The following is a 144,179-nucleotide window of genomic DNA, read 5'->3' as shown; positions in this document are numbered from 1 at the left end:
CATAGAGTCCAACATCTTATAGTCCAATCTAGTTCCTCTGCTTCCTGGGGAGACCCTGTCCGGTCCGAGGGCAGAACCATCAGATTATCAACTCGATCAATTAAAGGCTCCAACGTACCCTCAGCAACAATTAACTTCGTTGTGTAACTAATAGTTATAGTATTGAGTAACCAGTATGTTAAAAACAATTGCAATTTCTTAACCATCTTCTGTGAAGGTACTTGACTCTTTACCTCACATGCAGGAGACTTAGATTAGGTTTTAGGTCCCGGGTTTTGACCTGACCTTGACTATTGCAGATATTTAAGGCAGGAACCAGTAGACAGGAGAACTCTGTATGTCTCTATTTCTCCGTCTTTCAAATAAAATTAAAATAATAAATAAATAAACAAGCAAATAATTTTAAAGAGATTTAAAAAGTGCTCATAAAATATTCATTCATTTGAGAGGCCAACTAATGACACAAAATAACAAAAGAATTTTTGCATTTATTTTAAAATTGTTTTGCTCCCCAAAACATGGCTTTTCATTCCATTTGCATTTGCATCCATTGTGGAATGGCTTAGACTAACTGACATAAAACCTCACACACTTCTCACTATGTTTGTGGTGAGGTTATTTGAAGCCTACTTTCAGTAGTTTTCAAGAAATTAATACATTGTTTTAAATGTAATCTCATGTTATATAATGGATCTCTTGAATTGATTCCCTTTATTTGGTAAAAGTGTTTTCCCTCAGCATCATCCCAAATCCTAACTTGAAACTTTTAGTAGCCACCTCTCTGTCTCCTCTTATATGGGTTCATCTTCGGTTGATCCCACATACAAGTGTTATTGTGCAGGATTCACCTCCTGTGCCTGGATTCGTCCCTTCACGAAATGTCCTACAGGCTCAACAATATTGACACGAATGATAGGACTTCCTTCACCATAAAAGTGGAATAGATATAGATATACATATGTATATATCACATTGTCTTTTTCCATTCACGCATTAATGGGCAATTGGGTTTATTCAATATCTTGACTGTTATGAGCAATGCTTTAGTCAACTTGGGAGTTCAGGTATCACTTTGACATATAAGAACCCAATAGTTTGATCACTGGATTATGTGATAGTACAACCGTACTGTTCTCTCTTGCTTGCTTTTTTTGGTTGTTACTGCCATACATATTTCAAAAAGTTAATGCTCACAAATTTATATTTTCAATATATTTTTGAATAATGGTAAATGTGATTCATGGGTCATTAAATCCAGTACTTTCCTTCATTAAATGTGAAATGAGAAATGGGTGAAAGAAAATTATTATTTACAGAAAATTAATGTAATTATGAATCTAACATATATAAAAATATCAGATAAGGAAGCAGAGAGAATGAGAAAGGAAGTCATGAGAATTTAGGTTAGTGTTGCATCCTGGAGAATTTTCTAGAGAAAATTTCTGTGATTTTTTTTTCCTAAACAAATTTGATTACACAATGGTGCATTTCTGAATCACTGATAAACACCAATTGTTTCTGATTTGTGTCATAGCTTTGAGAAAATTATCTTTTCATTCCTTATTAAAATAAAAGCTTTACCTGTGGGCCTTGTGTGAGCTAGACAAGAGAAGGACTAGGGTGGGCTGAGTGTTCCGACTGGTGCAAGCAAAAATTAGAGTGGGTGAGGAATTGTTGGGCTCAGCTGCACCATCACCTGGCAGAGGCTGGCACTGGGAGCTAATTCTGTCAAGTCAAATGCCAGAACCACCTGAAGAGTGCATAATCTGGGAGTGGGAGTGGCCTACTAGGGAGATAGTGGGCACCTTCCTAGGGGGTTACCACTCCCACTGGACAGCACGAAAACCAGGGCAGGGGCAGGGGTGGTTAGACAGAAAGGCACCTGCCAGTATGTGTGTGGTTGGATAGTAGGTTGGTTGGATTGAACTAGGCTTCAATGCCCATTGACATGTGCGAGAGCTAAATGGGATGTGGGACAGACTGAACAAGCCTGCAGTACATACTGGCATGCATGGGAACCAGGATAGAGGGCAAAACTGGTGGGGGTTATTGGGAGCCGCCCGAAGTAGGCTGCAGCTCCCACTGGTTTGCATGAGGACCGAGTATGAAATGGGTAGGATCGAGCTGGACTACAACACCCATTGGTTCATGAGGAAGACAGGGCTGGAAACGTAACTGACCCAGCAATAGCAATGACCAGCATGTGTAAATGCTGATTGGCATGATGGACAGTGTTGGACTGTGTACTAGCAAACTCACGCAAGAATCAGGTCTGGGATAATCTCAGATGAAGTTTCTTTGGAGATCCCTCCAACAGAACTGCTGATCTCAGAACCTCAACCATGAAGAGACTATGTCAGCCAGTGGACTCTGAAAAGGTTTCATCATGATTGGAATGGCGAGATTGGCAGCAATTCAGAACTGCTGAACTATCAAACTGCTTGAGCAGGACCCTTGGAGCATGCCTGCCTTTGGGGATCTGGGATAGGTGGGAGGCTGGGTGGGGCTTTTCCCTTTGTTTCTCCCTTGACCCCAGATACAGGCAAAAATTGGTAATATTAGTGTGGAAACAATGATCTTACCCACTTTCACCCTGTAGCCCTTGACCCTTTGTACCCTAATCAACTAAGTAAGATTATTTAAAAAATAACAATAAATAATAATAAATAAAAGTTTCATGTTTCATACCCTTTTTAAAATAAGCTATCAACTTTTCTTAAACTTTAAATAGTTTTATACACTGCATCTATAAATAAGATTTATTTCAAGTTATTTTTTTGTCGGTTTAGCCCTGATATCAAAAGTAATTTGCACATACACATCATTGTGCATGGTAAGCTTCTGTTTTAATATTGCCAGAGGGAATAAAAATGGCAAGAATATTTTGAAGACAATTTGTCACTCCTTTACCTTGTTAAATGTATATTAACTGGCCTTAAAAGTTCCACCTTAGATACTGACTCAAAAAAATGAAAACATCTATGACTATTCAAAGTTTTACACGTATTTGTATGGATTTTACTTATAACAGCTACATACTTGAACATCATCAAGGAAATCCATAATCAAACTCCAATGTCCATGCAATCTACTAAGAGCACTCAATGAAAAATCCTTTTTCCATTTGATCTCTAAATCATCCAATTCCCTTGTTCTTTGTCATCCTTGGCAATATTGCAGTTGGAACATGACATTGACTTTTGTGTGATAAAGTTAACCTATGTGATGTGGGCAGTTGCCCTATGCCCCCACTCTGCTATCTGATGGGCATGGCTTAATATTTACTTCCCAATGGCCTGAGGGACAGTTTCCAGGCCTAAACAAGGAGTTCCAACATGGCTAGAAGGTCAAGAGGAGTACATGTGGAACCTGACCTCTACCATGATCAAAATCAAGAAAATAGACATTCAGCCAATTACAGTTTTGTTTTAGAGGGTGGGGGCTTGCCAGAAGATGCCCTCATACCCTCCCCTTTCTTAGTCTATATAAGCTGTACTTGTGCATAATACAGCAGACATTCTTCACCAGTCTGTCTCCAGTGGTTTATCCAGCAAAGAACAACTTCACCTCACCCTCAGTGACCTTGGGGCCTGCTGGCAAGGTTTAAACACAGAGAACTGGCACCATAAACAGGGACTTGATTACCATGGCATGCCACCACACTGGTCAGAGAGCAGCAGGCCAGAGGCCTGATGCTGGAGTCCTGGACAGGCAAAATCTGTGATTCACCAAAACACCAATTTATGAGCAAGGAAGCTGCAAGCTTCAGGGGTCATATATAGATCACACTCAGCTGTGCTGAAGCGCCATGTCTTTATTGGGCACTGGGTCCTAGGCAAGCACCAGCATCATAACACTCAGTTTGGTTAGGGGCTTGAAGCTGGATTGCTCTTTGATGTAGGGTGGGGAAAACTGATATCCTTGGGAAGACCAGGTACCTGATGCAACCTGGTTAGGTCCTATCAGCTGTATGACGGTAATCACAAGCACGTTATGCCAGGGGCCTTAGGCTGGGGTTTGGGTGTAGGGGTGAAATTGCACTGTGGCCTTTAGTATTCTCAAGAAACAAGGCATTCATGTTCTTCAGGTCCCAAAACAATAGGATCTCCAATCTCAGAGACCAGAAACTGTGGTGTGTTTTCTGGAATCAGCATATGCAGTACGTGTTGTACCACCTCCTACGTTGACTCCTGTGCATGGTGGAGACTTTTATCCAGGTGCACATGAAGGATGAATTGACCTGCTCCTGTCATCTGGTTGATGACTTTGATTTATTTTAAAATAAAGAAAAAAGGCTAGTGACTTCTGAGAATGGGATTGATGATGCAGGGGACACAGCCTTCAGCACCAACTATGTTTTTTGGCTCATGAGATTGATAGTTCAGATCAGACACTATGAGATGCTTGAATCCAGAATATGTAAGCCTTACAGCACTAGTCACCAGGAAGTAGCTACAGAAGGTGATACCAAACTACAGCTTTCAGCAACGCTCAACAGTAAGGTTTGAAAATCTCAGAATGAAATAAAATGGAACAGGCAAATGGTAATCTTACATTCACAGGTTGGGAGCCATATCTCTCCTGCTCTATGTAAATTACTCTGCCTGCTTATCAATTAAATGATTCCTTCACCTGGTTGCAATTTTCCTCACCTGGTACTAGAGTGTGGCCTCATGTAACTACTCTACCCCCAGGCTCACAAGTGGCCAGGCAATGGGCAAGTGCCCTTTCTTTCCCTGTGCACACAGATGAATGCAGAAACATCTCTCTCCCACTTTACCTCTCTGTACACTCTCTGAATGTGTTTCTGTGATTTTCTCATTTTAAAACAAACTTCACAGAAAGCTCTAAAATAGCTAAAATATATAGATTTATTTCCCATAGAAAAGCAATTTGGTTTCAGGCTTTATTTACAGTAAGTTGTCAAATATTTTGAACTTATTGCATCATTTCAATCACGTTGATCTTACCACATACTCAAAAATGTACTTCAAGATTATCTATTGTTATATCTAACCAACAGAAAAAGTAAATAATACAGAAAGACATATGATTTCCTTTCAGGGCACATTTCAGAGCTCAGACTGCATAATTAAACACATAATACACTGTCCAGTATCCAGTAACATCTAACAGAAGAAGACAGAAAAACTATCTTAGAAAAAATTTTTTTGAATTTTTCATGACACAGTTCCATAGGCTGAGGGATGGTTCCTCTATCCCTATCCATTTACTCTCTATCCAGTGATTTCCCTATATTATTATAATAATATACTTCTTTAAAAACAGTCATATTTCCATCAGTGTGGCAGTTAATTATGTCATGACACTGTAGGTACAGGCAACCGTAGAAAGTTCGGCATCCTGTTGTCAGACACATTTAATAGTTTCATTGGGAGTCCATCTATTATTCAGAAGTAAAGATGCATATGCAATACATCTTCATTTCATGGTATACTCGCCTCCATTATACAGTTTGCCTGGATGAACTTACTTATATACATGTGCACCTATATATGTACTGATTATTTTTCATGAAGGTTGCCTTTTATCAGACAGAATATGATAGTTGACCTTTTTAAGGATACCTTATTTTTAACAAAGCTGTTATAGAGAAAGAAACCTATTTTAAGTAACATGAAAATTGGATATGCAGTAAAATCTGAAACATATTTCCCATGGATTCAACATGACAATAAGCAGATAGAAAAAATGCATCATTTACATAGCATTGAATTAATTGGACTCAATGTAATCATTTTGTGAAAACAGACAGACATCTAAATTTCAGGATCACTCTGTTTCATTCAGTGGACAATGGTCAAGGAACCTGAGTCAGAGTCCCAAAGCCTGAAAAAAGGTCTTAAGACACCTTGGAATGTATTCTGGGAAAAGGAGAAAATATGAGATCCATCTGTCATGTTGTAGAATGACACATCTCCATCATTAAGAAGTTTTAAGTTTCAGGAAAAATGAGAAATACTAATTTGGGTGGTTAGCATTTACTAGATTTACTTCAGTTTTCTATATTTAAAATTGTATTGTTAGAATTCTCTGATATTCTTAAAAAAGCAATGAAGAAGAGTTAATATTGGAGTGTCCCAAGTGTCTGGGGAAGACAGTAGACATTCAGGAGAAGCGTGAATCATGAGAGGCACATGGGCAAAGGGGGAGGAAATGTTTACACACACGCCAAGAGAGCACTCATTCTATGGTGGCATAGGAGTAAAGACTCTCAGGGAATATTTACGAAGATGCTGTTGACATTTTTCTAAAAAATCAGATGGTAAAATCAAAATTAAGGCACTTGCTTTTTGAAACAAAGTTGAAGAACACTTGAACTTATTCAAAATGCAAAAAGTGATAGAAGAGAAAGTGTTGCCTGGGAACACTTACCTTTTGTTTTCAGACAGTTTCCTAAAAAGTAAAATAGAAAATCTGTGTAAATACCATAGAAAAAGAATTAGAAAATAATGCCATTTACCAAAAATGTAAAGTTATAACTCTCAAAATATATACAAATAAACAATGATAAACATTTTATGTTTTCAATCATAGTTTTTCTTATACTAATTTATGGAGATGGAATGTATTAATAGAAATTTTAGAATTGTAAGTTGGGTGATTATATTTTAAATTTCTTACTGGTTTCTCTTTGATGGTATTTGGACTTTATTAATTGGTGTATGATTTAACATGTTTTTTGGACTCCAGTAGATTAGAATGGTGGTTGTAATAGCTCTGTCGTTTTCTTTTTTTAAGATTTTTTTTTTTTTTTTTTTGGTTTCTGCAGGAAAACCAGATATATAGAATGGAGAGACAGAAAGGAACATCTTCTGTCCTTTGAGTCATTGCCAATGAGGCTGCATCAGAGGAATATCAAACCAAAGCCAGGAGTCTGGAGCCTTTTCAGGGCTGCCCACATGAGTACAGGGTTCCAAGGCTTTGGGCTGTCCTTCACTGCTTTCCCAGGCTACAAGCAAGGAACTGGATGAGACTTGTGATTGCAAGGTTTAGAACAGGTGCCTCTATTGGCTCCAGGTGTGTGTAAGGCCAGGACTTTTGCCACTAGACTATCACTCCAGGTCCTAGTAATGCTTTTTTGAGTGAACATAAAAATGTTTTAGGTATTCTTAAACCATTGCTCTTGATTTTTTAAATTTATATTTAAATTAAGTTATATATTTCTTAAATTTTATTGTTGATGATGTTTACATAGTTGATCAGTGTGGGAAGTTTCATTAATCAGGGGATAGTTGGTGAGACCATTGTTTACACATTTTGATTTTCTTCTTCCTATTTCTGGGGGAAAAGGGAGTACAAATGCAGAAACCACACCCAGCCTGCCAACTGCTTTAGTACCTGAGGATGGAGATTGATCATCCAATGTCATTCCAGGGCCCCCGCTGCAGAGCATGTTCTGAGGGTTTTGCTCAAGTGGTTTCAATAGTTCTGAGATGCTGTTCCTATTGTCTAAGCAATGATCAGGACTTCTTTCAAAGAAAACTGTGGCTCTGTCATCAAAAAGGATTTTTTTAAGCATGTAGTCACACTCAAACAAATACATAATATGCAACTTTTCTTCTTAGTTTTTATTAACTAATTTATATATAGAAAACAAATTCCACACATTTGATATCTACACTTTTAAGAACATAGATAGCTTCCTCCCATTTTTCCTCTTCCTCCCTTATATTTCTTTTAATTTTTGCTATGACATTCTTTTAATTTCTTTTATATTCACAAGTTTGTATCTCTGTGTTGAGATCAGCAAGAAAAGTTTTGTGTTTCTAATGAATAAAAATGTAGAATCTTGAAGAAGAAATAGCAATGGATAACAAAGATAGGGAACCTAAAGTGAGAGAGTCTAACACTCATATAAGAGTACTAAAAAGCCTATGACAGAGAATTTCTACAAGTTTTGCAGAAAATAAGTTGAGTAGAAACAACTTTGTTCTTCTGATATATCACAAGAATCTATATGGAGTCTCAAAAAAACCTCAAGTAATCCAGTTAACAAGTGGGGTCAAAGAAATGAACAACCTTTTTTAAAGGATCAGATGTACATGGCTGGAAGATACTTGAAACTCACACTCAGGATGACTAGCCATCAGATATATAAAAATAAACTCTATTATGAGGTTTTAAAAAGGACAAAAAATCTGAAAATCTTACCATATAAAATCTCAGATTCTTCTGAAATATGTAATGCAAAATTCATTTAAACTTCAAGAAACAAAAGAAGTAGTCAGTGTCATATTCTAACTGTAATAGTAAGTTATGCTTAGAATGAGAAAGATTGTATCTTTTCATGTGGGAAATAGTGAAAATCCTCTAGGGGTGTTGGTTGGAGTCCTGGCTGTTCAACTTCAGATCTAATTCCCTGGTAATGCACTTCACAGAGTAGTATTAAGTAAATCAATTCTCAAGGTTTCCTGCTATACTTGTTTGAAACTTAGATGGAGTCTATACACAACATACAACATTCAAAACATAACATGTTATACATAACATCATATCATCTTAAATTAAGGCAAACATGTGGTGTTTAACCTTTTGGGATTGGCTCATTTCCCTTAGCATTATGGTTTCCAGTTTGGCCCATTTGGCCACAAAGAACTGCATTTTGTTTTTTTTAATAGCTTAGTAGTATTCCATGGAGTAGATGAACCATAGCTTTCTTATCCAATCCTCTGTTGATGGGCATTTTGGTTGCTTCCATGTTTTTGCAATTACTGATTGTGCTGCTATGAGCATAGGAGTGCATGTTGGTTTCTCATAAAACAAGTGTTCTGGATATATTCCTAGGAGTGCTGTTGCTGGATCATACGGTATGTTGAATTTGAGTTGTTTGAATATTCTCCATACTGATTGCCATAGAGGCTGTACCAGCCTGCAGCCCCACCAGCAGTGGAGTAGGGATCCCTTTTCCCCGCAACCTCGCCAACAAGTGTTGTTGGTGCTTTTATTCATGTGGGCCAGTCTTACTGGCGTTAGGTGGTACCTCATTGATGTTTTAATTTGGATTTCCCTTATTGCCAGGGAACTTGAGCATTTTTTCATATGTTTATTTGCCATTTGGGTTTGTTCCTTTGTGAAGTGTTTGCCCATTTCCCGGTGGTCACAGAAGGTGGCTGGGAACTCACATTTACTTTCAACATGTTGGTTACTCATTACTATGTCAATTAATTCCATAATGATGTAAATTTTTGCTGATGGTATGATGGAGCTTTCAATTGACTGGGATAATACTCTGCTAGCTCTGTCTTCAGACCAGAGAGGGTATACCTAAGAAGACGTTGAACTTGACTGGACAATAAGATGCTGGACTCTATGTTTGGTGTATGCTTGCAATGGGGGAATCTCAACTGAACTTGAGCTGTGGTTATGCAACAAGGTGGAGGAATCCACCATGGTGGGAGGGTTTGGGGAGGGGTGGGAGAACCCAAGTATCTATGTAACTGTGTCACATAATACAATGTAATTAATGAAGTTAAATAATAAATAATTAAAAGGAAACTTAGATGAAGTCTTAGGCTGCTGGCTTTAACCTTGCCCAGCCCTGATCATTGCAGGCATTATGGAGTAAACCGGCGATTTGAATTTTTTTCTCCTCCATCTCCCTATTTCGCTTTCTGTCTATTTTCTGGTCTGACTTCAAAACAAACATTACAAAATAGTCTTAAAATAAGTTCAATATTATAAAACAAAGTCAAGAGGTTATTATCAGAAGCTGAAGGGGAGGATGATGGATAGGGAAAGGAATCAGGTTGATCAGAATGTACAGTTCTTGGTAAACCAGAGGAACAAAGGTATCACAGTCAGTAACAATCCAAATATCAAAGTTTTTTTCAAAGGCATATTTCTTTTTGCTGAAACATAGCTGTAATCTTCTCAATCACCACAGGCTTAATCCAAGATGATCCATAATACTCAAGAAGTCTGATGTTTGATGATCACAATACCATAAGAGTGTAAATAAGAACTAAAAATAACAATCCTATCATAATGTGTCGGTTTCATTCCTGTGCATTGTTTTGTGTACTGCATTAATGATCACATATTGGAGAAAACATGGTATCTTTTTTTTAGAATGACTTATTCAGTAAAATTTAATCATACCAGGTTAAACCCGTATTTTTACAAAAACAAGTTTTTATTCTTTGCTATCAGTTACTATAATTAATGGGGTACACATAACTATATCTCTTTCTTTCTTTCTTTCTTTCTTTCTTTCTTTCTTTCTTTCTTTCTTTCTTTCTTTCTTTCTTTCTTTCTGTAGGAGGACATTGTGACCCTAAAAGGTCAGTGAGCACAGGATTACAGTTGGTTGGATAATATTTGGAGGAGAATAACCAAATGGCTACCTTTTGTATACCTTATTGGATATCATCTGCATATGTATATGAGAACACCTGGTGGAACATACAAGACAAAAGGAGTTCCAAACAAGCATTAATGGTTTTGTTGATAAGCTCAGCACTTCCTCCCTTATCCTATATGGCCCTCAGAGTATAAAGTCTGATGCTACTAATAAACTACGGCTTTTGACCATCAGTCAGGGTCCACACGTGTTATTATCGGCTCCGTGCACCAAGTCCGTCGCTGCGAGACAGCGACAACTGGCGCCCGAACGGGGACTTGAAAGAAGAAAAGAAAGTGCAGCGGAGACCCCCACAGAAAGTGGTGAGTGGGACAATGGGCCAGAACCAGTGTAGGGCACAGTCTTTTATCTCTCTTATGCAGAATTTTTTAGTGAAAAGTGGAACGAAGATAACTAGGCAGCAATTGCGTTCTTATTTAGAGCTTGTTAGTGAATATAATTCTTGGTCTCCAAATGAATGGACACTAGAAACTGGACTTAAGAATTTTACTCAGAAAAATGGTGAAAAGGCCGGAAGGATAGAAGATATTCAAGTTAGTTTTTCGATTATATCGGCTTTAATTAGAGCTATTATTATAATTTTAGAAGGGGAATCTACAAGAAATTCCTCTAAGGGGAGACACCCCCAAAATTTAGCTAAAAAAAGAAGTGTTTCATAGTACGGACAAGGAAGAAAGAGAAAGGGAATCCTTAAGAGGCCCACCTAACAGGAAAGGACGCTGTAATATGGCTAAAAAAGAAACGCCTCATAGTACAGATGAGGAGGATGGCCAAGAGGAGCCCGTGAGAGATTTCCCTAACGGGAGACGCCACCGTAATGTGGCTAGGAAAGAAATGGCTTATACTACAGATGAAGATGAGAAAGAAGGTGTGAGAGACCCTCCCACGAGGAGATGCCACTGTAACGCAGCAAAAAGAGAAAGGCCTTATACTACAGATGTGGAAATTAGGAAAAGAAAGCTTGGAAGATGTTACCATAATGTGATTGAACATGAAATTAGAACTAAGAAAAAGAACATTTTCAGTGTTAAACCACAGGATTTCTCTAGTGAGGTAAATGAGGCTGGGATAAAACAACAGTTAAATATCAGCCCATGCCATCTTGCTCTTAAATCTGATCAAAGACATTTCCAAATGCCTGATGTTTTCCGGAGACCTCATGAATTCTGATTGCTTTTTCCAATCATTCTTAGTCAAGAAAATAATCACCCTACCTATGAAAGCCTAGATGTTAATGCTGTCATTGCTTTTAAAAAGGCTTGCGTGTCCTATGGACCTACTTCTTCTTATGTGTGGGAATATTTAAATGGCTGGAGCCAGGGAGCAAACTGGATTCCTTATGATTTTGAAGTAATAGCAAAAATAGGGTTTTCTCCTTCTCAATATTTGCAATGGAAAATGTGGAGAAGCGATATGGCTAAAGAAAAACTGCGATCCTTAGGAGCATCAGGTCGGCAACTCCCTGGTGGAGGACAATTGACTTATGATATGTTGGTTGGAGATGGACAGTGGGTTACTACAGAGCAACAGATACAGCTACCTCAAGCTGCACTCATGCATATACGAGACGTAGCTTTGTGGGCATGGGAGAAAATTGAAACTGGGTCTGAATTTGCAGGCAGTTATACAAAAGTCATTCAAGGAGCCAGAGAATCTTATGCTGATTTTGTAAGACATTTGACAGACTCCATTGAAAAACAAGTTAGGGGAGAAGGCACTAGGAAATTATTGTTAAAACAACTGGCCTTTGATAATGCGAATGAGGACTGCCAGGCTGTTATTCATCCTATCAAAGAAAAAGAGGATCTTCTGGGTTACCTGAGAGCCTGTCGCAACATAGGGACATTTAAACACCATGCCCGCCTAGCAGCACTTGAAACTTTTGCTATTCAAAGACAAATGAAGGCTAAATGTTTTCATTGTGGCAAGCCAGGACACCTTAGAAAAGATTGCCGAATGCTTCCTTCAACTCAAAAATACCATGCGGATACTTTTAACAGTCACTCCCCTGGAATATGTCCTAAGTGCCAAAGAGGCCAACACTGGAAAAAAGAATGTAAATCCAAATTTGACCGTGATGGCAGATGCCTGTGGCCAGAAGACTCTGGGAGGGGTCAGCCCCAGGTCCCAAACATTCACAGGTTTACAAAACAGGAATCTGCAGAGAAGCTACAAACTTAAAACTGCCACTGTCTCATTGCCCCACCTGTGCGCCTCACCCTGCAAGTATAAATCCTGGAGGCTGAAATTCCAATCAGTTGTGGTGTATGCATGTTATTCATATAGCACTTTTTCCTATACAGCATTGCTTAATCATGTATACTAATTTTTAAGTACAAGTCTTTATATTAAGTTAATTTTTATGTTCACTGTCTCATTACGTTCTCATTGTTTAAAATTAACAAAAGCGATGTTCTTGCTTTAAGGAGTGTTTGGGTGATGTCATTATATCATTATAAAGTGAATGTTTGCTGTTTTGTTAATATGCCCAAGTTGTAACCGCATGTCTTTTGGAATATATTATAATGCTGAGGAAGCTGGCCTTCAGTTTAATGGCTAACTTTCACAATAATCACCAATTTCAAGGTCTTTTGTTGTGGTAGATGTTTAGCAAACTGACTTCATCTGTATATCCATTGCCCTCTATCCTAGTCTCGGAGACCCCTAGAGGCCTCCCATGTGCTTTCGCTGCAGAAGCAGTGGATATCTGCCTCATCAAGGACATCGAGAACCGTTTCTCAACTGCCTAGGAGATCACAAGGAAGATGAGTGCCCTTGGAGGCCGAGAACTCTGAGGTCAGTCCTTTCCTATTGGATTTCTCACAAGGGATTGAAGCAGCCCAGTACCCTGCTCATAGGGTCTGGTGACCTGGGAACTTAAGCCAAGAGCCCCGGGAGGCACTCAGGGACAAAAGGATTGTAGGAGGAGCTTCCTCTAGTTCTTAACTAGTTCCAACCTTGGCACCCAGCCCTCTCTTACACCAACCATCAGGGCTACTTGTGAGCCCCATGTAGAGTTAAATTCTTCCTCACTCACTAAGTTGTTGGGGATTTCCCTACTCACCTACCTAAAATTTTTCTATTCTTCAATTGTTAAATGCAAAACTGTGCTTAACCTCTATAAACTGCAAAATTTAAATTGGGTTAAGAATCTCCCTGAAAAGCTTTTATCAATTTAAAACTGTTAATGCTAAACAAGATGTAACTGTAAAGAACTTTGATGTTATGTTTGAACTCAGCTGCTATGTATGTCAATGTTGATCTTTATACTGTTCCTGTGCCACTCTGATTTTGGTTAAATAATACTGTTTCTCCCCATTTTTCTGCTCACCCAAGAGCATGTTTCCCCTACATACATCATTCAGGCCTAATTTTACAAAACACAGAAGGGGGATTTGTAGGAGGACATTGTGACCCTAAAAGGTCAGTGAGCACAGGATTACAGTTGGTTGGATAATATTTGGAGGAGAATAACCAAATGGCTACCTTTTGTATACCTTATTGGATATCATCTGCATATGTATATGAGAACACCTGGTGGAAAATACAAGACAAAAGGAGTTCCAAACAAGCATTAATGGTTTTGTTGATAAGCTCAGCGCTTCCTCCCTTATCCTATATGGCCCTCAGAGTATAAAGTCTGATGCTACTAATAAACTACGGCTTTTGACCATCAGTCAGGGTCCACGCGTGTTATTATCGGCTCCGTGCACCAAGTCCGTCGCTGCGAGACAGCGACACTTTCTTTCTTTCTTTTTTTCTTTCTTTCTTTCTTTTACAGAGGAGAAATAGAGAGGAAAATCTTCTGCTTGATGATTCACTCCCCAAGTGACCACAATGGACAGAGCTAACCCAATGTGAAGACAGGAGACAGGAGCCTCTTCTGGGTTTCCCATGTGGATGTAAGGTCCCAAGGCTTTGGGCCATCCTCAACTGCTTTCCCAGGTCATAAGCAGGAAGCTGGATGGGAAGCAGAGCCCCTAGGATTAGAACTGGTGTCCATATGAGATTTGGGTGCATTCAAGGCAAGGACTTTAGCCGCTAGGCTACTGCAGTGGACCCCAGATAATTATTTCACATTCATTAGGCTTATCTCATTCATTTAGGCAAATTTCCAGAAGTGGTATGGTTGGATGATATGGTATGTCTATTTTCATGTATCTGATGAAACTGTGTCTTGGCTTCTCTAAAATCCTCACTTTGAACATACCGAGATCCCAAATAGGCTCCTGTTCTAATCCTGTTAGCCCCATTTCCCATCTAGCTCCCTGCTTGTGCCCTGGAAAGCATTCAATGATGGCCCAAAGCCTTGGGATCCTGCACCCATTGGGAGACCCGGAAGAAGCTCTGGCTCCTGGCTTCGGATTGGCTTAGCTCCGGCCATTGTGACCACTTGGAAAGTGAATGGGGGATAGAAGACCTTTCTTCCTCTCTGTGTCTCTCCTCTCTGTATATCCGACTTTGCAATAAAAATAAATAAAAATAGTTTTTTAAAAGTAAGGCTAAATAGTTTTAGACTAAATGGCTAACCACAACTATAAGGCAATGATTCAATTTGCCAGATATTTGATTCTCTCAAACAAATAAAAATTACAAATTGCTGCGATGACAAGTATCTTAATGAATCAGCAAGGAAGAATAAAATTGGTGAAATTTTCCAATGCAAAGAATAATTTGGTGAAATAGGAAAAAAAAATAACAAATTCAGAGGGAAATACAATTCTAGAGTAGAAAATTGAAAAAAGGATATGCAGAAAAGGGAAAACTTGATAAGAATATAGATGCTATGAAAGAGAAGCTAGGATTTCGTACTATATACTTTATTACATACATGAAAATATTAATTCACCAAGTCCATCACACACACACACACACACACACACACATGAATGGAGGGGCTTGAAGTAATTAGTGGAAAATATTTTAAGATGATGTCTCTACATTTGTCTCTCCAGGTCTCTCTCAGTCAAATACGCAAAAAAAAAAAAAAAAAATACAAAAAACCTGACAATCTGCGCTGGACATTCAGGGCAGTGATAAAGTTCTCTGCCTTTCAAATTAAATAACTGAATAAACAACACTTTTAAAATACGTGAGAATCGGGCCCGGCGGCGTGGCCTAGCGGCTAAAGTCCTCGCCTTGAACGCCCTGGGATCCCATATGGGCGCTGATTCTGATCCTGGCAACTCCACTTCCCATCCAGCTCCCTGCTTGTGGCCTGGGAAAGCAGTCGAGGATGGCCCAAAGCTATGGGACCCTGCACCCGCATGGGAGACCCGGAAGAGGTTCCAGGTTCCTGGCTTCGGATCGGCACAGCACCGGCTGTTGCAGTCACTTGGGGAGTGAATCATCGGACGGAAGATCTTCCTCTCTGTCTCTCCTCCTCTCTGTATATCTGACTTCGTAATAAAAATAAATAAATCCAAAAAAATTGTTTAAAATATGTGAGAATTTTCCAATGGACCCTTTGAAGCTGCTTGTATGTGTTCACATTTTGCTGTTATCTATAGATTCTTTGTATTTTATAACACATGCTGTCTCAGTCTTGGTGTGTTGACATGGGCATTTTAATTTTTCCACTTTCTCTGAGGATGGCAGATAAAACAAAATGACTAAGTAAAACATAATATTTATAAATATCATTCAACATATTAGTGTATTAGATTTTCAAGTATTGGTAAACTTAATGACAATATGAATATTTGCAGGCTACTGAATGATGTCTTGGAACATGTGCACATTTTGTAATATCCAATCAGGGTAAATATACCTATATTCTCAAGCATTTGCATATCTTTATGATAAACACATCCTAACTCCTATCTTCCCAGTGTTTCATATTAGAAAAATGAAGAGTATGTTAATATTATCACTTCTCACCCTAATACAAAATTACATCCCAAAATTTCTTACCCCTGTTAAGGGATAACTTTGTACACATTAATCAACCTTTGCTAATGTCTCAAAAATCTTTTTTCTCTCAGCCTATGATAACCAGCAAAGGCTTGTTAAATGATATCATAGCAATCAAGGAGGCAGATTAATAAAATATATAGGCAGAAGAGTTTTGTAAATTTCTTTTATTATTAATCTCTTTAATTATTCAGATTCTTAATCTGTTAATTACTTAGATCTTTAATTATTCACATTCAATGGACTTTCATTAGTATTTAATTGATTTAGTAATTGAAAATTTTGAAATGTCTTTGATAAGCATGCTCTGATTTTTTTTTTAAGATTTACTTATGCTTTAAAAAAAATACTAGAAATTCAGACTTGTAGGTAGAAGTACTGATAGAAAGACCTTCTGTCTTATGTTTGACCCCCCCAGGGGGCTGCAACAGTCAGAGCTGAGCAGGTCTAAAGCCAGGTGCCAGGAGCTTCTTCCAGGTCTCCTACATGAGTTCAATGTCCGAAGGTTTTGGGTCATTCTATACTTCTTTTCTAGGCCACAAGCAGGGAGCTGGATGGGAAGTAGAGCAGAGGATTACTAGTGGGCTTCTGTATGGTATCTGGTTGAATGGATGCAAGGCACAAATTTAGCCAGTGGCCCTTGGGACTTCAATGCTGTATTTTTTATATTTACCTCAGAAGATCTTCTTTTCTTTAAGATTTATTTTATTATTTTTATCGAAAAGGTAGATATACAGAGAGGGGGAGGGACAGAGAAGAAGATGTTCTGTCTGATGGTTCACTCCCCAAGTGACCACAACAGCTGGAGATGAGCCAATCCAAAGCCAGGAGCCCAGAGATCTTCTGGGTCTCTCACACTGGTGCAGGGTCCCAAAGCTTTGGGCCGTCCTCGACTGCTTTCCCAGGCCACAAGCAGGGAGCTGGATGGGAAGAAGGGCTGCCAGGATTAGAATCAGTGCCCATATGGGATTCCAGGCTTCAAGGCAAGGACTTTCACCCCTACGCTATCATGCTGGGCCCTACCTCAGAAGATCTTTAAACAATCTGCTGTCATTGTTTTAATTAAAGTCTTTCCATTGTTATTATCTTCCACAGACGGCCAAAACAACCTATATCTTTGATTTAAAATACAAAATAGTTAAAAATTAAAACTCTATTATTAAACAGAACAAAATATATTAAACCCAACATACAATGCACATTACAAAACAACAGTATATGTTTCTCTTAGTGATAAAATACTTGAGCATTAAAGAAATAACATTCATGGTCCTGCACGGTGGCCTAGAGACTAAAGTCCTTGCCTTGAATGCGCCGGGATCATGTATGGGCACTGATTCTAATTCCAGCAGCCCCGCTTCCCATCCAGCTCCCTGCTTGTGGCCTAGAAAAGCAGATGAGGACAGCCCAAAGCCTTGGGACTCAGTACTTGTATGAGAGACTGAGAGGAAGTTCCTGGTTCTTGGCTTCAGATCAGCGCAAAGCCGGCCATTGCAGTCAGTTGTGGAGTGAATCATTGGATGGAAGCTCTTCCTCTCTGTCTCTCCTCCTCTCTGTATATTTGACTTTGCAGTAAAAATAAATAAATCTTAAAGAAAAATGAATATTCAGTATTATTCAAGTGGTTCTAACCAATGACAAAGTATAAAAACTAAATTTTGTGTGCATCTGTGTGTATACACATCCATATAAGCACATTTTATAAAGCCTATAATCAGAGCTGGTTTGGGGCATAATCAATAAAGCTGCAACTTCCAGTGCCAGCATGTCCTATGGGTGCTGGTTTGCATCTTGGCTGCTCCACTTTTGACCCAGCTGTATGTTAATTGCTTGGGAAAAACAGTAAAATTTTGGCCTTAAGTGGGAGCCCTGGCTGAAATTTTGGTGTATTGCTGTTGCCTTGGCTCAGCTCTGGTGTTACAGCCATTTGGAGGGGTAAGGTGCAGATGCAAAATCTCTTTCAGTCTTTCTATCTCTCTCTGTAACTTTCACTTTTGAATAAATAGATAAACCTTTTTCTTTTTTGAAAGGAATTATTTTTAAAGTTTAAGGTTCAGTGTTGTAGAGTTTTTGTTTTGTGTGTTTGAATGTTTTTGTGTGTTATATGTTCCAGGAACATGTGATCCTAAATTTGTTATTCTGACTTGTGAGGCTCAGGGGCAAAGAGGTCACAAAGTCAATAAGATGGCGACTAACAGTCAAGGTCACTCGCAATAAGATGACGGCCAAGGACAGAGCCCTGGGCGTGAACCAGGGCAGGGTCACATTGTTTCAAAGAAAGACTGATTGGCCAGGGCCATTTCACTCACCTACCCCTGGCCTATGGGAAGTGGCTTCCACAGTCATACTCCTAGTAATTGGCTCCTAGTTTCTCCCCTCCTGGAATTCCTGAAATTTCTGGCCTGAGGCTATTCCTTACCCTATATAAGGAACTGGATTTCCCTAAAAAATGGGAACTACTTAGACAGAAACCATGTCACCTCCTCCAGCAACTGGGTACTAGAGGAATCTGTGGGGGAGACCCCACACTGGTTATAGTTCCATATTTCATCACAACCTCAGAGTGATCAAATACATGTTAAGCAATTGAGTTTCCTATATCCATTCTATATCCCAGATGTATGAGGATTTATAATTTCAGTGATGTAGCAAGTAGACATTTGTTTGATCCAGCAAATCATCCTGAGCTTTGAAAAAATTAATCAGTTTTATTAAAATGATGTATTGTTAAAAAAAAAAAGAAACAAACATGATTAAAGGGAATACTCCTAGTTGCCTAATGTGGGGTTTTTTTTTTTTTTTCTATTTCACTTAAGAGTGTGAGGTATTGTGCAGGTTACAAAATGAACCTACAGGTTCCTGACAGTAAGCAATGTTGAAATATTTTTTCACACACTTGCTTTAAAACCCTTTACTTAGATTTGTAGCTGTTTCTATTACTCTCTTTGTGTACAGTGGTGATAAATTTGGAATTATGAATTAATGTTGGCATTAATTTGCCTTTTGACGGAGTACTATATACATTAAATATAAAACTTAAGCTAAATATTTGCTTCTGCATAAATGTTTGAAAACATTTTAAAATAGGATTTTATTAAATCCTATTAATATAAAGGATTTCATACTTTTATATAGATAATTGTAAGACGATGGCAATAATTGCCTCATTCCCTCTTTCCTTCATTCTGTTACTCCCTTTCCTTTCTTATTTTTCCTTATTTTATTTAAAAACATAACTTCAACCCAGTTTATAATCGCAGGCTTAATGAAATAAATTCAAGTTTACTTTAATTAAAAAGAATTATAGTCTTTTAAAACAAAAGCATTATTAAAATATATTATGGTGTAAATTTTGTGTAAGTGAATGATAGCAACATTGCAAAAGTCAGAAGGAAGTAACAGAAGGATAAAATTGCAGTTTTTCATGACTTGTGCTGAAAGGAAGTAGATGTCTTGGGTATATGAGTGAATATTAATATTTAAGCAAGCAAAAAACCACTTTTTCCACAAATATATTTGATTTTCCAATTTTTACAAGTTTATTTTAATATTCTCTTCATAATAATTTATTTTAAAAGCTTAAAGAAGATCAAATACATAGAAGACATAAATAAAGTAAGAAATAAAGCAAGTCTAAATAAATTGGAGTACATCAAGTTAAGAAATTTCTGCACTGTAAAGGAAAATGTCAACAAAGTGATGAGATAACCAGCATAATGGAAGAAAATAGTTACAAAGTCTACAAAAAATAGAGTAGTAATATCCAGGACATATAGAGATCTCCTGAAGCTTAACAACAAAACAAAGAATCCAGTTAAGACATGGACCAAACATAAACAGGTATTTTCAAAGAAGAAAATTCAAATGGCCAATAGACACAGGAAAAAATATTCAGGATCTCTAGCCATCATGGAAATGCAGCTAAAAACCACAAGATTTCACCAAATCTCAAAATAGTTATTCATCTGAAAATCAGAAATTGATAAATTCTGGCAAGGATGTAAGGGAAACGTGCTCTAATTCACTTTTGTTGGGAATATAAACTAGTACAACCCTTATGGAGGATAGTTTGGCAATTTTTCAGAGATTTGAAAATTGACTACTGTATGACCTAGCCATCCCACTCGTGTGAATTTATACAAATGAAATGAGGTAAGCATGTAAGAAATATCTGTGCACTCATCCATAATTTTGAATTACACTACAAAGTTATAGTAAAAATTGATGAACTGATGATTTATCAAACTAGCAAATTACTCCACAGCAGAGGAAACAGTCAAAATAGTGAAACAATGACTAAAGAATAGAAGAAAGTAGTCCAAGCTACTTATATAACATAGTATCTAATATGGGGGAAAATGAGGATGGAGAAAAGGAAGGAGAGGGGGAACCTCTTTACCTACAAAACTGTATCACAGTATAGTGTTAATAAAAAAGGTATTAAAAGTACAGAACATATGAGGCAGTAAAAACCTCAGTCATAATAGAAATAAAACAACCAATCTAAATAAGAAATAAGAAACAGTATGAATAGGCATTTTCCAAAAGAAGAAAGAAAAATTCCCAACAAATATATAAAAAAAAAAGCTCATTTTTTTGTCATCAGGGAAATGCAAATCTAAACTACAATAAGATAGCATATTACCCCACTTACACTAGCAATTACCAAAAATATTAACAAAAAAAGTAGCAATGCTGATGAGAATAAGGAGAAGAAGGGGAGAACTCTCCTAACTGGTAGTGGGAATGTAAAATAAGATGATAACCATGGACAACAGCATGGAGATTCCTTTAACTACTACAAATAAAATTGCACATGATCCAGAAATCACGCTGCTCAGTACATATTCAAAAGACATGAGATAGGGCCCGGCGGCGTGGCCTAGCGGCTAAAGTCCTCGCCTTGAATGCCCCGGGATCCCATATGGGTGCCGGCTCTAATCCTGGCAGCTCCACTTCCCATCCAGCTTCCTGCTTGTGGCCTGGAAAAGCAGTCGAGGACGGCCCAATGTATTGGGACCCTGCACCCGAGTGGGAGACCCGGAAGAGGTTCCTGGTTCCTGGCTTCGGATCGGCACAGCACTGCCCATTGCGGCTCACTTGGGGAGTGAATCATCGGATGGAAGATCTTCTTCTCTGTCTCTCCTCCTCTCTGTATATCTGAGTTTGTAATAAAATAAATCTTTAAAAAAAAAAAGACACGCTCCAATTAAATACCATGTTTGTCACACTTATCTTAGGACTAATAACTATAGTAACTAATAACTAGAGTAACTAAGATATATAGTCAGCAAGGTTAATCAGTGAATAAAGAAAAATATTTATATAACATGTTATATATTTACATTTATTGGAATATTATCTAGAAGTACAATGAATGGAATCTTACTTTTTTACTGAATGGAAGTGACATTAAGTGTCTTTTATTTATTTGTGCTCTGATCTTTGTCATTTCTTCTCCTTTATCAAGATTGTGTTCGTATGGTTCTTTTGTCATCTAGATACTTAGGATGCATCCTTTGAGTGATAATTTTAATATTAGAAAGAAAAATCACTAAGCATCATGGTCTCTATAACACATGTTTGAAGTCTAAGGACTGAGAAATAATAGCAGAATTATCCAAAATATAAAAAAAAGATAAAAATAATACTTCTAAAAAATAAGTTCATTAATACTAGAAACCACTGGATTTAAGATAAATATATTCTATATCTATAAGAAGATTTATTCAAAAGCAAATACTTTTTTATAATTTGTAAAAAACCGAAATAACTAAATTATCAAAAGATCAGCAAAAATAAATTGTGGTATGTCTATACAATAGAAAATTCCTTATAAAAAATAAGAGTAAATGACTTTTTATAAGCTATATTTGGAATAAGCCTCAAATAATTGGATGTAGTGAAAAAAAGCCAAAAAGGGCATAGTGCATGATTCCATTTACATTAAACTCTATACCAAGGGGAATATTTTATTAAAAGCCTAAGAAGGTTAAAAATTGTTCTAATTTCTTGAATATTTAAATAATGTTACACTTACAGATTGATAATTTATCTTTCAATGTCTTGTGATACAAAAAATTTTCTAATCTAATTATATAAAGCATTATCAAGATAAATCCCTTATAAGCATAACAAATTAAAGCAAATCTGTGTATGTCTGAAACAGATATGAAAAGCATTACCCTAAGCAGAATAATGGTTCTCTAAAAATGTTTAATCCCTAGTCCCTGTACTCTGTAAGTTATCTTTTATGATAAATGGGAGTTTACAAATATGAATATGTTAAGGGTCTTGAAATAGAAGCTATCATTAATTATGTGGGTTTGTCTGATATAATCAGAAGGCTCATGTGATGCCAAAAAAGGCAATGCATGGAAATACATGTAAATTCAAGAACTTTGCAAGCTTTAAATTGAGAGACTAATTTTCATCAGAATTTACATAACTAGCAATATCTGAGGAACATGAAGAAATAGAGGACTAAGACACAAGATAGAAGCTAAAAGTTGTAGTAAGATAGTTACCTTCCATATTCATTTAAAGCACTGAAGAAACAAAAGATAAAAGAAAAAGACACCAAACCAATTTACATGCCAAAGTAGTTAAGAACATTGCTCTCTGTGTTCCAGAGCAGTTTGTTGGCTAATTTTTAATTTGAAACTCTTAAATATCAATTTTAAGTTGGATTTCTGCATTTTTCACCAGGATATTTATATCATTATCCTGAAAAACTAAAGGTGCATATATAATATGTACATATTTAGTTGGGTTGTATAAAAGCTGAATGGAATGTGGGACACACCAGATCAGTCCACTGCATATGTGAACAGGCACAGAATCCAGGGCTGGGGACCAGCCTAGTGAAATATTGTGAGGGTCACTCTAACTGGGCTGCAGCTCCTGATGGAGTATATGAGGGCTGAATGTGTAGTCAGATGGGTTGGACTAGGTCACTACGTCCATTGGTTTGCTTTAGAGGCGGGGCTGGAGATAGATCTGACCTAGCCATTGCAACCAGCAGTATATGTGTGTAGGCTGATGTGGGTGACAGAATTGGCGGGTACACACAAGAGTCAGGTCTGAAATCACCTCAGACAAGATTTCTTTGAAGGTCCCCTCTGACTAATGGCTGAACTCAGAAAGCCAACCACGAGAAGAGTGGCAGAAACTATGGTCTGATAGTGAAGTGCATGTGTCAGAACTGGACATACTCAGTGGCTTGGACAGAGCGGTAGATGGCAAACCCAGATGCACAATGAGGATTTGTCAGTCCATTGGCACCTGCAGAGGACATCTGATACCAGAGCAGTGGGAGGAAGGCAGAACAAATCGGTCAACTACCCCAGTGAAGCTAGACAGCAAATTTCTGGGCAAATGGAGTCGCTAAAGTGGATTATATCAACCATTGGACCATGGAAAGATTTCCTCATGTTTGGATCTGTGAGATAGCATTTCAAAACTATCAAAACTGCTTACAGAACATGCACCAAATAGGGGGCCCTGAGATGTAATCACGTAGCCATTCCCCATTCCCAGGTACTGAGGAGGTTAGGGGACCAGTTTCTCCCCTCATCAGCTCCCTTCACCAAGATACAGGAAGAAGGAAAAGAAAATGTGGGAAAAGTGGACTCACCCTCTTTCCCCTAAAGTGTTAGCCATCTCATCCTAATAAATTATGTAAACATCATAAAAAATAAAATTTAAAATCTTTCATTTCTCTTATATTTTATTTTTTGAAGTGAATATAGCATTATTAGTAAGAGAACAGATTCAATATCTTTTGTGGATACAATTCTAACAATGTGATAAACGATCCAAGATGCCTAAATAGAAGAGAATGACATTAATTTACTCTGCCCTCACATATGAAAATTATAATGTGAGGTCTACATTTCCAGAAGTCTGACAGAAATTTTGAAGAAGAAACAAACAAAACCAGTGGAAGTGCCAAGGGATAAGAGGACATAGCTCAATAACATTGTTAGTAGTCAGCCATGAGGTGCAGCAAGCGGCCAACAACAAGCTGCAGCTCACCACAACCTCTAACAAGAAACACCATGTGAGGGTTGGAGAATAAAACAGGCCTGGGTAACAATCCTCAATTTATGCCACAATGGGCATAAATTGAGGGCACACTGAGCATTGCTTTACAATGTTTCTGGCTTGTTCCTTGGTCAAACTAAAGCACAAATGAAGGGTGTTAGAATTCAAATGAAACTTGGCATGTGCCTTTTGCACTTCCTCAAGGGCCAAGGTCACTAATTTGGTGGCAGCATGTGCAGCCACATTTCCTGATGTCAAGGGCCTAGGCTAACCTGTATGGGCTTGAATATGAGTCACAAAAAATGTATCTGTGTGTGCCCAAATACAGGCTTGAATTTTTGCAATTAGATATGCTGCTGCAGAGTAGGAAGAAATTTTGCTTGCAGTCTCCAGCACGGGAAGAGAATGGGCAACATACCCACTATTAGTATACAAATTAAAGGACTGTGTGGAAAATGTTGAAAGGCTGCAAGAACTGCCACTGTTGTGCCATAACGGGCTCTAAAGCCATAGGACAGGGTGGACACCGCATGGGGGCAAGCAGGTGAGTTGTGAACAGGTGGGGCTTCTCGGACTACAGCACAGCCACACACCACAGCCGGGCAGCAAGCATGCAAAGGCGGGGTCAGGGTCTCAGCTCTTCAGATAGCAACTGGTCACGTCCCTGGACAGTGTTACAGCTCAGTGGGCACCAGCCAGTAGTCGGACCGTTCCATGTACAGCTCTGCAGGCATCTCCTCTCTGGGTTAGCATTGAAGCTCTACAGCTAGAAATGACCAGTGGTCATCACAGCTTCAAGCAGTAGCAACCTTCCACTGCTGTGGTCACAGTCACTATCATTGCTGCTGCCGGTGTTTCTGTCACCATCTCTGCCACTGCCACTGCTTCTGTCACCACCACCTCCACTGCTGCTGCCCCTTTTGCTGGTGCCACTGACATGCTCATGGTCACCATTATCAGTGCCGATACCACCACTGTGCTTCCTGGAAGAATCACCAGAAGTTGGATTTCAACAGGAACATTTATTCAAGCATGCCCGAGTCTCTGAAGAAGATGAAAGACCCCGAGTCTTCAAACTTTAGGGTTTTTATACAAAAATCAGCGAATCAGATGGTTAGTTTTTAGTATTCTGCATTTGCATGGGATCATATCTTTAGGATACACGATTGGTTAATTGAAAGGGTAGGTGGGGGCTTTCTATCAGGGTGATGTGGCAAGTGTCACGTAGGCAGGATGGGCCCATCAGGGTGCCTGGGCAAATATTCCCTAAATTGTCAGGCCTGGAGTTCACACTGTTTCTTTTTTTTTTTTTGAAGATTTATTTTATTTTTATTACAAAGTCAGATATACTGAGAAGAGGAGAGACCGAGAGGAAGTGGAGCTGCCAGGATTAGAACCAGTGGCCATATGGGATCAAGGTGAGGACCTTAGCCACTAGGCCAGGCTGCCGAGCCCCGTTCACACTGTTTCTTAGCAGAGCAAGTGAAGCAAAAGTTACAGAAGCAGGAATATAGCAATTATAATTAAATAATTATAAAGAATAAAGCACTGACAATGAGCAGGGGCAAATGGCTAAAATTTTGAACTGTAGGTTCCTCATTACCAATTCCACAACCTGCGCAGAGACCAAGGATGTGCAGGTGGTAATAACCTGGCCATGTATTACAAAAGCCACCTGACCATTAGACGACCATCAGTGAAGATAGTTAATGCTTCTGACAATGGTTGAAGAGAGGTTACAACTGGAAAAAACAACAGAGAGTGAAATAAAAAACTGTACAACGGGGTCCTTGGGATAGTGATTGTCAAAATTAATATTTGAAGTACTCAAAAGTATTGCCCAGCACTCTTCCATATTTGGTAATCACAAAAGCTGCTTCTGAGTGTACAGAACTATAATGGTATCTGGGACCTTTTCTAAATGTCTTAGGCTGCTCTTAATGGCATTCTATATCAACTCTGTTATGGTCAAATAATAAGGCACAATTGTCTTAGCAGGAGAGATGTGCAAATGTTCCCACAATATAGGTCCCTGCTGATAAAATACTCCTGTAGGCGTATATGAGGATGCTACAACAATAAACACAAGTGGTGATCAAAAGGGCTTGTTCAATGGCCATCTCAACCTTGCGTAGGGCCTGACGTGCCTCCACAGTCGGCACTCTAGGAGATGCTGGAGAGGAGTCACCTTTTAAGATATCAAAGAAAGGCTTCAAATCTGCATTAATAAGTTTCAAACTGGGTCTCATCCAATTAATATCCCCCAACAATTTTTGAAATTCATTTAAGAGTTTGCAACTTCCCTTTGGCTATGGAAATTTGGGGGAGGGAGGTCTAGTACAATTCTGAAAAAACTGAAATCCCAAATATTTAAACGAAGAAACAAGTTGTATTTTGTCTGGGGCTATAGCTAATCCCACTTTTTGTAACTGCTGCTGTAACTTACACAGCAGGATTGCAACACCTGAGCAGACAGGGCAGTCAGGAAAATATCATCCATGTAATGAATAATCATCACAGAGGGAAAGCTGGTGTGCACCAGTTTTAAGGCAACAGCCACGTAAATCTAACACATAGGATTACTGGCCATTCCTTGGGACAAAAATTTCCATGGATACCAATCAAATTGTTCTCACAAATTAACAGAGGGCACACTGAAAGCAAAACTATGGGAATCCCCTGGGTGAAGGGGAATGGAAAAAAAAACCTTTAAATCAATCGCAATAATGTTAAAATCTTTTGGAATGGTAGAAGGCAGTGGTAATCCTGGCTGCTGTGATCCCATTATCTCCATGGTGGCATTTACTGCTCTAAGATCCTGTAAAAGTCTCCACTTTCCTGATTTCTGATATATGAAGGAAATTTGGGGTGAATATGGCCAAGTTAAGACATTCAGGAGGGGTAGTATATTCCCCCCTCTGCTTTTCAAGCATGTTCTTAAGATCTTGGGCTTTCGTTTCAACTATGTCCTTGCCTTGAGGATATTAAGTGGGAGAATTAGATCTGAGCTACCAGGTTGCTTACCCTTATTAGGGACAGTATAAAGTGAAAACTGTCAAATAACAGATTTATAAAATATTTACCCCAAAGGCCTATTGCCTGTTATAAACAAGACAGCAGTACAGGTTAGCAATAAACTTAAATATAAATGTACCAATGACTTAACAAATTGTAAAAACAGCCTATTAGTAGTTTAAGTTACATAAATCAAAAAATCTGTGATAATTAGTAATCTTATTGATGGACAGAGTAAATCACTTTTTACTTTTACAATCCTATCAGAAAGCTCTGGGAATGGTTGTAGAATCCAGATACTGCCACAGCTTCAAGGCAACCTACTCTACCTGTTGATACACAAATTTTATGCCCTGTGTTTGCAGCTGAGGATCCAGATAGCTGATGAGTCAAACAGATGAATAAAGTTACCAACTTTTGAAAATGTTTCTTACAGGAACTTTAAACTTAATTCACAAAAGCTAGATCATTTTCTGACCAACGAACAGACAGTAACACATTATAACAATGTTAAGCAACGTGTGCAAAAGACAAACTTTAAGACACACATGTGTGCGCACACATACATAAAGATACATACTTTTGGAGACTTAAAAAAATTATTCTCAACCAAGCTTAATAGTAGTAGTGTTCACCAGAAACCAGTAACTTAAACACCATCAAGTAAACAGTCTTGAACAAGACCCTGAGAGAAAAAAGTCACGGCTATGAAATCCCTCCATCAATGCAATAATGTGAATTTCAGTCTTCCCAGTAATATAACTATCCCAAGAATATGTAGTGAACAGCAGGATACAACTGTAGAACTAACTCTTTATAAGTGCACAAACTAAAATTAAACCTTCCCAACCCCATGGATGCACACAACAGAATTATACTGCATTTGGCAATAATCTAAATATAATCCAATCAAAAGATTAATTGTCTCAAAAAATGGGTGATTAATCCGTTGGCATTCCTGAATACCAAGGGAAGCGCTAGAATTTGAAACTTTTGAATTCTTGGATGCTTTTTTAAAATATGGCTAAAAACATCTGAAACAAGATTTTTTGTTGTTGGGAAGCTAGCATAACACATTATAGATTAAACTCAGTTATTGACATGAAATCTTCACTCAGATACATTTGAAACAAATATAAAACCTTTGCCAATATAAAGCAGTGAGAAATTTGATAACCAGCTGACAACAGAATTACTTTAACATATAAAAATGGTTTGCATACAAAGAATACCACATTAATTTAACTTATACCTTGAAATAATTTAATAGTGTGTTAGAATTTAATTCTATGCCAAATTATTTGCGATAAAATTTCACGTTTTTGAAAATATCAAAAACGAAACCTTAAGAGTTACAAGTAACAAATATCTTCTTTGAATTCTAAATTTCCAAAAATTGCCACGGGTATGCAGATTAAGTTAGCTTGCTTAACATTTATCACAACAAAAGACCTTCCAAGGTACAATTTGCAAGCATAGAGAACAAGTTCTGTAAGATCGTTCTTTTTTCTTGACTTTTTCTTCTTTATCATTTTATAAAGCTATTTAAAAACTGGGCGACCAGGCAACAGAAAACTTAGGGTCAGGTAATGAAGTCTGGATGAATCAAAAGTGGCCAGCTGTCAGCAATAGAAAGCCTGACTAATAAAATCAGCATCACAAGGATTGCTATTGAGCAAAGCATTCATGCAAGCTTCCAATGGGTGGGGTCTAATTGGTAGGTGCCTAGGCTTCATCACGGTGAACGGGGCTGACTGGCCCTATGCGGCAATGGCGTCCCTCAGATTCTTTATGTTCTTAAAAGATAATTCCACGTATTGCCTGATTCTCTGCCCTTGCTGATTTTCTACCTTAACCACTAGCAAGGCAAAGCTCCTAGCAAGAGTCTCCCTGTTCCTGTGCTTGCTGTACCTCTTGTTTCACAGCTGAAAGGGAAGTTGAAAGCAGGGGTCCAACGCAAGCCCTGGCAGTGTGTCCACCCTGTCCCTGCTTCAACTCAAAAGAGAGAAGTTGAAGTTGCTCCTGTAAATGTTTCACAGCTGCACCCAGATTTAATGGCGCTGACAGCAGAGGTAGTGCAGAGTGCTCTGTGCCTGGTCAAAAGAGATTTTTGCTTGACACAATCTCTATGGGCACATGCTCTACCGGTGGAGAATCCTTGGCAAACTTACTTCCATCCTCTTCCCCTTCCTCCTCCTCAGAAGAGGACCACAAATCTTTCCACAATTTCTCCAGACTTTGTCTGGTTTGAGGCCCCTTTTCCTTTTTTATTTTGGTTTGAGGTCCCCTCTGTCTTCTTATTCTGGTTTGTGGTTCCCTTCCTCATCTTATGGATAATTTTTCAAGAATGGTTGCATCACCACTTGAGGGGATGACAAAGCATTTTTACCACGCACTAGAGGAAAAAGGTGGCTACAAGGAGAGTAAACCTTGGGGATACGTCACAGACAGTTTCAATGAAGACTTCTATGAGGTCTTAAGCTTAGTGTCAGTGCCTTGTGACTACCGCAGATCTCTGATTCCCTTAATCACTTGCACTTTAGCAAGTTCTTGCCTCATTATAACTTTTACTTATGCCCCTGCAAAATATTAACTCTAAACTTGCCTCCAGAGTCCCAGGGGTTCCTCAGATTATCCCTCATTCCCCAAGGATAGGGAGAAGTTCTGGGGATGAAATCACTTATGCCCTTGCAATCTTTTTTTTTAAATTCTAAGCTTACCTTTGAAGTTCCAGGGGTCCCTCCAATTGTCCCTCGTGCTATGCCCCACGTTAGGTGCTCTTTGCTCCAGTCAGTAATGTGGACAGGGAGAGGGTATGGTGATGAAGCACCGACAAGAGCCCAGTAATAGCACAAGTCGCTCTCCTCTCTCCTTATATACTCTTCCCCCTCAAGTCCTTTAGCCAAACAATTGAATACAGCTGAGTCTAATTACTCTAGGTGTTTTTAGCCAGAAGCCAATTTCCTGTTACTGCTCAGCTTAAGGAGCGCTAATTAACTCCTTAGCCCCCAACTGGGTGAAATTCCAGGATGCCAAACCTAGGCCTTCCAAGATCCTGTCTGCTACAGCCATGAAGCAGGCAGGGTAGAATTCACAGATCATGACCTTAAGTTTCCTGAGATCCTGCCTGTGTAAGCCATGCAGTAGGAAGGTAGGAATTTTGCAGTCAAAAGCCTAGTCTTGCTGAGATCCTGCATGGCACAGCTACGCAGCAGGAGATGGGAATTCCTGCCTCTCAAGCCTAGGCTGCAGGAAAATTCACCTGCCGTAGAAATAAGTGGGGAGGGCAAGTCTAGATTGTCTGAGATCTCTCCTGCTGCAGCCAAACAACTGGAGGAGCAGAATATCTTGGTCCCTAGCCTAGGATGCCCAAGATCCTCTCTGTCACATACATACAGCAGAAGGGGTGCAAATCCCAGTTCCCGAGTCTAGATTATCCAAGATTCCACCTGACAGAGAAATACTTGGTAAAGGTTAAAAATACCAGGTCACATTCCTAGGCTATCCAAGATCCCACTGGCAGCAGCCATGCCATAGAAAGGTAGAAACTTCTGAGTCAAAAGCCTGGGATTCCTGAGATCCCTTCTGCCACAGCAATGCAGCAAAAGGTGGGAATTTCAGCATTTGGAGCCTAGGCTGCCTGAGAATCTATGTTCTCAGAACCATTTGGGAAGGGTGGAAATCCCAGCTCCCAAGCTTAAGCTGCCTGACATCAGCCCAGCTGCAATTACATGGTTGCATAGATAGAATTCTCTGATCGTGAGCCAGGAGCCTGAAATTCAGTCAGCCACTATCATGTTTCTGGAGGGGCAGAATTTCCAGCTTCCGAGTCCAGGCTGCCCAAGATACCACCTGCCGCAATCAAGTACCCAAAAGGGTAGAATCACAAGCTTGAACCTAGGCTATCTGAGATCCCACTTACCACAGCCATGTGGCAGGATGGAGGGAATTCCTGGGTCCTGAGCCTAGACTGCCCAAGATCCCACCTGTCATTTCTACCTAGAGGGAAAGCCAAATTCCCTGGTCTGGAGCCTAGGATACTCGGGATCCATCTTGCTGCAAATATGATGTAGAAATCCCCATATCTAGAGCTTAGGCTGCCTGAGATCCTACCTGTCTCAACCCAGCTGCCAGCTGGACAGAATTACTGGGTCCTGAGCTTATAATACTCAAGTTCCCCCTGCAGCAGCTACACAAAAATAGATAATATGAATTTCTACATTAGGCCCAGTCTTTCGAGATTCCACCTACCACATAAATAGGAGAGGAAGGGTGGAATTCCTGGGTCCCAAGCCTAGGTTACCCAAAATCTCGCAGGCTGTAGCCATGAGGCAGGTTTAGGCTTCCTGAAGTCCTGCCTGCTGAAGCCATGCAATGTGAAGGTAGAAATTACCGAGTCAAAAGCTGAGACATCCTGAGATCGTGCATGCCATAGCTCTGCCACGGAAGATACAGAAATCCCACCTCTCAAGCCCAGGTTGCTTAAGATCTGGCTTGCTGCAGCCATGCAACAGAATAGAAAATATTCTTGGTCCTGAGCCTAGGCTCCCTTAGATACCTACCGCTGCAGCCAAGTTTCTGCAGGGGCGAAATTCCCAGATCTAGAGCTAAATTGCCAGAGATCATGATTCAGTAGCCTCGTTGTGGGTGGAATAGAATTCCCTTGCCCTCAACTTTTGATGCCTGAGATTCTGCCAGCAGTAGCCACATGGCTGGATAGGTGGAGTTTCCTGGTCCCAAGCCGAGGAGCCTGAGATCCCGTAAGCCATCACCACAGCTGGGTTGGGAAATACTCTGGTTCAGACCTAGGCACCAGAGATCCTGACTTCCCCAGGCCCACTGCAAACTGAGCAGAATTCTGGGGTCCCGAGCCTAGTCTTCCAAAGGTATCCTTGCATCAGCCACACGTGGGTAAGGGGAGAAATTCTGGTCTCAAACCTAAGCTACCCAAGATACAGCCTGCTGCATTCAAGCAACAAAAGTATGGAAAATCCCGGTTTGAACCTAGGCTGTCAGAGAACCAACATATCACATCCACATGACAGAATGGGAGGGATTCCCGGGTCCTGAGTCTGGACAACCTGAGATCCTGCCTGAGCAACCAACAAGGTAGCAAGGTAGGAATCCTCCAGTCAAAAGCCTGAGCTTCCTGAGTTCCTGCCTGCTATAGCTTTGCAACCAGTGAGTGAAATTCCCTTGACTGGAACCTAAACTGCCAGAGATCCTGCATCTGGTAGGTGGGCTGGAATTTTCTGGTCCTGAGACAGGACTGTCCAAGATCACACCTGCCACAGCGATGCTGTGGTGGGGGCAGAAATCCCAGGGTTGCCTGAGATCCTGCCATCCGCAGCCATGTTGCGGGTGGGGAGGAATTCCTATGAATTGAATCAGAGATTCCACCTGCTGCAGCTATGCAGTGGGCAAAAACAAAAAATTTAGGGATGGCATTTATAAATAAGATACATTTTAGTGTACTGTTTTGGCAGACTAGATGAAGAAGCTTTAGAAGCCTGAACTCAAATGTAGTTAACACATACACTTCATTGTGCATGGTACACCTGTATTTCAATATTCCCAGAAGCAGTGAAAACAGCAAGACTATTTGGGAGACCATTTATCACTTCCTTACAGTTCATTGCATGTTACATGATCCAACAATTTCCAAATTAGAAACAGATTCAAGAGAAATGAAAATGTTTGTGAATACAAAAAGATTTACACATAAATACTCAAAATAATTTTATTCAAACAGCTCCAAACTAGATCATCATCAAGGAAATTCACAATCAAATCTAGTATTCAATCTAGTAAGGGTATTCAATGTAACAGTTCCCCCCTCCCCTCCCCACCACCATTGGATCTCTAAAATCATCCAAATCCATTATTCTTTGTCACTCTTGGCTATAATGGATTTGAAATGTGTCATTTGGGAACAAGGTTAAGCCTTGCAAATAGAAGATTCATGTAGGGTACCAATGATTAATAAGAGGAAGGAGGTTGTCTTTTGTTTCTCATGGACTTCTACCCAATTTCTCCTCTCACATGCAGAACTCCTGGCTTAACTCACCTCCTGCTGAGCTTCAGTGGTTACTATAAAGGTGGGCTGCCAGAAGTCCAGCAGTTCCCCAGTGCACTCCTTTCATGGAGTGTTGAAAATTCAGACTTGATTCACTAGGTGTTTCAGTAGCGTCCAGCTTCTTGTTTATAGTCCAAGCCTCTAGAAGTTTATCTCACATTATACTTAACGTAAGGATTGATTTTCATGCATTTTATAGGTACAGTTCCAAGAAGGGATCATACTTTCCTCTTTCCCTGGTTCCACATTAATATTCTTCTTTCATGTTCTGTTGTCCTCCTTGTTCAAGTTTCTCTGATTGATTTTAGACATTTATAGAACCCTTGTTTTTAACTTCTGATTAATTTTATCTTTTAACTCTTCCATGTGGCTTGGTGAAATTATGATTTCTTCAGTCCATAGACTGTTGTTTGTGCTCAAGTGTGGAATGAGAGCCCACGGTGACATCTAAGTTGAACATGGTGAACCTCTTCTTTTGTTATTATAAGGAAAATAATAATCACACTGTTACTGGAATCATCACCTTACCTACTTCTTTGAAAATAATCAAGGCCCAAGGTAGTTCCGCAATGGCTAAAATACTGACCCATGCCAGCACATAAAGCATACAAAAATTGGGCAGTTTCTGTGTGCCAAGAGACCCAGCTACATACCGGACACTATCAAAGAATCACAAAATTGCTACAGTCTTTGTCCATGAGACTCCCATAGTCACTGGGTACTGAAGCTACACTCAGCTCTGCAATTCTGTGGAGAGTAGTGGCCTGACTCTGGAATGTCACTGTACTGTCCTTGGTCTGACAGGGCAGGGGCCTAATGCTGGAGTCCTAGACAGGATGAATGCATTGTGCACCAAAGCACCAATTCAGGAGCAAGAAGGCTGGGGATTTCAAGGGCCCTAGGCAGGCACACACATGATGTGCCAAAGTACCATTCTGGGAGTGGACACATCATTGTGCTCAGGTCGTAGGAAAACGTATCACTGACTTTGACCAGGAGCTTGAGGCTGTGTTCCTTTTCAAAGGGTGTGGGGCACAACTGATATCCTTGGGAAGACCAGGTACCTGATGCGTCCTGGGAAAGTCCCATCTTCTGTGTGACTGTGGTTATAATCATGTTATGCCAGGGGCCTGAGGCTGGAGGGTGAGGGGGGGAGGTATCGCTGATGCTTTTATATTATCAAGAAACCTAGGCATTCATGTAGTGTTGTTCCAAGAAGCCTCAGAATCTGTGTTTCAGAGATCAGAGATGAGTGTGTCCTGGATTTAGAACACACAGTACATGTTGTGCCACCACCTTTGCTGACTCCTAGGCAGAAAGGAGGCTTATGCCCAGGTGCAAATGAAGGATGAGTTGACCTGTGCCTGTCAACTTGTTGAGGCCTTGGATGTTGTTTCAAATTAAAGAAAAAGGCCAGTGACTTCTTGGAATGGCACGTTGGTGCAGGGGACACAGCTTTGGCATCAACTGCACTTTCTGTGGCTCATGAGATCAATCCATTAGATGAAATAGGGAGAGATTCCCAAACCAGAACATGTAAGGCCTACAGCCCTAGTCAAAAAGAAGTAGCTACAGAAGATGAGATAAAACTACAACTTTCAACCCTGAATACAACCCTGAATAATTAGGGGTGGGAATCACAGGAGAAAAATGAAATGGGATAGACAGATAGTAATCTAACACTCACGAATTGAAAGACATACCTCCCCTACTCCATGTAAAACACTCTGACTGCTTGTCAATCAAATACAGCTTCACCAGGTCATATTATCCCTCACCTGGCACTAGAGGGTAATATCTTGTAACCACTCCCCTCCCAGGCTTACAAGAAGCCAGGCAATGGAGAAAGGTGCTTTTCTTTCCCTGTGGACACAAGATGGTGGTATAAACATCTCTCTCCCACATTTCCTCTCCCTGTCCACTCTATCCATGGGTACGTTCCTCTGTGTGGATGATCCCTCTGAGGAGACTGGGACCGAGGTGTGACAACCAATCCAAGAAAGCTCAAGACCCAGGGGATATAAGGCGAGTGAAGCAATGCACACATTATTGAACTCAACAGGGTATGAATATACTAGGCAGGTTACCTAGGCAACCGCCTAAAGCTCCTCTGAAAATAGTCAACAAGGAAATGAAGTAACAGTCACTGTAGCAGCAAAAGAGTAAGCATGTTTTTCAGGAAGGGATTCTATCAATTAAACCAATTAACTGAGCAAGGGATACGCTCTGCTCACACACAACTAATGAGAAAGGAGGCACAGGGCAGGTCTATTCATTCCCAGCCATGTTTGGCCTGCAAGGCAGCCACAGTCCATGCAAGAAGTCTGCTTCCTGCTAGCACTCTCAGTCAGCTGAGAGTGTATGAGTTCTGAGATCCTCGGGTTTCTGATGAACCAGGTCAGAGGTGCACTTCAGCACCTATGATTTTTCATCTTTTAAATAAACTTTACCAAAAAAAAGCCAAAGCAGCTAGAATATAAAGGTTTATTTCCCATAGAAAAGAAAGTTGGTGTTAGACCAGAGTACGTACAATAAATTGTCAAAATTTTAAACATATTGCATCTTTTCAGTTAGCTAGATCATACTACACACTGAAAAATATTCTTTAAGTTACATAAATTATGTCACATCTAACGAACAGAAAAATGTAAATAATAAGAGAAGATGTGTTATTTCCTTTTAAGGGTAAATCCAGAGGTCAGACAGAATAAATAAGCACATACTACACTATTCAGGATTTAGTCACATCCAACACAAGAGGATAGGAGATATAATTTTTTTTAAATTTTCATTTTTCATGATACACTTTCATTGACTCAGCGATTTCCCCTTCCACCCTCCCAATTTATCCCATGTCTGGATTATTACAATAATAAAGTATTTTAAAAACACTCAAAAGTACATCATTCTCATGCTTAAGTATATCATGACATTGTAGGTATAGACAGTTATAAAAAGCCCAGCATCCTATTGTCGAGATAAGTTACTCAGTTTCATTGGCAATCCATCTTTTTTCAGAAGTAGAAATGCATCTTGCAATGCATATTCATTTCATGGTATACATGCCTCCAGTATACAGCTCCTTTAGATGAACGTATTTTATACATGTTCATTTATGTATCTATCGAGCATGTGTTTGCATGAAGATTGCCTTATATCAGAGAAAACATGGTATTTTTGAAGCATATCTAGTTTTTTAAAAAGGCTGTCATAGGGAAAGAACTCAGTTTTAAGCAAGAGAAAAAATAGATTTAAGGCACAATCAGAAATTTGTGTCCCTTAGATTAGTCGTGACAATCAGCCAATAAGCAACAAGAAAACAAAATGCTTAGCTTATATAGAATTGTAATCATTGGGGCTCAAAGTCATAATTTTGTGAAAAATGGATACACTTCTGAATTCCAGGGTCACTCTGTTTTCATTCAGTGCACAATAGTCAAGGAACCTGAGTCAGAGTCCCAAAGCCTGAAAAAAGGTCTTAACATACTTTGGAATGTATTCTGAGGAAAGGAGAAAATATGAGATCCATCTGTCATGTTATAGAATGACACATCTCCATCATCATAATCTAGGAATATCCCCACACTACGGGGGTGCTGTCTTAGAGTAAGAAGAGTTTCTGGGGAGGTGAGAGCCCAGTATTCCTTGTTGTAAAGCCTAATTCCCCAGAAACCATTCTGTGGAGAGATTGTGACTCTCCCCTTCCTTGTTACATTATCCCTACAAATTCCCAGATCATAGGAAACTGTGTCTGCAATGTCCACCTCCCAGAAATATCTCCCAGAGGTGATTTGCAGCTGACCCAGGACACAAGCAAGAGAACTGAATCTCTGTGGGTTGTCAGGTAGGTTTTGATCCTCTTCTTGCCAGGTTATACACTTCCTGTCTTGAGACAGTGAGAGTGAAGGATGGGCAGTGTCTGCATCCAGGGTCACAGTTGCTGCAAGACAAGAGGAGCGTCATGTCTCCCTGGAGGGTTTCAGTAGCCCTGGTGCAGAGTGTCTAAAGTGTTTCTATGTTCATAGCAGCACAATCAGTAATTGCAAAAACATGGAAACAACCAAAATGCCCATCAGCAGAGGATTGGATAAGAAAGCTATGGTTCATTTACTCCATGGAATACTACTCAGCTATTAAAAAAAACAAAATGCAGTTCTTTGTGGCCAAATGGGCCAAACTGGAAACCATAATGCTAAGGGAAATGAACCAATCCCAAAAGGTTAGATACCACATGTTTGCCTTAATTTAAAGTGATATGATGTTAAGCATATCATGTTATGTTATGGATATTATGTCATTTGTAGTATATAAACTAAGATTGAACTGTGAATGGGGGGTCACAGAAAGTGGTTAAGAAATTGCATTTATTTTTAACATGCTGACTGCTCAATACCATGTCAATTAATTCCATAACAATGTTAATTGTTGCAGATGGTATATCAGTGCTTTTATTTGACCTGGAAGATACTCTGCTGACTCTGCCCTCAGAACAGAGAGGGTCTACCCAATAAGTAGTTGGACTTGTCTGGACTATGGGATGTTGGACTCTATGCTTGGCAAATACTTGCAGGGAGGGAATTTCAACTGAACTTGAACTATGGTTATGCAGCGGGGTGGAGGAATCCACCATGGGGGGAGGGCAGGGGGGAGAATCCCAGATTCTATGTAATTTCAACACAATGTAATTAATGAATAAATTTAAAAAAAAAAAGAAAAAAAATAAAGTGTTTGAGAGATCCAATGGCCCTGAATGGATTCTTCTAACTTCTGCACATCTTCTGTCAGACTGCATAGAAAGAACAGGGCCCCTTCTAAATCATTATGGACTCACCAGCCTCAAATTCTTCTTTCCTCCAATCTGAAAAGAATGTAACAACATGAGAATATATTATGAAAAAAAGGAAACTATCTGGTTATCCAGAGTATAATTCCCTGGTTTGATTAACACTAAAAGCAACTGAAGAAAATGCTCTTTCATATCTTTATACTGCATATTATAGCCTGCTAATTATTGCCTGAATTGGAAGCTGGATTGGAAGCAGAACAGCTTGGGATAAAATTAGCTCTCTAGTATGAAATTCAGATGTCCCAAATAGTAGCTTTATTCTTTGGGCCAGAAAACCCACTGTTTAAAATTTTAGGAATATAGTATTTTTGGGAGATATGCGTTGAATTTCTTTCCCAATGCTTTTACATTGAATATGTCCATTCACAACATCTTTAATAATAGATTATTTGTAGAATCTATGTCACTTACCAGCATATAATGCAGCTTTCCTCCAGTCTGCAGCAGAAGAGGATAGGAAATCATTATTTATTTTTTATTTCCCTCTGTATCTTGTCCCTTCTGATATCTCGCTGTATGTTCTCTCCTTTTCTCCTCTATACCTTTTTTGCCTTTTATTTTTTGCCTCTTTCCTTTGTATTTTAAATTTCAAAGATACAATCATGAAAATTATCAAGTAAAAGAAATGCATACAAATTAAAAAATAAAACTTGATCTGTGTGTGCCCATGGAAGGCTGGTATCATGAAATAAAGATGAGATTAAAAATGTAAAGAAGAGAGGTAAGAACATAGAATCATGATTTTATGTCTGTTGGATATTTAACCAGGAGAAGAACTACTGAATCATTTGGCAGCTCTCGTTCTAGTTTTTAAAGAAATATTTATTCTATTTCCCACAGTGGTTTACCTAATTTACACCCCCATCAACAATGTGAGCTATTTTTTCTACATAGCACATCAGTTATTATTACGTTCTTTTTTGGTGTTGTTGACAACTATTCTTTATCTCATTATGATTTTGATCTTCAACACCCTGATAGCTAGTGATGCTAAAAATCTTTTCACACATTTTGATCATTTTTACTTTTGTTATAACTCTCTGTTGAGGTCTTTTGCCCACTTCTCAATTGAATTGTTTTGTTGTTGTTGTTGGTGGTGGTGGTGGTGAGCTTTTTGTGCTTCTGACAAATTTACTATTTTAATCTTATGCAAGAAAGGAGCTTATGTGCTCCACTGGTTTATTATGATATTTAAAAATATTTATAATAGCTATTTATAATAACAGTGCAGAATCAACTAAAATGGCCATTATCAGATGAATAAGTAGTGCAAACATGATTGCACACATACAGACACACACAAAAAATAATGAAATATTATTCAATCACAAACAGAATGATGTCCTGCAATTTGCAGCAAAACAGATGGAACTGGATGTCACTATGCCAAATGAAATAAGCCAGATACAGAAATAAAGTTACACAACTATTGCAGATGAGGAAGCTAAAACAACAAAACAAGAAAAATATCAGTATGGACAGAGAACAGTGACTACTAGGAGATGAGATGAATATTGTGAACTTGTTGATGCTGGACTGTCTGACATTGTCTGTACCAGCAATGTGGGGTACACTTAAATAAGAGATTGAGGGAGCTACGATTTTTTACAAAGGACTATATCATTGTAGCAAAGTGGGGAATATCTGTTGGGGGTGGGAGTTTGGGGGAAATCCCAGTCTATACGAAATTATTCCACATAATTCAAACATTCAAAAAAATTATGAAGAAACCCATACTAAGAACATCATAGTCAAATTCTGCAAAGCAAAATGAAAGGGAAAATCATAAACGTGAGGGGACTTGAAAGATTTCATCCAAAGTGTATATCATGAAAAACCTATCTGTGGATTTTGAACATTTTTGCATCAAAATAAACATCTTTTAATTCTAAAAAAATTTGATTGAACTGTGTGGGGGTCACTGATTTCCACGAACACTAATATGAGATCTTAGCAATAGTGATGTGGGTTGTGGTTTATTAAAAGTGATAATGTTTCATCATCTTATAATAAGACTTTAATAGGGGAAAATTAGTGTGGGATGTATGGAAGCTGTATGATTTCATGAATTTTGTTTTATAAATTTAAATGTATTCTTAAAAGCGAAAGTTATTTCAATATTTAAACAATAAGGTAATTAGGAGCTAATAAAACCTCCCACTGTCAAATTTTGAAATACTTGAACATTGTATTTTGGGGTAGGGGATAGTTTATTTAAACTTGGAAAGATAATTTCCAAAGTATTTCATTGCCAATTAGGTACTTTTTCTTTCATTGCTCCATCCTAATTAATTACTTTTGAATTTAGATAGATGTCAATAAACAAAATAAAGCAAAATTGAACTGTATCAGAGAGAAAAATGACTCACTGATCATGAATTCAGAATACTTCTATCTTAGAGAAACTATGTTGCAATTCATCCTAATATTGCTGTAGTTCTTCGATAAGGACTAAACCCACTACAGACATAGGAGTGAGGGTTCTGATAATAATTACTTACAAAACTTGTATTGAGTCTTTCTCATATCTGAAACAAAATGTACAAACATATATTCATGAGGTAAGTTTTGTTAACATTACAAAGAATAAAGAATATACATTGTGAATCTACACATTTGGGTGGACCATTTTTTGTTCACTAAGCACTGAAAGAAAACCCTAAACATTTCCAAAGGAAACTTCAATTAGAAGTTTATCTAATATGCAAATAAATGAGAGTTAAATAAAAGTGTGTGATTCATAAATCTTACAACACTGAACAAAAACATAATTAATTTGGTGCAATAGATTTGACATTTATAAATTTGTTTTCCATAATGCATGTTTTCAACAAATAATTCACAGGACTTTCATATTTTTTTATAATTTGACAGTAAATATACAGAAATAGCTAAGAAAATTTCTTAATTCTCAGATATAGATTTTTGATGGAATTTATTTAAATTAATGAGATAACAGTTTGTAAAGCAGTGGACAAAATAAAAATAGTCATGATTATTATTTTTGGAAAGACAAAATTACCAGATAAAATCATGTGAGAATATTTAAGACTTTGGGTTACTTGAAAATATATGCCATTGATTGAAGTAGAATATGTCAAGGTTACACTTGCTATTAGCATATAAACTGTATAAACTGCAATACATACAGGAATTTATGCTAAGAATAAGACAGTATCTTGGGAAAAATAAACACTTTTCTGCAGAATATGTATTTTATACAATGCAAATTAAGAAAATTTTCATTGAGTGCATGCAAGCAAATGCCTTAAACTAATCTTTTCCATCTAAGAAATTTGTAAAAATGCTATAACAACCAACTGCAAGACAGAAGCGTAAGAGAATGTAGCACAGGAAACAAAGGGGATGAAGGGATGTCAAGTGAGAGGATAAGAATGAAAATTAACATAAGAAAAATTTAAAAAGCCAAAATGAAGATAACTAGGTAAGATAAAAATGAAGATAAATAAGTGTTTGAACTACAAGCTGTAAGAGCAATAGAGCAAGAGAGATAATGTGAAAGAGACAAAAGATGTCCAAAAATAAATCTAACACTATATTAAAACATCAAAAAACTTCTAAAATTTTACCGATATCAATCAAGGTATTGAAAAGGAAAACTCATGTAACTGAACATACAATATCTAAATAATAAGACTATAAACTGCTCAATGCAAGAAGTTATATTTTGATTCACAACAGTTGTATTTTCTCATGCACGAAATACTAAAACTATTACATACGGGTTGTTGTAGGTACCGGCTGCTAAAACATAGACTTATCAGCTAATGTGCTTCGGAGAGCAGTGGAAAAAGACCAGGTCCCTGTGCCCATGCTATCCTGCTGGAATCCGATGGTATGCCAGACTTCTGATTTCAGCATGGCCCAGCCCCATCATTACAAGCAGTTAGGGAGAGATTCAGTGATTTGAAATGTTTTTTTTCTCTCTCTCCAACTCCATTCCTATCTTTCTCTCTCTCTTCTTCACTCTGTGTAATTTGACTTTAAAATAAACATTAAAGAAATAAGTCTTGTCAATATGTGATTGCTAGACCCGAAGGACTGGATGATGAATAGAAAAATGAAAAAAGTCAATCTGAATGCACAACGTTTCAGCTAAACTAAATCAGTAAGTTATCACACTCAGTAACTATGTAAAACAGGAAGTTTCTTTCAAAGGCCTCTTACATTTTGCAAACAAAATTGTAATCCATTTCAAATTCATAGGCATAAATCAAGACTAACCATAATATTCAACAAGTGTGATGCTTGAAGACTACAATACAAATGACTGTAAATAAAGACTACAATAATTATATCATAAAATATCAGTTATCCCTACACATATTTGATTTTGTATTCTGCACTGACGGTCATGTATTGAAGGAAACATATGATACACATCTTTCTGAGACTGGCTAACCTAGCTAGCAAGACTGCCATCAACTTAAATAATTTTTAAGTCAGCATTTTATTCTTTTTTATGAAGCTTTAATCAAGAATGCAGAGGTAACGGTTTCATATGCTTATTTCATTTTTTGAGCATATTTCAAAGAGTAATATGGTTAAAACATATCATAGATTTATTTTCAAGTATATGGTGAAATACTGTTCTGGATTCTATAATGGTTGTATATCTCTACATTGCCACCATAAATGGAGTAGTATACTTGTCTCCATAAACTCTTGATAACATTATTCTTTAAAATATATATACATGTATATCTTTTACTAAACAGATATATATGCATATAGATGCATATGTGTCTATATGTGTATGTGTACTTATATATGTATGTGAAAATGTCCATATACATACACACATGCACAAACATATATATATTTATATTTCTACAAATGTCATTCTTTCAATGGTGTGCTGACATTACACTGTGGTTTTGCATTGCATTTTGCTGATGGATCACTATCTTCAACACCACATCATGAAACTATAGCCCATTCTAATTAATCCTTTGGGAAAAGGCTGTGGGTCTTCTTTGCCCTTTCCTTAACGAGAGTGTTGGCTCTGCTGTTGTTCAGTTTCTTGAACTCTTTGTAAATGCTGGATGCTAATCCTTCATCAGTTGCACAGTTTGCAAGCATTTCTCCCATCCTGTCAGTTTCCTTTTCTGCTTGTTGAGTTTTGTACTTGAAGTGCAGATATTTGCACCTATCTTGGTGTAAATGCATCAGTCAATTTTGCATTTATTGCCATTGCCTCACAGATTTTTAAAAGATTTATTTATATAAAACTCTGAAGAAAATATATATTTTTTAATTTAACATATAAATCTTTATAGCTGTATGAACATATATTTATTCATGTGTGTAAATATATTTTCACATTTTATATACATAAATACATCTTTCTAACTTAACATATTAAGGACATATATATATATATATATAGATCTTTGAGGTAAATACATATGTGCTTATGACTTCTATATCTAAATCTTTTGAGGAAATAACCATATACATTCACATATATTTATTTACACAAACAAGATACAGAGAGACAGCAAGGGGAAAGAAATGTACAACCCATTTACTGGTTCACTCCCCAAAGAGCCACAACAGCCAGAGATGAGTGATCCAATGTTGAAAGATAAAAGCTTGTCAGTTCTCTCATGTGAGAGCAGGGCAAAGTCCCAAGCAGAAAGCAGACACAGGAATGTAACTCAGGAGGACCTGTCAAGGGATGGCCATAAAATAAACTAAGCAATAATGAATGAAAAAAAGCCTTAGGGTATCTTACCTTTTTCACACTGAAGTTTTTCTGAAACATTAAATGGAAGCCTCATGTTAATGTGATGGTCAACATGTATGCAGTTAGAGTACATAACGTTTAGTGCAATCAGAGATGTTCAGAATGATTAATACTATGCACTATCAGGTTTAAAGTTGGAAATACCATTGTCGTTGAAACAGAATGGAAATTTGGTTTCTTGATGCTGAAGCATGACAGATGGATAGGGAAAAGCAAATGGCCCGGCTAAAGGGGACAAAGTTAAATTGAAGGAATATGTTTTAGACTACATGGTGACCACAATTACAATGCCAATTTCAAAGCTGCTTTTCAAAGTAGATTTTTGATACTCTTACTGCAAAAATGAAAATATGAAGTGCTCAGGTGACAGTATCTGAGAGAATCTGGCTGAGTCCTTTTACATGCATGCATGAATCCTGTCAAAAGGGGCCATAATATAAACGAGGAAAGATTCTGTAAGAAAGAGAAAATATGTCTCTAAACTTACCATTTTCAACCCGCAACACTTCTACAAATAAAATGGAAAACTCATGTAAATGTCAAGATACCACATGGACAAAATCAGTAACTGTTATGTAGCTTTACATTGCCACCAAATGTGGAGTAGTATGCCTATTTCCTTACCTCCTTGATAACATGAATCTTTATACACACATATATATGTTTGTAGAAGTGCCTTTCCTACTGCGTGAAGTGAAACCTCATTGTGGTTTTGGTTTGTATGTTACTGATGGTTCACCGTATTCAGCAACACTTCATGAGACTATAGCTCATTCTAATTAATCCTTTGGGAAAAGGCTGTGGGTCTTCTTTGCCCTTTCCTTAACGAGAGTGTTGGCTCTGCTGTTGTTCAGTTTCTTGAACTCTTTGTAAATGCTGGATGCTAATCCTTCATCAGTTGCACAGTTTGCAAGCATTTCTCCCATCCTGTCAGTTTCCTTTTCTGCTTGTTGAGTTTTGTACTTGAAGTGCAGATATTTGCACCTATCTTGGTGTAAATGCATCAGTCAATTTTGCATTTATTGCCTATGCCTCACAGATTTTTAAAAGATTTATTTATATAAAACTCTGAAGAAAATATATATTTTTTAATTTAACATATAAATCTTTATAGCTGTATGAACATATATTTATTCATGTGTGTAAATATATATTCACATTTTATATACGTAAATATATCTTTCTAACTTAACATACTAGGGACACATATATATATAGATCTTTGAGGTAAATACATATGTGCTTATGACTTCTATATCTAAATCTTTTGAGGAAATAACCATATACATTCACATATATTTATTTACACAAACAAGATACAGAGAGACAGCAAGGGGAAAGAAATGTACAACCCATTTACTGGTTCACTCCCCAAAGAGCCACAGCAGCCAGAGATGAGTGATCCAATGTTGAAAGATAAAAGCTTGTCAGTTCTCTCATGTGAGAGCAGGGCAAAGTCCCAAGCAGAAAGCAGACACAGGAATGTAACTCAGGAGGACCTGTCAAGGGATGGCCATAAAATAAACTAAGCAATAATGAAAGAGAAAAAGCCTTAGGGTATCTTACCTTTTTCACACTGAAGTTTTTCTGAAACATTAAATGGAAGCCTCATGTTAATGTGATGGTCAACATGTATGCAGTTAGAGTACATAACGTTTGGTGCAATCAGAGATGTTCAGAATGATTAATACTATGCACTATCAGGCTTAAAGTTGGAAATACCATTGTCGTTGAAACAGAATGGAAATTTGGTTTCTTGATGCTGAAGCATGACAGATGGATAGGGAAAAGCAAATGGCCCGGCTAAAGGGGACAAAGTTAAATTGAAGGAATATGTTTTAGACTACATGGTGACCACAATTACAATGCCAATTTCAAAGCTGCTTTTCAAAGTAGATTTTTGATACTCTTACTGCAAAAATGAAAATATGAAGTGCTCAGGTGACAGTATCTGAGAGAATCTGGCTGAGTCCTTTTACATGCATGCATGAATCCTGTCAAAAGGGGCCATAACATAAACGAGGAAAGATTCTGTAAGAAAGAGAAAATATGTCTCTAAACTTACCATTTTCAACCCGCAACTCTTCTACAAATAAAATGGAAAACTCGTGTAAATGTCAAGATACCACATGGACAAAATCAGTAACTGTTATGTAGCTTTACATTGCCACCAAATGTGGAGTAGTATGCCTATTTCCTTACCTCCTTGATAACATGAATCTTTATACACACATATATATGTTTGTAGAAGTGCCTTTCCTACTGCGTGAAGTGAAACCTCATTGTGGTTTTGGTCTGTATGTTACTGATGGTTCACCGTATTCAGCAACACTTCATGAGACTGTAGCCCATTCTAATTAATCCTTTGGGAAAAGGCTGTGGGTCTTCTTTGCCCTTTCCTTAACGAGAGTGTTGGCTCTGCTGTTGTTCAGTTTCTTGAACTCTTTGTAAATGCTGGATGCTAATCCTTCATCAGTTGCACAGTTTGCAAGCATTTCTCCCATCCTGTCAGTTTCCTTTTCTGCTTGTTGAGTTTTGTACTTGAAGTGCAGATATTTGCACCTATCTTGGTGTAAATGCATCAGTCAATTTTGCATTTATTGCCTATGCCTCACAGATTTTTAAAAGATTTATTTATATAAAAATCTGCAATGTGACAGCTTTGGAAGGTGTCCCTGCTAGGTTTGACCCAATGCTGGGGACTCACGCAGAAGACACTGCCAGAAGGCAGTGAATGAGTCCTCGGCCTCCCCCAGGAGCCAAGAGAGCTCTTTCTTCAGGGTTAGTCTGCTATGAGGGAACTTGAGAACTGGGTTAAAATTCCTAGCTCTTCCTGCTGCTTATATCTTGCAGCTGGGTGAGTTTGGGAGGGGTTCAGGCCTTGGAGTTGGGGCAAGTGCAGCTCCCTATATTGTGGCTGCTCTGGGTTGGTGCCCCTGATGGGTTGGACCCAATGCTGGGGACTCATGCCAAAGACACTGCCAGAAGGCAGTGAATGAGTCCTCAGCCTCCCCCAGGGCAGCCAGTGCACCAAGTCGTGCCAGGCTTTGCCTGCTGGCCACCGGCGGCAAACTCTGGGGTTTTTAATAAATGTAGCTTCTTCCTGGAGACATCCATGATTAAGGCCAGTTTTAGCGTAAGTGAGAATTGAATTTTGGGTGATTCTCAGTTACAGGGTAATGAAAGTTTCAGGCATGCATCGGGACTGAGACCTGGTGGTTTGGAGGGAAGCATGCAGAAGAAAATTTGGGTTAGACAAATTCACCTGCCCAGTTAGGAATACAGAGCTAGGCTGTTAGCATAGAGCATCACTGATCGCCACACACCAGCCCACACCAAAGCTATGAATGGGGGCCTCTTTGGCAGTGTTGGGTATCATTAGCCGACTGAGTGGTGGGGTGATGCAGTGGTCACATTTGGCAGGGTCAAGACTCTATCCAGCACGTGAGAGAACTTGGTCTGGTGGTAGACTCTATGGGGTTGTGTGGGCCCAAAACTGTGGAAATACAAGTCCCCCAAGTTAGCTCGCAAGCTGGGGTTGGGATGGACTAAGCTAGATGTGACCATTCCACCTGCCATCTCTCACGTGTATAGGAACCCACAATAGTCAGGGCAGGTCAAGGCAGCAGCACCTGAATGTGCACTCTAAAACAGGATGTGGGGTGGGCCAGGCTGCCACTGGAAGGGAGCAGAATGGACAGGGCTGAACAAACCTTAACTCACAAGAAACAACAGAAGTCAGGTAGGAGCACAGGTCATGCCAAGTAGGTCCTTGCACTTACTGATCTGCGTGAGATAGGGATGCTAAGCCACAGCATCTAAGGGGCCAAGACAAGCGAGGGGCTCTGCCAAGCTGTGTCAGAGTAATCACTGGCCTGCACGTGATGTATGGCTGGGAATAGGCCTGGTAGGGGAGATAAAAGGACACTCTAGCTGGGTTGAGTTTCCCACCAATGAGCGCATGGGCTGGAATTGGGGCTGTGTTCTGATCAGGATACGATTGTAATCTCACTTGGTGCAAGTGTGGACTGGGACTGGAATCTCCAAGCCAGGTCAGATTCCAACACCATCTGGTGCTCTGCAGGACCAGGGTAAATGTGTGACAGACTAGGCTAGGTCTCATCATTTACTGAACCATGTGTGAGCTGTATGGGGGTATGGAAGAGCTGTGGCTGGTTTGAAACATCCAACAGTAAGAACCAGATTGGATTGAAGAACAGTCAGGAAAAGCTACTGTTCCTGCTAGGCAGGAGGTGAATTGAGTAGGACTGGCTCATGGACCCACTGGTATGCGCGAAATTTGGCACTGGGAGAGTTTCTGATGGAGGAGCCTGGACAACTTCTCTGGCAGGACACAGACCCTGCAGGTAAGCGCAAGAAGCACAATAGGAAACAGCCCAGAACAGGCTATGGAAATTATCCCACTGGCATACACATGGCATGGACTGGGGGCAGACCAGGCTAAACATGTTTACATCAACCGCTGGTGAGTTCGAGCACCAGAACAGAGTGTGGGTCGAGCCAGGTCAGCTGGGGGCAGACCAGTACACATTAAGGAATGCCAAGGTGAGATGAGCTGTACCAGATGTGGTTGCAGTGCCTAAACAGCACGTGATGATCGGGGGGCTGAGGGGAGGCAAAGCTGACAGGGAAATGTGGCCTCCCCTGCGGGACAATTAGTTCTATTGGAAAGCATGAGTCGGGATGGGGGCAGATCAGACTAAGCATGGCTATAACACCGGTGGGCCTCATGTGAGCTAGATAAGGGAAGGGCCACAGTGGGCTGACTGCTCCGACTGGTGCAAGCAAAAACTAGAGTGAGTGAGGGTTGGTTGGGCTTAGCCACAGCATTAGCTGACAGAGGCTGGCATTGGGAGCTAATTCTGTCAAGTCAAATGCCAGAACTACCTGGACAGTGCATAATCTGGGAGTGGGTGTGGCCTAGAAGGGAGATAGTGGGAACCTCCCTCGAGGTTACCACTCTCACTGGATAGCACGAAAACCAGGTCAGGGGCAGGGGTGGCTAGACAGAAAGACACCTGCCAGTAAGTGCATGGGCTGGATAGTAGGTTGGTTGGGTTGAACTAGGCTTCAATGCCCATTGACATGTGCGAGAGCTAAATGGGATGTGGGACATACTAGACAAGCCTACGGTACATACTGGCATGCATGGGGGGTTATGGGGAGTCACCCCAACAAGGCTGCAGCTCCAGCTGGTTTGCATGAGGACCGAGTATGAAGTGGGTAGGATCGAGCTGGACTACAACACCCATTGGTTCACGAGGAAGACAGGGCTGGAAACAGAACAGACCCAGCAATCAGAAGGACCAGCATGTACATAAGCTGATTGGTGTGACAGACAGCGTTGTACTGTGTACTAGCAAACTCGTGCAAGAATCAGGTCTGGGATCATCTCAGATGAAGTTTCTTTGGAGATCCCTCCAACTGAACTGCTGATCTTAGAACCCCAACCATGAAGAGACTGTCAGCCAGTGGACTCTGAATAGGTTTCATTACGATTGGAACTGTGAGATTGGCAGCAATCCAGACCTGTTGAACTATCAAAACTGTTTGAGCAGGACCCTCAGAGCGTGCCTCCCGTTGGGGATCTGGGATGGGTGGGAGGTTGGGTGGGTCTTTTCCCTTTCTAACTTCCCTAACCCCAGATACAGGGGAAGATGATGGTATTATTGTGGAAACCATGGTATTACCCACTTTCACCCTGTAGCCCTTGACCCTTTGTACCAAAATCAACTAAGTAAGATTATTCAAAATTTTTTTTAAAAAGTTTAAAAAAGATTTATTTACATAAAACTCTGAAGAAAATATATATATATATTTTAATTTAAGATATAAATCTTTATGTGTATAAATATATATTTAGTCATGTATGTGTAAAAATATTTTCACATTTTATATACATAAATACATCTTTCTGACTTAACATATTAGGGACATATATGGAGAGAGATCTTTGAGGTAAATACATATGTGCTTATGACTTCTATATCTAAATCTTTTGAGGAAATAACCATATACATTCACATATATTTATTTACACAAACAAGATACAGAGAGACAGCAAGGGGAAAGAAATGTACAACCCATTTACTGGTTCACTCCCCAAAGAGCCACAACAGCCAGAGATGAGTGATCCAATGTTGAAAAATAAAAGCTTGTCAGTTCTCTCATGTGAGAGCAGGGCAAAGTCCCAAGCAGAAAGCAGACACAGGAATGTAACTCAGGAGGACCTGTCAAGAGATGGCCATAAAATAAACTAAGCAATAATGAATGAAAAAAAAGCCTTAGGGTATCTTACCTTTTTCACGCCGAAGTTTTTCTGAAACATTAAATGGAAGCCTCATGTTAATGTGATGGTCAACATGCATGCAATTAGAATACATTATGCTTAGTGTACTCAGATATGGTCAGAATGATAAATATTTATACTAGGAGATATAAGTTTTGAAATGTCATTATCATTGAGTGGAAATGGAAGTTTTGTTTTGAAAGCTTAAGCTTGACAGATGGATAGCATAAATGAGAATAATTTCTAATGCATACAATGATTAACTGAGGAATATATTTTAGACTATATGATATCAATTGCAATACAAATTTCAGAGTTTTTATAAATACCAGGTTTTGATACTCTCAATTAAAATGCAAACTTTATAAATTACTGTGTCTTAATGAATCTGGCTGAGTCCTTTTACATGCACACATGAATCTTGTCATAAAGGGCCTTATAGTAAATGAAGAAATATTTTCCAGAAAGAAAAGCATTTGAAAATCTTACCAGGTTCACTCTGCTGGTTCTCTAAAAAATTAAACGCAATACTCATGTAAATATCAAAGGAAACCTTAGTCTTTGTTTTAGCTTTCATTTCATTTTTTCTTCTCTATTTTTTATTTCTTGACTATGGCTGCTGTATCATTTGTTTGTTTTTCCTTGTTTAAGTCTTAAGATGTGTTATCAGTTCATGTATTGAACAATTTCTCTTTCAACATAAGCAATTAATACTATAAATTTCTCTCTGTTTTCTTCTTTTTTATTATCTGTCATGCTATTTTCTGTTATACCGTGTCATTCATTTTTGTTAATTTCAAAAAAATGTATTTCTTTTTAAATTTCTTGACCTTGTGATCACACATTAGCATGTTGTTGAACTTCCATTCAATGTAAATGCTCTAACTTTCTTCTTGTCCTTGATACCTTGTTTTATTCCATTGTAGCATGGCAGGACACATGCTTTATTTTTCACTTTTTTAAATTACTGAGACTTAATTTGTAGACTAATACATGGTCTACATACTGATTGGGAAAAAATGCTTGTCCTTGAACTGTTTGGTGAAATGTTCCATAAATGTCTTTGGATTCATTTGCTCAACAGTATGTCTCAACTGTGATGTAGTTTTGCTGAACTTCTGTTTGAATGATTTGTACTTTAAAAAGAAAAAGATGTTGGAGTTGCACTCTATTACTGAGTTAAAGTCTACCTCTTGAGATCTTATATTATTTTCTGTATATATCTGAGCAGTCTGGTTGAGATGTACATATTGTATTGTTTTATCTGTTGTTGATTCAGTCCTTTTATCATATAGATGTTTGTCTTTGCCTGCTCTCACAAATTTTGGTTACAAGACTATGTTGTCTGAGCTGAGGATAGGTATTCTTGCTCATTTCTCTTATCCATGTTCCTGGTGTAACTTTTACAGCCCACCATTCTCAAATCTTAGAGTACATACACCTTTATTATTGAAGCAAGTATTTATAGGCATCATATAGTGGAGTCTTGGTTCTCTCTCTGTTTAGTCAACAAATATATTTTGGCTAGGGAGTTTCTGAAATATCCTTCTGTGTTTCCTGTACTGAATACCAACATTCATTCAGCAACTGAACACATATCACATCCAAATCTAATTGCTATCATGTTCTACCTCCAGTAAGTGTGTTGCAACATATTTCTTTCTTTTAAATATCATCTACACTGTTCAAACCATGCTCCAACTAGCTAATGGCTATGACTGTAGTCTTATTTATAAAAAAGGAGGTTAATATTGGAATATTCACAAAGGAAGCTTTGTGTGGATATTAATTTTAGTTTTATGATTTTATTGTTTCTGCAGAGATGTGTTAATTTTGTGCAAATTCATTTATATACATACATGATATTGCAATCAGTAAGTAGAAGTTGCTGTGAGTTGTGATGTGTCCCTCAGAAAATTTATTGAAATCTGTTCCTCTAGTATTTTTGGAAATTATCTTATTAGAAAGTAGACTAATTGCAGGTATGATTAGCTAGGTTCGGTTATAAAGACATAATCTAATCCCCTATGGTGGATGAGCTTATCACATATATTTTGACTCACAGAAAGTCATAATAAGGAAAGAGAATGTCAGAAGACAATGGAACCAGCTTTGTGACAACAAAGTCAAAGTTCTACCAAGCAAGCAATGTTGATAATTATGGGTGAACTATCGCATGTTATAGGGGATTAATTATACTGACTCTCATTAGGTTCAGAAGAATCAACTGTCTTAGAATTTGATTTCAGGCTTATATCCTATAGAGCTATGAGACACCTATAGTACTGGAAGCACAGAATTTGGAATGTTTTTAGAAGAAATTCCCATCAAACTAATACACAAGTGATAATAAACAATAATTATAGAGAATAAAAATGTTTTACTTTGTGGTTATTTATACATTTGATTATATCTTATTATTGTTTTGGAAAAGCTTAATATCCCAGTCTTACCTACAGCTTGATATGGTGAGCCTGAAATGAAAACAAAAGCAATAAAGCTGTTTGGCCCTTATGTCTTAGAAAGCAAAGGCATATTAATCAATCAATAAATCATAAAAAACTGAAACAACTTCCAGATATTATTATTTGCACATTTCTAAACCTAACTATTGTGTGTCTTAATCATGATTCATTAACATATGGTTAGTAGTTATATTATCTTAGATCAACAAAATATAAGAACCTTGTCCAAGGCTTCATAATTTATAGCTGGGAGACACCATGAGCTTTAGAAATCATTATAATAGAATCATTTTAAAGATTAATTTATTTTTAGTGGAAAGTCAGATGTAGAGATTGGAGAGACATAGAGAAAGATCTTCCATCTACTGGTTCATACTCCAAGTGGCCACAACAGCCAGAAATGAGCCAGTCTGAAGCCAGGAGACAGGAGACAAGAGCTTCTTTCAGATCTCCTGTTTGTATGCAGGGTCCCAAGGCTTTGGCTGTTCTCTATTGCTTTTCCAGGCCACAAGCAGGGAGCTGGAAGGGAAGTAGAGCAGCCAGGAAGATAACCAGATCCCACATGGGATCCCGGCACATGCAAGACAAGCACTTTAGCCACTAGGCCACTGAGCTGGAATCCCATAGAATCATTCTATTCTAGACTTACATAAATGAAATTGGATAGGTGTTGAAGAACAAGTGATATTTATAAACATAAATGAAAAGAGCTCAATAAAAATATTGTTCATACAGCAATGTACTAGGAGATTAGATAGCTTCAACAAGTAGGTATGGTCATAAATGCAAGAATGATGAAGAAGTCAAATGTTACATAGTCTTCCTACTTATTGGATATTACAATCATTAGAAAATTATGTCTGTAACTATAAAATGAATTTAAAATTACTTCTTTACAAACACATGAGGACAAGAGGAGAATGGAAAGGAACAACGGAGGGCAGGAAGTGTGGTTGTTGCCTTAGAACTAGACAGACAGCACGAATTCTGTTCTCTGTGTATTAATAAAAACTTTAAACAGAGAGTTTTTCCAAAGTAATAGGTAAATAGAAGAATGATAATTTTATTAGATCCCAAAAGTTAACTAGATGCATACTTGATACAAAATAGCAAAAAGGTAGAAACTAGAAATAGAGGTAAATATATTAAGCCCAACTAATATTACACATTAGGAAATCTAATAAATATTTTTCTTAATGATGAAATACTTCAATATTAAAGCAAGAAGATTCAACATAATTCAAGTGTTTCTAACCAACAACAAAGTATAAAAAATTAATTGTGTGTGCAAATGTGTGCATACACATCAATAAAAACATATTTTTTAAAGACCATATTAAGGGCTGCCATTGTGACATAGTCAGTAAAGGTGCCACTTCCAATGCCTGCATGTCCTTCGGATGCTGGTTTGTCTCTTGGCTGCTCTACTTCTAATCCAGCTCCACGTTAATTGCCTGGTAGAAATAGTGGAACATTGGCTGTCTGTGGGAGAACTGGATAGATCCCTTGGCTTCTGTTGGCTTGGCTCAGCTCTGGCTATTACAACCAGTTCTGCCCGTCTATCTTTCCATCTTTCTCTCTAACTCCACATTTGAATGTATAAATAAACCTTTAAAAAATTCATATATTTTTATTTGAAAGGCAAATTTACACAGAGAAGGTAAGAGACAGAGACAGAAAGATATTTCATCTGCTGGTTCACTACACAAATGGCCTCAGTGGCCAGAACTGAACTAATCTGAAGCCAGGAGCCAGGGGCCCCCTCTGGGTTTCCCATTTAGGTACAGGGATCAAAGCATCTGAACCATCTTTCTCTGCCTTCCCAGGCCATAAGCAAGGATCTGGATCAGAAGTACAGTAGCTGGGATAGGAACCAGTATCCATACGGGATGCTGGCACATTCAAGCATAGGATTAGCCTTTTGAGCCACTGTACTGTTCCCACAAATATTTAAAAAAAATACATTTGAATAAGTTAACTATTATGAAATAAAAAACTATTATAAATTTGAGATAATTTCATTGTAGTTTAAAAATAAGGGAACATCAATGAAATCATGTATAAAAGTTTATTTTCAACAAAATGTTCTTTGGTAACAGCTGAATATGTTCTTAAAATCAGTTATTTCAAAACATTACAATGTTAATTATAATGATCATGTTTCTACTTTTAATCATTCTGATTTTTCAGGATTTCCAGGATAATTATAGACACATTTATATCATTATTTAATATATATGTTAAATATGTTATTTATATTATTACTCAATATATATGTTAAAATATATTAAATTACTTACATTATTATTTGATATATATAATTTAGTATATATTAAATATATGACTTTATATATAATGTATATAAATTACATTTATATTAGTTATCCATTACTGTAATTGACTACAAACTTAGAGGTGTAAAATAGCACACACTTACTGTTTCAGTATCTGGATTAGGAGTTCTGGATCAGGAATCAGAGCATGGCTTCCGAGTCTATTACCTTTGCTATAGTCAACTTACTGGTCCCTACTGGGATTTTGACCAGGCAGGGATCTGTTTCAACCTACATGGATGCTTGCAGATTTGCACTGAATGACTATTAGGTTGACAGCCTCAATTCCTAACTTCTGTAATCTGAAAGTTCCATCATTTCCTGGACAATTTATTCTCCCAAATGTGACATTGTGCTTCATCACAAACAGTGAGGGACAGTAACCTTTCAAGACAGACATCAAAAATTTTAGCAATATAATGAGGAATGAATAATTTAAAAAGAAGATTGCATGAGGCTATAAATCCTAGCACACAGATATTATTCATGACAAGATGAAAATTGGACGTAGGATAAAATTTGCCTCGAGTTTCTAAATAATCTTGGTTTCTGTTATTTCCTCAATTACAACTTTATCAATGAAAATGTACATCATTTTCTTATATGGATTGGATCTACACTGTTTTTCCTAAAAAAAAAAGTAACATGTTAAGACTAAATTTGATTCCATCATAATTTTTACATTCAATTTTTGATATCTTACCGTTCTTCTTCCATTTTTTACAGCATATATATAAAAAAATAGCAATGCATAATAAAAAAATTAAAATGACGAATGTAAGTGTAGGTATTAACATTTTATAGCCATTTCCTAAAAAAAAAAAAAAAGCAATATTCAGTTAGTGCCAATTTTCATTCCTTTTTATCCTAAAATCACACACATATATTTTTATGTTCACATATGAACATTTAATGGATTAATTTTTGGTTCAAAATAAAATTTCTAAACAGCTAAATTCATTAAATTGTAATAATTTCTGTGAGAATCGCTCAAAAATTTATGTTAGACTTCATTGTGATATGGTTGAATTTTAGGGCTACTTTTCCATAAAAGATTCAGTGTATCCACAGTTTGAGTGTGTTTCACTTATTTAATGTAATCATGAAATGAAGAATGAATTGCAAGACAGGTTTTGCGATGACATAAGACATTTTGTTATATTCAATCCTATGCTAACCACTGAAGTAGAGAATTCTACTATTTCTCGTTATTATTCTTTTTTATTATTTATTTTAGAAATTACTCTGTTTATTTGAAATTCAGTCTTAGAGCGAGAATTAAAGAGTGAGAAAGACAGTAAAAGAAAGAGAGTGACAGAGAGATATTCCATCCACTGGTACATTCCTGAAGTAACCACAAATGTTACTATACTCTTATTGAACCTTACGCAATAAAGAAAATAATAAACATTATAAATAACATGAGAAGCAAGTATACAAATATATCAAATAAGCAAACACATCTTAAATTTATACACTTTTTAAAGCAATTATATTTTATTAAAGCTCAAGAAAATACATATTAAAAAAAATTTGGCCTATTCAAATAAAACTTAAAGCAAACTTTTAAAGGATGAACCTGATCATCAAGTAATTTAATTGCTTGCCAGAAAAAAGTCCAGGATTATATCAAACCTTCTGCATGTGTGTGTGTTTGTGTGTGTGTGTGTGTTTTACAGATTAAATCCAATTATTAAATACGCCAGTATAAAAGCAAACCCAACTATTCAATGTGCCTGAGCAACATAAAATGTTCCCTACATTTAAAAAAATCTGTTTTTAATTTTTATTTGAAGGATAGAGTTCCAGTGAAGGGGGAAGACTAAGATGGAGGGGAGAAACATAGCTTCCGTCCTTTACATCACTACCCAAATGGCTGCAGTGACCATGACTATACTAATCTGAAGCCAGGCGCTGGTCTGGTGTTGCACATGGCTACAAAGATCCAAGGACTCAAAGTCCTGAGCTATCTTCCATAGTTTTCCCAGGCTGTTAGAAGGGAGTATGATTCAAAGTGGAGAATGCAGGTTGTGAACTGGCAACCATATGGAATGCTGGCATTGCAGCAGAGGTTTAATCTGCTAGCCCTCCAATTTTTAAGTGACGAGATTTCTTCCTGCTCAGAAGAAAAGACAGGGAACACAGAAAATTTTATGTCTTAAACTCTGTGTTCAGATAATCTGCATTAATATGTGTATCCCCCAATAGTACCTTGCAAATTTATTATGAAAAATGAGCAATATATAATTTTTCTCTCAAATTGTTGGTTAAAATATGAAGTTAGTAATGAAGTATATAATCAAGCATAATCAAGATATATTTAACAGATTCATTGATAGTCCTTCTTTAATTTGAAAGTAAGGATGCATGCAACTTTGCATCTTCACATCTGGATATGATAGTCTCTATTACACAGTTATTATACATTCCCTTAAATAAGAAGCGATAAAGCAAAATCAACAAACAGAAATAAAGTTTAAAAAAATTTATAGCACCATGGGATTAAGTAATATGCTACTGAATAACCAATGTGTAAATGAACAAATGAAGTGCAGGGCCAGTAGTGGTGGCCTAGTGGCTAAGGTACTTGCCTTGGACGTTCTGGGATCCCACGTGGGCCCCAGTTCTAATCCCGGCAGCTCCACTTCCCAATCAGCTCCCTGCTTGTGGCCTGGGAGGGCACTTGAGGATGGCCCAAAGTCTCGGGACCCTGCACCCATGTTGGAGATCTAGAGGAGGCTCCTGGCTCCTGGCTTTGGATCGATGCAGCACCGGCCATTGCAGTCACTTGGAAGTGAATCATCAGATGGAAAATCTTCTCTGTCTCTCCTTGTCTCTGTATATCTGACTTTGTAATAAAAACAAAAATAAAATAAATCTTCTAAAGAATTTTTTAAAAGAAATGAAAAAGAAAACAAAAAGCCATCTTGGATAATACAATGTTGCTACATGATCTGTGAGTCAGTGAAAATTTTAATAAGAGAAAATAAATGATTTTGAAGGAATGAAAACAAAGATGAAAATATCAAAACCATGAGTTGCAGCAAAAACAGTACTAAAGGAGTCATTGATCATACCATACGCATGAAGTTTGCCTTATATCAGAGAGAACATATAGTATTTGTCCTTTGGGGATTGGTTTGTTTCACTGACCATTATGGTCTTTAGTTTGAACTATTTCATTGCAAATGGTAGCATTTCAATATTTTTAATGCCTAAGTAGTATTCTATGAAGATAATGTGCCGCAGTTTCTTTAACCACTCTTCTCTGGGTATTTCCCATGTCTTTGTTATTATAGATTGTGCTGCTGTAAATACAGGATAAAGATCCCTTTCTCATATGCAGTTTTCATTTCTGCTAGATATATTCCTGGAAATAGCATACCTGGGTCATATAGCAGGTTTATTTGGAGTTCTCTAAGCTTTCTCCATACTGATTTCCATAGTGGTTGCACTAACCTCCACTCCCACCAAAACTGAAGGAGAATACCTTTCTCACAAAATGCAAACCAACAAGTGTTAATGTAGAGTTCTGAAATTAGGCCAACGTCAGTGAAGTTAGGTGTGATCTCAATGTGGTTAACTATCTTGGGAGCCTAAACATCTTTTCAAATATCTATTAGACATTTGAATTTGTTATTTTGAAAAATGTCTGTTCATCTCATTTGCCCATTTCTTCACAGTGTTGCTTGTTTTGCTGTAACTGCGTTTCTGAAGCTCTTTGTAAATCCTAGGTATTAGTCCCCTATCAGTTGTGTTGTGTGCAGTGATTTTCTCCCATTCTGTTGATGATTTCTTCACTTTGTTAATCATTTCCCTTGCAGTATAGAAGCTTTTTAGTTTGATGTAATCCCATTTGTTTATTTTGGCTTTGACAGCCTATGCTTTCAGTATCTTTTTGGAGAAGTCTTTCCCTATTTCTATAACTTGTAGAGTGCATCCTGTGTTTTCTTCTTAACAGTTTGATTACTTCTGGGTGCAGATTTTGGTCCTTGACCCATTTATACTTGATTTTTATATACGTTTACAGGTTGTGATCTTGCTTCTTAATTCTGCAGGCTGCTATTCAGTTGTCCCAACAGTATCTGTTGAAAAGACATGGCTTTTAACTGGGATTATTTTCAGCATTCTTGTTAAGGTTAGCTAGCTGTACATGTGTGGGCTCACTACTGGTGTTTCCGTTCAGGTCCCTTGATCTTCTTCTCTGCTTCTGTACCAGTACCAGACTATTTTGATGATCACTGCTCTTCAGTAGGTCTTGAGGTCTGGAATTGTGAGTTCTTCAGCTTGATTATTATACTTCAGGATAGCTTTGGCTATTCGTGGACTCTTTTGTTTCCAGATAAACTTTTGTATCTTCTTTTTTATTGCTGAGAAGAATGTTGTACTTTTGATTGGGATTTCATTGAATCTGTATATTACTTTTTTTAATTTGGACATTTTGATGATGTTGATCCTGCCAATCCAGGAACATGGTAAGTCTCTCCATTTTTCAGTATCTTTTTCTATTTCCTTTTTAATATTTTATAATTTTACTCATAGAGATCTTCCACATATTTTATTAGATTTATTCATCAGTGATTAAGATTCCTCTCCACTATTTTGAAAGGGACTGTACTTGCAGCTTGTTTCTCAGCAGCTGAGTTATTTGTGTATTCTAGTACCTTTGATTTGTGTTCATCAATTTTGCCAAAGTCTGTTAGGAGTCCCAGTGATCTACCTGATATACCATTGGGTCCTGATGCCTAGTTTTTGTTGAGGATCTCTGCTCCTGTGTTCATCAGGAATACTGGTCTGTAGTTCTATTTTTCTGTTGTATCTCTATCTGGCTTTAGCATTAAGATGATATTGGCTTCATAGAAATGGTTTGGAAGGATTGTATTCCTTTCTATTGTTTGAAAAGGTTTGTGGATAATTGGAGTAAGTTCTTCTTAAAGCATTTGGCAGAATTTGGCAATGAAGCCAATTGATCCAGGGCTTTTCTTGGTTGGGAGGGATTTAATCACTGATTCATTTAAGTCCATGTTATAGGTCTATTTATATTATTAACTGCCTTGTGAATCAATTTGGGTATATTGTATGTGTCCAAAAATTATCCATTTCTTCTAGTCTTCTGATTTGTTGGATTATAGTTGCTTTTAATAGTTCCTGATGATTCTCTGTATGTCCAAAGTTGTTGTGGGCTAAGAAGTTGATTAGCACTCATTAAGCTGAGCATTACAGGGCATGGGCTTGGGGCTAAAAGCACCTAGTCTAATTGGACTCATCTGTACCCAATATTCTGCTAATGAAGCTGTGGGGGAAAGAATATACAAGCAGAGGTGAAAGGGCAATAAAGAGAGACTTTGCAGAGACTTCCACCATCACCAGTCTTCTGTTGGTGCCTCATCCCCAGACCCTCGCCGTGTCCACATTACTGATTTTGCTGGCCAGAACACAAAGTATCTGATGTTTTGTTTCCTTTTACATCTCTGATGCTATTGATGTGTATCATCTCCCTCCTCCTCCTCCTCCTCCTCCTCCTTCTTCTTCTTCTTCTTCTTCTTCTTCTTCTTCTTATTATTATTATTAGTTAGGCTAGTGGGGAATCTATTTTGCTGATTTTCTTTAAAAACCAGCTCTTTGATTCATTGATCTTATGTATTATTCTTTTGTTCCCTATTTGGTTTATTTTCTCCTTTAGTTATTTCTCTTTTTCCTACTAATCTTGGGATTGATTTGCTACTGTTTTGTATCTCTTTCAACTGTAAGTTTAGCTCACTTTCTTGGCGGTTTTCTAATTTCTTAACATAATTGTTGATTCACACGAACTTTCCTTTTAACACTGCATTTATCATGTCTCCTAAATCTTGAGATGTTGTGTTGATGGTTCTAATATTTGGTTCTAGGCATTTAGTTCTAGCAATTTTTAAATTTCCCCTTTTATTTCCTCCCTGATCAATTTCTCCTTTAGTAGAATAATGATCAGTCTCGAGATATTTGCACATGTTCTTGAATGTTTCCGATTATTGATTTCGATCATCTGAGATGACCTGACAAGATGCATGATACAATGTTTTTAATTTGCTCAGACTTCCTTTGTTGACTACAACATGATTAATGCTGGAGAAGGTACCATGTGCTGATGAAAAATGTATTAAGTGTATTCTCTGTAGCATGAAAGGTTTGGTAAATATCAACTAAGACATTTACTCTGGTGTCTGGCTGAGTTCTGTTGTTTCCTTGCTGAGTTTCAGTCTCATTCTTCTGTCCATTGATGTTAATGAGATATTAAGGCCCACCATTTTTATTGGATTGGAGTCAATTTCTCCCTTTAAATATATTAATACTTGTTTCACATAGCTGGATGCTTTGGCATTCGGTGCATATACATTTATTAAGGCATCCTTTTCTTGCTGAATGGAAGCTTTAATCATTATGTGGTGTCCTACTTTATCTCTTTTAATGTTTTTCACATCAAAATCCGTTTTATCTAATAAAATAATGGCTACACCCACTCGTTTATCCTCACCATTAGCCTGCAATATCTTTTTCCATCCTTTCACTTTCAGTTTCTCCTGAACTTTGTTGGTAAGATGTGTCTCCTATAGGCAAAAGATATATGGGTTTTGTTTATTGATTGAGTCCACTAATCTATTATGTTTAATTGATACACTTAAGCCACTTACATTCATGATTAATATGAATAGATGGCAAACTGGTCCTGTCATTTTAGCAATGGGTTGATCTTTTATTTAGTCTTCTATTACTGCAGTACCCTCCACATTTGCCTTTGGTTTTGGTAGGTGCTATTCTTTTCTCTATAAAGAGAACATCATTAAGTGTCATTTCTATGGCAGGTTTGGAAGAGGCATATTTGAATTTTTCTTGACTGTGGAAGAATTTTATTTCATTCTCAAAGTCAAAGGGAAGTTTTGCTGGGTACGTTATCCGGGGCCGACATTTCTTTTCTCTCAGAATCTGGAATATGTCACTCCATTCTCTTCTGGTCTTTAGAGTTTCCTCTGATAGGTAAGTTGTAAGTCTGATTTGGGTTTCTCTTTAGGTCCATTGATTTTTTTCACATACACATTTAAGGATCTTTTCCTTATGTTCAATTGAAGAGAACATTTTTGGTCAACACTGTTTGGCATTCCATGCTACTCCTGGATGCTGTTTCACAATTCTTTCTCCAGATTAGAGAAGTTTTCAATTTTTATTTCGCTGAATACAGCTTTAAACCCAGCTTCTAATTCTACACCTTCTGGAACACTCACAACTCATATTTGGCCTTTTAATAGTGTGTTTTAATTCTTGAATACATTTTTTTAGCTTTGCCCAGCTCCGCTTCCAACTTTTTGATTGCTTCACCATTGTGACAAGAATTCTGATTATTTTTTTCTGCTTAATTCATTCTATTATGGAGACTTTCCACTGAATGTTTAATTGGATCTATTATGCCCTTAATTTCCAATTAATCATCTTGCATTTGTTTCAGTGTTACCATTTCTTGTGTGAAATATTGCTTAAATTCCTTCATGTGCTTCTCATTGGTAAGAAGCTTTATAATAAGTGTTTTGAATTCTGTATCCCCATTTTCTCGATGCCTTCCTTATTTAACTCATAGCATGGTGGAGGTTTTTCCTCTTTGCAGTAGAGTATTCTGTAATATTCATTTTGCCTCTGTTTCTTCTTTTGCTCTGGTCATTGCAGTTCTGATTAGAAGATTCTTCTCATTAGGGCTGTATTCTAAGCTGTGTTTCTCACAGGTCTATATGACAATTTTGTTGGTTGAGTTTGGTACTCAGTTCATTTGTATTTACGTGTGCCACTCCCTCTATCTAGATTCAGGCTTGAATTCTCATGCTTGGTTTCCACCACAGAGTCCCTCTGTAGCCCCAGCCTCTGACTCACCACTTTCACCTTTAATGATCCCATGCTATGGCAGCACAATTATCTATACAGGCTTTATTCCACTTTTGGTTCAAGCAGTGCCCAAGATTAGGGAGACACCAGCTTTCCAAAATAACTGGGTTTCAATGGTACTGATATTACTTATACCTGTTCGCCATCAGGTCTGTGTACCATGTGAACCTATTTTGGGAGGAACCCGCAGAGTATTATGTCAGTTCTGTCTTCCTTGGAGAACGAATATAAAGCACTGAGCCTAAAATTACTTTGCTACCAGCTTAGCACATGGGCAGCTCACTGATGTAACTCTATTTCCACAGCCTTTGTCACACTACAGAAGATGGTGCCTGATGTGGCACGAGTGGAGTTCTGGGTCTGCTGGACCACCAAGACCTATTTTGAATGGAATCCATAGATTGCCATTTCAGAAATGTTTTCTCTGGGGCACCAGTGTGATGCACTGAGCTGGAGAAACAGGATAGCAGCAGACAATGGTATGGTGTTGCAGTGATCAATACCCCTGAGGCATATAGTGAGTGACAATCTGAAATGCACCGGCAGCTGTAACTCCACCAGCAACAAAGTGGGAAGGAGTATTCACTGGGAGTTCAGGAGGTGAACCCAGACAAAGAACTGCACATCCTGCAGCTTTATTTGATTTGACCAGGAGCAGAGACAGAGCAGCAGGTCCCAGACAAGAGGTGTAGGAGCAGGATAGATTTCACAGGCCAGTCCACCCACTAGAGCTTAATCAGGCACCATTTTGTATAGGGAATTAAAGCCTATGAAATAGTTCTGTGCATGCACTAAGCTGGGAGTGAACACGTTTCTGGCTCAGTGAACAGCATTCTACAGTTCCACCCAAGATAGGTCCAAGCAGCCTTCAGACCTGAAGGCCAGCAGATCAAGAACTCTAGTAGTGGCACATCAGGCACCATTTTTTACAGTGTGACAAAGAATTAAAGACTGCAAGGGACAACAGTGAGCTGCGCATGTGCTGAACTTGGGGAGAACTCACAGAGCTCAGTGCATTGCACTGGTCCCACAGAAAAATAATATTGACTATGGCATTGCACAGGTCAAAATAGGTCCATGTAGCCCTCAGAAACAATGGCCAACAGGTTCCGGCAAGATCAGCACCACCAACAACCTAGCTACGTAGGACACCTGGTATCTCCCTAATCCTGAGACTTAATGCAACCATGAAGTGGGAAAAGGGTTGTACAGACAGCAGTGCAGCCTCAGCATGGTATTACAGGAGGTGGAGAGTGGCGAACCATGAGCTGGGGCTATGGAGACCACGGTGGAAATCTAACATAAGAACCCAGACCTGGAACTCAGTGGAGGGAGTGGCACAAGTTGTTGCAAACAAAGAGCCTTGTACCAACTGCAATAAGCAAAACTGAGCTGTAGACCTGTGGGTGACAGAGCTGATTAACCTGCCCCAAGGAGAAGAACTTGATAATCAAAAGTGCAATGACCAAGAACAAAAGAAGAGACAAAGGCAAAATGAATGTTACTGAAGAATCCCCTGCAAAGGAGAGACACCCTTTGCCAACTTAAGAGTTAATGGAGGAAGACATCGACAAAATGAGGGATACAGAATTCAAAACACTTGTTATAAAGCTTCTTATCAAGAATAAGAAGCATGTAAATCAGGCAGTCAAGGAATTTAAGGAATATGTCACACAGGAAATGAATCAAATGAAAGCTGATATCTCAGAAATGAAGAACACAGTGGAGCAAACTAAAAATACAGTGGAGAGTCTCCAAAATAGAACGAAGGAAAGAGAAGAAATAATCTCAGAATTGGAAGATATTTCCTGTCACCATGAGAAAACAAACAAAAAGCTGGAAGTAGAGTGGTGTCAAACTAAAAAAAAAATTCAAGAATTAAAAGACATCATTACAACACTAAATATTAGAGCAAAGGGACTCCCAGAAGATGTGGAAAGGGCAGCTGTGATTAGAGTTCTATTTAATAAAATAATAAGGAAAATTTCCCTAAATAGAGAAAGAATTGGGAAATAACATCCAAGAGGGGCACAATATACCCAAAATGTTGACTAAAAGCAATCTTCACCATGACACATGATAATCAAGCTCTCTTCATTTGAACATAAGGAAAAGATCTTTAAATGTGCATTTGAAAAAACCAATTGACATATAAAGAACTTCCAATTAAATTCACAGGAGACCCCTCACAGGGCACTCTACAGGCCAGAAGAGAATGGAATGACATATTCCATATTCTAAAAGCAAAAAATTATTGGCCCAAAATAATGAACCCAACAAAGCTCTCCTTTGTCTTTAAGAACGAAATAAAATTCTTCCACAGTAAAGTTCAAAGAATATGCCTCTTCCCAACCTGTCTTACAAATGATACTTAAAGATGTTCTCTTTATAGAGAAAAGAATAGCAGCCACCAAAACCAAAGGCAAATGTGAAGACCATCCCAGTAAAATAGCACCAGAAGACTAAATAAAAGAATAACCCATTGCTAAAATGTCAGGACCAATTTATCACCCATTCATATGAATGTAAGTGGCTTAAACTCATCAATCAAACATCATATATTGTTTATGTTTCGTCTTTAAAAATTATAACCCATCTATTTGTTGCCTATATGAGACATATCTTACCAACAAAGTAGGTGGAAATCTCATAAATTTTGATTTTTTTATTTACTTTCATCTCTTCAAAACACTTCCCCATTACAATAACTGTGTACAGTAACTATCATAGTCAGTAGCATGTTATTTAACTTGATCGCATTGTAAATTTCTGTTTTTTCTCCTTTTGTAGATTCTTTTATTGTGGTTTTTCATTTAAGGAGATGTATAATAACTATGTAATGGAAACTATCATACAGATATGAGGATACAATGTAGTGTGCATTTCTATTTCCAGACCAAAGATGGACTCCCAATGAAGCAGTTAACAATATCTTGACAATAGGATGCTGAATTCTGCCATTTTCTATGCCCATCATTGATGGACTTAATGATTGTTTAACTCATTGGGGGAGGGGAGACTTAACAGGGGTAGGAAAAATCCCAGGGCCTATGGAACTGTATCATAAACTTATAAGAATAATTTAAAAGTGCTGGGGTCCGTGCAGTAGGTATGAATAACATGAAGGTGTGAAGAGAACAGCTCCCTGCTTGGCAGGGCCTGGGGAGCTTTCAGCTGTGTGGCAGGGCATGGCAGATTTCTCTCTGACCACCTTGATGCAGTTTCACCCCCTTTCGCATGGACGCTCAACCACCCCACTAAGAATTTTATAATCTATTGAGGCATTGTCTGCCCCTGTGAGATGGCTTTTACAACCAACATGAGCTTAAGAGTTAATGTTACTGATAATGTCTTGGTGAGTGGGCCTTTAACTGCACACAGGAGTACAATTAAGCCCATGGTGTTTTCAGACATCTTATTGTGTGCTTACCCATTGCCATAAAATCTGGCCCAGACATTTAGACTGCTTTCTGGGAAATGGCTTGATAAGAATTTTATAAACTAACGGAAATGACGGGAGTATGGACTAAAACTGCCATGACAAAAAAATATAGCTACTGGGACCCTAAAAGCTATCCTATTATAGTTACTGTGACCCTAAAGGCCATCCTGCTAGGACAAAGAACATAGTTACTGTGACCTTAAAGGTTAGCCTGTCCTTGCAACTCTTTAGAACATAGAAAATGTAGGTGCTTTAGCTGCTTTCATAATTTTTTAACTAGAGGAAATATAGGGTGATTTTACTAATATCATAAAGATATACTTTTGATTATTGTTTGATCATTTATGAGGTTGTAGAACCTGAAGTTGTAGAGGAATTTAATGTTTAAAACTTTTTGTCTTAGATCTTTATGTTTTTTATCTTTTGGTGTATTTCTCCCATTAAGTGATGGAAAAGTTGTAGAATAAGAATTATAGTGGCAGTGTATTACTGAATAAAATGTGTTGTCTACTGAGAAATTCTTGGCTGCAACATCAGAATGGGTAATGCCCTGTCTTAAGGTGAAACCAGATTTGTAGAATTATCTTTGGAAACATTCACTCGTCCATTGTAGAGTTGAAACTTAAATGGAGTAAACATGGCTCATTGCTAATTGCAATTCTTTCCGCCGTTATAACTCTTGCTTTACTTGTTTAGTTAACAAAATGTGTAAGCTTGCAGACCCAATGGCCTTTAGTGCCAGTGGCCCCTAATCCCCATAAACCAAGATCCCAGACTTACTAACCCATACACAATTCAAGATAGGGGTCTGGTTGTCACAGGTGTGCCAAGGATAGAACCCAGACTTGAGGAGAGCAGGTGAAGGCTGGCAAGCCGAGATAAGCAAGGAATGTGGAATCCTTCCTCAATCATTTCTCAAGAAATTGTAAATTGTGCCCCCCTGAGGCTATGTCAAAGTGCCCCTAGAAGAAAACCTTGTACTGCTTCTGTATAAATAAAGCAGACAGCTTTCTCGCATTGTCCACAATGATCTTGGAATTGTAGTGGTCCACCACTCTTCTTTCTATGCCTATTTCATGCACCCTTCTCGAGCTCTGAACTCAGCTGGAGCTGGACTCCATCATACAAGTAAAAAAAAAAAAAGAGAGAGAGAGAGGCGGTTAAAGATGGCCGACCGCAGAGAGCTGGTGTAGGGTGGAGTAGGGAAGGAGGGGAACTGATCCAGCAGAGAAACAGGCCAGGAAACACAAAATTGTAGGGAGAAGAGTGAGAAAGCCACTGGAGTTCACTAAAGCAAGAAGATCTACACAGTGTGAAGGAACAGCCGCAAAAAGTGGGAAAGAAAATACAGCACGCTGCAAGAAACTTGGTGAGTCACAATCCCAGGCAGGGGGAAGGTGGCAGAGTCTCAACCGCCCCAGGGAAAACAGAGGTGGCTAGAAGGATAGGCGCCCACACTGACAGGGGCACCAGTCCACTGGAGGGCAGGAGCCCCGAGAGGAGGCTACTGGACTGATCATAGGGGGCATCATTCCCTGCAGAAGTGGAGGACAAGCAGGGGAGAATTCCCAGAAGCAAGCCTCCCAACCGCTCAGCAGCTTTAAGAGAGTGCAGAGGGAACTGGAGCGGCACTGTGGAACTGGAGCTCAGAAATCCCCAAACCAGCTCCGAACAGTGGACTGGCTGCTAGAGAATCCAGTGGATCCTATTGCTGGGCTCAGCCTGAGATCCAGAGGCTGGGCAACACTCAGCAGAACCTCATGACCTGGGCAGAAGAGCAAACTAGTAGGGGCACAGCTGCATTACCCTCACAGCTCTGTGCCTCTCATGGCTTCTACTGTTGAGAAAGTGCAACTGAGAAAGTAGCTTCATACAGGGGCTAGGGCTGTGAATTCAAAACAGAGAACAGCCAGCAGGGTGAGGCAGAATACCCTGCTGGGCTCAGCTGGAGAGGCCAAACCAGAGCTGGCTCAGTGGAATCTGCCAGACAGGTTCTCCCAGCCGGAGCCCACTCAGAAAAACCTGCCTGCCCAGTGGCGGAGGCGGTGTTGCACCTTTCAGCGGAGCAGCACTTCTGAGTGGGAATTTTGGAGAGCAGATTTGGACGCTGAGGCCCGCAGAAATTTCCAACCCAGCCCGGGGTTGGGGATTTCAAGCTTTGAGCAGCAGAGGCCTCTGCTGTGCTAACCTCAAGCCCTGAAGGAGAGTCTCGGCTCAGCACTGAGGCAGAAACCCCTGCTGTACTAGCTTTGTGACCCAGAGCCAAGGCGTAGCTAGGCAGAGTGAATCTCAGTGTGGCAACGCCTTGGAATGGGAGCTGCAGGGGGAGGGGCCTGGCACTAGGGCTGGCCCACAAAGCCTCCTGACCCAACTCGGGGCTGTGATCTACAGACCCTGAACAGCAAGTAGCTGGTGACTCAGGCAGCACCCCCTGCTCTATTCCGCTGGAGCCTCAGAGGTGGTGGCGCCACCCAACAGATATGCTGAACCAAGAAGAAGCACAGGCAAGCAGGACCACCGCAGTGTGCTTCCCAACAAGGCAAAACATTTGTGAGGGTTAGGCTGGGTGTAGAACCGCAAGCTATACAACTACTCAGAGCAAAGACAAAAAGCCCTAAGTTACAAATTCTATCATCTATACTCCACCCCTATTGACACACGAAGGACAACTCCTAGCCAACTAGCTGCAACGAAGCCATGTGGCAGAAATATAAACCCAGGCACAAACGAAGCAACCCAACAACAACCCCACAATCACCTGCGTTCCCCAATAGAGTAAGAAATATAATGCTTATGCCAGCACCCCATACAGCAGCAGCTAGATCACACCTCCTACAGATTACAGCACTGAGGGCAAAGGCTGTAGACAAACAAGTCAGACACTAACATCCCAAAACAACAAGAAGCAAAAACACAATGAGAAGTATCAGAAAAAGCAATGACCCAAAAGAAAGATCAAGCACTCCGTCCCAACACAACCAAAAACTAATCTCAATATCTGAGATGCAAGATGAAGACATAGAGGAAATACCAGATAAGGAATTTAAGAAACTAGTGATGAAATTCATCAGAGACAGTGAGAAGTGCTGGGAAGCGTCCAAGGTATTCAAAAACCGTGTCACTGCAAAAATAAATCAAATCAAAAAGGGAATCCTCGATATAGAGCACAAAATTGAAAGCCTAACCAACAGAATGAACACAGCAGAAGACAGAATATCAGAATTGGAAGACAATCAGAATGAAAGGCAGCAGCTCATCAAACAGCTGGAGACAAATCTAGAGAAAGTCAATAAGTCCATACAGGAAATGAAAGACAACCTCAAAAAATCAAATATTAGAAAAATAAGCCTTCCCAAAGGAGTGGAAAAGGAGACAGGCTTGCAACGGGTGCTCAATGAGATAATACAGGAGAACTTCCAGAACACTAGAAATATAAATCCAGCACAAATCCAGGAAGGACAAAGAACCCCAGCAGATTCGATCCAAACAGATCGTCACCCAGATATGTGGTCCTCAAGCTACCTTCAAGTGAATACAAGGAAACTATTCTAAGACAAGAAAAAAGGATAAGATTACTTTCAGAGGAAGGCAAATCAGAATTACAGCCGACCTATCAGAAAAAATGCTCCAAGCAAGGAGAGAATGGGGTAAAATCTATCAAATCCTGAAACAAAACAACTGCCAACCAAGAATAATGTACCCAGCAAAGCTCTCATTTGTATTTGAGAATGAAATCAAATACTTCAACAGTAAAGAGAAACTCGAAGAATACATCAACACGAAACCAGCTCTGGAAAATCTCCTCAGGAAGGTGCTAAACCCAGAAAGAAAAAATGAAAACCAAAATCAAAGATGGCAAATGGGAAGACCTCCCCACTAAAATCCATACAAGGAAAGTCAACCAATCAGAAACTCCAATAGTCGCAAATACACACTTGCACACTTACACACACTCATGGAAGCCCAAAATCACAACCTCTCAATATTGTCTCTAACCACAAATGGCCTAAACTCACCAATCAAAAGGCATAGATTAACGGAATGGATCACCAAACAGCACCCAACTATCTGTTGCCTACAAGAGACACATCTAACCAGAAAAGCCTCTAAGAAATTTAAAGTGAAAGGCTGGTAAAACACATTTCATGCCAATGGACAAGAAAAAAAAAAGGCTGGCATAGCTGTCCTAATTTCAGATGACCTAGACTTCAAGCTGACAGACATCAAAAAGGACAGAGAAGGACATTATATATTGGTGAAGGGATTGATCCACCAGGAAGTAGTTACAATAGTGAACATATATGCACCTAATTCCAATGCACCTAGCTACATGAAGCAGTTACTTACAGACTTAAGGGGAGACATAGATATACACACAATAATAGTGGGTGATCTTAACACCACACTAACAACTATAGACAGATCAACAAAACAAAAACTCAACAAAGAAACAACAGAGCTCATACAAACAATAGAACAACTAGACTTGGCAGACATTTATAGAACTTTTTATCCTAAGAGCACAGATTGTACATTTTTTTCAGCAGTGCATGGCACCTTCTCCAGGATCGACCACATGATAGGACACAAAGCAAACCTAAATAACTTCAAAAAGATAGGAATCATACCATGTACCCTCTCAGACCACCACGGAATGAAACTGGAAATCAGCGATTCAAAATGCCCAAGGAAATACAGAAACTCTTGGAGGTTGAACAATATGCTATTAAACGAACAATGGATCAGGGAAGAAATTAAAGATGAGATCAAAAAATTTATGGAAACCAATGAAAACTCTGACACAACATTCCAAAACTTGTGGGACACTGCCAAAGCAGTGCTACGGGGTAAATTCATCGCAATTTGAGTTCATGTCAAGGCCCAAGAGAGGTGCCAAAAACAGGAACTAACCACACACCTCCAGAAATTGGAAAAGCAGCAACAGATGGGCCCCACAAACAACAATAGGAAACAAGAAATCATCAAAACAAGGGAGGAAATCAACCAGATAGAAATAAAAAAAACCATACACAAAATCAATGAATCAAAAAGCTGGTTTTTTGAGAAGATAAACAAAATAGACACCCCACTGGCCCCACTGACAAAGAAAAAACAAGAGAAAGCAAGAATTAACAGCATCAAAAGGCAACATAACAACAGACACCGCAACCATTAAGAACATAATTAGAAATTACTACAAAGCACTGTACTCCAACAAATCAGAAGACCACCAAGAAATGGAAAAGTTCTTAGACTCACACCACCTGCCAAAACTTAGCCCAGAGGCAACAAACGACCTGAACAAATCCATAATTGAAATAGAGATTGAATCATTGATTAAAGACCTCCCAACAAAGAAAAGCCCAGGCCCAGACGGCTTCACTACAGAATTCTACAAAACATTCCGAACAGAACTAACCCCAATCCTCTACAAACTCTTCAATACAATAGAAAAGGAAACAACGCTTCCAAACTCATTCTATGAAGCCAACATTACCTTAATCCCAAAACTGGACAGAGATCCTACAGAGAAAGAAAACTACAGACCTATCTCTTTGATGAACATAGATGCTAAGATTCTCAACAAAATCCTAGCCAACAGAATTCAAAAACACATCAGACAGATCATTCATCCAGATCAAGTAGGATTCATCCCTGGAATGCAGGGGTGGTTCAACATAAGGAAATCCATAAATGTGATACACCACATCCAAAAACTGAAAAACAAGAATCACATGATAGTATCAATAGATGCAGAAAAAGCTTTTGACAAAATCCAACACCACTTCCTGCTAAAAACCCTAACCAAGGTAGGCATAGATGGAAAAACCCACAACGTAATCATAGCAATATATGAAAAACCCAACGCCAGCATCATACTGAATGGAGAAAAGCTGGAACCCTTCCCACTGAGATCTGGAACAAGACAGGGATGTCCACTTTCTCCACTGCTATTCAACATAGTCCTAGAGGTACTTGCTGTAGCCATAAGACAAGAAAAAGAAATCAGAGGAATCCAAATGGGAAACGAAGAAGTCAAACTCTCACTATACGCAGATGATATGATTCTTTATGTAGAAGAGCCAAGAGGCTCAACACAGAGACTCCTAGAACTTATATGAGAGTTTGGTAGGGTGGCAGGGTACAAAATTAATGAACAAAAATCAACAGCCATAGTGTTTGCAAACAGCCCCAAGTTGGAAAAAGATCTAACCAGCAAAATACCATTCAAAATCACAGAGAAAAGTATGAAATATCTGGGAATTAACCTAACCAAAAATGTAGGAGACTTATTTGAAGAAAACTACAAACTACTTAAAAAAGAAATTGAACAAGACCTCAAGAGATGGAGTAACATCCCATGCTCCTGGATAGGTAAAATCAATATCATTAAAATGTCTATACTACCAAAAGCAATATATACATTCAACACAATTCCAATCAAATTGCCCAAAACATTCTTCATGGAACTGAAAGCAATGATCCAAAGGTTCATCTGGAAACACAAAAAACCACGAATAGCCAGAACCATCCTGAAGAACACGAAGTTATCAAGGGGAATCACAGTTCCGGACCTTTGGACATACTATAGGGCAGTGGTTATCAAAACAGTGTGGCACTGTCACAAAGATAGAGAGGAAGATCAATGGAGCAGAATAGAAACACCAGACGGGAACCCACACAGATACAGTCAATTAATCTTTGACGAAAAGACAGACAACAATCCAGGCAAATGGGAAGGTCTGTTCAATAAATGCTGTTGGGACAACTGGTTGATAGCCTGCAGAAACAAAAAGATAGACCCACATCTCTCACCATACACTAAGATCAAATCTAAATGGATAAAAGACCTAAACCTACATCCAGAAACCGTCAAACTTTTGGAAGAAAATGTTGGAAACACACTGGAACACTTAGGGGTAGGCCCTGCCTTCCTAAAAAAGACTCCAGAAGTAGTAGAAATTGAGACCAAAATAAACAACTGGGACCTCGTCAAACTAAGAAGCTTTTGTACAGCAAAGGAAACAATCAACAAAGTAAAAAAACAACCTACAGAATGGGAGAAGATCTTTGCACACTACATAGGAGATAGAGGGCTGATCTCCAGAATATACAAAGATCTCCAGAGAAACCAAAACACCAGAACAAACTGCTCAAGAAATGGGCATGAGAAATGGGCAGACATTTCACAAAAGATCAAACCCAAATGGCAAACAAGCATATGAAAAAATGCTCAAGTTCCCTGGCAATAAGGGAAATCCAAATGAAGACAACAATGAGGTACCACCTAACTCCAGTAAGGATGGCACACATACATAATACCACCAACACTTGTTGGCGAGGATGTGGGGAAAAGGGAACCATTCTCCACTGTTGGTGGGACTGCAGACTTGTACAGCCTCTATGGGAATCAGTTTGGCGAATACTCAAACAACTGAAAATCAACATACCATATGATCCAGCAATAGCACTCCTTGGGATATATCCAAAACATTTCCTACACAAGAAACCAACATGCACGCCTATGTTCATAGCAGGACAATCTACAATCGCAAAAACTTGGAAGCAGCCAAAATGCCCATCAATAGAAGACTGGATAAGAAAGTTATGGTTCATCTACTCTATGGAATACTACTCAGCTATTTAAAAAAACGAAATGCAGTTCTTTGTGGCCAAATGGGCCCAACTGGAATCCATCATGCTAAGAGAAATGAACCAATCTCAAAAGGTTAAATACCACATGTTTGCCTTATTTTGAGATGAAAAGATGACAATTTGGAAGATAGTACCGGTATATTGTATTATTGCAATCTCTAACAACCTGTATCCAATGCAATAAGATAATGCGATATAATCTATAAACCAACAATTAATGTCAGAATACTTAAGATCTACATCGAAAAACTGTAAAACCTACTATACCCTCAATAAGCTATGTTAATCCGTAATGGGGAGGGAGTGCAGGAAAGTCTTTCAGGACCATAAAAAGAGTGAGGAAAAAGTACAATATAGCCTATCAAGATCAAATCTGGTAATTCATAGACAACAGACTCAAAGTGGCACTAAACAATAGTAAAACTACTATACCAATGCATGAGGGGGGAATTGGGTGCGATCCTGACACCCTTTTAACAGGAGGTCATGTGCGTGGAGCAGGAGGGCACTCCAGAGTGGAGCAGGTGGCAAGGAGGAAGCTTGGATCCCAACCATGAAGACTCGCAGACCTTCACCACAAACTATTAATACGAGCAACAAGGGCTATATCCCAACTGCCAAGGAGGCCACAGGGAATTGGATGCCCTCGGAGGCCGAGTACTCTGAGGTCATCCACCCCCAACTGGAGCTTCCGCAGGGGATGGAAGAAGTCCAAACACTACCGTGCAGAAACCAACGTCATCGGAAAGACAACCAGAAGCCCTGAGCGGTCTGCAGAAACAGAAGAACAATAAATGTCCTTCGGGACCAGGGAGGAGAGCTTTCTCTGGTCCGAGCCTAGCTCCACCTCTGGACCCCCACCCTCCCTCGCAATGACCATCGGGATCGCTCCGAAAACCCCTCACAGCAAACAATCATACAAACTAAAAAAACCTAAAATAAATAGACAAACAACAAAAAGTAGAGCTCAGAATCTGACAGGAAAGAGCTGGCGTGGATTGGCTCACACCTCGCTGGGTGGTACACAAAGAGTAGTCACTCCTCACCGTGGTGTTGAGGATTTTCCTGCACACCCCCCCAAAAAAAATGTTCTGCACCTTAATTGTTGACAAATCTCTTGTTAGAGTAACAAGCCAGTCTAGATTATCCTAAAATCTGCCAAGATCAGCAAAATTATACTTCAACACAACAAATGGTTAAATACTAAAATGAAATAGACACGAGACAGCTGAATGGTACCTTATAGCCATTTTAAGGTATATAGCAGCCGGTCCTGTATACAAACTAAAATTGAAATGTCAATGAGCTAATCTTAGGTTGTGGTTAAGAACTTGCTTTTTTTTTTTTTTTTTTTAACATACTGGTTACTCAAAACCATGTCAATTCCATAATGTTTTAAATTGCTGTTGATGTTATATTGGGACTCTTAATTGACTGGGATGATATTCTACCAGCTCTAACTTCAGACCAGAAATGGTCTCCCCAAGAAACTGTTCAACCCATCTGGACAATAAGTAGCTGGACTCTATGCTTGGTATACGTTTGCAAGGAAAGAATCTTGATTGAATTTGAACTGTAATACTGCATCAAGGTGGAGGAATCCACCAGGGGGGAGGGGCGTGGGGAGGGGTGGGGGGCTTCCCAGAGCCTATGAAACTGTCACATAATGCAAAATAATTAATAAAAAAAATTCAAAATTAATCTAAGACCTAGGTCAATGTGGTAGCGTAACTGCTAATGTCCTCACGTTGCATATGCTGGGATCCCATATGGGAAACTGTTCTAATCCTGGTGGCTCTACTTCCCATCCAGCTCCCTGCTTGTTGCCTGGGAAAGCAGTGGAGGATGACACAAATCCTTGAAACCATGTACCCATGTGGGACACCCAGAAGAGGCTCCTGGGCTCAAATCATCATATATGCAGATTTTGCGGCAGCTTAGCAAGTGAATCATCTTCCTCTCTGTCTCTCCTCCTCTTTCATTTCCAATAAAAACGAAATAAACCTTAAAAAATGAATCAAAGACCTAAATATAGTCAAAACAATGAAAGTGCTCAAGGAATAATACAAGGAACATTTCAAGACATTGGTGTAGACCACAGGTGTTTTTCAGGTAAAATCTCCAAAGCATATATAACAAGCAAAATTAGCAAATGGCTGGATATGAAATTGGAACAGAGGAAACTGTCAAAATAGTGAAAAATGACTACCAAAACAGAAAAATGTAGTCCAAGCTATTTATCTAACATAGGATTAAAATATGGGGGCGGGAGGGAGATGGTGGGATGCGAAAATGTGTAGGGAGAAAGAGGGAAATGGGGAAATTTTATTCCTATATAATTGTATCTTAGAAAATAATACTAATTTTTAAAAATTAAAAATATAAAACATAAAGAACTAAATATATTCAGTAACAACAGCAACAAAAGAATCAACACAAGAAGCAAGCAAAAAATCTAAACAAGCATTTCTCAAAAGAAGAGAATATTCCCCCATAAGCATGAAAAAAAAGTTCAATATCACTAATCATCAGGGAAATGAAAATTAGAACTTTAATAAGAAGGCAAGATGACATCATAGAGTACAGACACGTTTGATAAGACAGAAAATCTTTAGACAGGGAGAAGTACACTAAAGCAGATTACAGGGAAAAATAGGGCTCAGGCAGTGAGCAGGGGGTGCCTGGAGACCCCCTGGACACAGGGAAGCTGTGGCAATGGGACAACAGTGTTGTAGCGGACTTAAAAACCCACCAGCAGTCGGCAAGCAGCAATTCGGACCCCAGCGATCCAGGCTCCAGTGATCCAGGTTCTGGCGACCCATTTCCAGCACCAGCCAGACATCCAGCAGTGGCCTCCATAGGGATGTTGTGACTGCCAGGTGAGAGCCTGGGTCCACGTGGGGAGCTAGGAAGGCGAGTGCAGTCTGGGACCAGACAATTAGGCTGAGTGATGGGGACCACCCACAGGCGGAGAGAGTAGGGGACTCGGCACCATCTTGTTAGAGAGGTGGATGTGGAGTAGACAGAGTGGCACAGAGCAGGCTCATTTCTGGCTGAACACACACAACTGATCCAAATGGGGAGAGTAGCACCAGCTTTGCTCCCTGCAGTGTCGGTTGGTCCCAGGAGCTGAAAGCCAGCAGCTACAATTCTCCAGCAGCATCCCACCTGGCGCCATCTCGGGTAGCAGGGCAGCAAGTGTGGACCCCAAGTGAAGGTCCACAGTGGGCTTGTTACTAGCTAATTGCACTGAGCTGAGCCCACAGAACCAGCCTTGCAGCCTATAGGGTCTGTGTGGTCACTGGAGCTGATGGCCGACAGCCCCCTGATATTTGTTGGTGCCCCTATGGGCGCCATCTTGGACACTGAGGCAAGTGCTCCAAACACTGATAAACTGCAAGAAGAGGAGTGCTAAACTGTGCATGCTCTAGTTCAGCAGCTCTCAGGTAACAGTGTCGCGGGACTAGACACTGTTACATTGAAGGGAGGTCAGCTGAGTCTCCCAAGAACTAAGCTGGGAACAGAATCACCACCATCTTACAGCACTACTCAGGCTCTGCAGGAAAAAACAGCCCCTTTGTAGGCACACCACCAACTCCACCCAAAGTAAATCTAGCAGGTACACAGACTTATCGGCCAGCAGAGGTCGACAAGATCAGTGCTGCCTACAAAATCAGTGCTGCAGACAAAGCAATTATTCAGGACAGCTGTGTTTCCCAAATCCAGGGCAATGATTGAACATAAAAAAATCAACTTGTAGACCTGTAGGTAATACACCATAGTGATGATTTCGTCAACCAGATTGGCAACTACAAAAGGTAAAAGCCAAGACAAAGGCACTATGAATGTTACTTAAAACTCTCCAACAAAGGAGCAAAAGCTTCACCTACTCTCAGAGTTAACTGAGGAAGACATTGACAAAATGGGGGACAAAGAACTCATAAAACTCGTTACAAAGCTGCTGGTCAACAATGAGAAGCACAAACAAGAGTTCAAAGAAGAAATACTAGTAATAAATCAAATTAAGGCTGATATATCAGAAATTAAGAACACAGTAGAGCAAATTAAAAATACAGTGGAGAGTCTCAACAACAGAATGAATGAGGCAGAAGAAAGAATTTCAGAATTGGAAAATATTTCATGTCACCATGAAGAAACAAGCAAAAAGCTGGAAGCAGAGCTAGGTCAAGCTAAAAAAACGTATCCAAGAATTGAAAGATATGATTAAGAAGTCCAACATGAGAGTTATGGGAGTTCCAGAAGGTGCAGAAAGAGAAGTTGGGATTAAAGGTGTATTAAATGAAATAATAAAGGAAAACTTCCCTAATCTGAGCAAAGAATTGGAAAATAATATACAGGAAGGCTACAGAACTCCCAACAGAGTTGATCAAAAATGAGCTTCACCATGACACATGATAATCAAGCTCTCTTCAGTTGAACAAAAAGAAAAAATCCTTAAATGTGCACATGAGAAAAAATCAAGTGACATATAGAGGAATCCCAATCAAACTCGCAGCTGACCTTCCAAAGGAAACATTACAGGCCAGAAGAGAATGGAGTGACGTATTCCAGATTCTAAAAGAGAAAAAACTTCAGCCCAGAATAACTTACCCTGCAAAGTTCTCCTTTGTCTTTGAAAATGAAATAAATCTTCCACAATAAAGAAAAACTTCAAGGTTTTGTCTCATCTAAACCTGCCCTACAAATGATACTCAAAGATGTTCCCATGAAAGAAAAAATTTAAATAGCAACTACTAAAACCAAAGGCAAATTGGAGAACGTCCCACTAAAAAAACCTTACAAAAGACTCAATCGTAGAGCAACACACCACCAAAATGACAGGACCAAACTGCCCCTTATCCATAATAACACTGAATGTAAATGGCTTAAACTCATCAGTCAAACACCATAGATTGGCGGACTGGAACAAAAACCAAACCCAACTATCTGCTGCTTACAGGAGACACATCCTACCAACAAAGATCAGAGACAATTAAAGATGAAAGGATGGAGAAAGATATTCTAAGCAAATGGTAAGGAAAGACGTGCAGCTGTAGCCATTCTTATATCAGATGACATAGACTTTGACGTAAAGAGCATCAAAAGAGATGAAGATGGATACCACATAATGATCAAAGGATGCATTCAGCAAGAAGAGATCAGCATGATAAATGTATAGGCACCAAAGGCCAAAGCATCTAGCTACATGAACAAATATTAACAGGTTTAAAGGGAGAAACAGACTCCAATATGATCCTAGTGGGTGACTTTAATTCCCCATTAACACAAATGGACAGATCAAAGGGACACAAACTCAGCAAAGAAACAACAGAACTCGGCTTGTAACCATGACAGGAGCTTCTCAAAGCACCGCTGCTTGGGCCCTGCAGCGGATGCTGGCTTGATTATTCTGAGCACCGCTGGCTGTGGACAGAATTGCAGGGATAAAGAAAGAAACAGCTAGAGGAGACTCGCAAGATGGCCGACATAGGAGGAAGACTGTGAGAGAGCTCACAGACAGAGAGGGCTAGAACGCGACAAAAGCTTAAGTGGAGCAGCATAGAACTACAGGGAGAAGAACCTGAAGTTCCCTGGACAGTGTGGAACCAAAAAAAATCCACACAACTCGAAAGCGCAACCAGGGAAAAACAAAACGAAGGGCAGGGAAGATGACTTTCCGCTCCTGAGCTGCTGAGTCACCTTTGAATGCAGACGCTGAAAGCCGCCAACCGACCCGCAGACGCTGTGGCCGTGAGGACCGGCAGTGATCGGGACCTGCTGGCATCTGCTCACCCTGGTCACCAGGACCCGCCAGGACCACCGCCCGCTGCGGACACCAGGACCCTGAGTCACCGGGACCCGCCGGCATCCGCCCACCCTGGTCGCCAAGCCCCACCGGGACCTCCGCCACCTCCAGGTTCCACCCGCCTACACCCGCCTACACCCGCCGCAACAAGCAACGGACGCAGTAGCCGGGAGACGCACCCGCGGCGAGGGTTCCCACCAAAGGAAGAGGCAGACTGCAAGAACCTGAGGTTTGAGTGAGTTGGGTGGGGACAGTGGTGGGTTGGAGGCTTCGGGAGTTGGCCCCCCAGGGGCATGCACAGAGCCTGAACACAATTGGTGCTCGTCTCCCCTCCCCTCCCCCCCGAGAATCCAGCGTCTAGAGACACCGGGAGAGTGCCTTGAAACTGCCAAAACTGTGTCTGGGAGAAAGGCAAAAGGCATACTGAATACTCCCCCGTGCCTTTGCGGTCTGGCACTCAGCTGGGCGGTGCTATCCCACAGGAACCCAAGCACGCCTCTGGGCTGGGCAGTCCCGTGCTAGCACTGGGGCGGTCGGTCCCCTGCAAGCGCTGGGGTGGGTGGGCCTGTGCAGGAGGCCCTTCCAGAGAGCACCTGGAACACCCCAAGCCCTATAGTCCCGTGCTTGGGAGACGAACCAGGATAGCACTGCGGACCCGCGTGCAGGAGGCGTTCCCAGAGAGCACCTGGAACCTCCACGCCCTGCAGTCCCTGGCACAGGGGACACACCGAGAAAGCACCTAGAATCCTCCGAGCCCTGTGATCGCGCGCACAGGGGGCGCGCACAGAGAGTGCCTTCACTCCCCCACGCCCTGTGGTAGCATACCTGTAGGGGACGAGCTGAGAGTGCACTTTGAATCTGCTGGGCCCTGGAAGTGGCGGCCTGAGGTCCAGTGTTCTGGAGACGCATCAAAAGTGCCTTGAAAATTCCCACACCCTGCTACTCCACGCCTGCAGACTCCGATCTCTACAGGATAGTGCTTGGAGACCCCTCAGCACACTGGTGCCTAGGTCTCTCAAAAAAGAAACACTAACACAATGGGAAGAAATACCAGAAAAGGTAATGATCCAGATGAGAGTGCCAACACCCTACCAATAAAGGATCAAAAGCCAATGTCTATTTCGGAGATGCAAGATGAAGACATAGAAGATCTACCAGACAAGGAATTCAAAAAAATAATGTTAAAATATGTCAGAGACAATGAGAAGAATTGGGAGGACTTCAAAGAATTCAAGAACCACATAGCCTCAGAAATACAACAAATGAAAAGTAAAATCCTTGACTTAGAGCACAAAATTGAGAGCCTAACCAACAGAACAAATACAGCAGAAGAGAGGATCTCTGAAACGGAAGACACACAAAACGAACATACCCAGTTCATTAAACAGCTGGAGACAAGTCTGAACAAAGCCAATAAGACCATACAAGAAATGAAAGACAACCTCAGAAAATCGAATATTAGGATTATTGGCCTTCCTGAAGGAACGGAAAAAGAGTCAGGAATGCAAATGGTGCTAGACGAAATTATACAGGAAAACTTCCAAAACACTTGGAACATGAACCCAGCCCAAATCCAGGACGGTCAGAGGACTCCCAGCAGATATGACCCAAAGCGATCTTCATCCAGACATATGGTGCTCAAGTTCCACTCCAATGAAGACAAAGAAAGAATCCTGAGACAAGTACGAAGCAGAGAAAAGATCACATACCGGGGAAAACCAATCAGGATCACTGCTGACTTCTCTGAAGAGACTTTACAAGTAAGAAGAGAATGGACAAAGATCTTCCAAATCCTGAATCAGAACAACTGTCAACCAAGAATATTGTACCCAGCAAAGATCTCATTCATATTTGAGAACGAAATCAAATATTTTCACAGCAAAGAGAAATTAGAAGAATATGCCAGCACAAAACCAGCTCTACAAAATCTCCTTAGAAATGCACTAAATCCAGAAAAAAAGGAGGTGAATCATAAGCAAAGATGGCAAACAGGAAGATCTCCCTACTAAAGTCCACACAAGGAAGGGCAATTATACAGATATCAACACCCACAAAAACAAGTATGACAGGGCAAAATCACAACCTCTCAATTTTAACTCTTAACACAAATGGCCTGAACTCACCAATCAAAAGGCATAGATTGACAGAATGGATTATCAAACAGCACCCAACTATCTGTTGCCTACAAGAGACACATCTAACCAGAAGAGATTCGAAGAAGCTGAAAGTGAAAGGTTGGAAACAGATATTTCATGCCAATGGACAAGAAAAAAAGGCTGGGGTAGCTGTCTTAATTTCAGATGATGTGGACTTCAATCTGACACACATCAAAAAGAACAGGGAAGGACATTATATATTGGTGAAGGGATTGATCCACCAGGAAGTAGTTACAATAGTGAACATATATGCAACAAATTCAAACGCACCTAGCTACATGAAGCAGTTACTTACAGACTTAAGGGGAGACATAGATATACACACAATAATAGTGGGTGATCTTAACACCACACTAACAACTATAGACAGATCAACAAAACAAAAACTCAACAAAGAAACAACAGAGCTCATACAAACAATAGAACAACTGGACTTGGTAGACATTTATAGAACTTTTTATCCTAAGGCCACAGATTATACATTTTTTTCAGCAATGCATGGCACCTTCTCCAGGATCGACCACATGATAGGACACAAAGCAAACCTAAATAACTTCAAAAAGATAGGAATCATACCATGTACCCTCTCAGACCACCATGGAATGAAACTGGAAATCAGCAATTCAAAATGCCCCAGGAAATACAGAAACTCTTGGAGGCTGAACAATATGCTATTAAACGAACAATGGATCAGGGAAGAAATTAAAGATGAGATCAAAAAATTTATGGAAACCAATGAAAACTCTGACACAACATTCCAAAACTTGTGGGACACTGCCAAAGCAGTGCTACGGGGTAAATTCATCGCAATTGGAGCTCATGTCAAGGCCCAAGAGAGGCGCCAAATACAAGAACTAAACACACACCTCCAGGAATTGGAAAAACAACAGCAGAAGTGCCCCACACACAACAGGAAACAAGAAATCATCAAAACAAGGGAGGAAATCAACCAGATAGAAATAAAAAAAACCATACGCAAAATCAATGAATCAAAAAGCTGGTTTTTTGAGAAGATAAACAAGATAGACACCCCACTGGCCCGACTGACAAAGAAAAAACAAGAGAAGGCAAAAATTAACAGCATCAAAGATGAAAAAGGCAACATAACAACAGACACCGCATCCATTAAGGCCATAATTAGAAATTACTACAAAGCACTGTACTCCAACAAATCAGAAGACCACCAAGAAATGGAAAAGTTCTTAGACTTCTACCACCTGCCAAAACTTAGCCCAGAGGCAACAAACGACCTGAACAAACCCATAACTGAAATAGAGATTGAATCATTGATTAAAGACCTCCCAACAAAGAAAAGCCCAGGCCCAGATGGCTTCACTACAGAATTCTACAAAACATTCCGAACAGAACTAACCCCAATCCTCTACAAACTCTTCAAAACAATAGAAAAAGAGGCAACCCTTCCAAACTCATTCTATGAAGTCAACATTACCTTAATCCCAAAACCAGACAGAGAACTAACAGAGAAGGAAAACTACAGACCTATCTCTTTGATGAACATAGATGCTAAGATTCTCAACAAAATCCTAGCCAACAGAATTCAAAAACACATCAGACAGGTCGTTCATCCAGATCAAGTAGGATTCATCCCTGGAATGCAGGGGTGGTTCAACATAAGGAAATCCATAAATGTGATACACCACATCCAAAAACTGAAAAACAAGAATCACATGATAGTATCAATAGATGCAGAAAAAGCTTTTGACAAAATCCAACACCACTTCCTACTAAAAACCCTAACCAAGGTAGGCATAGATGGAAAAATCCACAACGTAATCATAGCAATATATGAAAAACCCAACGCCAGCATCATACTGAATGGAGAAAAGCTGGAACCCTTCCCACTGAGATCTGGAACAAGACAGGGATGTCCACTTTCTCCACTACTATTCAACATAGTCCTAGAGGTACTCGCTGAGGCCATAAGACAAGAAAAAGAAATCAGAGGAATCCAAATGGGAAACGAAGAAGTCAAACTCTCACTATAAGCAGATGATATGATTCTTTATGTAGAAGAGCCAAGAGGCTCAACACAGACTCCTAGAACTTGTACGAGAGTTTGGTAGAGTGGCAGGGTACAAAATTAATGAACAAAAATCAACAGCCATAGTGTATGCGAACAGCCCCAAGATGGAAAAAGATCTAACCAGCAAGATACCATTCAAAATAACAGAGAAAAGTATGAAATATCTATGAATAAATCTAACCAAAAATGTAGGAGACTTATTTGAAGAAAACTACAAACTACTTAAAAAAGAAATTGAACAAGACCTCAAAAGATGGAATAACATCCTATGCTCCTGGATAGGTAAAATCAATATCATTAAAATGTCTATACTGCCAAAAGCAATATATACATTCAACGCAATCTCAATCAAATTGCCCAAAACATTCTTCATGGAACTGGAAACAATGATCCAAAGGTTCATCTGGAAGCACAAAAAACCACGGATAGCTAGAACCATCCTGAAGAACAGGAAGTCAGCAGGGGGAATCACAGTTCCGGACCTCTGGACATACTATAGGGCAGTGGTTATCAAAACAGCGTGGTACTGGCACAAAGATAGAGAGGAAGATCAATGGAGCAGAATAGAAACACCAGAAGGAAACCCACACAGATACAGCCAAATAATCTTTGACAAAAAGACAAACGACAATCCAGGCAAATGGGAATGTCTGTTCAATAAATGCTGTTGGGACAACTGGTTGATAGCCTGCAGAAACAAAAAAATAGATCCACATCTCTCACCATACACTAAGATCAGATCTAAATGGATAAAAGACCTAAACCTACATCCAGAAACCTTCAAACTTTTGGAAGAAAATGTTGGAAACACACTGCAACACTTAGGGGTAGGCCCTCACTTCCTAAAAAAGACTCCAAATGCAGTAGAAATCGAGACCAAAATAAACAATTGGGACTTCATCAAACTAAGAAGCTTTTGTACTGCTAGAGAAACAATCAACAAAGTAAAAAAGCAGCCCACAGAATGGGAGAAGATCTTCGCACACGACATAGGTGATAGAGGGCTGATCTCCAGAATATACAAAGAGCTACAAAACAACCAAAATGTCAAAACAAACAAGCCACTCAAGAAATGGGCACGGGAAATGGGCAAACACTTCACAAAAGAACAAACCCAAATGGCAAATAAACATATGAAAAAATGCTCAAGTTCCCTGGCAATAAGGGGAATCCAAATTAAAACATCAATGAGGTACCACTTAACGCCAGTAAGACTGGCCCACATGAATAAAAGCACCAACAACACTTGTTGGCGAGGTTGCGGGGAAAAGGGATCCCTACTCCACTGCTGGTGGGGCTGCAGGCTGGTACAGCCTCTATGGAAATCAGTATGGAGAATATTCAAACAACTCAAATTCAACATACCGTATGATCCAGCAATAGTACTCCTAGGAATATATCCAGAACACTTGTTTTATGAGAAACCAACATGCACTCCTCTGCTCATAGCAGCACAATCAGTAATTGCAAAAACATGGAAGCAACCAAAATGCCCATCAACAGAGGATTGGATAAGAAAGCTATGGTACATCTACTCCATGGAATACTACTCAGCTATTAAAAAAAACAAAATGCAGTTCTTTGTGGCCAAATGGGCCAAACTGGAAACCATAATGCTAAGGGAAATGAGCCAATCACAAAAGATTAAATACCACATGTTTGCCTTAATTTAAGATGATATGATGTTATGTATAACATGTTATGTTTTGAATGTTATATGTTGTGTATAAACTAAATTGAAGTATAGGTGAGGTGGTCACAGAAGGTGGCTGGGAACTCGCATTTACTTTTAACATATTGGTTACTCATTACTATGTCAATTAATTCCATAATGATGTAAATTTTTGCTGATGGTATGTTGGAGCTTTCAATTGACTGGGATGATACTCTGCTGGCTCTGTCTTCAGACCAGAGAGGGTATACCTAAGAAGCCGTTGAACCTGACTGGACAATAAGATGCTGGACTCTATGTTTGGTATACGCTTGCAATGGGGGAATCTCAACTGAACTTGAGCTGTGATTATGCAACAAGATGGAGGAATCCACCATGAAGGGAGGGTTTGGGGAGGGGTGGGAGAACCCAAGTATCTATGTAACTGTGTCACATAATACAATGTAATTAATGAAGTTAAATAATAAATAATTAAAAAAAAAAAAAGAAACAACAGAACTCACCCAAACTCTAGAGTAAATGGACTTGGTTGACATCTATCGAACCTTTCATCCTACAGACAGAGAATACACTTTTTTTTCATCAGTACATGGAACTTTCTCCAGAACTGATCATCTTATAGGTCACAAAACAAGCCTCAGCAATTTTTTTTTAAAGATTTATTCATTTTATTACAGCCAGATATACACAGAGGAGGAGAGACAGAGGAAGATCTTCCGTCCGATGATTCACTCCCCAAGTGAGCTGCAACGGGCCGATGTGCGCACCGATCCGAAGCCGGGAACCTGAAACCTATTCCTGGTCTCCCACGCGGGTGCAGTGTCCCAAAGCATTGGGCTGTCCTCAACTGCTTTCCCAGGCCACAAGCAGGGAGCTGGATGGGAAGTGGAGCAGCAGGGATTAGAACCGGCGCCCATATGGGATCCCGGGGCATTCAAGGCGAGGACTTTAGCTGCTAGGCCACACCGCCGGGCCCGCCTCAGCAAATTTTAAAAAGTTGAAATCAGACCAAGAAGGAGTGAAGCTAGAGACCAAGAAGTCAACTCATCAAGGAAGACTTGCAAACATATGGAGAATGAATAGTATGTTACTAAATGAGCAATGGGTTAGAAAGGTAATGAAAGGGGAAATATAAAGAATTGCTTGAAACAAATGAAGGCATCAACACAACTTATCAAAACTTATGGGACACAATCAGGGCAGTGCTAAGAGGAAAGTTCATTTCAATTAGTGCTTATGTCAAGAAACTAGAAAAGCACCAAGTAAATCAGCTAACCATACAGCTGAAGGAACTAGAAACACAACAACAAAACAATCCCAAGATTAGTAGGAAAAAAGAAATCATCAAAATAAGGGAGGAAATAAACCAAATAGAGACCAAGAGAACTATACACAAGATCAATCAAAGAGCTGATTCTTTGAGAAAATCAACAAAATAGACTCCCCACTAGCCCGACTATTCAACAAAAGGAGGGAGAAAATATGCATCAATAGTATCAGAGATGAGAAAGGAGATATATCAACAGATATCTCAGAAATACAAAGAATCATCAGGAACTATTACAAGCAACTCTATGCGAACAAATCAGAAAACCTAGAGGGGCTGGATAGATTTTTGGACACACACAATCCACCAAAGTCAAATCCAGAAGCAATTAAAAATATAAATAGACCTATAACATGCAATGAGATCAAATTAGTAATTAAAGCCCTCCCAACCAAGAAAAGTCCGGGACCAGATGGCTTCACTGCTGAATTCTACCAAACGTTCCAAGAGGAACTTATCCCAATCTTACGCAAGCTTTTTCAAACAATAGAAAAAGAGGCAATCCTTCCAAGCTCTTTCTATGAAGCTAATATCACCTTAATACCAAAGTCAGACAGAGAAACAACAGAAAAAGAGAGACTACAGTTCAATACTCTTGATGAACATAGATGCAAAGATCCTCAATAAAATACTAGCCAACAGGATCCAACAGCACATCAGGCATATCATTCACCTGGACCAGGTGGGATTCATCCTAGGAATGAAAGGTTGGTTCAACATTCACAAAACAATAAATGTGATACATCACATCAACAAGTTGAAAAATAAAAACCATATGATCTTCTCAACAGATGCTGAGAAGACATTTGATAAAAATCCAACAACACTTCATGCTAAAAACCCTAAACAAGATAGATATAGAAGGAACGTTCTTTAACACAATCAAAGCAATTTATGAAAAAACCTAATGCCAGCATCATATTAGATGAAGAAAGATTGGAAGCCTTTCCGCTAAAATCTGGAACTAGACAGGGGTGTCCACTATCAGCACTACTCTTCAATATAGTTTTTGAAATCCTTGCCTGAGATATTAGGCAAGAAAAAGCAATTAAAGGAATACAAATTGGAAACAAGGAATTGAAATTATTGCTATTTGTAAATGACATGATTCTCTACATAGAAGAACCAAAAGACTCAGTCAAGAGACTATTAGAACTCATAAGAGACTTTGGCAGAGTAGCAGGATACAAAATTAATGAACGTAATTTGATGGTACTAGTATATGCAAATAATTCCATGGCTGAGAAAGAAATTGTAGGTGCAGTCCCCTTTAAAATAGAGGAGAGGAATCTTAAATACCTAGGAATTAAGCTAACTAAATATGTGAAAGATCTCTATGATGACAACTATAAATCATTTTAAAAGGAAATAGAATAAGACCTTGAAAAATGGAGAACCTTACCATGTTCTTGCATTGACAAGATTAACATTATCAAAATGGCCATATTACAAAAAGCAATATACAGATTCAATGCACTCCCAATCAAAATCCCAACAACATTCTTCTCAGAAATAGAAAAGATAATACAAATGTTCATCTGGAATCACAGAAGACCATGAATAGCTATCCTGAAAATATAGAAATCAAACTGGAGGAATTACAATTGCAGACAGAAAGACATACTACAGAGCAGTGGCTATCAAAACACTCTGGTACTGGTACAGAAACAGAGAAGAAGATCAGTAGAACAGAATAGAAACACCAGAAGGGAACCCACACATATATACTCAACTAATTTTTGACAAGATAATAGAAAGCAATCCAGGTAAATATCCTGGTCTGTTCAACAAATGCTGTTAGGTCAATTGAATAGCAGCTTGCAGAATAAAGAAGCAAGACCCACACCTTTCGCATTACACAAAAATCAGCTCTAAATGGATCAAGGACCTAAATCTACACCAAGAAACTACGGAAACTATTAAAGAAAAAACATAGGAAGCACTTTCCAAGTTATAGGAACAGGGAAAGACTTCTTAGAAAAGATGCTGAAGCAAAGACAATCAAATCCTAATTGAACAAATGGGACTACATCAAACTAAAAAGCTTCTGTACAGCAAAGGAAACAATTAACAAAGTTAAGAAGCAATCAACAGAATGGGAGCATACTACACAATTGATAGGGGACTAATACCCAGGATCTACAAAGAGCTTCAGAAACCCAGGGACAACAACAACAACAAAAAAACCCTGTAGCAAAATGGGCAAAGGGAATGAACAGACATTTCTCAAAAGAACAGGTTCAAATGGCTAACAGACATATGAAAAGATGCTCAGGCTCCCTAGCCATAAGAGAGATACAAATGAAAACCACCTTGAGGTACACCTAACTACAGCGAGACTGGCCTACATTCAGATCTCAACTAACAACAGCTGTTGGTGTGGATGTGGGGAGAAAAGCACCCTCCTTCACTGCAGGTGGGAGTGTAGGCTAGTACAACCACTGTGGAAATCAGTATGGAGAGTGCTTGGAGAATTGCAAATAAATCTGCCATATGACCCAGCTATCCTAATCCTAGGAATATACCCAAAAGAAGTGAAATCTGCATGTGAGAAGGGGATATGTAATCCTGTGTTTGCAGCAGTACAATCTACAATAGCAAAGACATGGAAATAATCCAGATGTGCGTCCAAGAAAGAGTGATTAAAGAAACTGTGGTTCATCTACTCCACGGAATATTATTCAGCTATTGAGAAGAATGAAATTATTCCATTTACAACCAGGTGGTCCCACCTAGAAACTATTACGCTCAGTGAAATGAGTCAATCCCAAAAGAACAAATACCATATATTCTCTCTCATATAAGGAAGCCAACATGCAAAGTGTAACTCCAATAGTCCAATCCGTACTGGTTTTTTTTTTTTTTTTTGATTGGTTGTTTGCTTTTTTGACTGTATTCCATGTGTTATGATGTTTTTATTTCAGTTTGGTTCCTTCTAAATAATTTCTTTTCTCCAGTCGAATTCACCACGTGCTCATGAATTATATGATGGAATCATTTTTCAAAGATTTATTTATTTTTTTTTTACTAGAAAGTCAGATATATAGAGAGGAAGATCTTCCATCTGATGATTTAATCCCCAAGTGAGCGCAACGGCCGATGCTATGCCGATCCAAAGCCAGGATCCAGGAACCTCCTCCAGGTCTCCCACACAGGTCAGAGTCCCAAGGCCTTGGGCCGTCCTCGACTGCTTTCCCAGGCCACAAGCAGGGAGCTGGATGGGAAGTGGAACTGCCGGGACCAGAACTGGTGCCCACATGGGATCCCAGCGTGTTCAAGGCAAGGACGTTAGCCGCTAGGCCACGCCGCCAGGCCTGATGGAATCATTTTTCCCAAGAGATTTCTGTGTTTCCTTTTTGTCACTCAAGTGTTGGTTACTCAGTGGCGCATTATTTTTTTCAAGGTGGTACAACTTGTTTTTGATGTTGTTGTTGTTGATGATGTGGCTGTTCTAACTCATACTGGTTGTTGACCTCGTTTCATGGCCTCTCACTTATTATAATGTAGAGTGATGGAGTACTAGGGTTTATCATATACAGACATGGGGGTACAATGGAACATGCATCCCTGCATCCAGATGAAAGATGGATTCCCAATGAAACTCTTGGACATGTGTAGAATCAATAATTGCAAAAACTTGGAAGCAACTGAAATACCCATCAACAGAAGAATGGATGAGAAAGCTATGGTTCATTTACTCCATGGACTACTACTCAGCTATTTAAAAAAAGAAAGAAAGAAAGAAAGAAATGCAGTTCTTTGTAATCAAATGGGCCCAACTGGAAACCATTAGGCTAAGGGAAATGAACCAATCCCAAAAGATTAGATACCACATGTTTGCCTTCATATAAGATGAACGGATGTCAATCCGAATAACAGTACCTGTAAACTGTAATATTATTTCAACCCCAAATAGCCTGTATCTCGTGCAATAAGATATTGTGATGTAACCAATGAGCCAACAATCAATGTGAATCAGACTGCTTATGATCTACATCAAAAAATTGTAAAACCTAATATACTTTTAAGACCGTATGCTACTTGGAAATGGGGCGGAAGAGCAGAGAAATCTTCCATCTCCTTAGAACGTGTGAGGAAGACTTGAAATATAACCTGTTAGGAACATAACAGGTAACTTACAGACAACAGACTCGAATCAGCATTAGACAATAGTAAAACTGCAAAGACAAACGGGGGAATCAAGAGCAATCCTGACAACCTCTTAACAGGAGGTCATATGCAGAGAGCGGGGGGGGGGGGGAGGGCAGAACCCAGAGTGGAGCAGGGAGGGACAGGAGGAGGCTTGTATCCCAACCTGGAATACTCCCAGATCCTCACCAAGGACTATCAGTACAAGCACCAAGGACTACATCCCAACTGCCAAGGAGCCCACGGGGAATTGGAGTGCCTTCAGAGGCTGAGAATTCAGGTCATCTACCCCCATTTGGATCTCCCACATGGGATGGAGGAAGCCCAAATCCTTCCTGGCAGGATCCAAGGCCATCAGAACAAAAGCCAGAAGCCCTGAGTGGTCTGCAGAAACAGAACAGTAAACCTCCCTTGGGACTAGGGAGAGGAGCTTTATTTGGTCTTTACTTAGTTCCAACTTTGGATCCCCACTCTCTCTTGCATTGACCATCAGGGTCGCTCCAGAGCCTCCCACTCAACACACACACACACACACACACACACACACACACACACACACACACACACACACACAAATTAGAATAGATAGAGAACAACAAGGAAAGCTTAGAGCCAGACAGGAAACGGTCAGCGTGGACTCACACATACCTTACTAGCTAGAACACACAGATTAGTTACTCCTTACTAAGGTATTGAAGATTCCTCTGCACACCCCTCCTAAAACTGTTCTGCACCTCAATTGTTCACATATGCCTTGTTAGAGTTATAGCTAAGTTTACACTATCCTAAAATCTGCCAAGTTCAGCAAAATCATGCTTCAACGCTATAAACTGCTCAATACTAAAATGCTAATAGACACGAGACATCTGAATAGTACCCTTTAGCCATTTTAAGGTGTATAGCAGCCAGTTGGTAGCATATAAACTAAAATTGAAATGTCAATGAAGTAATCACATGATGTGGTTAACAACTCACATTTTTTTTAACATGTTGGTTATTCAGTACCATGTCAATTAACCCCATAAGATTGTAAATTGTAGTTAACGTTATGTTATGGTTTTAAATTGGTCAGGATAATATTCTACCAGCTCTGCCTTCACCAGAGATGGTCTCTTCAAGAAACCGCTGAATTTATCTGGACAATAAGATGCTGGACTCAATGCTTAGTATACACTTGCAATGAAAGAATCTTGACAAATTTGAAATGTAATACAGCAACAAGGTGGAGGAAGCCCCCATGGGGGGAGGGTGCGGGGAGGGGTTGGGGAAATCCCAGAGCCTACGAAACTGTGTCACATAGTGCAATGTAATTAATAAAAATATACCCTATTTAAAAAAACTACAATGAGATAGCCTATCACCCCACTTATACTAATTATTATCATAAGTATAAAAAATAGCAAATGCTGACAAGAATGTGGACAAAGGGAGAACTTTCATAATCGTTAGTATAATGTAAATTATGACAACTATGAAAACCGTATGGAGATTCCTTTAATTGCTAGAAATAGAACTGATCCAGGAAATGATCTGGAAACCTCACAACTAAGTATGTATCCAAAACTTCATGAAATCATTAAAGAGATACCTTATGCATGTTGCTTATTGTAACAATATTCATACTAACCAAGATATGTAATCAAGCAAACTTAATAAGTGGGTATATATATTATACAGTATATTAAAATTGCATCACATAATTATATAAGTATATGTAATGAAATGCTATCAAATTTTTAGCTAAATGAATGGAAATGGCATTAAGTGGAGTAAGACAGACACAGAAAGACAAATGTCACACATATTCTCCCTTATATGCAGAACCTAAAACAACACTATTTGAACACAGAAAATTAATTACTAAAGCCTAAAAAGGATAAGGAGACTGTAAGGTTGACTAATGGGTGCTGGATAAGAGTTAGAAGAAATAAGTTGCTAATGTTACACAGCATAGTGAGTAGCTACTATTCATAATATTCTATCATAATTTTTATGAACATATAGAATAGAGAATCTCCATGGTCTCAATAATAAAACAATGAAAAAACCAGGAAATGTTAATTGTCCTTATTTGATCCATACACATTGTATACTTACATTGAAATCCCACATTGTAATTCATAAATATTTCCAACTACTATTACATACAAAACCTTAACTCTTAAGAATTGGTTCCTTAGTATTTTATCTTTTCCTCTACCAACATTATGTTTATATTGTTTTGGTTTTCCTAGTTTGTTAGGATGCATCTATTGAGTGATAATTTTCATATTACAACGAGAAATCACTAAGCATCATGGTCTCCCTAATCAATGATTCAAGCCTAAGAACTGAGAGAAATAATAGCAAAATTATCCCAAAATGAATGAATGAAAAGAAAATAATATAACTTCTTAAAAATTAATTTATTATTTTACTAGACATCTCATGATTCAGTCATTCCATTTCCAAGTTTTTGTATATCCATAAAAACTCTTGTCCAAAAGTGAATAGAATTTTTTTATAACTTGTAAAATCTGGAAATAAATCTAAATTCTCATGAACAGGTCTGCAAAAACAAATTATGGCATGTGTACACAATAGAAAATTCTTTATAAGTAAATAAGTAAATAATAGTAAATAACTCTTTACAAGCTACCATTGGAATAAACCTCAACTAATTGTATTTAATGAAGGAAACTCAAAAGGGCATGATGAGTGATTTCATTTATAATAAATTCTATATCAAGCAGAATATTTCATCAAAAACTCAGGAAAGCTAAAAACTGCTCTAATTTCCTGAAATTTTTGTTTATTGTGCTGCTGAAATCTTTATATAATATGAAATTTTGATCTATACACAGTATTTTACAGAAAAATCTCAAAACGCATGAGACCTTAAATCTGTGCATTCTTGAAACAGTTATAGAAATACATTATGCTAATCAGAATAATGGTTTCCAAAAATACTCAATAATTACTCCCTGTACTCCGTATGTTATCTTTTATAGCAAAGGGACTTTGCAAATGTGAATGTTAAGGGTCTTGAAATAGAAGTTATCTTTTATTATCTGGGTGTGCTTAATCAATCAAAAACTCTCATATGATGGCAAAAAGGCAATGCATGGAATTAAATCTCCATTTAAGATTTACATAAGCTTGAGAGACTAGATTTTGTCAACACTTTTATAGCTAGTAACATCTAAGGAGCATGAAAAATATATGACTAAGGCCCAAGATAGAAATAAAGCAGTAAATAAAAAGGATGAATAACTATAGGTAAGAGAAGGTTAAAAAAGAAAAAGAAAAAGAAACTCTCCTTTTGTTTCTTCTGAAGAGTTTTTTGACATTCCTGTGTAAGAAATATTGCATTCACTCAATGAGACTAGAATCCAGACTGCTCAGCATTTTTCACAGGTTTATCTGACAAATCACATGTGGGAATTTCCCGAGGTGAACACAGCAACCTTCATCATTGGAGATGTGGCAACTCTTTCCAGAGAATGTCAGTAAAAAATATTTCTCTAAATTAATGACTATGAAATAGAAATTCACCAGCTATTGTAGATACCTAGGATCAGAGAAGCCTAAAAATTAAGATGAGTACCTAAAAGGAATGCCAACTTGGACAATCTATAGTTTATCAAAATTTAAAATTACTTGCAGAAAATTATGAAAATAATAATAAATTCAGGATAAAAACATTGTAATCATTTTAATATTGTAACAAATCTCTAACAAGTTATTGAAACCCAGAAAATCAGCATAGAGAAAAATTTGACTATTAGACTAAACAAAAGTGAGTCTATTTACATGAATAAAATAATAAACAAAAAAGAGTGACAAAGTTATGCAAGAAGTAGGAAGAAGGAGGCTAGAAGAAGGAGGCTAGAAGAAATCAAAGTGGCATGCCCTCTGGACACACCTCAAAACAAGATTAATTTAAACTACTATTCTTAAAGACACAGATAGAAAATACAAAATTTTTAAACATTAATTCATGTAAATGAGGGATAAATAAGATCTATGAAATATGTGAGATCCATTTTCTTTAATAAAATTTTAAAAAGCTAAATTAGTTTACGAATAAATAAATAAATTTACCTTCCATGTTCCTTTGAAGCACTGAAAAAAAAGACAAAGAAAATGACCATTGTATTAACTTACATGGCAAAATATTGAGAACATTGATGAGTGTATTCTAATGTCAATTTAAGTCTTAAATACTAACTTGGACATTGAATTTTTTACTTTTTAACTTAGATACATAGATAGATAATCTCATTATCCTGAAGAACTCAAAGTGTTTTTCTAATATAGACAAACATGTCACTCTTTTCGTAATAAATTTATTGTATTTTTATAATTTTTACATCAATAAGCAGGATGCATGCCAATATATCCCAGTGCCTATAAAACTGTGTCACATAATGCAATGTAATTAATTACATTAATTACATCCACCTCTGGACCCCCACCCTCCCTTGCAATGACCATCAGGATCGCTCCGAAAACCCCTCATAGCAAACAAACAATCATACAAACTAAAAAAAACCTAAAATAAATAGACAAACAACAAAAAGTAGAGCTTGGAATCTGACAGGAAAGAGCTGGCATGGATTGGCTAATGCCTCGCTGAGTAGGACACGAAGATTAGTCACTCTTCACCGTGGTGTTGGGGACTTTCCTGCACACCCCCCCCAAAAAAAAAAATGTTCTGCACCTTAACTGTTGACAAATGTCTTGTTAGAGTAACAAGCCAGTCTAGATTATCCTAAAATCTGCCAAGATCAGCAAAATTATACTTCAACACAACAAATGGCTAAATACTAAAATGAAATAGACACGAGACAGCTGAATGGTACCTTATAGCCATTTTAAGGTATATAGCAGCTGGTCCTGTATATGAACTAAAATTGAAATGTCAATGAGCTAACCATAGGTTGTGGTTAAGAACTTGCTTCTTTTTTTTTTTTTAACATACTGGTTACACAAAACCTTGTCAATTCCATAATGTTACAAATTGCTGTTGATGTTATATTGGGACTCTTAATTGACTGGGATGATATTCTACCAGCTCTAACTTTGGACCAGAAATGGTCTCCCCAAGAAACTGTTCAACCCATCTGGACAATAAGTAGCTGGACTCTATGCATGGTATATGTTTGCAAGGAAAGAATCTTGATTGAATTTGAACTGTAATACTGCATCAAGGTGGAGGAATCCACCAGGGGGGAGGGGTGGGGGGCTTCCCAGAGCCTATGAAACTGTCACATAATGCATAATAATTAATAAAAAAAAGGAAAAAAATGTAAAAAAAAATAAAATAAAAAAAAGAAAATAGATGCAAAATTCCTCAAAAAACTATTAACTAATCAAATCCAACAGCACATCAGACAGATTATTCATACAGAAAAGCATGATTTATCTTTGACATGCAGGGAGTTCTCAACATATGCAAATCAAAAATGTAATATATCACATTAACAGGCTAAAGAATAAAGCCATATGATTATCTCCATAGATGCGGAGGAAGCATTTAATAAAATACAACACCTTTTCATAATTAAAAAAAAAGCTTAAGTAAATTTTGGATAAAAGCAGCATTCTCCCACACAATCAAGTAAATATGTGAAAAACTAATATCCAGCATCACATTGAATGAACATTTAAACCAAGATTCAGAACCACACCAAGCAGCCCACTCTTACATTTTCTATTAAATATGGTTTGGGAGTTTTGGTGAATACCACTAAAGACATACAGATTGAAAAGGAAGAAGTCACAACCTTGTTGTTGAAGATGACATGAATCTCTGGATAAAGTAACCAAAAGACTACTAAGAGACAATTAGAATCATAAGATTTTGATAACATTGCAGGATATAAAATCATCACAGAAAAGCCAACAGCTTTGGATACAATTGCTGAGAAGGGACATGAAATATCAGTACCATTTACAATACCAGCAAAAAAATTTTTTTCAAGAAGAAAATTTAACACACGATATGAAGATTCTCTACAATGAAAATGACAAAACACTAAAGAAAGAAATTGGAGAAGATGCTATATTTGTGGATTAGTAGAATTAACATCATGAAAATGTCCGTTCTACCGAAGAAAATTTGTAGATTCAATGCAATCCTAATCAGAGTAACTACAACCTTCTCCTCAGATCTAGAAACAATGATGCTAACATTCAAATTGAAACATGAGTTACTGAATAACTAAAGCAACTTAGCATAAACAAAACTGGAGATACAGTAATGCCAGACTTCAAGACTTCACTTGTAACCAAGTTAGCTGATACTGACACAAAAACAGTCAAGATCAGTGGAACAGAACAGACATCCCCAAACTGAACCCATACATCTAAAACCTACTATAGTTTGATAGGTGAACCAAAACCAATCCAAGGAACAAAAACAGTCTCTTTAATCAGTCCAAGGAATAAGGAATAAGAAGGCTGGGAAAGTTGGAACTACATGTGCAAAGTACTAAACAGCCTGCTATCTTAGAAAACTATCAACTCTAAATGGATCAAGCACCTGGATGTATGAAATGATACTATCAAATCAGTAGAGGAAAATATTAGGGATACTCTGCAAGACATAAGTGTAGGCAAAGACTTCCTGTAAAAGACCACAGAAACACAGATGGTTAAACCAGAAATAAACAAATAAGAGTACATCAAGCTAAGAGGCTTCTACATTATGTGGAAATTTTCAACAAAGCAAAGCGAAGAGGAAATCAAGAGAATGGGAGAAAACCTTTGCAAACCCTACAACTGATGGAGTTTGATAATCAGAATCCATAAAGAAATCAAGAATTTCAACAACAAAACAAATAATACAGTTAATAAAAGGGCAAAGGAAATGAACAATCATTTTTCAAAGTATGACAATCAAATGAGAAAAAACAAATTTTTAAAATGCTCAGGTTATTAGTTATATGTGAAACACACATAAAAACCACAATGTGGTTTCATTTTACTCTAATTGGAATATCTATCATCCAGAAATCAGAAAATAACAAATACTAATGAGATGCAGTTTTGGTGGGAATACAACCTACTGAAGCCATTAAAAGACAGTGCAGGGCCCGGCGAGGTGGCCTAGCGGCTAAAGTCCTCGCCTTGAAAGCCCCAGGATCCCATATGGGCGCCGGTTCTAATCCTGGCAGCTCCACTTCCCATCCAGCTCCCTGCTTGTGGCCTGGGAAAGCAGTCGAGGATGGCCCAAAGCTTTGGGACCCTGCACCCGCGTGGGAGACCCGGAAGAGGTTCCTGGTCCCAGCATTGGATTGGCGTGTACCGGCCCGTTGCGGCTCACTTGGGGAGTGAAACATCGGATGGAAGATCTTCCTCTCTGTCTCTCCTCCTCTCTGTATATCCGGCTTTCCAATAATAATAAAAGCTTTAAAAAAAATTTAAAATAAAAAAGACAGTGCAGAGATTCCTCAGATATCTGAAAATAGTTCTAAAAAATGATACAGCCACCTCTGTCCTAGTAATTTATCCAAACCAAATGAAATCAGCCTATGAGAGAGTTGCAGGTACTCACATCTTACAACAGCTCAATTCTTTAACAGCAAAGGCATGGAATCAATCCAGATGACCACCTCCTGACTGGATAAAGACACTGTGGTGCACACTCACACTCACATAGATATACACACATGCACTAGAATATTACTCATATTTTAAAAAGGGTGAAATCTTGTTGTTTGTAAATAAATGGATGCAACTGGAAGCCATTACACTTATTAAAATGATAAGTCTCCCCCAAAATTTAAACTATCAAATAAGATTGATATCCTGGAATTTGATTATTCTTTGCAGCCTTTGCATATGCTCCTGAGGAACAGATTTTCTTTCTTCTTGCTATGGATTTACATCTTTCCCTAATCAAATGTTGAACCTGTAACTGTGAAGTGAAATTAAAAATGCCGTCATAAAAATTAGAGAAAAATAAATAAAGATGGAGAAAGGATGGTAAAATGGAAAGTATTAAAAGACAAACATAACAAAAAAAAAGAAAGTGGAAAGTATTACTGTTCTCCTCAATCTACATTATGAAATCTATTAATTTTTTCACTTTATATATAAAACAGAAAGAATATAATAATATATCCTTTCTATCCTTCATACTTCTTCCCTGTCACTTCTTTCTTTCTTTTATAGTTTTAAGATAACATATTTTAATTATTCACTAATTAATTACTGTTAATATTTTATAACACAGGACATAATTCTCTACTACAAAAGAAGATCAATAAGTAAAAAGATTCCAATTCAATGGAAACATACATAGAAGCTGTAAGCAATGATCAAATGAAAGAATGATCATTGCACCCAGTTTTGGAGGTGTTTTGCTGTCTTTTAGCATTGTGGCTGTCCTGCATTTGATTTATGCCTATGCTTCAGGTTTGTGACTTCTTTTTGATTTTAAGGGAAATAGTCTTGATATGTAGGCATCCAATGTTCCCATAGGGATTTTAGGTAAACCACAGTCATCCTGAATGCTAGGAAAACCTTCCTCTGTTGCTTTTGTCTCCCTAGAAGTGTATGTAAGTAGTGGTTATAAAGTAACTTGGTCTATGAGTGGGTACAGGCTTAGCAAGCAACCCATCATGCTCTGAATATGAGTAAATGATTCAGACTCCAAAAAAACAAAACTATAAATCAACATGCAAATGCATGATTATCCCTGTATTTGTGACATGTTTTATGGATTCATGAGATTATTGTCTGAGATTCATTCTGCATAAATTCATCACATATAAAACATATGAGATTATTAAGGTCTAATATTCTCTACACAATCTCTAATCATTACCTGAACATAATGACATAATCCTGTTACTTGTCAACAAATGCAAAATACTGGATAACTTTGGCTATTGTGCTCCTGAACCTTAAGATCTTAGTCTTCATTTGATTTCTTCTTATATTGTGTATCTCATTCTTTCATCTCCATCTCTCAATCTTGTTCATTACATTTACTGCAAACTGACAGGTGACATGCACCTATATGAAATAATCATAAACAATTCATTTTATTGTAATATAATATTCCTAGCAATTAAATTTTCAAACAAAACTAATTTTGACCAAAAAACATTTGCAACAATAGACACAGGCATTTCTTTGTGTTTTTGTATATTTTTTCTATCCTGATTTTAGCTCCCAACATATAAAGGAGAACATGTGGCACTTATCTTTCAGTGTCAGACTTACTTCACTCAACATCATGTAGGTTTACTTTATTATCCATTCCCATCACTGAGAATGTACCCAAAGGCATTAACATGTTATATCAAAGAGATGTCTGCAACACTAGTTATAGCAGTACTGTTTACAACAGACAAAATATAAACTAAACCGGGCCCGGCGGCATGGCCTAGCAGCTGAAGTCCTCACCTTGAACGTGCCGGGATCCCATATGGACATCGGTTCTGGTCCCAGTGGCTCTACTTTCCATCCAGCTCCCTGCTTATGGCCTGGGAGAGCAGTCAAGGACGGTCCAAAGCTTTGGGATCGTGCACCCGCGTGGGAGACCTGGAGGAGGTTCCTGGCTCCTGGCTCCGGGTCAGCACAGCTCAGCTCTGGCTGTTGTGCTTACTTGGTGAGTGAATCATTAGATGGAGGATCTTTTCTCTGTCTCTCCTCTTCTCTGTATATCTGACTTTGTAATGAAAATAAATAAATCTTTAAATATATAAATGAAATAAAATAAAATATGAAATAAACTAAGATATCCATTCACATGATAATTGTAAAAAGAAAATCGGGTATACAGATACATACAATGAAGTATTTTTCAGCTATAAGAATGAATAAAATTCTACCATCTGCATCAAAATGAATGTCATTTCTATCTTTAAAAAATAATACTCAAAGGCAGAATAATTCAAGGTTTGTGGTAAATACCCAACAACACTGCATGCTAAAAACCCTAAGCAAGATAGGCATAAAAGAAACATTCTACAACACAGTCAAAGCATTATACCAAAAACCCAAGAGCTGAATCATACTAAATAGAAAAAAAAACTAAAATACTTTCCACTAAGAATTGAAACTGGGCAAAGATGTATACTATCACTGTACCTATTCAATACAGTATTGGAAATCACCAAGAGCTCTAGGCAAGAAAAAAACGAGTAAAGGAATTCAAAGTATAAATAAGAAATTAAAATTATCCTTGTTTGCAGATGACATGATTCTCTTCATCAGAGAATCAAAAAACTCAGTCATTCACAATTAAAATTGATAAGTTTGCCAACATAGCAGGATATAAAATTAATGAAAATAAATCAATGATTCTGGTATGTCTAAATAACTCTAAGGTTAAGAAAAAAAAACATATATATGGTGCCCTTTGGCATAGTTGAAAGGTATCTAAAATGTTTTGGAATCAACATAACCAAAGATGTGCAAGACCACTATAATGGAAATTAAAAAACATTTTTACAAAATAGAAGATTTTAAAAGATAGAACAACCAGCCATGTGCTTGGATCAGCAGCAACATCATCAAAATATTCGTATCTCCAAAAGTAATATGCAGATTCAGTATGATCCCAATCATAATCACTACAACATTCTATTCAGAAATAAAAAAATTGATACAAAAGTGTATCTAGAAACACTAGAGACCACGAGTAGACAAAATCATCCTGAAGAAAAGATATCAGGCATGGGCCCAGCATGGTAGTCTAATGGCTAAAGTCCTTGCCTTACACATGCCAGGATTCCATTTGGTACCAGTTCATGTCCCAGATGCTCCACTTCCCTTCCAGTTCCCTGCTTGTGGCCCAGGAAAGCAGTGGAAGAAGGTCAATACCCTCTGGACCATGCACCTGCATGGAAGATATGGAAGAAGCTCATGGTTCCTGGCTTCAGATCAGCTTAGCTGCGGCCATTGCAACCATTTGGGAAGTAAACCAACAGACAGAAGATCTTTCTTTTTGTCTCTCTTCTTCTCTGTATATCTGACTTTCCAATAAAAATAAGTAAGGCTTTAAAAAAAATCAAGCTAGAGAAATCACAATTACAAACCTCATTACATACATTCAGGGTAGTGGTAATCAAAACAATCTGGTGCTATTACATAAACAGAGAAGATCAATGGAACAGAATAGGAACACCAATAGGGAAATCATACATGTAGAATCAAATAATCTTCAACAACAGAATTGAAAATAACCCAGGAAAAAACCTGGTCTATTCATTAAATGTTGTAGGAACAATTAATTATAAGTCTTCAGATTTAAGAAGCAAGATCCCCACCTGTCACCTTATACAAAAATCAGCTCTAAATGGATCACGGACTTAAACATGCACCTAGAAATCATAAAACTATTAGAAGAAAATACAGGATCAGAAAAATAATTTCCAGAAGCATCACCAAAAGCACAGGTAGTCAAAGTTATAATAAATAAATGGGATTGCATCAAACTAAGGAGCATCTATATAGTGAAGGAAATGATCAGCAAAGTGAAGAAACAACCCATAGAATGGTAGAGAGCCTTTGCACACTACACAACCAATAGAGGACTAATATCCAGGATGGGAAAAGAACTTCAGAAACTCAACAACAACAAAACAATAATAAAAACAAATAAATAAGCACCAAAGCTATGAGATGGGTGAATAAAATGAACAGATATTTTTCAAAAGAACAAACTCAAATGTCTAATAGATAGATAGATATGAAAAACTGCTTAGGCTCCCTAGCATCAGAGAAATACAAGTAAATAACACATTGAGATTCCACCTAACTTCAGAGAGATTGGCCTACATTTAGAAAAGCTAGCATGGATATGGGGAAATGGGTACTATACATCAGTGTTGATGGGAATGTAGGCTAGTACAACCACAATGTTGGTAACTATGGAGCGCTCCAACAGCTGAAAATTGTTCTACTGTATGACTTCTGGGAATATATCCAAAGGAAACAAATTCGCATATGAGAAAGTGAACTATAATCTTACTTTTATACCAACACAATCTACAATAGAAAAGACATGGAAAGAACTCATATGCCTATCAAAGGAGGAACAGATAAAGAAAACATGGTACATCTACTTTATGCAATCCTATTCAGATATCAAAAAGAATGAAAGTCTGCCATTTGTATCAAAATGATCCCAACTGGTGACCACTATGTTCAGTAAAATAAGCCAATCCCAAAAGGACAAAAGCATGTTCTCACTGATATAAGGCAACCTTCATGCAAACTACAAGATCAATAGATGTATAGATAGGTACACATATGTTAGGAGCCACAGACTTACAGGCCTTTGATTTGACATACCTGACTGCCTGCTGCATTGCAAAACCTGCCTTGGGCAAACAGGACCACAGCAAGTAGGATATTACGGCTAGAACATCCTGTGCAAAGCAAGCGGAACAGAACCTCTACCCTTGTTCCTGTTCAAATAATTAGTTCCTCTTCTGCTTCAGTATAGATGATTAGTCCCTTCCCTGTTTCAATGAAGATTTTTTTTCAGGAAACCCCTCCCCTTCTCCTCCTCCCCTAGAGAAAAGGATATGGATAGATAGATAGATATAGATATAGATACATATTTGTATTTATTTATATATATTTATATATTTATAAGTATTTATATATGTAATATATATATAAAGTATAAGTTTATATATATATTTATATATATGTATATGTATGTGTATATATATGTGTGTGTGTATATATATATGTACATAAAGGCCTTTGGCACTCTTTTTCACCAGGTACATATGTCTGTGTGTTTCTTGGGTCAGCGGCCCGGAGGCTAGCAGCCCGGATTTCCCAGTCCACCCTCAGGGTTTGAACGTCGTGTCCTGCAGGTCGGGAAACATATATACATATATTTATCAGGATACTCTGTATAATGGAGGCAAATATACCATGAAGTGAAGATACATTACAGTATACATCTCTACTTCTGGATAAAAGATGAACCTCCAATTAAATTATTAAATATATCTTGAAACTAGAAGTCTGGATTTCTACCATTCTTCATAACTACAATGTCAGGATACACTTATATAGAAGCATGATGAACTTGTGTGACTGTTGTTGATGTACCAAACTATTGTTACAATAAAGGGGGAAATTGGAGGTGAAAGGAGTGATGAGGGATGGTGGGAGGAATAATCCCTGAGTCAAAGGAGCAATATAATGAAAAATAAAGATTTTTTGTAAGAACCAATGAATTCTTGCAAAAGCAACTAGGATAATATTGTCCAGCTTATTTGTGGTAAAGATTTAAATCAAAATATTTTTGTTTAAGCCCTAGTGAAGAAGCAGGCTAGTTATTTGAGATCCCTGAGTAAATTTGATTACTCATTGTGAGGATAGAAGTGGATGGGATGGAAGCCTGTCTTAGATGGTAAATAAATGCAAGATGATTCCAATCTCTGACAGCAGAAAACTGAAAAGAGTGATAGGTGAACAGGAATGCACATGTACTTCAAGAAAAAAAAATCACTGTGAGTGCAAGCAATATTTTTTTCTAAAGCTCATGTTTTCTCCCTTTGTGTAGTGCTGAATTCTCCCCTGAAACTTCTGCCTGATGGAATCAGCAAACATACAAGTTGCAATGTATCTTCAGCAGAAAATCCTCTTCCCTTAGCGGAGATATGCTTTGGGGCAATAAGAAGAAATATATTTTATATTTTAAATTGAACACATTGAAGTTAACACACTAAGCACTTTTAATTTAAAATTAATACTGAATAGTCTTAACTCTGCTGATAGATGTATACAGCTGAACCTTTCATCAAATCGATGGTCCTCTACATATTTAAAGATAGTGTAACTGTCACTTATTACTTATGGCTTCCATGAGTAAAAATATCTTCCCTTTCTTAACTATTCTTTATGCATTTTAGTTTATAGATGTTGCAAAATTCTGAACTACAAATTTGTGTCACTCTCAGCATTGAAACCCTTAGTTTAATTTAGTATGTGTGTCTCAGTGGGACTGAAGAATGATGGATGAAAGCTTACCATTATGAGATCCTGTTTGAAAAATTGCTTGGACAGGGCCCTAGCACTTAAGTCCTCACTTTGAATGCACCAGGATCCCATAAAAGTGCCGGTTCTAATCTCAGCAGCCCTACTTCCTATCCAGCATGGAACCCTGTACCCGCATTGCAGACCCAGAAAAGCTCCTGGCTCCTGACTTAGGGTTGGTGCAGCTCTGGCTGTTGCGGTCACTTGGGGAGTGAATCATCGGATGGAAGATTTCCTCTCTGTCTCTTCTCTCTCTCTCTCTCTCTCTCTATTTATATATATATATGTGTGTGTGTGTGTGTGTGTGTGTGTGTATACACATATATATCTGAGTTTGCAATAAAAATAAATAAATTTCTAAAAATATTACATCTCACCAACAAAGATCAGAAGAAACTGTATCTCATGGATTTTCGTGTTTTCTTTTTATTTTCATTTCTTCGAAACAGTTTTTTTTCTCATTTAATTCTTTACTGACTCAGATCATACAATAGCACCATTTTCTTCAAGAAGTTTCTTGATTTGCCTTTTCATTTCTTTGAAGACACATTATCAGTAGCAGGCTATTTAAGTTTATGGTGCTGTAAATTTCTATCTCCCTGTTGTTGATTTTGCTTTGTGACTTTTCATTTAAGGGGATGTGCAGTAACTATGTAATGGAGACTATCACACACAGATGGAGGATACAATGTAGTATGCATCTCTATTTCCAAATCAAATATGACTCCCATCAAAACTGTTGAATGTATCTTGACAATAGGATGCTGCACTGTTTGAAATTTTCTATGCCTGCAATGATGGATTTATGACTGTCTGTTAAGAACTATCTATTGTAATAATATATGGGAACTCGATGAGGAGAAGGGAATATGTTGAGGGGATAAAGAAAATCCCAGGGCCTATGGAACTGTATCATAAAATAATAATAATAGAAAAATGTTTTTGTTTTCTTAATTTATTTTAATTTTTATTCTCTCATGATATAATTCCATAGGCTCTGAGATTTTCCTCCAGCTTCCCCAAATCCTTTCCCCACCAAATTATTTCCCCTATATTGTTACAATAATATAGTAAACTCATGAATCCACCATTCTGCATTTTAGTATATCCTGACATTGTAGGTATGGACAATAGCAGAGAGTCCAGCCTCCTATTCTCAAGATATATTTGACAGTTTCATTGGGAGTCCATCTTTGATTTGAAAGTAGAGATGCACATAGCATTGCATCTACATATCTGGATATGATAGTCTGTATAACAAAACATACATCCCCTTAAACAAAAAGCAATAAAACCAATCCAACAAAAGAAAGAAAAGCAGAAAATTTATAATAATGTGAAGTTAATAAAGCTAAATGACTAATGTGCCTCTGAAGAAATTAATAAGAAATACAAACTTTTGAAGAAACTTAAATAAAAACAAAATATGATATGATAAAACTGTGAGACAGAGTAACAGAGTATAGAGAAGGATATTTATAACACCAGGTGCTTATAAAAAATTGAAATATCACAAACAAATTAAGTAATGCTGAATTTAAATTATATTAAAAATGAAAAGAAGAGGAATTAATGAATGTTAAAAATCACAGCAAAATGGAATTGAAACTGAAAATCTGCAAATTACAATATCATAAAGCCAATTTTTAAGAAGGTAAGCAAAACAAACTTTTATTCAAACTAGCAAAGAATAGCAAGAGAAAAAATCTAGTAAAGTAACAGACTAAAAAGAAAACATAACAAACTAGTAAGGTGACTGCTTCTAGCTCAATGGACCCTTTGAACATCATGTGGTGTGCTTCATTTCTTTTAATATTTTTCAGATCAAAGTTTATACTATCTGATATAAGAATGACTGCACCAAGTTAATTTTTCCTTTCCCTTAACCTAGAATACTTTGTTCCATCCTCTTATTTTCAGTTTATGCATATTTTGCTGCTGAGATATGTCTCCTATAGACAGTAGATAGATGGGTTTTGTTTTTTGATCCTGTAGGCTAATCTATTACTCTCAATTGATGTTTTTAAGCCGTTTACGTTCAGGATTGGTTAATAAGGATAGGTAGTATCTTGGTTCTGTCTTTTTAGCAATGGGTGGTTCAAAGGTTGATTTTTTTCTTCTTTTGTTGTTTTATTGGGATGTTCTCCATTTTTGCCTGTGGTTTTGATAGGTGTTATTGCATTTCCTTGTCAAGAGAACATCTTTAGGTAACACTTATAGGGCAAGTCTAGAAGAGGTAAATTCTTTGAGCTTTTCTTTTACATGAAAGAATTGATTTCATTTCAAAGACAAAGGAAATCTTTGCTGGGTAGATTATTCTGGACTGAGTGTCAGTAATATTCATTGTGCCTCTGTCTTTGCTCTTGGTTTCTGCTATTATGGTTAGCAGATTCCGCTCCTTAGAAAGGATTTTTTAAGGGCTCAGCACAATAGTGTAGCGATTAAAGTCCTCGCCTTAACCGCGCTAGGATCCCATATGTGCACTGGTTCTAGTCCCGGCAGCCCCGCCTCCCATCCAGCTCTGTGCCTGTGGCCTGGGAAAGCAGTCAAGAATGGCCCAAAAGCTTTGGAATCCTGCACCCACATGGGAGACCCGGAAAAAGCACCTGGCTCCTGACTTTGGATTGGCTCAGCTCCGGCCGTTGTGGCTGCTTGAGGAGTGAATCATGGGACTGAAGATCTTACTCTCTGTCTCTCCTCATATATATTATATATAAATATATTATATATATTATGTGATATTATATATATAAATATTTTATTTTTATTTTTATTGGGAAGGCATATGCCTTCCCAATAAAAATAAAAATAAAATCTTACAAAAAGAGAAATGGTTTTTAACCTGTGTTGCTAACCAGTATACAGGTCAATTTTACTGATTGTGCTTGTTACCTGGTTCTTCATTTGTGATCACTTGTGCCAAGCACTCCAGCAAGTTTCTGTCCCAAGCTCCTCCTAGTCTTGCACCATGTTCTCCACAGCACAAGCTCCTGACTCACCACTTTCACTTCCTGTGATCCTGTGCTGGGGCAGCAGCATTGTCACTGCAGCCTTTCTTCTACCTCCAGTTTTAGCAGTGCCCAAGATTAGGGAGATACCAGTTGTCCTAAACAACTAAGCTGTCTGCAGTGATAATACCACCAGAATCTTCTAGTCAATAGGTCTAAAGTCACCCAACCTATTTTCACTGAACCCTGTAGGACACCAAGTCAGCACTATTTTCCCTGTGAGATCAGAGCTGGGATTGAATTTTCTCCTGGTTCAGCACCTGTGTGGCATGCTGTTGTTAATTTAGCCCCTGAGTACACAAAATGGTGCCCAATGTGGCGTTGGTGGAGGCCTGGGACAACTTGGCCACCCAGACCAATCTGAGTGACTCTACAATGCTAAATCAATACTGTTTTCCTTGAGGGACTATTGCAAAGTGTTGAACTGGACAAGCGTTCTCACCCAGCTGAGCACATATGGAGTTCCTCCAGTCCTCTCACAGCCTTTTACTCAGTACACAAAATGACAGCCAATGTGGCACTGGTGGGATTTTGTGAGGGTTTGCTGGCTGCTAGCTCTGGCTGCCACTTGGACCTATTTTGGATGGGACCTGCAGGATGCCACGTTGTTACTGTTTTCCATGTGGAACTACTAAAATGGATCCAGCAGGAAATGAGATCACCCCTGGATTAGCACATGCACATCTTGCTGTTCCTCTATTCTACCCCGCTCTATAGCCTTTTTCTCAGCACACAAAATGCCACCTAATGTGGCACTGTTGGGGACTGAGCTATGAAATCTACACTATTTCTGTACCCACCTGTTTTGGGTCTATCACTTTGTCTTTGTTTGTTGGCAATTCAAATAAATCAGCAGGATGGGCAGTTCTATTACTGGCTTCTCCTCCTGAGTTGCCAGTGAGCTCCATTTCCCTTCTGGTGGCTGGTGAATCTTCAATTGCTGAACACCTACCACTTCCAGGGTATCTGGTCTCTAAAGCACTGTTCCACTCTATCTGTTGCTGCCCTGTGTCTGCAAGTTTCCAGGTGTCCCGCTGAGGTTGGCCTGTACTCTCTTATTTCCCAGGATCATGGCCTCTCTGCTTTAACCTGGCTAATTATTCTCCATTTGTTTAAACATATCTTTACCCTCTTCTTCCATCTTGTCTTACCTCAGAAAGTTCTTTCTTTGTAAGCATAATAACTTCTGTCTAAATTATATCTTTGTACATATTTTATGTTTTTGTGTATTTTTTTAATTATTTATTATTTAACTTCAGTAATTACATTGTATTATGTGACACAATTACATAGATACTTGGGTTCTCCCCACCCCTCCCCAAACCCTCCCACCATGGTGGATTCCTCCACCTAGTTGCATAACCACAGCTCAAGTTCAGTTGAGATTCCCCCATTGCAAGCGTATAACATTTATATTTAAACCTACAAAATATCTAGATCTGTAACTCGTCCATTTATAAGCATACCTTTTTGCTTGAGTTTTCTAGAACTGTCTTGATAAAACAAACCTAGCTACATTAATCAAATGAACTATTGGCATGATCCCTCATGAACTGGGTATTAGGAAGTTAAACTGTGAAAATTGTATTTCTAGAGATTCTCTGGTTGACCATTATGTTATTTGAATTTCTTCATTTCTTTCTTCAACCTAAAAAGAGGAATCAGGACTGAAAGCATATTTGCTTAGGAATCTACCATCAAATATTATGGAAACTCTGCAATGCTTTTTCCAAAGGAAAAGATTTCTATGGAAAGGCACCAGTATCATACGCAGCAAAAATAAAAATAGGCAAACACTATTACATCAAACTAAGATGTTATTCAAACTGCAAAGAAAACACTCAAAAACATGGAGATAGCTGACAAAATGGGAGAAAATATTTGTAAACTATACAACTGGTAATTAATTAATCCATAATTAATCAATAATTAATAATTAATTAATAATTAATCCATAATTAATTAATTAATCCATAATTTATAAAAATCAATTTGGTTAAGAAACAGGCAAAGTGTCTGTGTGTATTGGTATCATTGCAAATAGTTTGCAAAAATGTGTTTTATATATTTGTCAAATTAATGTTTAAAAATACACTACTCCAGTTTTAATTATCTGATTACTTTACACTTAAATATATAGATAAAGTATTTTTCTCTTATTGTTTGTACCCAGTTTCTGTATTCCAAATAAGATTAACTGCGCTTAACCTTCCCCATGATAAAAATTTCTTTTTAACTTACCTGAGTTAATTTCAGCAGAAAACTAATCAACTTTAAATGAAGCACGGAATATGCCTTTTAAGTGCCTTCCAAAATATTGAAGCCCACAACCTGGAAACTTCAGAGAAGTTTTCTTCCTCCCTTCAGTGCAACCTACAGAAATATCAGGGAAAGACTCTGCACTTTGCTCTTTGCTCTTTTCCACTGAAGCAGCCGCAATAAAAGTCACGATAAAGCCAACGATCTAGAGTAAGTCCAGATCATCATATGCTCATATAAAGGCACACACACATTTAAAGTTCCAGTTTGGTGAAGGGGATGACTATCTGCAGTGTTACTAATACAGTTGGAAGTGCTCACCATGAGGGCAGAAAGGCTTGGGCTGGTGTTGCATTAATCAAATACCACTGAAATTCTGCATAAATCCCCTGAGAAATAAAACCCCACCACCTCTTGCTAAACAAACTGTTTCAATCTGACTAAACCACCAGGGAACATGACAATTATGTTGACATTGTATGCTCTGTATGATACCACCTTAGGTGTGTCTCTGGTCACTCTCTTTTTCTGTTACTCAAATCATTGTGAGGCTGTAAACAATGGAATGTAGCAATTGAAAGTAGTTCATGATTGGCATATTACTGAGTTAATGTGTAAATAATAATATATTGCATAAGTATGCATAATTTTAATATTTGAAAAATGTCACTCTAAATTTAATGGCTTTAATTACTACTATTTCTAAGAGAAAATCATGTACAACTGAGTATTACCAATCCTTCAGTGTGTAAGTCATCCCAGGATTTTGAAAATGTTGATTATTGCATTTGTATTTCCAGCACCATAAATGTTGAAAACCAAAATATCACTGTTACTTAATTATGGCAATTGGGTTTTCCAAGACACTCCCATACATTCAATGTTGTCAATAGATAATACTAGAGATTAAAGTGGATGTTCTAGAAAAAAGTTCATGTAGTACAGAAAAGCCCACATTTCTTTTGTAGTTTGGATCAGTTACATTCCGTAGAAAATATGGAAAAAGTCACCCAATTATTGTTTCCCAGATTAAACTGATTGAAACAATATAACAGTCAAGAATGATGACTTGGGAAGGATACCTGAACTATAAATGATTAACCTTTGCTGTTTAGTCCACGGAATTGTTTGGGACAGATTCTGGTCTTATTACAGGAGAGTTCCATGAAAACACTTTGTTACATGTTTCAGCATTGGAAACTACAAGGCCTTTTTTTTTTTATTAATTTCATTGCATTATGTGACACACATTTTTTTTTATGCACTGGAATTCCCCCCGCCCCTCCCCAAACCCTCCCCCCCACGGTGGATTGCTCCACCCTGCTGTATTTCCATAGTTCAAACTCAGTTGAGATTCTTTCATTGGAGGTTTTGACCAATCATAAAGTCCAGCATCTAATTGTCCTGGCAAGTTCAATGGCTTCCTGGTGAGACCATCTCTGGTCCAAAGGCAGAACCAGCAGAGTATTATCCCAATCAAGTAAAAAACTCAACCTAATATTTACAACCATTTACAGCATTATGGCATCAATTGACATGGTATTGATTAACCAATATGTTACTAGGAAAATGCATGTTCTCGACCACAACCTGTGACTTCCCCATAGACATTTCAACTTTGGTTTACATTCAACCATGGTCTATATACCTTAAAATGGCTATAGATTGCTATTCAGCTGTCTCTTGTCTATTTCAATGTTAGTATTTAGCATTTTATAGCATTGAAGCGTGATTTTGCTGAACCTGGCTGTTTTTCGGGTAGTCCAACTCTATAACTTTAACAGGACAAATGTCAACAGTTCAGGTGAATGTTTTTGGGAGGGGTGTGCAGAGAAATCCTCAACACCCCAGAGAGGAGTATCTGTTCTTTGTGTCCCACCCAGTGAGTCACAAGTGCATCCCAGCTGGCCGCTTCCTGTCTGCTTCCAAGCCTTCCCATCTGTTCTCTATCTATTCTAGCTTGTTTGTTCATGTTTGTTAAGAGAGGTTTCTGGAGCAATCCTGATGGTCCTTACAAAAGAGGGTGGGGACCCAAAGTTGGAAGCAGGCAAGGGCCAGAGGAAGCTCCCCTCCCTAGTTCCGAAGGAAGCTTACTATTCTTCTGTTTCCACAGACCGCCCAGGGATCCTGGCTGTCGCACTGATGTCCCTGAATCCTGCAAGGCAGGAATTGGGCTTCTTCCATCCCACATTGTAGGTCCAAATGGGGGTGGGCGACCTCAGAGTTCCTGGCCTCCGAAGGCACTCCTTTTCCCCCGTGGTCTCCTTGGCAGTAGGGATGTAGTTCTCGGTGGTCGTACTGATAATCCTTGGTGAGGCTCCGGGGGTCTTCAGGGTTGGGACACAGGCCTCCTCCTGTCCCCCTGCTCCGCTCTAGGGTCTGCCCCCAACTCTATGCATATGACCTCCTGTTAAGAGGTTGTTAGGATTGCTCCTGATTCCCTCCACATGTCTTTGTAGTTTTGCTATTGTCTAATGCTGACTCAAGACTGCTTTCTATGAGTTACCAGTTATGATCCTGATGGGTTATACTTCCCCCGTCTTCCTCACACCTACTGGGATGATGTAAGATTTCTCTGCCCTCCCTCCCCATTTCCAAGTGTCATAGGGCTTTACAAGTTTATTAGGTTTTACAATTCTTGATGTAGATCATAAGCAATCTGACTCATATCGATTGTTGGTTCATTGGTTACTTCACAATGTAGAAAATAAAAACAAAATGTTAGAGGATGGGAATTTGGTACACTGGTACCCTATATCAGTGGTACCCTATGTCAGAGTGCCTGGGATTGAATCTTAGCTCAGTTTCCAAATCATTCCTAGCAATGAATATTCAGGTTGGTATTGGTTGATCGATCAGGTACTTAAGTCTTTACAATACATGTGTAGGATTTAGATCGAGTTCTGGGCCACTGGTTTTGACTTGACCAGCCTTGACCATTCAGGTGTTTAAGGTGTGGACTAGCCAATAGAGGAACTTTGTGTGTATCTCTCCATCATTCAAATAAAATGAAACAATAATAAATAATTTAAGACTTTAAAAGCTCATAAAATATTCATAATTTTGAGAGACAAAACAATGACACAAACAGTACACAAGAGTTTGTGCATTTATTTTTAAATTGTTTTGCTTCTATATACATACTGTTTCATCCCATTTGCATTTGCATACATTATGAAACAGCTCAATAACACTGACATAACACCTCACATGCTTCTCACTGTCCTGTGGTGAGAACCTTGAAGCCTACCTTCAGCAGTTTTCAAGAATATAATACATTGTTATAAGCTGTAATCTCCATGCTATTTAGTATATCTCTTCAAGTTATTCTCTTTGTTCCCTAAAATTATTTTTTTAAATTAATGTATCCCCAATTCCTAACCTGTATCTTTTAGTAACCACCACCTCTCTCTGTTTCCATGAGTTTATCTTCTGTAGATCCCACATACAAGTGCTAGCATGCAGTGTTCATCTTCTGTGCCTTTCTTAGTCACTTAACATAATGTGTTCTAGGTTCATCATATCGTCACAAATTGTAGCAAGAAATCCAATGCAAAAGAAGACAACAACCTTGTTTCTTGTCTCAAATGAAAGAAGAATTTTCATGAGGACAATTTTAGTGCAAAAAAAAGAGATTTATTTAGAAGTGAGGGGTATCTCCTGTCAAAGTGACAGGAGGGGACTCCAAGAAAGGAAAGACACGAGGACATGGTGGAAGTGATTTTTTTTAATGCACCATCACAAGGGAGGGGGAACAAAATAAGTCACTGGAATGGCAGTAAAAAAATTTCAACAATGTCCAGCACTTTATTCATGACAGAATTGGATATCAAAATGGTGTGTCTGGTGACTTTCTCCCCAATCCTGGTAAACTGAAATATCAGGTACCATCTCCCTGACAGTAACTCTGTGGCTCAGAGATTGGGGTTTTTTTAGGCTATGTGTAATTACTTTGTAATGGCAATAACTCTGAAGGATGGGAGGTGATCTGTGGATTCTGTCTCTTAATTCTCTCAAGAAGATTGAGGGTGAAGCTAGTAGGAGCCTGGTCTTGAAAGGGTAAGCAATAGGGCAAAACAAGGCTTTATCTCTAACAAAGATAAGTTCACCAGAGACCAGAGACCATAACTGCCTATTATCCCCTCAGACTCCTCACAAATGATAGGATTTTCTCCACCATAAAAGTTGAATAACATTCCATGTGTATATATATATCACATTTTCTTTATTCATTGATGCATTAATGGACAATTGTGTTTATAGTACCCTGCTATTTTGAGCATTGTTTCAGTGACCTTGGGAGTTCATAAATCACTTTGGCAAATAAGAACCCAGTAGTCAGATTACCAGATATGTGATAGGAAGTTTGCATTGTTCTCTCCTGCTTGCTTTTTTGGTTATTACTGTTGCAGTATGTAAGTGAGATGATGTCACACGAGTCTAGAGTGAACTAAGGAGTCTTTATTAAAGAAGCTATGTATAACAAGCCTTACTAGAAATTAGCAAATGGCAAGTCCGTATGGCAATCCAGTCTGATTCAAAACCCTGAGAGGAAAAAATGGTCATTACCATAAAGTCCATCCATTAAACTAAAGACCTATATTCAAGCTTCCACGGCTATGTAAGTTATCCTAAGACACATGTAGCAAATAACCTGGCACATTTACAAAGCTGAAGATGCCCATCTTATCCTGGCTTCTCTGCCCACATCCCACTACTGCTAGACCTTACCTTTCCTGGAACTCTTGAAAGTGCAAAAATTAGAAATACAAAAGTATCGTAGCATTAACATATTTATTGTTCTGCCCAACAGTGAAAAGAAGATGAGGAATACAGATATATAGGGTTTGTGTCCAGGGGTTACCTGTCCTTGGAGTCTTTCTGCAGGTAACCAGAGAGCAACGAAGTTACCAAGGAGGCCAAGTGTCAGAGTGACAGAGTTACAGAAACACGTAACCAAGAGAGCGAGCGCCTCATTTTCATGGGCCTTTATGGAAACTTCTGAGGGGAGTTGTTATTCAACAACGCAATATCTCTCCTACTCAGGTTCTAAGTGATGATAGGTAAGCACCACAGGCAGGCAGAAAGGATTAATTGAGTGAAGAAGGCATGACTTCCAAGTTCCTGACCCTGAACTAGCTCCCTATCCCACAATTACTCCCATATGTCTTTCAAAAAGTTAATGCTTCCAACTTTACATTTTCAGAATATGTTTGAATAATGTAAATTATATTTCAGGGATCAATAAACAAGTACTTTACTTCATTTTATACAAAATGAGAAAAGAGTAAAAAAAATTTATTATCAAAGAACAATTAATCTAATTGTGAAATTAACATATGAAAAACATCTGATAAGGAAGCAGAGAGAGTGAGAATGTCATGAAAATATTAGATGAGTGTGGCATTCTGGAAATTTTATAGAGACAATTATTATAATTTTCCCCCTATAGAAATGTAATTACCCAACGGTGGAATTCTGCATCATGAATTGAAACCAATTGCTTCTGCTCTGTGCCACAGGTTTGACAACTTTAGCTTTCCATTCCTTTTTAAAATAAACTTTTCAGGCTTCATCCACTCTTTTAAACAAATTATCAATCTTTCTAAAATTCTTACAGATGGAGTGCTTGTAAGATATATTTTAACATATTGTTCTGTCAATTTAGAAGAAGAATTTGGCTTTAAAAGACATGCTGTCAAATGTAGTTAACACATACACTTCATTGTGTGCAATAGATAGACATGTATTTTAGTATTGCCAGAGAAAGTGAAAACGGTAAGACTGTTCTGACGACCATTTATCACTCCCTTACAGAGTTAAATGCATATTATGTGGCCCAACAATTTACACATTAGATACTGACTTAAGAGAAAACTATGTTCCACACAATGTTGTAGGAGTAATCAATATCATAGTGTTTTTTAAATCTGATCCCTAAATCAACCAAATCACCTGTTGCTTCTAATTCTTGGCAATATTGGAGTTGGAATGTGACATTTGGGTAACAAACATAGGTTTTGCAAGTAGAATATTCACTGAAGGTACCAATGAATAGCATGAGGAAGGGGCTTCTCTTTTTTTTCTCATGGACTTTTGCCCACTTTCTCTCTCACATGCAGAACTCCTAGCTTAGCTCAAGTCCTGCTAAGTTTCAATGGCTCCTACACAGGTGGACTGCAGGGAAGTCTGCCAGCACCCCAGGTATCTATCATTAAGTGTTGAAAATTCAGACTTGATTTGCTAAGAGTTCCAGCAACATCCAGCTTCTTGCCTGTACTTCAACAATACAGTAAGCCTCTGTCTCCTGTCAGCATCTATCATGGACTATCTGCTGAAGTATGGAGACAAATTTCCTCAGCCTTCAGTGAATACTACTAGATTCCTTCCTGCTTTAGATTTGTCTGAGTCCCAGAACTAGTAGCTGCTATTTGTGTTTTATTACAAATTTCTCTCTTTATAATTAACATGAGGATAAGAGATTTTCATGCATTCCATAGGTACACTTCCCGGAAAGAATCATACTTGCTTCAATCCTCTGTTCCCCCTTAATACTATTCTTTCCTGTTCTATTGTCCTTGTTCATGTTTCTCTGTTTACTATTATTCACTTAGAGAAGCACTTGCTTTTAACCTCTGATGATTTCTGTTTTTGAACTCTGCCATGTACCTTGATGAAATGATGAGTCCTCCAGTCCATAACCAGAGGCGTGTACTCTGTGATCTGCACTCAAGTGTGGAATGACAGTCAGGGGTGACACCTAATTTTGATGTGGTTCATCTCTCCTCTTTTGCCAGTATAAGATAGGTAATGATTGCAACTGTTAGTACAATCATCACCTCGCCTGCTTCTTTGACAATGCTCAACACCCAAGGTTAGCTCACAGTAGCTAAAATCCCCACCCATGACACAGCACATGAACCACACAGTATATTTGGGCTGTTTTAGTGTGTAATGAGACCCAGCTACACACCTGATGCTATCAAACAGCCACAGAATTTCCACATTCTTTGTCCATAAGGCTCCCATAGTCACAGGATGCTGAACCTACCCTCAGCCCTGTAATTCTGTGAAGAGCAGTGGGTTGACTCTAGGGTCCTAGGCATGTGTTACTTATGACAAGCCAACACAGTGGACTGGGAGTGACAGGTCAGAGGCTTGACACTGAAATTCTAGAAAGGTTTAACCCGTGGTATGCCACCACACTAGTTAAGGATACACAGGCCAGAGGGCTGATCTGGAGTCCTAGATAGGTTGAATGCATGGTGTGCCAAAGCATGACTCTGTGAGCAAGGAGACTGGTGATTTGGGAGACCTAGACAGGTCACATCCATGGTGCATCAAAGTACCAGTCTAGGAATGGCAAATAAAAGGTTTTAGGTCCTGGGTAAGCCACACCAGCCGGCATCATACCACTGAGTTGGTCAGCGGCTTGAGGCCGGATTCTTGTTTGGTGTGAGGCTGGGTGCAGCAGATAGCCTTTGGAAGAGCAGGTATCTGATGGGTCCAGGGCAGGTCCCATTTGCTGTGCAATAGCAGTCACAGCCATGTTATGCCAGGGGCCTGAGGCTGGGGTTGGGGGTGGAGGGGACTCTCACTGTTGGTCTTTCATATTATCAAGTAACCCAGGCTTTCATGTTCTGTTGGTCCCAGAAGAAACAAGACCTCAGGTCTCAGATATCAGAAACTGGAGTGTGTATCCTGGAATCAGAACACACAATACATATTGTGCCACTGCCTCTGATGCTGACTACTATGCAGGAAAGTGCCTTACACTCAGATGCACAGGAAGGATGAGTTGACCTGCACCTGTCAACTTGTTGAGCCTTGGATGTTGTTTCAAAATTTAAAAAACAAGGCTAGTTTTCACAGAATGGCATAGTCAGAATTTCACAGGGGACACAGTCTTTAGCAACAACTACATTTTCTTTTTTTTTTTAATATTTAATTTACTGTTATTGGAAAGTCATATATACAGAGAGGAGGAGAGATAGAGAGGAAGATCTGTCCATTAATTCACTCCCAAGTGACCGCAATGGCTATATCTGAGCTGATCTGAAACTAGCAGCCTGGAGCCTCTTCAGGGTCTCCCACACAGGTGCAGGGTCCCAAGGCTTTGGGCCATCTTCTACTGCTTTCCCAGGCCACAAGCAGGGAGCTGGATGGGAAGTGGGGTTGCTGGATTAGAACCTGTGCCAGTGTGGGATCCTGATGTGTGCAAGGCAAGGACTCTAGCTGCTAGGCTACTGCACCAGGCCCAACAGCTACACTTTCTATGGCTCATGAAATCAATCCATTAGATGAGTTGGGGAGAGATTCTTGAACACAGAACATGTAAAGCCTGTTAGTTATTTTAAAAAGTTAAAGTTCTAGTTTTATGTTATTGTTACACGTAGCTAATTCTCAGAAACCTGCTTCTTCACCTTGAGTAGAAAACACCAGATGCAACAAAGTATTTTAGGAGGTTTATTCCAGCAGCGCAGGAACAGGACAGGGTGAAACTAGAACTCTGTTTTAAATAACTAACAATACCTACATCCCTAGTCAGCAGAAGCAGCTACAAAAGATGAGCTAAAACTACATCTTTCAGCAGCCCTTAATGAGAGGGGCTGGAAATCTTAGGATGAAATTAAAGTTGACGTGAAGATCATAATCTTACACTCACAAGTTGGAAGTATCCCTTCCTTGCCCATGGAAAACACTCTGCCTGCTTGTCAATCACATGACTCCTTCCCTAGGTTATATTCCTTTTCAACTGGTAATGGATTCTGGTATCATGTAACCACTTCTCTCCTAGGCTCACAAAAAGCAGGCAATAGGGAAAGTTGCCTTTCCTTCCCTGTACACAAGATAAATATAGAAACATCTCTTTCCCACCTTTCCTCTCTCCGTCCACTTTGTGGATGTGTTATTATTATTTCCTCATCTTTTAAATAAACTTTACAAAAAGAAAACAATATACTTAAACATATAAAGATTTATTATGCAGAGAAAACCCTACAACACCGCCACCTAGGTATTCACTCCTGCCCACCTGTGACTCTCACCTATCATCTGAGAAGGGGCGGTATTGTATTGCTGTGCAACCACTCCCCTCAGAAGTCCTTTTAAAGGTTAATGCTAAGCAGGGACTCCCTCTTTTGATTGAGTGCATGGTCAGGTACTTCCTTGTTGCTTGGGCACTCTGAGTCTTGGCCACCCCAGGACAGGTAACCCCCTGAGTATGGCCCCTGTGTGCCCGTACTCCTCTTTCTTTCTATTGCTTGGGGAGGACAATGAATATAGCAATGTTGTTTCTGCTTTGTCTGCTCTCAGGAGTTCCAGGAGAGGTGAGGCGTGGCAGTAGTAGAATGCGGGCAGAGAGGCCAGGAATGGGTGTATGCATGCAGCTTTTTAAGTATGTCCAGGTTATTCATTGTATGTCTCTTAAAATAACTTATATTATTGGGGAAGCTAGGAAATAGGTCTTAAGCTTAACGGATGGACTTAAGGGTAATTACCATTTGTTCTTCTTGGGGTTATGTTTGGTTGGATTATGATTGATTGGATTGTCATATGGACTTGTGATTTGCTATTTCTAGTGGGCCCTGTTATCACCAGGCTTGGCTAATAAAGACTCCTTAATAAATCTTAGACATGTCTGGTGTGATCTCGCTCACATCCCATAACATTAATCCAAAAACTAACATGAATATCTTCTATCCTTCTGGCATTTTCACCATTTTTCTGACCCATTTTCCCATTTGCCTGTTTCTATGGGGGTCTCCATCACACTTTCTTTTCTTTTACCAAGTCCCTGTTCATGGGTGCCACTTGTTTGCTGTCCTGCAGTGATGGACTTGGTGCATGGAGCCTGAAATAACACGTGTGGACTACTGTGTTGGTGAGATAGCCCCGAACAGCATCAGGCTTTTAAAAGAAGGTTGTCAGGTAGGCATCCAGGGAGGGGGTTTTAAGCCATTTCCATTTCAACAGCAGGAGGCAATTCCCAAAACACAATTTGTTTATATCTAAAACTATGAAACAGGAGGTTTCCTGTTCATTCATTTCCATATCAACTGCTCCAGGCTTCTTCTGGCTGAAAGTGTCCCTAGCTCTGGCTTTGCATGGCAAAAGATTCACAATGTCCTTATACAGAATGGGTTTCTCTTTTGCTTCTCATGGGCTTTTCCCCACTTTCTCCTCTCACACGAAGGACTACTAGCTTAGTTTACCTACTGCTGCGTTTCAGTGGTTCCTCTACAGATGGACTACAGGGAAGTCAACCAGTGTCCCAGTAATCTCTTGCTGAGTGTTGAATATTCAGACCTGATTTTCTAGGAGTTCCAGCAGCATCCAATGTCTTGCTTCTACACAACAATGCAGTGAGTTTCTGTCTCCTGTCAGCTTCTGTCATGTAATCTCTAATGAAGAATGGAGACAAATTTCCTCAGCCTTCAATGAATACAGCTAGATTTCTCCCTTGCTTAGATACCTTTGTCTGAGTCCTAGAAGCAGTAGCTAGGCCTAGAAGTAGTGCTTTATTTAAAAGTCTCTCTCTCTCTCTCTTTATATTTAACATGAGGATAAGAGATTTTCATGCATTCCATAGGTACAGATCCTGAAAAGAATCATACTTTCCTCTCTCCCTGGTTCTTCCTCAATATTCTTCCTTCACGTTCTATTGTCTTCCTTGTTCATATTTTTCTGCTTACTTTTAGACGTTTATGGAAGCACTGGTTCTAACCCCTGATGATTTTTACCTTTGAACCCTGTCATGTGGCTTGATGAATTATTCAGCTCCTAACCACAGGGGTGTACTCTGTAGTCTGTCCTCGAGTGTGGAATCAGAGTGCACGATAACACCTAAGTTGGACATGGTGGATCTCTTTTTTTCAGCATAAGGTTAGCAATGATCACCAGTGTTACTGTAATCGTGACCTCACCTGCCTCTTTGAAAATTATCAAGACCCAATGTAGGTAAACAGTGGCTAAAATCCCAATGCATGAAGTACATAAATGACACAAAAATTTGGGCAGTTTCTGTGTGCTTGGAGACTGAGCTACATGCTGGACACTATCAGTCACAGGAAACTATCAGTCAGAGAATTCACAGTCTTTATTCATATAGTCACAGGGGGCTGAAGCTACACTCACCTTTATAAGTCTGTGGAAAACAGAGCCTGACTCTGGGTTCTTGGGCAAGTGTTACCCATGGCACGCCAGCACACTGATCTAAATCTATAGCCCGGGAGCCTGATGTTGGAGTTTTAGACAGTTTGAACCTACAGTGCACCAAAACACCAATCTGGGAGCAAGAAGACTGGGGCTTCAGGAATTCTCGGCAGGTCACACCCTGATACGCCATAGTGCCAGTCTCAGAGTGGGCAAGTCATGGGCATCAGGTCCTAGGAAAGCCACACCAGCAGCATACACTGACATTGACCAGGCATTTGAAGCTGGATTTGTCTTTGGTGTGGGGTAGGAGTGGCACAAATGGTATTCTTGGTAAAACCAGGCAACTGATGTGTCCAGGGCAGGTCCCACTTGCTGTATGAGAGCAATCACAGACATGTTATGCCAGGGGCCTGAGACTGTTTTGGGGGTGTTGGGATAGTGAACTCCCACTTTGATATTATCGAGAAACCCAGACTTTCATGTTCTGTTGCTCCTAGAAACAACAAGATATCCAGTCTCAGGGGCCAGAGTATGAATCTGAACACACAGTACATGTTGTGCCACCTCCTACGTTGACCCCTGTATGAGATGAGACTTCTATCATGTGCCCATGAAGGATGAGTTGACCTGCTTCTGTCATCTGGTTGAGGCCTTGGATATTGTTTCAAAATAAAGAAAACGGCCAGTGACTACTTAGAATGACAATGATGATGCAGGAGACTCAGATTTTGACACCAACTACACTTTCTATGGCTCATGAGATCGATCCATTAGACGAGATATGGAGAGATTCTTGAACCCAGAACATGTAAGGCATACACCCCCAGTCAGCAGGAAGTAGTGACCTGAGATAAAACTACATCTTTCAGCAACCCTTAATAACAGAATTTCAAAATCTCAGTATGAAAGGAAATGGAACAAGAAGATTGTAATCTTAAGCACATAAGTTGGAAGCCATATTTCATCTGCCCATGTAAAATACTTTGTCTACTTGTCAATCATATGACTCCCTCACCAGGTTGCAATCATCTTCACCTGGTACTAGAGGGAGGTACCATGCAACCACTTCTCTCAAAATCTCACAGGAATCCAGGAAATGGGGAAAGATGCCTTTTTCCCCCCTGTGGACACAAGATGAATGTAGAAATGTCTCTCTCTCCTGCCTGTCCTCTCCCAGTCTATTCTATCCTAGAACAATTTCCTATGATTTCCTCATCTTTTAAATAAACTTTACCAAAAAAACCCAAAAAACAAAAAACCAATATACCTATAATATAAAGCGTTATTTCCCATAGAAAAGAAATTTGGTGTTATAACAAGGTAGTTATGATATAATTGTAAAAATTAAAATGCAGTTTATTATTGCAATTATACAGATTTTACTACACACTCAGAAACATCCTGCAAATTACATCCATTGTGCCATATATTACCAACAGAAAAAGGAAATGATAAAGGCAAACATATGATTTCTTTTTAAGGGCAAATCTCAGAGGTCAGAGAACACAATTAAGCATACACTACACTGTCCAGCATGCAGTCACATCCAACAACAAAAGGATAGCAAATCTAATCATATTTTAAAATTTTTCATGATACAGTTTTATAAGCTTAGCAATGGCCCCTCTGCCCCAACTACTTACCCTCTACCCAGTGATTTCCCTATATTATTATAATAAAATAGTGCTTCAAAAAAGTCATATGTCCATCATTCTGCTATTTAAGTGTATCATGACATTGTAGCTATGATCAACTGTAAGAAAACTCAGCATCCTATTGTGAAGATATATTTAACAGTTTCATTGGGAGTCCATCTTTAATTCGGAAGGAGAGATGCATACTGAAATGTATCTTCACTTTGTGGTATACTTGCCTCCATTACACAGTTCTTCTAGATGACCTGTTTTTTAATATACATGTTTACCTATTAATATATTAACCCTATATTTAGCATGCAATTTGTCTTATGTCAGAACATGACAGTTTTACTTTTTTAGGAAATGTAGTTTTAAAACAAGGTTGTAATAGGGAAAGAGGTGTGTTTTAAGTGAGGAAGAAAATGGGTATATGGCAAATCAGAAATCTGCCATAGATTAATTGTGACAATGGGCTAATAAGCAAAAAGAAAAAAATGCAATCATTGGGACTCAACATCATCATATTGTGAAACCAGATACACTTCTGAATGTCAATATCGCTCTATTCTCACTCAGTGGACAATGGTCAACGAGCCTGAATCAGAGTCCCAAATCCTAAAAAAAGGTCTTAAGACACCTTGGAATGTATTCTGGGAAAAGGAGAAAATATGAGATCCATTTGTCATGTTGTAAAATGACACGTCTCCACCATCATAGTCTAGGAATATCCCCACTCTAACGGGGTGCTCTCTTAGAGTAAGAAGAGTTTCTGGGGAGGTGAGAGCCCAGTATTCCTTGTTATAAAGCCTAAGGACCCAGAAACCATTTTGTGGTGATACTGAGACTCTCCCCTTCCTAATTACCTTGTCCTTACAAATTCCTAGATCACAGGAAACCGTGTTTGCAATGTCCACCTCCCAGAAATATCTCCCAGAGGTAATTTGCAGCTGACCCAGGACACAAGGAAGAGAATTGAATCTCTGTGTGGTGTCAGGCAGGTTTTGATCCTCTTCTTGCCAGGATATACATCTCCTGTCTTGAGACAATGAGAGTGAACAATGGGCAGTGTCTGCATCCAGGGTCACAGGTACTGCAAGACAACAAGACAAAGGAAACATGATGTCTCCAGAGATGGTCTCCACAGGACTGGGCTAGAGCATCTTGAGTGCTTGAAAGATCCCCTGGACCTAAGTGGATTCTACTAACTTCTGTCCATCTTTCTGTGAGACTACACACAAAGAACATAGTCCCCTGTAGACAACCATGGACTCACCGGTCTGGAACTCTTCTTTCCTCCAATCTGCAAAAAATGTAACAATAAGAGAATGTATTGTGTAAAAAAGGAACCTATCTGATCATCCAGAGAATAATTTCCAGGTTTGGTTAAAGTAAAAGCAACTAGAAAAAATTCTCTTTATATCTTTGCTCCACATTTTATAGCCTGCCAAATTGTGTCAAATTGGAAGCTGGATTAAAAAAAGAGGAGCTGAAAATGAATCATCTCTCCAGGATAGAAATCAGATGTCCCAAATAGCAGCTTACCACTTTTTTGTCAGAGCATCCACCCCTATGTTTTAAAATCTGAAGAAATACATTATTTGTGTGTGGGGGGGGGAGAAAGTGGGGATATGCATTGAATTTCTTTTCTTTCATAATGTTTTATACATTGAAAACGTCAATTCGTAACATCTTGAATAATAGGTTATTTGTAGAAGCCATGCCACTTACCAGGATATAATGCTACTTTACTCCAAACTGCAAGAGAAAAAGATAATAGTCCTTATTTTTAAAATGTTCTTCTATGTCTTCTCACACAGACCTTTGGTTATCTTCCTGTATTATCCCTCTCATTTTCTCCTTTCTGCCTTTTGTAATTTTGTGTTTTTTCCTATATCCTTGTATTTTGAATTTCATAGATGCATTAATCAAAATTATCAAGTAGTAGAAATGTATAAAAATAAACAATGCTAGCCCATTTTTGATAATATATCCAAAGAAAATGAAATCTGCATATAGAAAGGGTTCTGTAATCCTATATTTATAGCAGCAAAATCTACAATAGCAAAGACATGGAAGCAAACCAGATGTCTATCAAAGCTGGAATAGGTAAAGAAACCCTGTTATATCTACTCCATGGAATACTACTCAGCCATTAAAGAGAATAAAATTCTACCATTTGCACCAAAATCATCCCAACTAGAGATCATTATGCTCAATGCAATGAGCCAATCCCCAAAAGACGAAATCATACATTCTCTTTGATAAATACAGCCTTCATGCAAAATACAAATCATTAGCCCTCTAAATACTGTTCCTGCTGTAGCTCATGGATTTTGATTTTTTCTTTTTGCCTTTACTTCCTCTTCTTTAAAAAGTGCTTTAGCCTTATTAATTTTTTCAAAAACTCATAGGTCATACAATAACATCATTTGGCTTAAGATAGTTTTTATTTTGTTTTCATTTCTTTAGCTACACATTGGTTATTCAGTACCATGTTATTTAACTTCAAGTTGTTGTAAATTTCTTATTTTTCTTCCTGTTTCTGATTTTGTTTTAAGGTTTTTCATTTAATGGGCTGTGCAATAAGTGTTTAATAGGATCTATCATATCTAGGTGTGAAGGTGCAATGCAATATGTATCTGTACTTTCAAATCAATGATGAATTCCCAATGAGGTTGTTAAATATATCTTGACCATAGGATGCTGGACTATCTGCCATTGTCTACACTTGCAATGTCAGGATACATTTAAATTGCAGAATGACAAATTTAAGACTGTGGAGGAGATTGACAAAGATGGCTCATTGTGGAAGGCTAGTGTAGCTGAGTATACAGAGAGCTTGAGGACAGGATCCAGAGGAGCAGATAGCAGGTTGGAGAGAATTGCTGGGGAAGTTGATTGAAACTTCCTGGAGCCCACCGAAGAGAAACAGGTGCAACCAAGCCTAGTAGGAGTTGCTAAAAATGCTTAGGATTACAGCCAGCAGCCCAGTAATGTGAATACAGACTGGAACCAAAGTTGGGGGAGATTCCCATTGGGAATTTCTGTCTTCCTTAAGGAAATAGTGGGAAGCAGAAGAGCCTATAGCACAAAACACTGGTGAAAGAAGGTAAACATGAGGAGAAAACCACAGCACATGTTCGAGCAGCTCTCTGACCAAGGTTGGCAGCCACTGGGGAGGGAGCAGCTGAGGAATGGACCATTTTAGATAGGAACATGCATAGCAAGATTCGAGTCTGCCCACACCCAAAGAATGTATATCCTAAGGACAATGGAGAGAAACCAGGATCACATGAGACAGAGATACAGAATCCCTGGGCAACAGAACATGGAATCAGATGCCAGGTCACATGACAGAGTGGACTCCCAGTCATGCATGCTGATGCTGTTGGCACGCAATCCACCACCACTGCTAGTCCCATTCAAAACATCAGCTCACCTGACCTTCATCAATCCATGAGGACCATCTGCCACCTAAAAAAGGTAGGTCAGATAGAAAAACCCCTCTCACTTGCAGGAGCTCAGAAAGTGTCCCTATACCTCATCAGCCTCAGGGAAGACAGATAACCACATTAGAAAATGCCAACAAAGCACCTACAGGGATACGCATTTTGAAAGCCAGGAAAAAGTTCACAGATCCCAAAGGCCATGAGAAAATGCAAAAAAAACAAAGTAATGTGAATGAATGAAAAAAAGAACACATCAATCTTATTGCTGTAGAATGAAAATATTGAGGAGTTCCCACAACAGGAATATAAAAAAAATTCATCATGAGACTCTTCAGAAACAACAAGAAATGATGAAAAGAACTCAAGCAATTCAAAGATTGCATCACCACAGACACAGACAAAATAAAACAGATCCTTACTGAAATATTTGGGCTAAAGAAAACAAAGGAAGACCTAAACAACAGAATGAATGCTTCAGAGGAAAGAATATCAGAATTGAAAGATGATCAATTCAGGAACACAAAATTAACAAACATTTGAAAAAAAAAGTCTGAATAGTCAGTAACTCTATCCATAAAATGAATGAAATCATTAAAAAATAGGATATCAGATTTACAGGAATTCCTGAAGATGTGGAAAGAGAGGCAGGACTGCAGACGTATTCAATTAAATTACAAAAGAGATCTGCCCAAACACTGGGAACATAAGGGGAAGCCAAATACAAGGACAGAGAACACCAAGCAGAATTAATCCAAAAAGACCCTCACCCAGACACATCATTGTCAAGCTCCTTACAACTTAACATAAATAAAAAATACTTAATCAAGCATGAAAAAAAGATTAGAAAACAAGTAGAGGAAAACCAATCAGAATCACTGCTTACTTTTAAGAAAAGACCCCTTAAGTAAGAAGAGAATGGAATAACATTTTCCAGAACAAAAAACAACAACAAAAAAAAACCGAACAACAACAACAACAAAACCTCTCAACTTAGGATAATATATTCAGCAAAGCTCTCATTTGTATTTGAAAGTTAAATAAAATACATCCATAGTAAACAGAAGTTAGAAGAATATGCCAACACTAAGCCAGCCCTAGACACGGTGCTCAGAAATGTACTGAAGGTCAGAAAGAATGAAGCTTATCATACCAACAATGGCAGAGAGGAAGATCTTCCCATTTAAATGCACCAAAGAAACCAAATTAAACAGACATCAACACACACACACACACACACACACACATTCATACACAGGACTAAATCCTCTCAGAAATGGCCTAACTCATCCATCAAAAAACATAGATTAGACACACATCTGGAATGTTTCCATGTCTTTGCTATTTTAGATATACTTCATGGACTATCACTCAGTTATTAAGAAGAATGAAATTATACCATTTGCAACTAGATGGTCCCAACTAGAGACCATTATGCTCACCAAAATAAGTCAATCCCTAAAGAACAAATATCATATGTTCTCTCTAATATAAGGAAACCATAGGCAAATTATAAATTCAATAACTCTTTCCATATATGTTTTGGCTGCATCCCATGTGTTTTGATGTTTTTTATTTCAGCTTGACTTATTCCAAATATCTTCTTTTGTCGAATTCATCACTGGCTCATGGTGGCGACATTTTGCACAAGAGACTTTTGTGGTTTTTTTTTTTTTTTTTTTTTTTTTGTGTGTCACCCATGCATTGTTTACTCAGTGGCACTTTTTTTATGGTGTTGTAATTTTGTTGTGGTTGTTGCTGTTGTTAACCTTGTTTCATGAATTCTCTTTTATGAGAATGTATAGTGATTGAGTAATAGAGAGCCATATCCAGATTGGGGATGTAATGCAATATGCATCCCTGCTTCCAAATCAAAGATGGAATTCCAATGAAACTGTTGGAAATGTCTAGACAACGGGATGCTGGACTGTGTGATGTTGTCTGTACCACCAATGGCAGAGCACACTTATAAGAGATTGATGGAAACCTGACTCCTTATGAAGGATTATACTATTGTAGCAACATGGGGGAAAATCTGTTGGGGGGTTTGTGTTTGAGGGGGATCCAAGTCTCTAATCAATTATACCATAAAATTCAAAATAAAAATGTAACAAAAAAAGACACAGATTAAAAGAATGGATCAAATAGCTGGATCCATCTATCTATTGCCTACAAGAGACACATCTAATCAACAAAGATACCAGGAACTTGAGAGTAAAAGGATGGAAAGGGACATTTCATGTCAATGGAAAAGAAAAATGAACCAGTGTAGACATTCTTCTATAAGACAATAATGACTTCACCATGGAAAATATTAACAGACAAACAGGGACACTACACCATGACAAAGGGAGCAATCCATCAAGAAAAAATAACAATAATAAATATATGCACACCAGGTAAAGGAGAACCTAACTATATGAAACAACTATTGACTGATATAAGGGGAGATATAAATGCCAATACAATAAGAGTGGGGGATTTCAACATCCCATTAACACCAATAGACAGATTTACAGGACACAAACTCAGGAATTAAGCAACAGATCACAAACAGATGATAGAATAAATGGACTTCACAGATATGTAGAGAACTTTCCATTATGGGGCCATTGGATACTCATTTATGTTCACCTATACATGGAACCTTCTCCAAGGATTGAAAACAAGCCTCACAAACTTCAGAAAAAATTGAAATCATATCATGCATCTTCTCATATCACTGCAGGTGTAACTATAGATCAGTAAATCAAAACATTCCAAGAAATTTGTGAACTCTTAGAAGATGGAAGAAAATTATACTGAGAAAAAAAAATCAGAGAAGAGAGTAAAGATGAAATTTAAAAATTCCTTGAAACCAATAAAAGCACAAATATAACATCCCAAAAACTGTGGGATACGGCTAAGGCAATGTTAGGAGGTAAATTTATTGCAATTAATGTCTACATTAGCAAACAAGATTGGCACCAAGTAAAATGAGCTAAGTATATACCTGAAGGAACCAGAAAAAGCACAGGAAATAATCCCAAGAACAACGGAAAAAAGGGAAATAATCAAAAAAGAATGAATAAACCAAATAGAGATCAAAAGAACAGTACAAGAAAGACAAATACAATCTTTTGCAACCAAATGGGCCCAACTGGAGACCATAATGCTAAGGGAAAGGAGACAATGCCTAAAGGTCAGACATCATATGTTCACTCTAATGAAACTTCCATAAAAAATACACAACAAGAACAAAAAAAGAGAGAACAAACATATATATGTAACTCCACAAAGGATGTAAAGGATATTCTGGTCAGAATAATAGGATTAAAGGAAAATAAACAGAAGACATCTCTACTTGGTATTAAAGACAGACCACCCAAGGAAAATTTTAAGCACACCTAAGCAACAAAAAGTTATAAGCCCTACTGTTCACCATGCCAAAAATGGCATGACATGTGTAGAGAGCAAAAAGTTGGAACAATTTCTCTTCCATCTCTGTTTTTGAGTGTCCCCTGCTGATGCTCAGGGGCAACAGGGCTGAGGGGTTTCCCAGGGAGTGAAAATTTCTAGTTTCAATTTGCAGTTTTTTGGTGTCAAATCTAGCTATTTTGGGTATCATTTTTACCGTTTTCTATTTCCTCGTTACTTGTATCCACTTCAGTAAGTGCTTGTGATTCATTCATTGATCATCCCTAAGAGATGATATGAATGTAAATAACTGATATTGTAAATGTCCATATCATCACTGTTTTTGCCACATTTCAAAGGTAATGATGTTCTAGTTTTAATTGTAATTTCGCCACAGCCACATGAGTCATGAAGTAACATAAATTTCTACAAGGTTTCTGATGCAAGTTTTAATCTCTCCAATGACACATTGTTATTTTGTACCATGTTCAAAGATTTCATTTTGAGGTAAATTCAATCTTTTTCTCCCTGTTGTGGGCTGTGTTCACTGGCTCTGTATTCTAGGGAATGTAGAATGGAAGTGTAGCAGAGAATGATATGTTGAGATGTGGAGACAAAATGCAGTGAGTCTCTATGCACCCAGGCCAAAGATGGACTCCCAGTACAACTGTTGAAATTATGCTAACAGTACGATGACCACTCACTGGAAAACTAGAGGAGAAATCAATGGGCCTGGGGGAATGGGAACTTGGGGAGGGTTTAGAGAAATCCTGGAGCTTATGAAACTCTTTAATAAATCAAGTTTTTTTTTAAGTTAAAAAATGGACCAGGTGCGATGGCGAAACAGCTAAATTCTTTGCCATGAACAGGCTGGGATCCCATATGGGCGCCGGTTATAATCCTGGCATCCCTAATTCCCATCCAGCTTCCTGCTGTGGCCTGGGAGACAGTTGAGGGTGGCCCAAAGCCTTGGGACGCTGCACCCACGTGGGAGACCTGGAAGACTTCCTGAATCCTGGCTTCAGATTGGCGCAACACTGGCCGTTGTGATCTCTTGGGGAGTGAATCTTTAGACCGAATATATTTCTCTGTCTCTCCTCCTCTCTCTATATATATATCTGATTTTGCAATAAAAACAAATAAATCTATTTTAAAAATTAATGAGAAAAAGACTGTGAAAGACTATGCTCTTTAAATAATATGGTGAAATGCATAAGGCTAGTTGGTGAGAAGGAGGAAAAGGAAATCCCAGAGCCTACAGGATTGTATCATACAATTCAAATAAAAAAAGGAAAAGATAAGTAGCTAAAGGGATGTAGACATTTGATTCTAGTATCACAAAAAAAAAGTAACACAAAAGTAAATAATGTAGAAGAAGGGAGGAAAGAATGCTGGTCATGATTTATTTCTGTTGAATATTTAGCAAGTAAGAACTATGGAATTATATGAAACCTCTCTTTTTTGGCTTTTGAAGAATATTACGCTATTTCCCTAAGCAGTTTACCTAATACATACTCCCATTTACAACATGAAAACCCCTGTTCTCCATAGCCTCACCAGTATTTGTTACATTCTATGATTTGGGTGATAGTTACTCTGTATCTCATCATGATTTTGATTTTCAATACCATGATATCTAATTATGCTGAGAATATTTTCACATGTTTTGATCATTTTTAACTTTTTTGTTTTGATAATTGCCTATAAAGGTCTTTTGCACTCTTATCAATTGGATAGGACTTTTTATTGTGGCTGATGAGGTTTTAGAATCACTGGCAAATTTTCCATATTGTATCAGAAAGGAGATGCATGCTTCACTGGTTAATTGTGACAATATGTGCAGCAACTGACATAAGGAATACACCAAGGTGTCCAAGATCAGATGGATACGAAGATATTCTGTAGTTCTACACACACACACACGCACACACACACACACACTGCAGTGGACTATTATTCAGTCACTAACAAAATAAATCCAATCACTTTTGGCAAAAGAGATGGAATTGGAAAACTTCATAGTAATTGAAATCAGCCACATACAGAAAGACAGCTATACAAGCTTCTCACATGTGGAAACAAAAACAACAAAACCACAACATCACAATGTGGACAGAAAATAGGGACTACTAGGAGATGAGAAGGACAGAGGAAATTTGGTTTACAGAAGCAGGGTGACCTAAGTGCGCATCACTGATTTCAAAAATACAAATCTGAGATGTTAGCAATAGTGAAGTTGATTGTGGTTTATTTCATGTGACCATGTATCATCGTAATATAAGAGGCTAAGAGGGGAAAGTGGCTGTGGGATATATGGAAACTATGACTTCATAATTTTTGCTTATGTTTAGAAGTATTCTCAAAATAAAATTTATTGAATAAACCAGTAAGATCATCAAATTAATAACACCTGCCACTCACAAATACTGAAACACTCTAAGATTATATTTGGTGGTAAGATAGAGTTTATTTCAACACGGAAAGATAATTCCTAAAGCATCACTTTCCCAATTTGGCACATTTTGTTTCATTATTGCTCCACTTTAATTGTTTACTATAGAATGTAAGATGTGGGGATGATTAATAGACAAGAGACAGCAAAGTTTAAAAATAATTGAGAGAGATGACTCACTGATTATGAACTGAGCCTGCATCTATGTGAGAGAAACTATGTCACCATGCATCCTAAAACTGCTGTAGTTCCTGATAGGGGAGAAACGCATTCTACACATAGGAATGAGGGTTCTGATAGTAACCACTTACCAGACTTATACTGAGCCTTTTTTGTATCTGAAACAAAAGTGTACAAACATGCATTCGTGAGACACATTTTGTTAACATTATAAATAATATACAATTTAAATTATACATCTCATGGCCTTATAAGCAAGTTTTAACCACTACCTGCACGACATAAGAAGTCTGAGAGTATGTATCAAAGAAGGAAAGTGGATAAAGGAACATGGAGGGAGAGACTCAGAAGGAACTTTTTAATAAGAAAAGCTCATAAAACCAAAAAGAAAATAGCTATGTATCTTGAAATCAACAAGGTGAAAAGGTAAAGACAGAAGTGGAGACCATGTGAATGAGACAAAAGGTGCCCAAACAGAAGTCTATCACTAAGGGAAACTTACCTATTGCACTCTGAAGGGCTTCTGGAAAATAAAATTGAAAACTCATAAAAATGACAAGATACCCCATGGAAGCAATTAGTGTAACAAGTTGTGTTCAGAATCACAAAGGTAGTACTGTTACACATTGAAAGGCTAACCTTCTCTGGGTGTTGTTTTGGTCCTGGATGTTCAACTTCAGATCTAGCTCCCTCATGATAGACTAGGGAAAGCAAGAGCACATGGATGAAGTGCCTGGGTCCTTGAATCCCTGCAGCAAACTTGGATGGAGTCCCAGGCTTCTGACTTCAGCCTGGCCCAAGCTGATCACTGCAGACATTTATGGAGTGAACATTTGAAGGGTTCCCGTCTTCCTAATTTACACACACACACTCTCTCTCTCTGACTCTCTATGTCTCTCTATCTTTCTCTCTCTCTCTCTCTCTCTCTCTCTCTCTCTCTCTCTCTCTCTCTCTCTTTGTGTAACACTGACTTAAAAGAAGCATTAAACAATAATGCTAAAAGTAAACTCAATATTGTAAAACAGAGTCCAAATCTGATGATTAGTGCTGAAGGACAGGATGATGGATATGGAAATCAAACAGGTTTATCTAAATCACACAGGCTGCTCACAATGTACAAAGCTTTAGTTAAACTACTGTATCATAAAATGGAATAAGATTTTCAAGATCAGTAACAATGTAAACATGAAAGGTTTCAAAAGGCATTTTCTTTTTGCAAAGACAGAATTGTAATCTACTCCATAATCAAATGTTTCATTCAGTACTAATCCTAATATACAACAAGTGTGAAATTGCAAGACCACAATACCACATCAGTGTAAGTAAGGACTGAAAATAAGAATAAATCATACAATGTCACTTTAATTGGTATATATAATTTTTTGTATTCTGCATTAACTAACACATATTAGAGAAAAATATGATATTCGTTTTGTTTTACTTGGGTAAGTATAATGATTTCTAATGGATTCATTTTTTAAAAAGACAATGTTTTATTGTTTTTTTAACTGCTAAATCCAAGACATACTGGCAACTACGCTTATCTTATGCAATTAGGCAAACTTCCAGCAGTGGTATGGTAGAATTGTATGATAGGTCTATTCTCAAAATTCTGTTGAGACTGCAACTGGCTTCTGAAATGGCTGTATGAGCTTACATTTTCAACAAGAGTGAGGTAATATACCTGCTGAAGAACCTCCTTGCAAATTTATTGCTCATTTTTTTCTGTAATGTTGTATATTGCCATTGCAGCCAAGGTGAAACACATTGGTTTGTTGTGTGAATTTTCCACATAGCAGCACAATTTGTCAATCTCGTTCTTATTGCTTCTGTTTCTGAGATTATTTACAGATCATGTTTTACTTGAAACAGCTACTGAGAGATAGAGAGAAAAGGAAAGGTATATCTCACCTACAGACAGAGAAGAATTGTCATAAGGCAAAAGAAAGTACATTTGTTTGAAAATAGCAGTTTAACAGAAGAAAAGTTAAATATGAGTGAGTCAGTTTAACAGATTGCAGTGAACTATAGTTAGGTACTGTATATCATATATCGGACATGAAAAAAAACAAAAAAACTGATAGCTTAATTTAAAGAATAAATTTATATAATTCACGGAAACAATTCTCTTAAAATTTGGAGGCCATATTTAAAGTGTTTAAGACATACTTAGTTTTCACAATTGTTTTCAGAAGTGCAAGATAAAATGTTTAGAGACTAAGCTTTGAGCCAGGCACAATAACCTAATGGCTAAAATCCTTGCCTTCATGCAAAGGGATCCTATGCGGATTCTGGTTAGTATCCTGGCTGTTCATTCCCTTTCCAGCTCCCTGCTTGTAACCTGGGCAAGCAATAGTGGAAGGCCCAACCTCTTGGCACCCTGCACCTGAGCAGCACGCCTGGAAGAAGTTCCTGGCTCTTGGCTCCTGCCTTCACATTGGCTCAGTTCTGCCTACTGTGGCTATTCGGTGGAGTGAACCAGCAGACTCAAGATCTTTCCCTCTTTATCCCCGTCTCTCTATATATCTGTCAGGGAATCATTACCTTTTTGTTGCTGAAGTTCTTCTGAAAATAGCAAAAAAACAAAATTAAGCACTTGATATGAGAGGCAAAGTTCAAGAACATTGGTACTTATTGAGAATGCAAAAAGTGATCTAAGAGAAAGGGTTGCCAGGGAATATTTACCAATACTTTTCACTTCGTCTCCTAAAATTTAAACTCCTCCATGTGATCAAAAATTTCAAATGCAAATATAGAATTCGCAGGATGGACATACATATATGCCATAGTAAATAGTTTCTTTTGTACCATAGTCTATGTTAGATGAGATTTGTGCAATACATTGTATTCACAAACATTTTAGAAAGGGACGTTTGGGTATTATATTATTTAATTGCTGTTGGTTCCTCTTGGATAATATTTAGCCTTGATTGCAAACTCATATATTGTTTGACTCCAGTAAATCAGAGTGGAGATTATCGTTACTGTAATAGCCATGCTTTGCTGAACGAACATGAAAATCAGCTGGAGATGCCTAAACCATTGCTCTTACAGGAAACACAGCATTAGGATCTTTTAAGCCTACAGTCCCACTCAAACCCATGTATCACTCCGCTAATTTATCATTACAATTCTCCAATATTCTCTTTGATTCCCACCAAATGAATGGTGTTGGTTCTCAGTACTTTGGTAGCAATTATGTGCTGACTCATCATCAGCCCTGATTTAGAGACTGCTGTTTCAGGCAGCTTGGAATAAAAGCACGTTGAGAGGCCTCTAGGCCTCAGCGCCCATTGACGCCATGGTATCAACATATCACTTTGCTTTGTGGACTGTCACCTAAGCCATCTGGGCACAGAATCAACCAGTGTCTAATGGGCAAGGAAGGACATGGCTGAACAAAGCTGGAAGTGGAAAGAGGAAAAATGAAGGGAGAAAGAAAGGCAGAGAAGTGAAGAGGGGAGAATCTCAGTACAAGTAGTAGACATTCAAGCAAAGGGTGAATCATGAGAAGCACATGCAGGAGGAAGGAGGAAATATTTTCACACACAGAGAGAGAGCGGTCATTCTAAAAAACATGGGCGTAAAGACTGTCAAGGAAGAGTTACCATTACGTCGCTGAAGCTCTTCTGAAAAGTAAGATGGAGAAATCAAAATTAGGGCACTTGGTATGAGAGGCCATGCCTGTTCCTGTCCTCTGCCCTTTCTTAATTACACTGTGTGCTTTGTTGTTGTTGAGGTTCTTGAGCAATTCAGAGACCTGCATGTTAATCCTTCATCAGTTGTAATGTTTGCAAATATTTTCTCCCATTCTGTCAGTTTCAGCTTCTGCTTGTTGAGTTTTATACTTGCAGTGCAGAAGCTTCACCTCTTGATGCAAATCCATTTGTCTAGTTAGCTCTGATTGCCTCTGTCTCTGAGATAATTTAGGGATCATGTTTAACTGGAAAAGCTACCGAGAATGAAAAAGTGAAGAAAAATGTATAATTCCCATCTACAGGTTCACTCTCAAATGCCCACAATTGCCACAGATGAATGGACCTATGCTGAGTGAAGGAAGCCTCTTTCAGTTTTCCCATGTGTGTGCCGTGGCCCAAAACACAGCAGAAAGCAAAGAAAGATAGGCATGTGAACCTTGTGAATATGTTAATTGTTGGAAATGAAAGAAATCAAGGAATAATCAGTGAGAATGAAACACCAGGAAATCTTACCCAAGTCACTCTGACGGGGTTCTGAAAAAATACAAAGGAAAAATCATGTAAATGTTCACGGACAATATTGATGTAATTACAGCATGGTAATCTTAGTGTAAAAAGTTACAATCTCATTGATAAATATTATAAGCACTACATGTGAATATGAAAGTCATTATTAGAGAGTACAATAGAAATTTGGTGTTAGAAAGGGAGAATTCTCATAACTGGTAGTGGGAATGTAAATTTATAGGATAACCATGAAACTAGGAAAAAACCATGAGGTAATTCCTTAACTATTAGAAACAGAATTGCCATATGAATCAGAAATCACACTACTGGGTAGATATCCAAAAGACAAGAAATCAAGAATGAGATTCACCCTCATGTTTATTGTAGGACTGATCATTGTAACTAAGATAAATAGTCAGAAGACCAATATGCAAAAAAGAAAACTATTCATATAGTTTATAGTATATAAAAATACATTAATATATATGAACACAGATTACATATTTAAGTTTAATGGAATGTTATGTAGAAGTACAGCAAATGGAATCTTGCCATTTCCACAAAACTGAAGGGAAGTGGCAATAATTGGAATAAGCCAGACACAGAAAGGCAAATGTCACAGATATTCTCTTACATGTGGATCTGAAACAATTCAATGTGAAAACAGAAAATTAATTAATAGTGTCCAGAAAGGGTAGAGAGACTCTAAGAAGGTGTTTTCATAGTATTTCATTTTCTTGTGCTTTGATCTCTGTCATTTCTTTACTTCTACCAACATTGTGTGTGTTTTGTTTGGGTTTTCCTAGTTACTTAGGATGCATCTACTAAATAACAATTTTAACAGGACAAAGAAGAATCACTAAGCACCATGTTCTCCATAACTCATGTTTCTAACCTAAGAACTGAGAGAAATGCAAGCAAACTTAACACAAATAGAATGGAAAGAGGAAAACAACAGAAGTTCTTAAAAATTAATGTATTGATTTGCTCAAAACCACAGGATTCAGTCATTCCACTTCCAAGAGAGAGAATTGTGTATCTATTAACAAACTTGCCCAAATGTGAATAATGTTGTTTTATACTTTGCAAAACCTGGAAACAATTCTAAATTCTCAGAGACACATTGTTATTTTGAAGCATGTTCATTGACTTCATGCTGATGTAAATTTACTCTTTTTCTCCCTGTTGTGGGCTGTGTTCACTGGCTCTGTATTCTAGGGAATGTAGAATGGAAGTGTAGCAGAGAATGATATGTTGAGATGTGGAGACAAAATGCAGTGAGTCTCTATGCACCCAGGCCAAAGATGGACTCCCAGTACAACTGTTGAAATTGTGCTAACAGTACGATGCTGGACTCTCTGACATTGTTCCTTCCCACAATGTCAGGAAACACCTCAGTAACAGCATGATGGACTTACGGCTGTCCATGAAGGATCACTCATTGGAAAACTAGAGGAGAAATCAATGGGCCTGGGGGAATGGGAACTTGGAGAGGGTTTAGAGAAATTTTAAAGCTTAGGGAACTATATCATAAATCATTTTAAAAAAAAATTTAACAGACTGTGAAAGACTGTACTACTCAAAGGATATGGAGGAATCAACAAGGGGGGTTGACAAGATACAGGGAAGGGGAATCCCAGAGCTGATAGGAGTGTAGCATTAAAAAAAATTACAAACAAGAGAGAGAGAGAGTGAGAGAAGCAGTTAGAGGGATGTAGACATGCGAAACTAGTATCAGGAAATAAAACAAACACAAAAGTAATAATGTAAAGGAAGGGAGGTAAGAGTGTTAGGTCAATGATTTATTTCTGTTGAATACTTAGCCAGTAGAAGCACTCCTGAAATACATGAAAGCTCCCTTTCTTTAGCTTTTAAAGAAATATCACATTGTTTCCCATAGTGGATTACCTAATTTATACTCCCATCTAAAATAACGGGATTCCTGTTCTCCATAGCCTCACCAGTATTTGTCACATTCTATGCTTTTGGTGGGAGTTATTCTGTATCTCACCATGATTTTGATTTTCACATATTTTGATCAATTTTACCTTTTTCTTTTGATATCGTCTATTCAAGTCTTTTGCCCAAATTTCAATAAGATTGGGCTTTCTGTTGTGGCTGATGAGGTTTTAGAATCTTTGGCAAATTTTTCATACTATCTTATCTCAGCAAGGAGATATATGCTCCACTGGTTAATTGTGACACTATTTGTAGTTACTGACATTAGGAATATAACAAAGTATCCAAGATCAGATGGATACGTAGATATTCTGTAGTTCTACACACACACACACGCACACACACACACACACTGCAGTGGACTATTATTCAGTCACTAACAAAATAAATCCAATCACTTTTGGCAAAAGAGATGGAATTGGAAAACTTCATAGTAATTGAAATCAGCCACATACAGAAAGACAGCTATACAAGCTTCTCACATGTGGAAACAAAAACAACAAAACCACAACATCACAATGTGGACAGAAAATAGGGACTACTAGGAGATGAGAAGGACAGAGGAAATTTGGTTTACAGAAGCAGGGTGACCTAAGTGCACATCACTGATTTCAAAAATACAAATCTGAGATGTTAGCAATAGTGAAGTTGATTGTGGTTTATTTCATGTGACCATGTATCATCGTAATATAAGAGGCTAAGAGGGGAAAGTGGCTGTGGGATATATGGAAACTATGACTTCATAATTTTTGCTTATGTTTAGAAGTATTCTCAAAATAAAATTTATTGAATAAACCAGTAAGATCATCAAATTAATAGCACCTGCCACTCACAAATATTGAAACACTCTAAGATTATATTTGGTGGTAAGATAGAGTTTATTTCAACACGGAAAGATAATTCCTAAAGCATCACTTTCCCAATTTGGCACATTTTGTTTCATTATTGCTCCACTTTAATTGTTTACTATAGAATGTAAGATGTGGGGATGATTAATAGACAAGAGACAGCAAAGTTTAAAAATAATTGAGAGAGATGACTCACTGATTATGAACTGAGCCTGCATCTATGTGAGAGAAACTATGTCACCATGCATCCTAAAACTGCTGTAGTTCCTGATAGGGGAGAAACGCATTCTACACATAGGAATGAGGGTTCTGATAGTAACCACTTACCAGACTTATACTGAGCCTTTTTTGTATCTGAAACAAAAGTGTACAAACATGCATTCGTGAGACACATTTTGTTAACATTATAAATAATATACAATTTAAATTATACTTCTCATGATCTTATAAGCAAGTTTTAACCACTACCTGCACGACATAAGAAGTCTGAGAGTATGTATCAAGGAAGGAAAGTGGATAAAGGAACATGGAGGGAGAGACTCAGAAGGAACTTTTAATAAGAAAAGCTCATAAAACCAAAAAGAAAATAGCTATGTATCTTGAAATCAACAAGGTGAAAAGGTAAAGACAGAAGTGGAGATCATGTGAATGAGACAAAAGGTGCCCAAACAGAAGTCTATCACTAAGGGAAACTTACCTATTGCACTCTGAAGGGCTTCTGGAAAATAAAATGGGAAAGTCATAAAAATGACAAGATACCCCATGGAAGCAATTAGTGTAACAAGTTATGTTCAGAATCACAAAGGTAGTACTGTTACACATTGAAAGGCTAACCTTCTCTGGGTGTTGTTTTGGTCCTGGATGTTCAACTTCAGATCTAGCTCCCTCATGATAGACTAGGGAAAGCAAGAGCACATGGATGAAGTGCCTGGGTCCTTGAATCCCTGCAGCAAACTTGGATGGAGTCCCAGGCTTCTGACTTCAGCCTGGCCCAAGCTGATCACTGCAGACATTTATGGAGTGAACCAGTGATTTCCAGTGTCTTCTCTCTCCCTAACACACACACCAACACACACACTCTCTCTTTCTTTCTCTATTTCTCTTCCTCCTTTTCTCTATGTCTCACTTTCTCTCTTTCTCTATGTCTCTTTCTTTCTTTCTCTCTCTTTCATTCTGTAGCACTGACTTAAAAAATAAGCATTAAACAATAATGCTTAAAGTAAACTCAATACTGTAAAACAGAGTCCAAAGCTGATGATTAGTGCTGAAGGACAGGATGATGGATATGGAAATCAAACAAGTTTATTTAAATCACACAGGTTGCTCACAGTGTATAAAGCTTTAGATAAACTACTGTATCATAAAACAATAAGAAAAACACTCAAAAATGGAATAAGATTTTCAAGATCAGTAACAATGTAAACATGAAAGGTTTCAAAAGGCATTTTCTTTTTGCAAAGACAGAATTGTAATCCACTCCATAATCAAATGTTTCATTCAGTACTAATCCTAATACACAACAAGTGTGAAATTGCAAGACCACAATATCACATCAGTGTAAGTAAGGACTGAAAATAAGAATAAATCATAAAATGTCACTTTAATTCCTGTGCTTGTTTTCTATTCTGCACTAACACGTATTAGGGAAAATATAGGATATTCATTTTGGAGACTGGTTTTCTTAGCTAAGTATATTGATTTTAAGTGATCCAATTTTTTTTAAAAGGACTATCTTTTATCCTTTTTTAGCTGCTGAAACCAAGGGTATACTGGCAATTAATTCCTATGCTTATCTTACTCAAAAGTGCAAACTCCCAGCAGTGGTATGGTAGGATTGTATAATCTTTGATGAGACATCTGCTGGCTTCCATTATGTTTATATGAGCTTGCATTTTCCCCAAGAGTGAGGTAGTATAGCTGCTGAACTACTTCCTTGAAAATTTATTGTTTAGTTTTGTTTTGTAATTTCAGTATCTTGTCATTCTACCAGGGATAAAACATTGCATTTTGTTTGATTTTCCATCACAGCAATTCAGTTTACCTATATTGTTCTTATTGGCACTATTTTTAAGATTATTTACAGATTGTGTGTTATGTGAACCAGCTTCTGAGAGATGAAAAAGGCAAAAAAAAATGTATATATCCCATCTATGGGTTCACTGTCAAATATTTACAATAGCCACAGATGAATGGACCTAAGCTGATACAACCAAAGCTCTTTGAGGTCTCCCTTGTGGGGGCTAGGGATCCAAATTCAGGCAGAAAGCAAAGATAAGTGGGTGAATCATGTGAATATGTCCAGAGACGGCAATGGAGGTAAACTAAGAAATACTCAGTGAGAAAACAAACGCCAGGAAATCTTACCCGTTTCACTCTGAAGTGTTTCTGAAAAATAAAATGGGAAACTCATATAAATGTCCATGGACAACATGGATGTTGTTAGAGATTAGTAAACTTAGTGTAAAAAGATCAATCACAATGATAAACATTACAAGCTCCACATGTGAATATGAAAGTCATTATCTTAGGAGCACAGTAGAAATTAAGTTTTTGGACGATGAAAGGTGAGAGATGAGTAGGGGAAGGATACATGGAAAACTAAAGCAAAAACTTGAGAAGCAAATGCATTGCTAGCGTAGGAAATTGAAAAAGTACATGTAGAAATTGGACATTGGAATTTCAGTTTTGCCAGATTTCTGTATTTATGCCCAATTATACAAAATGGACTTAAGTAAAACATGTTTATATTTGTATTCGACAGCTGAATGTAATCGAGACTTCCAAAAATCGGTACATTGAATGACAATATGTTTATTGATAGGTTACTGAATAATGTCTTGGTACATGTGTACATTTTTAACGTCCAAGCACAGCAAATATGTCTATATTCTCAAGCATTTGCATTTTTATCATGAAAACATCCAAACTCCGATCTTTCCACCATTTTACTTTCGGGAAATGTACACTCTATTCATATTCGCTCTATCATCCTAATGCAAGATTGCTTCCCAACAGTTCTTGCCCCAAGCTAGGTATAACTTTGTACACATTAATCAAACATCGCACATCTCTCAAACTCCTTTTTCCACTCAGCCTCTGATAACTTCCATTCGTTTCTTAGAAGAAATCAAAGCAATTTCCAAAGCAGATTAGTAGAATGTGTAGAGTAAATATTTTGGCAGATTTCTTGTTCTTTAATTATTCAGATTCAATGAACTCCAATTGGTATTTAATTAATTTAGTCACTGAAATTTTTGAAATATCTATGATAAACACTAATGCGATGATTTGGTAAAGGTTTATTTTATTGCTTGATTTTTATTGGAAAGCCAGATTTGCAGAGAGAAGGAGAGAAAGTGAAAAAGATCTTGCATGTGTTGATTCACTCCCCACATGGACACAACAGCCAGAGCTGAGACAATCTGAAGCCAAGAGCCAAGAACCACTTCCAGGTCTCTGAGGCGAGTGCGGGGCCCTAGGTGTTGGGCCACCCTCTGCTGCTTTTTCAGGACACCAGCAGGAAGCTAAGTGGCAAGTGGAGCAGCTGGGATGCCAGTGCATGCCAAGGTGGGATTCTAGCAGATGCAAGTCTAGGAGTTACCCACTGGGCTATTGCGCAGTGACACAACTGAAATTATCCTTTTTTAATTTACCTCCGAAAATCCAGAAACATTTAGTACCATTGCTTTCACCTAAATCCTTCCATTCCCATTATCTCCCATATAAGGCCAGAAGAGCCCATACATCTTTGACTTCAAAATATGAAGCAGTGGAAAATTTAAATTGCACATTTAAAATTTAAGCAGAATGAGTGATACTAAACCAAACCAATAAAACACATAATAAAATAACAGTAATATTTCCCTTCATGATAAAATGCTTGAACCTCAAAGCCAGAAGATTCAGTATAATTCAAGTCCTTGTATCAGATGAGAAAGTACAAAAGAGTAACCTTCATGTTTACCTCAGAAGATTTTTGAACAAGCTAGTGACATTGGTGTAAATAAAGCCCTTCCATTCCTAGTTTCCTAGACATGCAATACTTCTCAGCTCAACTTCTGTATTCATAAGTATTAAATTTATTGGGATAAAATAGACATTGGCTTTGAATCAGGTATTCTAACAGAAGCAAAGTAAAACATGAGTAGTCAATATGAAAGAATGCAATGGACTATATACTTGGTAAATGTATATCATATGTCTCGCATACAAAAACCAAGAACTGAGAGCTCAATTAAAGAATAAATTGGAAGAACTCATGGAAACAATTCTCTTAAAAATTTTGAGGACATATTTAAAGTGCTTAAGACCTACTT

General features: G+C 38.4%; 2 protein-coding genes across 2 annotated transcripts; both read right to left on the bottom strand.

The window, feature by feature from the left end:
- Window positions 1-36,798: 36,798 nt before the first annotated feature.
- On the bottom strand, window positions 36,799-121,930 carry LOC131481355 (butyrophilin subfamily 1 member A1-like). The gene is made up of 5 exons (XM_058669827.1): window positions 121,720-121,930; window positions 40,782-40,808; window positions 38,692-38,718; window positions 38,266-38,292; window positions 36,799-37,374 (listed from the first exon to the last, which is right to left on the bottom strand). The coding sequence occupies exons 1-5, from the start codon at window positions 121,928-121,930 to the stop codon at window positions 36,857-36,859; spliced, it is 810 nt and encodes a 269-aa protein (XP_058525810.1). The 3' UTR covers window positions 36,799-36,856.
- Window positions 121,931-122,290: 360 nt separating this feature from the next.
- LOC131481354 (butyrophilin subfamily 1 member A1-like) lies at window positions 122,291-140,627 on the bottom strand. The gene is made up of 9 exons (XM_058669821.1): window positions 140,561-140,627; window positions 140,191-140,217; window positions 137,063-137,083; window positions 135,396-135,416; window positions 133,354-133,374; window positions 132,983-133,009; window positions 125,106-125,132; window positions 124,651-124,677; window positions 122,291-124,467 (listed from the first exon to the last, which is right to left on the bottom strand). Exons 1-9 carry the CDS (start codon window positions 140,625-140,627, stop codon window positions 123,950-123,952), a joined length of 756 nt encoding a protein of 251 aa, XP_058525804.1. The 3' UTR covers window positions 122,291-123,949.
- Between the last annotated feature and the right edge of the window lie 3,552 nt (window positions 140,628-144,179).

This window comes from Ochotona princeps, chromosome 1 (assembly GCF_030435755.1).
Source record: "Ochotona princeps isolate mOchPri1 chromosome 1, mOchPri1.hap1, whole genome shotgun sequence".
NCBI classification, from domain to species: Eukaryota; Metazoa; Chordata; class Mammalia; order Lagomorpha; family Ochotonidae; genus Ochotona; species Ochotona princeps.
The sequence above is the reverse complement of the archived record's forward strand: the minus strand, read 5'-3'. Positions and strand labels throughout refer to the sequence as shown.

Coding starts and splice junctions, on each gene's coding strand:
- LOC131481354 (XM_058669821.1), bottom strand. CDS start 140,627: ATGGGGTATCTTGTCATTTTTATGACTTTCCCATTTTATTTTCCAGAA. Junction 140,218..140,560: donor AGCCCTTCAGAGTGCAATAG/GTAAGTTTCCCT, acceptor CTTTTGTTTCAG/ATACAAAAAAGGCTCAGTAT. Junction 124,468..124,650: donor GAAAGAAGAGTTCCAGACCG/GTGAGTCCATGG, acceptor GTTGTCTTGCAG/TACCTGTGACCCTGGATGCA.
- LOC131481355 (XM_058669827.1), bottom strand. CDS start 121,930: ATGGCGTATCAGGGTGTGACCTGCCGAGAATTCCTGAAGCCCCAGTCT. Junction 40,809..121,719: donor TTTTCCACAGACTTATAAAG/GTGAGTGTAGCT, acceptor ATTTTGTTTCAG/ATATGAGAAAGACTCAATAC. Junction 37,375..38,265: donor GAAAGAAGAATTTGAGGCTG/GTGAGTCCATAA, acceptor CTTGTCTTGCAG/CAACTGTGACCCTGGATGCA.